General features: G+C 47.3%; 3 protein-coding genes and 2 pseudogenes across 4 annotated transcripts; 2 read left to right on the top strand and 3 right to left on the bottom strand.

Moving 5' to 3' along the window:
* Positions 1-65,624: 65,624 nt before the first annotated feature.
* On the bottom strand, positions 65,625-67,423 carry LOC136508662 (uncharacterized). Its single transcript, XM_066503398.1, has 2 exons — positions 67,370-67,423; positions 65,625-67,177 (listed from the first exon to the last, which is right to left on the bottom strand). Exon 2 carries the CDS (start codon positions 67,057-67,059, stop codon positions 65,707-65,709), a length of 1,353 nt encoding a protein of 450 aa, XP_066359495.1. The 5' UTR covers positions 67,060-67,177; positions 67,370-67,423; the 3' UTR covers positions 65,625-65,706.
* Positions 67,424-69,716: 2,293 nt separating this feature from the next.
* On the top strand, positions 69,717-75,484 carry LOC136508664 (uncharacterized). Of its 2 annotated transcripts, XR_010772070.1 has the most exons (3): positions 69,717-71,027; positions 71,851-73,663; positions 74,765-75,484. XR_010772070.1 is itself a non-coding variant. In XM_066503399.1 (2 exons), the coding sequence occupies exon 2, from the start codon at positions 72,493-72,495 to the stop codon at positions 73,231-73,233; it is 741 nt and encodes a 246-aa protein (XP_066359496.1). In that variant the 5' UTR covers positions 69,717-71,027; positions 71,851-72,492; the 3' UTR covers positions 73,234-75,484. The 2 variants fall into 2 exon arrangements, 1 of the variants encoding a protein (XP_066359496.1); XM_066503399.1 differs by having other exon boundaries at positions 71,851-75,484.
* A 6,547-nt stretch (positions 75,485-82,031) lies between these two features.
* Positions 82,032-83,124, top strand: LOC136508665 (auxin-responsive protein SAUR76-like). The gene has a single exon (XM_066503400.1). It carries the CDS (start codon positions 82,212-82,214, stop codon positions 82,641-82,643), a length of 432 nt encoding a protein of 143 aa, XP_066359497.1. The 5' UTR covers positions 82,032-82,211; the 3' UTR covers positions 82,644-83,124.
* Positions 83,125-90,684: 7,560 nt separating this feature from the next.
* On the bottom strand, positions 90,685-110,481 carry LOC136507730 (peroxisome biogenesis protein 2-like; annotated as a pseudogene).
* Positions 110,482-122,027: 11,546 nt separating this feature from the next.
* Positions 122,028-133,276, bottom strand: LOC136509551 (very-long-chain aldehyde decarbonylase GL1-10-like; annotated as a pseudogene).
* Between the last annotated feature and the right edge of the window lie 10,903 nt (positions 133,277-144,179).

Below are 144,179 nucleotides of genomic sequence, written 5' to 3'. Positions count from 1 at the left end.
TCCATTCCCCACTGCCTCCTCTCTCTCTCGCTCGAACCCTAGCTCGTCGGCCGCGGAGGCGACTGCGACCGACGGCGGCGGCGACTACTGCTCACGGCGGTGGTGACCACGACCGATGGTAGTTGATTGAAGATCATGGTGCAAGCTTGAGTACTATGGCGGTCATGTCCTCCATGGAGGATGAGGCGCATGGTAACTGTGCTGCGGCAATGGACGACAGCATACCGAGGTATGCATCTAAAACCATTTCGATCTGACATGACTTTCCATCGATGAATAGGCAAGTTGTTACTGCAATTTGTTGTAGAACTCATTGACTTGATCTGCTTACTTCCCGCTAGGACCGACCTCTTCTCGCTAAAGATTAAAGTTGAAAGTTTCAATACAACAGATGCGTTGGGAAGGAAAGTTTACACCAAAGGTTCTGTGATTAAGTGGGATATCGAGATAGGGTCATTTTCTTTAGACTTGTTGAGGGAAAGCTTGCGGAATGAAGTTAAATGGGCCTCTAACTAGTCTGTATCTCTATGGTTCTTTGATAAAAATGTGCAAGAAGATGTCAGATTAGACAGTGACATTCAGATGATAGATTTGTTTGACATGTATAAGTCTGAAATGTGTTGCCATGTGTTGGTAGGAGTCTTTGATAATGTTGTTTCTGATGCACTTGAGTATGTGTTGTTAGAGCTTTTATGTGTTATTCCACCTGATGATGGAGCAGTCAACCCTACTGATTTCAATCCTGATGCAAATGCTTGTGCTGCTGCCATTCCAAATGCAAGTGCTTCTACTGTTGCCATTCCAAATGCAAATGCTTCTACTGCTATCATTCCAAATGCAAATGCTTTAACTGTTGCCAGTTCAAATGCAAATGCTTCTTTTGCTGCCATTCCAAATGCCCAAGCTTCTACTGATGCCAATCCTTGTACTGCTGATGAGTCGAACGTAGAGCCTGATAGGGAGCTAGACATCTTTGACAATGAAGAGGAGTATGTTGGGGTTGATGATGAGCACATCTACATTTCAGTACCACCTACACACGCAGCCAACACTGATAGTGCCCAAGCATCTATTGATAATGCTGATCCTGTTGTTGTTGATGGAGGTGCTCCTCTTGAGGTAGAAATTGATGATACAGATCCCTAGGAAATAACTATCCTCCACGATCCTGAAAATCCAAAGATTGTCAAGGGACAATTGTTTCCTAACATAGTAACATTCAGGAAAGCTATTAGACATTACATTGTCAAGAAAGGTTTCAAGTTAGCTAAGTTGCAAACTAATAAGACAAGATTCATTGCACATTGTGCTGCTGAAGGGTGCTCATGGAGAATTCATGCATCTAGGATTTTTTATAAGAAAACAATACAGGTTGGTGTGGTCCTTTTCTTACTGTTTGTAACTTATTCAGTTATATGTATGATAGTCATCTTAATTTCTTATGTAGATTAAAACATTGCCTGCTGAACATAATTGTCCCACTACAAAGCTGAGGGAGGGAAAGATGGCTAGTCAAGGTTGGTGTGCAGATAGGTTGGCGAACTGGGTCAAGAAGAACCCAAATAAAGGAGCCAAGGATGCAAAGGAAAAGCTAGAAGGAGACTATGGCATTAAACTAAAATACTCTAAGGCATGGTCAGGTTTGACTTTATTCCTGAGCCTAGGTGCTCAATGTTTGCTATGGGGTTACAAACAGAAGGAAGAAAGATGGGGGTGCAAGTGGCCCGATCGGACTCCGGACTAAAGGACCAAGAGTTACAGGAGCTCCGCTATGCGCTAAGTGTTCAAGCGTATGCCCAAGTGTTTGAACCTAGTGGTTCTATTGTGTGTGTGAGTGAACTGATCGCCCTCCTTTTTGGGAGAAAGCGCATCCCCTTTTATAGATGAAGGGGATGGCCTTACAAGAGAGAGAGAGAGTATGCATGCTAAGTCTTGTTGCCCACGCCATCTGGTACAAGATGATTGTAGGCGCCCATAACACTGTTGATGCCAGATGCATGTGGGAGGTTGCGCTGTCTTCTTTCGGCATAGCAGATGTTGGTGTCTGCTATACTGTTGATGCCCAGAGGCATGTGAGGGGTTTTACCGTGTTTGCCTAGTAAGGTAAATGCCGGCGCCACAACACTGTTGATGTCTAGAGGCATGTGGGGGAAGCCTTATCGTGTTTGTCTGGTATAGGAGTTGATGGCGCCTACAACACTGTAGGGCAAATGTCGGTACCCACAACACTGCTTGGGCTCTTATATGCTAGGAAGGTTGTAGGGTACCCTTCTGACATGCCCTGTTGGTACTGTTCTGCAGGTGTATAGAGTACGTTCCTCGGTTTTGCGGTTGACTTGGGTGCCCTACCTTACTTTCTCTGTTCATTTCCTGGTCCTCACTGAGCGGGCGTCCCCAGTCGGTTGGTCCTAGTCAGCTCTGATTGCGCCAGTCGGAGAGAAGCTATAAGTAAGGGTTCGGCGCATTCCCGGTCGAAGAAGCGGGTCAGAGTCGGTAGTGGTGTCTTGGTCAGGCCTTCCGGTTGGAGAGGCCGTCTGAAGGCGGGCTAGAGTCGGAAGCGAGCGTTGTTCTTCTTCCAGTTGGAGGGGCGGGCCGGAGTCAGAAGCGGGCGTCGTTCCTCCTTAACCAGACCTTCCGGTTGGAGATTTAGATCATCCTTTGGGCCTGTCGTTTAGGTTTTTGGGCCGGCCCAAGAGTTTGCGCCTCGTTCGCAATGTCGCCTACTAGGCCGAGCCTTTGCTAGGAAGCTGGTCCATGAGGGACCTCGGGTTTATGAACCCAACAGAAGCGCTTCAAGAGGATTTTTATAGCCCTGAAGCCATGTATTGATGGCTTCTTAGCTAGTTGTAGTCCATTTATAGGTGTAGATGCGTTTGCATTATGTGGCAGATATACAGGGCAGTTGGCATCAGCAACTACTATGGATGGGCACAACTAGTTATACCATGTGGCATATGGTGTTTTTTATTCTAAAACAGAAGACAATTGGAATTGGTTCATGCAGCAGTTGCATAGAACAGTGGGTTCACCTACCGGTTTAGTCATATGTATTGATGCTTGTAAAGGACTTGAGAAGGTTGTGGGTGCAGTGTTCCCTAAAGTGGAGTGCAGAGAGTGTATGAGGCACATATACATCAACTTTATGAAGCATTATCAAGGAGATGTGTTTACTGACCACCTATACCCTACTGCAAGGAGTTACACATAAGGGTTGTTTAGGTGGCACATGTAGAAGATAACAGATTTTGCCCCAGATGCCATTGACTTCCTTCAGCAACATCACAAGTTGATATGGTACATGTGTGGATTTTTAGAGCTAAGTAAATGTGACTATTTGACCAATAATGTTTTTGAGAGTTTCAATGCTCAGATAAAGAAGTTGAAAGGACTTTTGTTGCATGAACTAGTAGATGGGATTAGGGAACTCATAATGGAAAAGAGGTACTTAAGAAGGCAGATTGGTAAGGATATTGAAAGTGCATCTACCCCTTTAGTGGGTTTTGTATGATTGAATGACAACGTGATTAAAGGTCTAATCCGTTTACTAAGTGTGGACAGGTAATAGGTTATCTCATAGGTACTTAATAAAAGCCAAAATAATGTGTTGTTGTATAAACAATCTAGTTCAAGTACAAGACAACAATGCAAATGGAATTCATGCAAAGACTTATTTATTGTGGGATTTCCATATACTATGTGAAAGCAAGCCCGGTAAAAATTAGTTGATGAGACATGAGGGATTGTATATGGAATGGTCTCATATTTGAAGCTTGCTCAATTGAAATGAAAAAGATAACAATACAAATGAATGGATGATTCAACACAAGATATGACTTGATTGCTTGAGATGGTGAAGATAGCAAGGAAAGGCTTTGAGGTACTAAGCAAGGGTGAAGCGCAAGCAACGGCTTGGCTACCGAAGAACCTAGCTAGGGTGAAGAAGAAAGTACTTGTATTTAGTTGAGGTACTAATCGAGCTATGATGGTCATATTGATGTGGAGGATCAAATCTATAATGGACAAAGTGTTGGAAGTGACTTGATGCACTTGGAGTTATTCATATTTGATGAATGGAATCAAGTCACGTGCTCAAGATGGCTATGCTCAAGTGTAAAGATCAATATCAACATGTTGGCAACCTTACTTGATGAAGATTGAAAAAGATCAACTCAAGCGATATAAATTTGTTTTTCATTTGATCTTGAGTTTAATAGGTATGCCGTACTATTAAGAGGGATGCATCATGTTGATAGATAACCATTCATAAGTGCTCATGCCAACCCATGTGAGTTTTACAGTGTTTGAGAGACAAAAGAGTTAACTTGTTTCTTTGCTGGTCTGGCAATACCGGACTTGGACGTGTCTAGTATGTGCCCAGCCATGATAAAATTCTCAATGTTCTTGGGTTGGTTCGTCGGGAGTTCCGACGTAAGTTGGGAGTTCCAACGGTTGGGAGTTCCGGCAATGATCGGGAGTTTCGACGTCTCGCGCTTAACTGACTTGGAGTATTCACTGTCCTAGTCATACCGGACGTGTCCGGTATGGACGACCAGAGGCCAACGGCTAGTTTTCAAATGCTTTGAGGGTCGGGAGTTCCGACGGTCGGGAGTTCCGGCATACGTCGGGAGTTCCGACACCTCACATACTTTAACTCAGTTATCGTAGTTTTCAAATGTGCTGAGGGTCAGGAGTTCTGACATGAGTCAGGAGTTCCGACGGTCAGAAGTTTCGACATTCATCGGGAGTTTCGACGCCTCACAACGACATTATAACTCAATTACCGTTGGCGTAGTGTAAGTCATACCGAACGTGTCCGGTATGCATAAAACGGCTAGTTTTTCTAAGGGGGCTATAAATACCCCCAAGCTTCTACCTTTGGAGGCCGCTGATTCTGCTGATACACATACACATTTTTAAGCCTTGCTAACTCTCCCAAACCTTCTCTTAGTGAGTGTGTGATTCAAATCATCAAATCCATTTGTGGGTTAAGAGAATTTAAAAAAGAGAGCAAGCCACCACTTGAGCACTTATGCATATTGTCTATTTCATGATTTGCATTTGTTACTCTTGGACTCTTTGGTCCTAGATAGCTAGGCATCGCCGGAGAGCACCTGAGAGATTGTGGTGTGCCTCAGAAAGTTTGTAACGGTCGATTTTGTCGCCTCAGAATCAACTAGTGGAAGGAGGAAAAAGAGTTGGAAAAGACTCCGGCTAGAGTGACCTTCATGGTACCCTCTAGGGCTGACCTTCACTGGGTCGCCCGTAGCTCCCTCAACGGAGAGTAGGACTCGAACGAGTCTGAACATTGGTAAAACAAATATCGTGTCTCAATTCGTATTTCATTCGATATTTGTGTTGCTCTAACTCTTGTGCATGTTCTCTGTGTATATTGTCATCTTTAGTAGATACCTGCAGTTTGGTTTGAAGATAGAAATCAAAAGGAGCAAGTTTGGGGCTGCTTTGCAGAAACCGTGTATACTGAACACGTCCGGTATATATACTGGACACGTTCGGTATACATACCGGACATGTCCCGTATTTTCTCCCTGTGCTGAATATATTTGTTTTCTGTTCTAACTTTGTGTTGCAGGGTTGTAACTTCTATATATATTCTTTATACCTTGTATACTCTATGTCTAACTTATGAAGGGCGGTATTACTCTTTATTTAGAGTTTCCATTTTAGAAATTCCCTTTACTAATCATTTTCGTATTTAAAGGTGTTAATTTTTAGAAACACCTATTCACCCCCTGCTCTAGTCGGCATCCTAGGTCCTTTCAATTAGTATCAAAGCAGGTTCTCACCTAAAGCTTCACCGCCGTGAGAAAAGGATGTCGACGCCTATCGAGTTGGAGCTGGTGCTTCTCCAAAATGATGGTTCAAACTTTCTATCTAGGTCAATTCATGTACTCAATGCTTTTAGGAATATTAGTCCTCTTGTTGAGCATATTGTGGATGCAAGCATATCTCTTTCTATAGTTGATTGGAGCAACTATAAAAGTTTGTCAAAAGAGGAAGAGATATGCGTGCAACTCAATGCTCAAGCTATTAATATTATTTTGAGTACATTGAGTGCAGAGGTTCAAGATGAGGCAATCTTCAATAGACAACCACCTCCAGAGAGTTCTCATCTTATTTGGACTAGACTTGTTGAATTATATGGAAAATCCAAATGTGATGATGCTATTGAGTGCAATTCAATGGAAAGTATGTCCATTGTGTCTTCAAGCAGTGAAGAAGCCTCACAAGACCTCAAGAGCGCCGAGCCGGAGCAAGAAGTACAAGCAACACATGACATGTTGTCTGCCTGCACATACCGGACGTGTCCGATATGGCCGTGGCAGTAGGACAGCAGTCAGTCTGTGATGATGAGGCTCAAGCCCAGTGGTGACCAAGTGATGAGTCAGCCTCAGTATCACATGACACTCATCACTTGTGTCTCATGGCCAAGAAAAGCAAGAAGAAGAGTAACAAGAAATATCAAGAAAAGGAGAAAGCACAAGTAGATGATCAAGATAAGAGTGATGTTGAAGTTGAAGACAACTACAACCTTGATCATCTCAACCGCAAAGATAAGTTCATCATCATGAAGATAGTTGAAAAGAATGATGAGCTTGAAGAAGAGATTGAGAAGCAAGAGCAATCACTTCAAAAGCAAGAATTGTTTCTCATCTCCAAGATAGAAGAACGAAAGGCTCTAAGTGAAAGGTATGAAAAATTATCAATTGAGCATGCTTTAGTTACTAACTCCTCTTCTAGTGTTTCACAACTAGAGAAGGAAAATTTTGAGCTCAAGGCAAGGCTAGATGAACTATCAAGCAAGTATAATGTGCTACAAGCAAACTATGTTCATCTAAAGTGCTCTCATGAGGAAGTAGTAGAATCAAGCATCATGCTTGAGGTAGCTCATGAGGTTGTGATCACATCGGTAAAATTTTCTCAACCTCTTACACATTCACTCACTAGTACACCATCTCAATTAAATATTTCTTATACTAATGAGTGTGCTCCTCAAGCAAGCCAATCTTCGATTGAGCTAAATCTCATAGAAAACATAGAGCTCAAAGAAGAGGTGAAAAGATTAAAGAAAGATGTGATTCGATTGAAGGGTAAGGAGAAAACACAACCTTCTCAAGATAACCGTGATAACATGGTGAAGAAGCTTGAGAAGGGTTCAAACCTTGCTTCCTCCAAAACCCAACAAAAGAATCATATTTCAAGCAAGGCCAACACAACCAAGAGCAAGAAACATGGAAAAATATTATACTATGGTTGTGGATTATATGGACATGAGTGGGCCATGTGTCCACATAAGAGTTGGGCCGACAAGTGTGAAGTGTCCGAACAAAAGGCCTCAAACAAGTTGGCCAACCAAAAGAAAAGTGATGGATAAAGCGCTTGTCTCATGAGCAAGAAATTGGGACATCCTACCAAGAAATACCCAATGTACAAAGATGCAAGAAAAGAAGCCCAAGTTGCAATAAAAAGATGCTATGGATGCAATGAGATGGGCCACAAGGTTGATAGATGTCCATATAAGCAAAGCAAGCATAGAGCAAACAAAGGCCGCATATGCTATGCTTATAGAAGGAAGGGGCATTTAAGCTATGAATACCCAAATCGTAAAACTCCTAAGACGAACATATTTGTTTATAATGATATGCTTAGGAAGACCACAAATGGAGTTAGCACTAGCAAGGTGATGTGTTCACCACAAACTAGTGCTAAAGCCATTTAGGTGCCTAAGCACTTGTTGACTAACTCAAAAGGACCCAATAAGAGTTGGGTACCAAAGTGTTCTTAGGTTAATGATGTAGGTACTTGGTGATAAAATGAAGGTGTCGGGGTGGTTGAGCAAGTAAATTGAAAATATTCACTCAATCTATTAACTAATTCTTATGATAATCTCTTATATGGTTGACCCGAAGATAATATAATGAATATATCAATTACTTCATCTTCACCATTGGTAACAAGTACCTAAACCTTATAGGCTAGCCACTTTGTTTGTTTTGTGCTCAATGACTCACAAATAGGCATATTTGTGAAAAATTGAAAGTGACTAATTAGTTTTACTTGATAATTATCATGTTTGCCATATGGTGCTTTTAATAGCTCTATAATAGAGCAATTCATTTGTTGAGATATAGGTACACAATAAATAATAGAGCTAAACGAAGAATCACAAGCAGTGGATTAATTGTTTATCTTGCATCTACCGGACGTGTCCGGTATTACTACCGAACGTGTCTGGTTTGGCCAGTGACAGAGAGAAAATGTTTCTGCTCTGCGTATTCCGGACGTGTTCGGTATACCTACCGGACATGTTCGGTATTGCAGGAACCAGAACACCAATAGGATTGCAATGAGTCTTTGATTCATATATTTTCATATATCCTTAATTTACTCAGAAGCTTGTGGTTTACCAAATCTAAGTGGATTGTGAGCATCTCTTGAACTCAAATTTAAATATGGTAAATTATTTGGTTGTGGTTCAAAATAGAAAATTAACTCCCAAATTCTTAATAGAATAAAGTGCTAGTTGAAAGTCATTTAAATTACTTAAAGCACTTATTTAGAGGGAGCTCAGTTTCTATTTTGCACCTTGTGGACTAACAAATTTATCTAGCATTCTTTGTAGTCCTTTGGATGAAAAATTAATTTTGTATCTAGCATGATTATTTGGCAATTAAGGTCAACATAAAGATTATCATGCTATGTATCTCCTTAGTGGTATTCTTGTGGGCTCAAGGCAAAGGTATATTTTTACATACATGCATTGTAAGTGCATCTAAGGCCCTTTATATGTTAGAATGTGCATTTGTGTGACATAGGAGAGAAGTTTTTCAAAGCCCATAACTAGCATGTGTAGGTGATGTGAATTTGAAAAAAACTATTTGAATCTTGGTCTTTGTGACCTAGTCTTATCATGTGATAATTATAGCCCTCCTTGATTATTTGATTGGCTAATCACACATGACAAGGCTTTCTTAAGTCCACAATCTATTGTCTCACAATCTCTCTCTCAAGTAATCAAAATCTATATATGCCAAATATTTGGAAAAGAGAAGTGATACTCATGGCATTTGGATAAGAAAAGTAATTACACCTTATTTGGATCAAGGACATACATGTTTTTGGATAAAAATGATAGAGAAGGGGATTAGAATTAAGTGAATAAAATTTAGAACAAGAACAACCAGCCCGCAAATACCGGACGTGTCCGGTATGCAGGGTTATAAAATGGTCGGTACCCCTTTGGCCAAGTTAGTTTTTCCTCTCTTCCAGCCAACCCAGCCGCCTCTCCTCGACCTTCATTGACGATTTCAAGTTTCCACCATAAAAAGGGAGTAAGCGAGTTTGGATCGAAGGAGATTTGCATCAAGATTGAAGGCTTCAGGACTTAGATTTCCAATCTCTTCTTCATTCACTCTCTCAAGGTACCCTAATCCTAGACCTTATCTGATCTAAGCGGTTAGGGCATGATTTTAAAATCCCTTCGGTAGAGATGCTACATTACCTGTCTAGAAGCAATGCCCAAAGTTTGGATTGAATATGAGATGAGATTGAGCATGTGCCCCTGGTTAGGGTTGCTATGTACATATACCGGACATGTCCGGTATTCATCAGCTGCAGCCTCAACTCAATACTCATTGATTATTGTCCCTTAATGTATGATTGTTTGTCTAAATTAATTTTGCAAACCTTGACCATGGTTGGGAAAGGTGATTGCAAGATTTTAGATAAATAATTGTATATATATATGGATGATGATGTAAGAAATATTGTTTGGGCATGTATCTAAGATTCTTTGCAAATCTTTTTGGATACAGGGCAGCAACCATGAGTGGAAGACAAGAGCCCAGATCCAAGCATAGGCATGATCCAGCACTAGAGAAATACAAGAAGGCAAGGCAGGACATGCATCCCAGATACAGTCAGCAGGAGCAGGGCAGTAGTAGGGGACTCTCTAGAGCTACCAGGGGTGCTCCACAGTACAAAGAGGGAGACAACAGTTCTTCCTCTAACACAGATATAGAGGAGTATAGAGTGAAGCCCATTACTAGAAAGAGGAAGAGCACTAACAGAGGTTCAGATAGTGGCAACTCAGATGATGAGCAGGAGATTGAGGAGGAGCAAGCAGTACCTCTAGCTTAGCACCAGCCAGGCTAGGGTATGCACTATGGATTACTTGAGACACATCCACCTAGTGTACCCTCTTATGTTTCTAGAGTTGACTATCAAGGGAAAGGCATGACCAGAAGGGCCAGAGATGAGAGGAGAATTGATCCAAGGGGCTAGCCTAGGATTCAGTTTGATAATCAATTTCAGACAGCCTTTCATATGGACTTCTACACTAGTGTGATCCTCACCAGGAACCCAGTGATTGCCAGGTCTTAGTGGATTGACTGGCAGTACGTCAAAGATTTGTAGAAGGCCTCCATTAATCACACTATTGCTATTTGCCAGCATACAGGGGTTTATGAGATTATGGAGTTCCAGCATGACTAGAACACAGAGGTGGTAGCTCAGTTCTACGCCACCCTGTATGTTGAGAAGGATGAGAGGCGTATGCACTGGATGCTTGAGGGCCAGTGGTATAGTGTGGATTATGATGCTTTTGCTGCCCTGCTTAATTTTTTAGAGGAGGAACTTCAGAGAGGATTCATACAGAGCAAGTACCCCCTCCAGAGCAGCTAGCCTACATGTACCCACCAGGGGGTGAGAGAGGAGCAGTGGGGAAGGTTTTAGGTCTTCACCCTACTTATAGATACCTGGACAGGATGTTCAGGAAGACCATTGATTGCAAGGGTGGAGATAAGGGAAACATTATAGATTATTCTAGGAACCTGATCCACAGAATGGCACCTGATGCACGACCCTTCAATGTCTTTGACTTCATTTGGTGCAAGATCAGGAGTGTTGGAGAGAGGCCCCTCAAGGCCTGTGGTTTTGCTCCCTACATCGTGCACATGATTGAGCAGGTCATAGGGCATACCTTTGAGTATGACAAGGTACATAAGGCCCTAAAGATTGTTGCAGACTTGCCTGAGATTGGGGTACCTCTAGTAGGACCAGGAGGAGCAGCAGCACCACCAGAGGCAGATGCACCTGCAAGTGGTGTAGTAGTAGGAGCTTCCCCTCTACCACATGCTCCTTCACGTTCTTCTTCACATCGCCGCAGTCCTCCTTCTCCTATTCACAAGATGTTTAGTGCTATCTTTGAAATGTGTAAGGACATAAGGTCAGGCAGCAGAAGGAGAGGGAGGCTAGGAGGAAGGACACTCGGACTTTGAAGCAGATTGTTGCTAGACTTGAGCTTGATCCTCCTAGGTCTCCACTGTCAAATGAGGCAGCCAGTGAGCCTGAAACTGAGGAGCAGCAGCAGGCCAGGTACGACATAGAGTTTGTTGAGTTTCTTCAGCGACAAGAGCAGCAGCAGCAGCAGGCACCAGAGCACCCTGACACTTTACCACTATAGGCTTGGGTGCCTACTCACTCTTAGCCATGTCCTAGTGTTGCAGATGAGTATGCTTTAGATTGGTGGAGTGACCTCACAGGTAGTTTCGGCTACTACGGGTCTAATGGCTATGACCCGTCTGGTGCGGGTGGTTCTCGTCCAGCCGGTGCTCCACGCTCAGATGATAAGGATGTTGGTAGAGATGAAGATGATGATGAGTGATCACAGCTTTCAGAGACAGCTTACAGCCCCTTTGTACTTAGTATGTCATTATTGGACCTTTATGGTGATAGATGACAAAGGGGAAGAGAGACTAATTAAAGCTTTAGGTTATTTGTTTCATTTGCTTATCTTTGTACCTAAAGATATATGTACTGTAGGCCGTAGTTTTTTTAGCTTCATTGATGTATCTTGAGTTTGAGATAGATTATATCATGTGAGAGATGAGATTTATACTTATGCTTTATCTACTTATGCTTTATCTATGTATCTCTTGAGACATGATCTTTATTAATATATTAGTGGCTTGTGGACTTGAGAAAATGTGTAATGAGTGCTATGTGTGATATACATGTGTTGTATTTATTTTCTTAAGGACTATGCATGCTAGAATGAAAATATTTGATGTGGTGCTTTTATATTTATTCTTGTGTGATATATCTTGTCATATGCATCACGGTTTTACTTTGTCACACACACATGCACCCCACGGATGCAATGATTTAGGGGGAGTCTCCTATATGTTTTAATATGTGCAATTGACATTTAAGGTTATTTTGTGAATTCTAATCATAAGCACATATTAAGGGGGAGCCTCTCATAAATCATTGAACTCAAAAGCTTAAATGTTTATATTCTTTTATAAGCTTTAATCAAATTGTCATCAATCACCAAAAATAGAGAGATTGAAAGTGCATCTAGCTCATTAGTGTGTTTTAGATGATTGAATGACAACGTGATTAAAGGTTTAATCCGTTTACTAAGTGTGAACAGATAATAGGTTATCTCATAGGTACTTAATAAAAGCCAAAATGATGTGTTGTTGTATAAACAATCTAGTTCAAGCACAAGACAACAATGCAAATGGAATTTATGCAAAGGCTTATTTATTATGAGATTTCTATGTACTATGTGAAAGCAAGCCCGGTAAAAATTAGTTGATGAGACATGAGGGATTGCATATGGAATGGTCTCATATTTGAAGCTTGCTAAATTGAAATGAAAAAGATAATAATACAAATGAATGGATGATTCAACACAAGATGTGACTTGATGGCTTGAGATGGTGAAGATAGCAAGGAAAGGCTTCGAGGTACTAAGCAAGGGTGAAGGGCAAGCGACGGCTTGGTGGCCGATGAACCTAGCTAGGGTGAAGAAAAAAGTACTTGCATTTAGTTGAGGTACTAATCAAGCTATGATGGTCATATTGATGTGGAGGATCAAATCTATATTGGACAAAGTGTTGGAACTGACTTGATGCACTTGGGGTTATTCATATTTGATGAATGGAATCAAGTCACGTGCCCAAGATGGATATGCTCAAGTGTAAAGATCAATATCAACATGTTGGCAAACTTACTTGATGAAGATTGAAAGAGATCAACTCAAGCGGTATAAATTTATTTTTCATTTGATCCTGAGTTTAATAGGTATGTCATACTATTAATAGGGATGCATCATGTTGATAAATAATCATTCATAAGTGCTCATGCCAACCCATGTGAGTTTTAGAGTGTTTGAGAGACAAAAGAGCTAACTTATTTCTTTACTGGTCTGGGTCCGGTATTGATACTGGACGTGTCCAGTATGTGCCCAGCCACGATAAAATTCTTAATATTCTTGGGTTGGTTCGTCGGGAGTTCCGACATAAGTCGAGAGTTTCGACGTTTGTCGGGAGTTCCAGCAATGATCGAGAGTTCTAACGTCTCGCGCTTAACTGACTTGGAGTATCCACTGTCCTAGTCATACCTGGACGGCCAGAGGCCAACGGCTAGTTTTCAAATGCCTTGAGGGTCGGGAGTTTCGACGGTCAGGAGTTCCAGCATGCGTCGGGAGTTTTGACACCTCATATACTTTAACTCAGTTACCGTAGTTTTCAAATGTGCTGAGGGTCGGGAGTTCCGACGGTCAAAAGTTTCGGCATTCATCGAGAGTTCCGACGCCACACAATGACACTGTAACTCAGTTACCGTTGGTGAAGTGTAAGTCATACCGGATGTGTCCGGTATGCATAAAACGGCTAGTTTTTCTAAGGGGGCTATAAATACCCCCAAGCCTCCACCTTTGGAGGCTGCTAATTCTGCTGATACACATACACGTTTTTGAGCCTTGCTAACTCTCCCAAACCCTCTCTTAGTGAGTGTGTGATCTAAATCGTTAAATTCATTTGTGAGTTAAGAGAGAATTTGAAAAAGAGAGCAAGCCACCACTTGAGCACTTATGCATATTGTCTATTTTGTGATTTGTATTTGTTACTCTTGGACTCTTCGATTTTAGACGGCTAGGCATCGCCGGAGAGCACCCATGGTATGCCTCAAAAAGTTTGTAACGATCGATTCCGCCACCTCAAAATCAACTAGTGGAAGGAGGAAAAGGAGTTGGAAAAGACTCTGGCTAGAGTGACCTTCGTGGTACCCTCTAGGGCCGACCTTCGCTGGGTCGCCCGTAGCCCCCTCAACGAAGAGTAGGACTCGAACGAGTCTGAACTTCGATAAAACAAATATCGTGTCTCAATTCGCATTTCATTCGATATTTATGTTGCTCTAGCTCTTGTGCAGGTTCTCTATGTATATTGTCATCTTCAGTAGATACCTGCAGTTTGGTTTGAAAATAGAAATCGAAATGAGCAAGTTTGATGTTGCTCTACAGGAACCGTGTATATCAGACACGTCTAGTATACATACCAGACACGTCCGGTATTTCCTCCCTGTGCTGAATATATTTGTTTTCTGTTCTAACTTTGTGTCGCAGGGTTGTAACTTCTATATATATTCTTTATACCTTGTATACTCTGTGTCTAACTTGTGAGGGGTGGTATTACTCTTTATTTGGAGTTTCCATTTTAAAAATTCTCTTTACTAATCATTTTTCGCATTTAAAGGTATTAATTTTTAGAAACGTCTATTCACCCCCCTCTAGTCGGCATCCTAGGTCCTTTTAGATATGCAGGATGGTATACTGCCCAATGTCATCAAAGACCTGAACACTATAAGCAAAAACCTCAAAGTTGTGAAAGTTGCAAGAAGTGATGAAGGCATAACTGAAGTAACACTTATAGATGACTGGAACAACCACAAGAGGCACATGGTTGACCTGCAAGGTCACTCCTATTCATGTAGAGAGTGGCAAATCATAGGAAAACCATGCAAACATGCCCTGGCATTGATTCTTTTCAACAGAGGAATTAAAATAGCAGATTTTGTGCATGAGTACTACTCTGTTCAGAGATTCAGGGCTGCATATGCTTCTAGAGTTGAGCCATTGCTAGATAGGTCACAGTGGCCACAGGTTGACCTAGGCTTCAAAGTTTTCCCTCCTCTGCTAGGTAGAGCTGCAGGTAGACCGAGAGTGGTGAGAATTAGAGGTTGCCTTGAGAAAAATGCTACCAAGAAGAAGGTTATGTGTAAAAGGTGTGGGGATTTTGAGCACTTCTCTAAGACTTGCAAACAACCAGAACTAGGAGAAGATGGTAAAGTTGAACTGAATTCAAAGGAAAAAAGGTAAAATGATTTGTATGTCTCTTTCCAATTCTGGTGACATTCTCTAGTTTTTGCTAATCATAGTGTGCATCTGTAGGAAAAGGCAATAGCTGGAAGACAATGACAGTGCTGGACCTTCACAAATGAAGAAGACAACACCTAAGAAGAAGGTTGCACCCAAGAAGAAGAAAACACCTAAGAAGAAGACACCTAAGAAAAAGAAGCAGCAAAAGAAAGTTGTTGCTCCAGCAGCTAGTGTTGTGAGAAGCCATAAGGACTTCTTAAACACCATGTGATATATTGTGATCACAAGCATGAAATTAGTTTCTTTTGTGGCATGAACGTTATGTATTGTAGGCATTGAACTTGATGTATGGTATGGCCAACTTGATGTATACTAGGGCCTGAACTCGATGTCTGTTATGGTTAGCACTTAATGTTTGTTATGGCCACCCCCTATTTCTATTTAGTAATGGCCTAAACTCGATGAATGCTAGGATCTGAACCTATTTGTGTGTTCTGGTTATGACAGGATGTTTTATAATGAATCTGAACCACCTTGTGTGATATAACCATGTAAATTATGGCCTCATTTATTCATGGCGTACATGGACAGTTGCTGCTCCAAACAAAAATATCTATTTATTCATCACAAATTCACAGATTGATCACAATTATAAGAAAAAGAAGTTGTGTTGCACACATTGACAAATTCATCACAAATTTACATATTCACAAAACCTACAAAAACATGCATTCCTTGATCACAGATACATAGTTGCACAGACAGAAATAAACATAAATTAGTACTAGCACTTGACAACCTACAGGCTAAGATCACTTAACTCTAAACTACTGGAACCAAGGTGCATACTACTTCATTTCCAAACTGCTGCAACTAAGAGGCTTACAAACAGATTTAGCATCACCACAACAACTAATGCATTGCCTAAGCTAAAAGTCTTGTTCAATCCTCCATTCTTCAATTCTTTTATCTCTTGCTTCAACTTTAAAATGTCAACCTTCAAGTCAATGATCTGAACCTTCAAGTCTATCATCCCAATCTTTGTGTCACTCTTCTGTTCTATGCCTTGAACCGCAGAAGCAACAAAAGGGCCCTGTACACCTTCCACTTCCACATCCCTAAGCTTGTCTGGATGATTGGCACGCAGATAGGCCAGGTATTGATCCTCAAACCAATAGTTCGCACAAATGTTATTTTTCTGCAATTGACAATCAAAACCCCAACCCACTTAACACTATTTGCAGCTGGACGAACATGGAACCCAACATCAAAGGAAAAGCAAGACAAATTATCAAGAAATTGTTGGGGCAAGTGTAATACATATTGCCAGCCTTGCTCTTGCACCTAATGACCTAGATCTTGCATTTAGGGCAATCGATCCGTGGGAGACCACCAACCTGGCTAGTACTTGAACTGGTAGTTGTGGATGCCATCTCCGCTCAGCAGATGGGATGAGGAAGGAGCAGCAGTAGTCGCGGTCGACGCCGACGCCTATGGTAGTCGCGGTCGACGTCGGCGCCTACGGTAGTAGCCGCCGCCGCCGGTCGCAGTCGCCTCCGCAGCCGACGAGCTAAGGTTCGAGCGAGAGAGAGAGGAGGCGGTGGGGAATGGATAGATTGACTCGATCCAGTCAAATGGGCGCATGTATGGAGAAGCTGGGGACAAAAGGGTCCATACGAATGTACGTACTAGCTGTATACAGCTGCATATGGGCCACAGGTCGCGGTAAGCGTACATAATAGTATTTTTCAGACTCCAGTGTAATTGTAATAACATGCTTACAATAAGACTAATAGTAATAGTATTTTCCAGAAACTCGAGAGCTGTAATGACACTCATCCAATTAACCCTACTTATTAGCGTCATCTCTCAGCCCACCATTCCACCATTTCAGAGAGGGGTCACAAATCACAGCAGCACAAGTAGAACTAGAGTATGATGTTAACTTTAGTAGTGATACACTTAAAGGAGGCAGGAGATATAGAAAGGGAGGATGTACAGGAGTAGATCAGGAGCTCACCTTGCCCACTTGAATACTAGTCAACAATGGCTCAGCTCCACCACACGGCCGTGACCATGCACCCGAGCGTCGGCGCCCAGCGGCACAGCTGTGTGCGCCTCTATGCACACGGAAGCCCCGAGCTCCGATTGGGCATCTTGAGCCGTAGAACACGACCGGCGGAGCATCCTGTTCCGGTGGTCCCTGAAACTAACTTCCCAAAATAGAGGACCCTAGGAAGCCAAATCGAAGGGGGAAAATAGCTAGATAGCACCTAGAACCCTTGAGGACTTGATTTGGAGTAGTAGCAGGAGGAAGAACCCTAGCCATGGTCGTTGATTTGAAGCAGGTAGCCTGGACGCCATGGTCGTAGAAGGGGGAAGTGAAGCAGAGTTGAGAGAGAGGAGGCTGAGAGCGTGCGTGTGTTTTGGGTTTCAACTGTACACGTACTAGCACAAGTAGTACTCCGTACTTACCAGTATAGAGCAGGCAGCAGGATGTTCTAGTCCCAAGCGTTGGATCAGCTCACGTGTAGCTAGGCAAAGATTAAGAATATTAATTAATTTAGTGACAGACTAAATTCGTATGGACCAATATTTTCCCTACAAATCATACCCAAGCTGAAATTTGACACTATGGAATATCTTGACTGTAGAATGAGACACACGGCTACGTAGACACAATGTATAAATCTATGTGTATTCTCTTATTTTTGCTAAATACCAATATATTAAAATAGATATTATAATTACAGGAAGCAAGCTAAAACGTTGAAGGACATCCGAAGTATACAGACGGATCTGTGATGACATTTAATTTTAAGGGACAGGCAAGTCATGCAGATAATACACCGATTTTCATAAATAAACTCACATTTCAAAAATTGTTGCATCAAAATCTATTTTCTAAATTAAACTGAATGAACTTGATTATTACGATGGATAATGGTTAATTGATAATTGATTATTCGGTGTAGAGAGAGTTCATGGAATGTGATGATGAATTAGGGTGGGTTGAGCTCTTTCTACGCACGACTATGAATATATAAGGACTCACCCTCTCACTCATTAAGTGTGCCGTATGAAACCGTGTCGACCGTGAACTTGTTTGGGACGGGCCGAGTCTGGTACCTATGAACATTGTTATATACTCCCTATGGTAAGTGAGGAGAGGTTTGGGTGATAAAATCCCCATTCGGATGTCGATGAAGTACACTTAGGCGCATATATTAGCGCACGTGGGTAGATGTGGATGTATATAATATACGAAAATAGAGAAAGTCCAATATCTTGACCATGAGTCGCATCAAAAGAAGTGCGGTGGAAAATTGGTCAGGGTAATCATGGGTAAAGTGATACAAACCTGCGCAGGGATAAACCGTAAATTCACGTCATGTCTCTTGGATTGGAGGCTACGGGAGCCTATAGGAGGCTCTGTCTCACTATATGGGTGATAATAGATTTGTTAACTTATCTTCTAAAATATGTAACTTTTTGATAAATGATCTATGATTGAGAATAAATATACAAATGGCTAGGCATGCATTTCATTGATTTATTATATGCTTGCTAAGTTCCTTGTACTCACTCTTGCTATTAACCCTCCCCTTCAGATGAAAAGAGATAACCAATGATGATGAGATATGCCAAGCCCATGACGTAAAGGAAGTCACAGGAGCAATACATGATACAAATAAATTTCAAGTATAATGTGAAGGTGTCGCTATTATTTCTGTTTTAGGTAATGTTTATTAACTACCTTTCTCCTTAAATGTAATGAAATTTGTAAGGTCCTAACTGTTGTTCTGTTGCAACACTTTGATTAGGGTCGTTACTCAAGAAGGCATCGCTTTGTCGAGTAATAATCCCTAAGCCGGCATTTTACCTTGGTAGTGAAAATGCGGGACATTACACCCTCACCATGGCAAACCTAGATTGAAGAAATCCAAATGCTCTCTCGACGTTCTTCTCATGAAATTTTTAAGTTCTCATTGTACACCGAAATGTCTGCAAAATAATCCGCCACAATCCTTAAGCTGCCACCATGAATGTCTTAATGAACTACCTGTCGTCCATGGACTAATCCACAACGCCTCTGCTTCCTTCTCTCGTGTTCCTCCTCCTGTGCAATCAAGCTCAAGATAAGAGCTTCATCATCGTACCCATCATCTCCATGGAAGAATTGGTTTAGAATGTTGTCCTTATCGTCATCAAGTAGAACCACTACAGTGCTATCGTACATATGAAAATCACACAATTTCACACAATTGATATCAAGGAGGGTGTCGGGCAGTGCAACATACCTTATATTGTAGTAGGGCGTCGGCGGGGAGGTGGCACCTAGGGAGGACGAGGAGGCATCGCCAGTGCGGCTCATGGAGAGAGGATAGGTCCGGGAGGGGGCTCCGGTGGGCATTGACAAGGGGCCGGGGGCAGCCATGGAGGTGGGTGCCGGCTAGGGGCGGTTGGATCCGATCTCACCAAACTTGGAGACGCCGGTGGCGACAGTGGAAGGGCCTGGCGATGGTCAACCTTGTGGGGGAATTTGGGTGGTAATCTGTTGGGCCAGCAGAGATGGATAGTGGGAGGGGGAATTAGGGTGGCATAGTAGTATGATGGAGTGAGATTTTTTGCTTCACTGTTTAAAAATAGACTAGAGATCCTGTTTAGACGATAGCCTGTTGGCCTAAAGTTGATGTTACATTCTTGTTTTCCCACATACACTAATAAATGTTAGGTCGGAGGCGCTAATCAGTGTCACTTCATTAGCCCTGTTCACTTCTCTTATAATCCGTCTTTTTTAGCTTGTTTTCTCTCATAACAAATTAGTCAGAACAGTGTTTCGGTTTATTTTTTTAGCGAAACGAATGGGGCAATTGTCGTCTCTTTTCCACAAATAGTACTTCAAATCGTCCATTTGCTGTTTCTTGTCTTGCTCAAGCTCACCGGCCCATGCCGGGTCCCAAGCAGAGCTGCAGTACATGGCCCTGTGACCTGTACCGTTAGTATTAGCCTGCCGCAGGTGGTGCATATATACAGGTCACGCTTTTCTACCTCTGTTGTGAACGGTTATGCCAAAAGAAAAGAGAAAAAAATCTTGGTGGTGCACACCCTTTTCATAGTTCCTTTGCAGATGAACCAAAGAAGGGGAAATTTCCTGTGTGCCATTAAAAAAGATCGCAATGTCCTGTGTGTCCTTAAAAAAGTTTAGCGGTCTTTAGCGTCACTACTTCAACTTTTTCGTGTCCTCTATGCCACTTCCGTCAGTTTATGCTCTAACGCCGTTAAACTGCAGGTGTAAAAAGACGAAAATACCCTTAAGTCTAAATATGTTATTAATTTTTTTAGCATCTTAACGACTTCAAATGAAAAAACTCAAAACTAAAAAGTTGTAGATCTCGTCGAGATCTATAATTTTCATATAAAAATTATTTTCATTTAATTTCGCAAAAAAATATGATTTAATATGATTAATATATCTTAGAAAAATCATATTTTTTTTGCGGAATTAAATGAAAATAATTTTTATATGAAAATTATAGATCTCGACGAGATCTACAACTTTCTAATTTTGAGTTTTTTCATTTGAACTCGTTAAGATGCTCAAAAAAATTAATAACATATTTAGACTTAAGGGTATTTTCGTCTTTTCACACCTGCAGTTTGACGGCGTTAGAACCTAAACTGACAGAAGTGGCATGGATGACACGAAAAAGTTAGAGTAGTGGCGCTAAAGACCGCTAAACTTTTCCAGAGACACACAGGGTATTACGATCTTTTTTAATGGCACACAGGGAATTCCCCAAGAACAAGGTAGACGACATCGAGTAAGTCCCGTCTGGCCCGCGAACCTCCATAGGATGATAGAAAATCTAATAAACTAAGCTACACTTAGTTCACTAATATAGTATCTACTTAACGAAATTCTTGACCAAAGCTATACTTTACTGGTCTCATTTGAAAATACTAGGATTTGCAAACCTACAGACAACACTAACATTGTTAGCACTCTCATAGAAGCAATTGACACGTGAAGCTCCTGATTTTTTCTTGATTATCTCTACCTTTGATTACAAGCTATAGTATCTGAATTCACGCGCCAACTCACACCACACGTACACACCCTAACACACTCACGCATACTGATGCGTAAGCTAGACCTGTAACCTATATCTAAGGCTAGAAGTAGATAAAGCCACCGCAGCACTTGACAATGTCATGATATTCTAGCTCTGCATTACGAGGGGGCAGCTACGGTCTACCATTTGGAGGGCCTCAACACCGTGGGCCTTGAATGCTCTTAGCCTGGCCCGTATGTGTCAACCAGCATGAGCCGAGCATGGTTGTATAGCTGCAGGTGCTAGAGTTTTTTTTTTTTTTGCATATATGTAGAGCTAGGCTGGTTCTTTTTGAGAGACATTGTTTGGTAGCCTATGCAAAATAAATGACTCGCATGCGCATTGACTCCATGCTTGCAGTATGTTCAGCTTGGCTTATGAGAAACGAGAATTAATCTCTAGCTAGGGTCTGTTTCTTTTCCTGCACTGAGCTGCCCAGGATGGATGAGTAGAGCCTGGGTATTCTCCGACATGCCAGATTGGTGCAACTCCTTTTGCTTGATGGACTTGTATCTGTTGGGCCTGGTCTGTACAAATGTTGTTTGATCGCCTACGCTGCGCTGGAGGGCCCACACGTCAGCCACCCCCACTCGCCACCTACGCACGCGTTGGAGCCCGAGCGAGCCACACCCGTGAGAAACGAATTCGTTTTCCCGTGGCCTGGCTCTAGGATGTTTTAGGGCGCGTTTGCGACCCTGGCCCGGATGGTGGCTCGCGCTCCCCAGCTGCAGCGGCCCGTGTTTGCCGTCCGTGGCCCGCTCCCTGGCCTGGCTCGCACGCTGCTCAAAGCAGCCTGCAGCCTGGCTCCCAGGAAACGACCAGAGGGTTCGTTTCTTGGCGGCCTGGCTCGGCGGAGCGAGACGGAGCACATGGTGCGCGAGCTCGTCACCTCCCGGCCTCACCTCCTCTCTTCTCCGTTCGCTTCTCCTTCACCGTCGCGCGGCTTCCTCCTTTCGTCTGCCGGTGACGTGCCCACCGCCCCACCACACACCTCCTCTTCTGTGCCGCCATCCTCACGGCCTCCCCGGAGTACCTCAACGCGGACTCCTCGGCGGCGCCGCGGCAGCAGCAGTAGCTGGAGGAGGTGGTGGGATGCCATGCGATGGGGCCAAGGACGCGAACCAATTCGAGCGGCTCCACGACGCGGTGCTGCTCGTCGTCCTCAACCGCGAGGCCGGTAAGGAGGACCTGAGCGCGCGGCCGGCAAGGAGGACCTGGGTGTCGGAGCTCGTGGCCGCCGCTCTGCCTCGTCCAAGCAGACCCGCAGTGTGTTCGATGAAATGACTACAAGGATAGAGAAGGGAAGGATTGTGTGGTAATGCTACCACTTCTTGGATGCAAGGTGAGCATAACACGTGGTACAGGGAAACAAACACAATCCCTGTTTGGCCTGGCTCATTTGATTCAATGGAGCAAACAAGAGTGCTTGCACCATGTCAGCTGGGCCTAGGCTGGCCACGACCAGGCCAGCCGGCCATGCCGGGCAGAGACAGGTGAGCAAACACGCCCTTAGATTTTGTGCTACACAGACTCCCACGCAATCTAGGCAAAGTCGAGTTGCACCATCAAAGCATGTCCCAAAATGTCGTCCAGGCAATCAAACACGACCCTAGTGTTTCCAGCGAACCTGGCTCGAGTTGTACGGATGCATGATGGGGACCTGGAGTGCTCGACGAGGCAACCAAACAAATTGAACTTTGCATACATTGAGTCTGGGTAGCGGAGATACATGTAACCAATCACACCCCATATTATCGTGGTAGCTTGAAGTGGAACACCAGTCTAGAGAGCCCTAGAGAATATATAAATAATAAATCATTTAGATTTCGTTCAAGAATAAAAGCAAAAGTTATTTGTTGATCAGAATATAGCAAGTCAAATGGAAAACGTGCATGTAAACTAGCCACAAAGATACTACTCCCTCTATTACAAATTATACATCACTCTGATTTTGTTATAATTATGAGTCAAACTCTTTTTTAAATACACCAACATCCAACATCATTTTAGTTTTAATAATTTCACAAAATACGTCTTGAGAGTGAATTTATTTTATATTAATATATTTTTTCAAAATTTGGTCCAGATTAAATAAGTTTGAATTGAACATATATAACCATAATAATTTAAGACGGAAGAGGTAGATATTGACCATTTGTTCTTAGGCTCAATGAAGCCCACAAAGCCTGGAGGCCAATAGTACAGGTCATGTGGATTCTGCCCGGTTAAACATCAAGGCCGAGGCCCAGCACGCAAGCCCACGCAGAGGCAAGCGTGCGGTGGAATTGGTCTGGAAGGCAAAGGTGACAGCTGTTAAAAGGCAATCGGTAACCAGTAACCACCTTCGGCGCCCCAAACCATTTCGTCTTCCTTGCTTCGACCGAAAGGGCGGGAAGGGAACAGAAGCAGCCGCGGCGACAGGAGGTGAGCTCTCGAATCGGAATCACCCCATACTGGTGTTCGACACAGACAAAGAGGAGTTCAGCTGGAAGAGCCCTCCTCCTGTGAGGGACAGAGAGATGAGGCTGCTTGAATTTCCGACCTGCGACCTTGGCCTGTCCGTCTCCAGGAAGAACAGGGCAACGCTAGAGCTCTGGTGTCTAGAGGATTAGCAGAACAAGGTTTGGGTCCTCGTGCACCGGATTCAGTTGGCACTCCAACAGATGCCGGTTCTGCAGGATGAAGATCTTCGGATTCCAGCACTGGCTGTTGCGTTGTGACAGGAATGGGAATTTGCTGCGCAATTTTGGGCTTCCTAAGAGGGTGTTTGTCAGGCATGTGCTCAGAGAGAGCCTTCTTCAGCATCGGATGTTCCGGACGCCCAAGGTTGATGGTGCTATTGAACCGCCTTTCTTCCATTGGCTGTGTAGTGATCCTAGCTCGTGATGACAATTTTCAGCATCTATGCTTTAAATGATGTGGTGGTTTCTATCGATGAAGCTTGACTTCCCCGATCTCTGGATACTGCAGGGATAACAATCATGACTATATGCTTCTGTTTTTTCGCTTTTGGTTGTATGAAATTCTCAGATGTTTGCTGAAGTTTGGGACTGTGAATCAATGTGAGAGATTCAGGTGCTATAATTGAGTATTCTGGTTGCAGAGCATCCCTTTCTAATAATGCACCTGGCGATTTTTTATGAACTGAGAAATGCTTATCTCTTTTTTTGGTAGAACTATGGGAGTCAAAGTTTGATTCTGCAGTCTGACTATTTCCGGGAATACGCTGTGATGAATTTTTGTGGATTTTTCACTATTTTTGTTACTTCTCTGGGAATTGCTGCCATATTTTTATCTCTTATTTTTTAAAGGACCATTGAATTGTTGCAAGAGTGCTAATTCATTGAGTTGATTTTTGTTTATTGTTCACTATTTTAGTGTCACCCCGAAACTCTGCTGCCAGAATCCTGAATGGAATGTGCTGCACATACTAGATCCACTTCTCAGTTTTTTTGAAAGTTAACTACGGGGGGGAGAGGATCCCCACCTGGACATTTTATTAAACAAAGTTTACACAGTTGTTACAGAGAGCATAGGGGGTACATGGGCGGAGAGTTTACATTCATTCAGATACATTTGCCAGGCATGAATGCTATCAGCAGTGCCGGCTTTCTTTAAGACAAGACGCTTTTTCCACACAGCGAGGTCCTCAGTAACGCGTGTGAGTATCTTCACTGTCGACGTCTGTTCACCCCGGAATATTTCTCCATTTCGTGCATCCCAGAGGCGCCACAAGAGGGTGAGCAATATTGAAGGCCATAACTTAGCATCGAGCCTGCGGGGCGGGCGGAGAGCCCAGACTTTGTCCTCAGAGGATGTACTCACTGCAGTCAGTCCCAGCACTGGCCAGAGTGCAGCAACAGATGCTGCCTGTCTTCCACGCTGTTGTTACATCGCCTACAGACGTCATCATCAAGCACATGTTTTTGGAGGAGATTGGTGCGCGAACTAAGCCTGTCTTTGAAATATAACCAGGCGAAAATTTTGACCTTGTTGGGGACCGCCGAGCCCCAAATTTGCTTACTGATCGGGTCATCTTGTCCAGAGGAAGGGGCGAGCTCAGAGGAAGCATCTTTGGTACTGAATTTTGTTTTTCTGGTGAGGAGCATCAGACGGACGTCGCTGGAGTCGTTGAGGTGAACATCCTGCAAGGCAAGAAGAAGGTCTGCACGCTCTTGCTGGGCAGCACGGGTTAGACGGGGACGCAAATGCAATTCAAACCTGCTCTGAAAAACTTCAGAAACCGAGACATTAGGTCTAGTGGTGTGGGAGAAAAGAGCAGGGTGAGAGAGGAAGATGGGGCCAGTGGGTAGCCAATGATCTTTCCAAAAGGACGCAGAAACACCATTATGGACTTCAACCTTGGTGATTGAGCGGTAGGTATCAAGCTCAGCATGGACAATGTTCCAAAGGAAAGAGGTGGCTGCGGACTGCTCATCGAGGGGGGTATGAGTTCTCATGATCCAATCTTTCCAAGGAGCCGGATCACCAGAAAAAAATTTGTCAACGAATTTCATTAGAAGGCACCTGTTCTGGAGGTGCAGATCTTTCAGACCAAGTCCGCCTTCAAGCTTGCTGGTACAGACATGTTCCCAGGCAACAAGACACTTGGACCCATGGCAGGAGTCATCTCCGGCCCAGAAGAAAGCGCGGCGACGGCGGTCATGGTCAATAGCTTTGATTACCGTTTTGTGCAGCCCGAGGGAAGACATATAGTGGAGAGGAAGGGCACTAAGGACACTGGCACACAGATAGTAAGGCGTCCAGCGCGGTTCAGAAGGGAAGCACGCCAACCAGAGAGGTACCTGTCACAAGAAGCAATGAGGGGTTGGCAATCAGCAATGGAAAGCTTATGAGGAGAAAGAGGAAGGCCAAGATAGGTTTGTGGGAAGGAAACCAAAAAGGCTGGCAAGGTGGTTAGCAACATCGGGGGCGACTCCAATGGGAAGGAAGGTAGTTTTATGGTAATTAATAGAAAGTCCAGTGGCCAACTCGAACTCATGCAAGATGTGTTTCGCAGTTAGGATGGCTTGGGAGGAAGCACGAAGGAAGATAAGGGTACCATCGGCATATTGAAGGACCGGCGCAGGAGAGTTGTCGAGGATAGGGTGCATGAGATCCACACGGACGTCTTGGTGTTGGATCAAGCGGAGGAGGACGTCGGCAACAATGATGAAGAGATAGGGAGAGATGGGATCACCCTGACGGAGGCCATTGCGGCAAGTGATCCATTTTCCAGGGACCCCATTCAGGAGGATGGCGGACTTGCCCGTGGAAAGGAGGTCACTGACCCAAGAGCACCAGGTATCGGAGAACCCACGGCAAATCAAGATCTTGTGCAGACTATCCCAATTGACAGAGTCAAAGGCTTTGTGGAAGTCCAGTTTGAGGATGACGGAAGGGGTGTTTCTCTTGAAGCAGCAGTGGAGGAGGTCGGTGGCATAGGCGAAGCTCTCGGCACTGCACCGCCCAAAAACGAAGCCAGTCTGGTCGCCGCCAATAAGCGAGGGAATAATGGGCTGGAGCCGGCTGGTTAGGACTTTAGAGCATGGTTTCCTTTATTGGCCGAAATCTCCCGATATTTTCGATATATCTTTTTTATCCGTATGTGTCGATAAGAAAATATCTATCTTTTTCATACAAATTTTTGTTTAAATTTATTTAAATTTACTTAAATTCAAATTAAATTTTATTTGAATTTGGTCCGATATTTTCGATATATCCTGTTTATCCTCTTTATCTGTGACCTCCGATAAATTTTAATTTCTGAAAATGAAAACCTTGCTTTAGAGAGCGCCTTAACAATACAGTTTTGTAGAGTTATAGGGCGAAAGTCGGCAGCCCCACGAGCTGAATCATTCTTAGGGAGGAGGATGATGTGGGAGCGATTGACCCGTTCGAGCTCGGCACTGCCAGAATGGAAAGTCTGGAAGATGGAAAGAATAGTCGGTGAGACGATGGGTTCAAATCAAAATGCCAGACCGGTTCGCGCGCAGTGCCAAGGAGATCCGAGAAGAAATTGAAGAGGACCAGGGCTTTCTGATCATGATTGGTAACAATACATCCATCATGCTCCAGCAAATGGATTTTGTTACTGCGGCAACATTGAGTAGCGGAAGCATGGAAAAATCTTGTGTTTTCATCCCCCTCGATGGAAGCTCGAATCTTGCTTCTTTGCCTCCAGTAAAGAAGCTTTTCTTTAACCGTACGAGCGAGAATGTTAGTGACGATGGATCGGAGGGTAGCTTCAGCCCGGGTGAGGGTGCGATTTTCCTCAACAACATCAAGGAGCTTTATAACAATCTTGCAGTCAACTTCCCTCTGAGAGCAGCAGTGGGGTGGGTAGGGGGGTTCCGAATATTCCAGGCTTCGGTGATAGAGACAAGGAAGCTTGGAAGATCTTAGGTTTGGGGATGGAAGTGGAAATTTCCACTTTGAGGGGCACATGATCGGAGGTGGAGCGGGTCAAAGACGAGAGGTTGGTATTAGGCAGGACGGCATCCCAAGCCAAGTTAATGAAGGCACGATCGAGCCTTTCAAGAGTGGGGATGTCACGTTTGTTGGACCAAGTAAAGTTCCTGTCAAGGAGGGGCAGTTCGATCAGGCAAAGGTCATGAATCACATCATTGAAAGCTTCAGCTTCAGAGCTATGAAAGTTGGGATTATTTTTCTCGGAGGCATATCTAATCATGTTAGAATCACCGCAGATCAGCCAAGGTGTGTCAGCAGGAGGAGCAAGGTTCTTGAGCTCAGCAAGAAAAGAAGGCCGCAAGTCTGGGGAGGCAGGAGCATAAATATTCGTGATCACAAGCTCCTGGTTAGTGTACATGTTCTTCAGAGAAGTTGACAAGGAGTAGTCAGTAGAACTGGAGGCAGTGCAGGCGAAGGAGGAGTCAGTCCAGGCAGGTAGAATTCCGCCCGTGGAACCATCAGCATCCAGAATACAGTGGGAATTTAGGCAAAGAGGGAGAAAGGAGCGAAGTTTGGTGGGAGTAGGAGAGGTAAGCTTGGTTTCCTGGAGAAGAACAATAGAAGGATTGGCAGACAGGAGTTCGGCAAGAACATTATCACATTTAGTATGATCTCCCAGGCCACGAACATTCCAGAAGACAAGATTGAAAGTTCTACCCATTCACTGGTTGGGCACCTTCACCGCTGAGCAGCGTCAACTCTTCTGTCGAGGCACCACACACGTTCGCGATGCCAACCAAGGCATGTATGTCATCTGAAGGCAACGAGGGATTCAAGGCCAGAGTAGACTTTGAGAGCGCCGTGCGAAGGCGCTTGGAGGCCCCTGCCAGATGGAAACGCGCAGCTTGCACCCGAGTGGCCTTCGCGGTAGGGTCCTCATAATTGGGGCCTTCCTTCTCCTGGAGGCGCTTGCTGCGGCGCAGCTTTCGTGCACTATCCACCTTCCGTTTCTTTCGTGCCCTACATTTGCGCGCCACCGACTCGTGCTCAGCATCAGAGAGGGAAGCATATTCATGAGCTGATGTAGCCCGAGCCGAGGTCTCATTGCACACCTTGCTGTCCATCTCGGGATCGAGCACATCATGCTGGCGAGCTGCTACCGAGCCCATGCCATCAGGGCAAGGGATAGGCTCTTTTGGACTAGCGTTCACCGAGTTGCTCTCGTTCACCGTAGCCCGTGCCACTTTGTATGTCGGTAGATGATCGTACCAGGGGAGAGCCAGAGGTTTAGCGCACTGGGTATTAGCGTGAGGGCCTTTGCACTGGTAGCTTCGGTGGCCGTTGCGAGAACATATCTTGCACTTGATAGGATCACGGCAAGCCGAGACAAGATGATCAAGTGATAAGCACCGGAAGCACGTAGGCCTAGGCGAGGAGATGCATTCATGGCTGTGTTGCCTCCCGGGAGAAGGTATCGGCACAGGAGCATTACTGGACGCCGAGCGCCGTCCAACGCCGATAGAGGTGACAGGTTGTCTTGCAGGTGTGGGCCAGCAGTCAAAGATGGGGGAGCGGGTTGACAGAGGATGGTGTCCACCAGTTTTTTGCAGTCCACCGACTGAGGTCCAGTTTAGTTTGCAAAAAAATTTGCAAAATTTTTTCATATTTCTCGTCACATCGAATCTTTGGACGCATGCATGAAGCATTAAATATAAATAAAAAATAAAACTAATTACACAGTTTAGACGAAATCCACGAGACGGATATTTTAAGCCTAATTAGACTATGATTGGACACTATTTACCAAATAATAACGAAAATGCTACAGTGCCCATTTTACCAAAAATTTTGGAACTAAACTGGGCCTGAGGGGAGTTCTCATGTTCAATAGTGGTCAAACTGATCGAGGACCAAGCTGTCAGATATGGACCAGCAGGAAGGGGCGCGTTTTGATTTTCAAAATTCGTGACGGAACGCTGCGCCGCTAACGGCGAGCGGTGGAGGCCCCTAGCGGCCGCCTCGGCGTCCAAGTGCAGATGGAAGATGATCCCGTCAAGAGCAAAGACGCTGATCTTGACAAGAAGATTACGGATAGAAGAAGAAGCAACGGAGGTTGAGAAGGTGAAGTCAGAGCTAGGAGAAACCGAGAAGGATTCCAGAGGAGCGCAGAAATGGAAGTTCAGCGCTCTAGCAACAAAGGAACCATCGACTGGAAGGAGTCCAGTGAATTGGGAGATCCAGAGAGTATGGCTGGAACGCAAGGAGCAACATAAAGGCCTAACGACACGGCAAAAGAAATTCTTCAGGGCAAAGTTTTGGAATTACAAACCTGGCATGAAGGGAGCTGTGCCAGCTTCGGCGCCTGCATAGGGCACGTCTTCCCGGGTGTGGGGAGGGGGGGGGGGGTGTTAGTCGCGCCGAGCCGCGCACCACTGCCAGTTCAGAGGTGGTGGCTGCCGCCGGAGTCACGCCGAGCCACACCACAGTCTGTTTGGAGACCAGACGGGCGAGGCATAATATCGAGCACTTGGCGTGCGCTCATGTCATGGACTCCCCTCGCTACCCTGGTAGTGTCGGCCATAGGGGCCCCGTGGAGGTTCGACGCTGCTGGAGTCCGCCGTCGAGGAAGCCGTGGAGGTGGGGCGGTGGGGAACTGGGGTTGGTGGGAATGAGGGAGCAGCAGAAACGGGGGGAGAGAGATCCAAAGCAGAGCAGTGAGAAGGGGGAGCTGGTTGGGTGGGAGGGGGGGGGGGGGAGGCGCCGCGCCCTAGGTGACAGCGGCGGGGGCCATCAGACTATCTCTAACAGCTCAAACCCAAATACAAGACTCATTCTAAGGATTGGGTCATGCACAGTCACTAAGTCACCTATCCAAAATTTTCTTTCTCCAACAGCGAACCCAAAATTTCCTCCCTCCGTCGGTGAGACGGGCCCCGCACCTCTTGCGGCGGCGAGCCTAGCCGCGGCGTCGCCCCGTACCGTGCCTCCACCGCAATTGCCGCCCACGCGCCATCGCGCCTGCCCAAAGCGCTACGGGTGGAGGCAAGGCGCAGGCAGGATCTACAACAGGGCCGCGTACGCCCCACACAGCGGCGCGCGACGACGACCTGGGCGCCGATTGGTGAGGCCACTGCGCATGGCGCAGGCTCGCCGACGCCGGGGGTGGAGCACGCGTCGGGCCGCCCGTGGGGGCTCAGTTCATTCCGCCGGCGTAGTCGGACTGGCACACGCGAATTCTAGGTACGGCGCGGTATCCCACCCGGCCCAGGCTAGAAGAAACTCCTAGATGACCTTGCGGCGTGGCGAAGCAGAAGCGCCGGAGACGTTCAATGACCCTCGCACCGGTCTCTGCCGAAGGCTGGGAAGGAACGTGCTACCGTGGGCCTCGGCGGAGACCGCCAAGGCAGCGGAGGAGGTGGTAGGTAGAGAGGCGGAGCTACGTACCGCCGCGGGTATCGAGGATGTCCTGTGCCGAGACTGCACGGACTGAGGGTGGGCCCCAATGCCCATGAGGCGGAGGCGGAAGGAAGGGGGACGTCGGGGACTGCTGGACGAGGGCACGAGGCCGGCCGCTCCCCGCCGCGGGCTCGCCTCGCCTAGCCGGTGGCGCCCCACCGCGGTCCTCGCCGTCATCTCGTCCGCGGGCCCACCACTACGGGCTCAAGATTTTTGTGTCGTCTCTCCTCGACGTCGCTTTTTTGCGTTCTGGCTGGCCTCGGATGCAAAATGGGTCCTTTGTCTGGGTCTTCTGTTGGAGCATGTTTTTAGGTATGCAAAGTACTGTGAACCACTTATTTTGCGTTTGGGTTGCACCGTTGGAGACAGTCTCAACAGGCAGGAATACGTGTCACTGTCAACTGTTCTCCACTTCTCAGTTAGGAGCTGTTATAACTATATCCGGTTCGATATTTAGTTTTTCAGGCCTGGTTCGACATTTAGTTGAGGATATGTGAAATATATACTACTATTGCTATTGATCATGAAAAACTTGTCCTTAGTTGTCAATTGTCATCACCTCTTCAATCCATTGCTCTGTTCTGAACCATGATTGCGGAAGGGGTAGGCACTGTGCGATGATTTCTTGTTTGTTACAGGAAGACTTGAAGCTTTGCATGCTTCCATACATGGATGAAATTAGCCTTTGTGTGTTAACTGAAGAATTTTTGGGTTTTTTTCTTGATGCAAGTCTCAATATCATAATCGTCAGACGTGTTCTACTAGTATTAGTCAGGTTGCTTAGGGTGATGTTTTTTTTTCGAAATGACGACAAAAGCTTTGCCACGATTTCTATTAGACAATGAAAGAAAAAAAGGCAAATGCCTACCTAGTTTTTTGAGCGAAAACTGGGTCCAAAAACCATACAACTCAGAAGAGTGCACCACTCGTTCTGGCAACTTTGGTACAACAACTGGGCAAATATTACAACTCACACCACTACTTCATCCAACTTGGTCAGAACGACCCAACTAAACAACTCAAATATCAACTAACAAGGACCGAAGAAGACGACATCCTGCCGAGCGACACCAAGCAGCAAGGATCAAACGCGAAACTGGAATGCCTATCCATGCCTCCAAGAGGAGGGAAACGACGCTAAACGCGCCGACATGGTAGCCCGCCAAGGAAGGTTTTCACCTGCAACATCCAGTATGGTAGGAGAAGAGGTAGGAAAGGACGCCTTCAAGAAGGGAACGGCGTCCGCAGACGTCGTCGTCCACGCTTTCGCCCCCACCTCAAACCACCTCCACACCGTCGCCGCCAGAGGTCCAACCCAAGGGTGCGGCGCCAAGACACCGCCCCTAGGGACGCCGACCAGAAGAAGCGTCGGGGGAACCCGCAGGAGAGTCCGCCCCCCACCGCAACTGGCAATGCCGGCCAGCAGCAGGCAGAACCGGCTAGCTCCACCATGAAAAACCAGCCCGGGGAAGGGGAAAGGCAGATGGGAGGGAGAAGAGGGCCGGGATCAGAAGAAGCCCCCGTTGCCCAACCCACCAACGTCCCCACCCCCTGCCGAGCCGGCCCCGCAACAATCACACCGCTCAACACCTCCAACAGCCTCCGCGCCGAAATGCCGCCGTCACGCCCGCTCCCCAGCCCTTCGTGGATCTTGGTGAAACCACATCACTGGCACTAGACGAGGAAGACGCAGGATGCCACAATGGGAGCGCCAAGCACCAAACGCCTGCAACCCCAACCAACGGCGCCATTCCTAGCACCCAGGCTGGAGCCGCCGCCACGGACGCATGGGCTGCCCACGGTATCCGGCAAAGAAACCACCGGTTCCAGCCAGCAGGCCACCGGATCTGGCCCCAAGCTGCCGGATCGAGAGGGGATCCATGCTGCACAACCGCCGGCCCCAAGGACACCGGATCTGGCCCCCAGCACCCCAAATCCACCGACCTGAGCCACCGTAGCAGGCGCCTCAGCTGGCCAGCGTCAAAGGGGATCTGGCCGCCATCACCGCAGCACGCCGGAGCCTAGGCCAGGCACCGTCCAGATCCAGTCGCCGCGCACGCCAGAGCAGCCTCCTCTCGTTCCCCCTGTGGGATCCAGCCGAGACCGGCCAGCAGCCCAGGCAAAGCGGCCATGCCCGACCGGAGCCAGAGCAAGGGAGGGAGGAGGCAGTTGGAGAGGGCGTGGGCATGCTCGGCCGCCGAGCACTCCGGCCACCCGCGTAGATCCGGCCACCGGACCCCGGAGCAGGCCCGGTCACGCTGCTCGATGCAGCCCACCGGGATGGGAAAGGAGGGAGGAAGGAGAGTGATGGGTGAGGAGGAGAGCGAGATTGCCGCGCCGCCACCCTCCTAGCTGCTCTCCGGGCCTCCGGCCGGCAGCTGCGGCGGCGGCGCAGGCGCCGCTAGGGTTGCGGGGATGCGGGTGCGAGGGCTGGGAGAGCCGCCCGAGCCGCCTGTCGGGAGACGCGGGGGCCTTTTTTTCCCGCTGAGGATCAACTTAGGGTGATGTCAAAGTCATATTTTATTGTTCACAGTTGTCATGATCTAACTCTGCCATGAAATTGAATTTGAGCAGAGTCTATATCTGGCAAAGGTATTCTTTACACTATAGATTGTCGTATTATATTACTCTAGCTACATAGCTGATGTCGTTGTCAGGTTTCAGTGTTTTCTGTTACTGAAATTAAAAAAAAATGGTATCGGCAATTCTAGTTTCACTGAATTTCAATAGAAATTGGCCAATCCAGCCTTTTTACCACTGAACAAGAAACAGGTATGCTGTACATGTTTTTAGATGTTGTGTATCAGTGCCTTTGCTTTGTTGCAAAATTTCTGAATTGCAGGCCAAGACTCTGTTTGCTTTTCCTTTTCCCATCTCTGGAAACGCTGTGATCTCTCCTGAGTCCTGACGTACTCCTGTTGATGAGCAGTTTCAATGTTTCTGCTGATCGACAGACAATTGGTAGCTCCGGTGTCTGGTGTAGTGAATAGCTGGCTATTCCAGAGTCCAGATCGAAGTGCTACTGTCCTGTCCATTTGATTCCAAGTTTGAAGTTCTCACGTGGATCTTGGAAGTTTGCCATCTCTTTCACAGAAATTTCTTCCTTTCAAGTTTCAAGATTGTTACAACTGAAATACAGTACTAAACAGGGGACCAGAACTTCGGATTCAACAATTCTCTTCGGTGCAGTGCAGCTTCTCGACAGGAGCAGTGTACCTATTGCACTGGTACAGTTGCCCTCGTGCAATGCGTGTCAGCCCAGTGAAAAGAGAGAGAGAGCAGATCTCCAGTTGGAATGGCGTCGCACTCGATCTGCAGCTTCCCGCTGCCGCGTACCCATGCATGAGCCGCAGAGGGCAGACTCTGCCCCGCCGACGGATCGGAGAGGCTGGTTCTGAAATCTTCAAAAGCTGCTGTTGGAAGTCCTTTTGTCATGACATCTGCAGATTGTTAGCCTATGGGAATAAGTTTCATGATCCATAGAAAACAGTAGCAGTATATTCAGTTCATATATGCTCAACTAAATGTCCAAGTCCAATGGCATATAGTTAGAACGACTCCTTAACTGAGAAGTGGATCTAGTATGTTTTAGCAAGCATATTCCATTCATGACTCAGGATTGAGGCAGCAGAGAGAAATAGTATAACCTCAGTTGCATATTTTGGGCGTGACACTGAAAAGTGAACATGTAAAAAAAAAAATCATCATTGGCATTATTGTAACAATTCAATGGTCAGAATAGTAAGAGACAAACCCATTCCCAAAAAACAGTCGAATCAAATGCAGAATCAAACTTCCACTTCCATAGCTCTACCAAAAGGAGATAAGCATTTCTCAGTTCACAGAAAATTGTCAGATGCATTATTAGATCAATTTCCAAAATTAACGAAAGGTGGAAAGGGATGCTCTGCAACCAGAATACTGAATCATAGCACCTGAATGGCTGGATCGCTCACATTCATTCAGGACTGAAACTTCAGCATCTCTGAATCCAACATACGGAGCATTGGAATTGAGAATTTCATACAACCAATGGGGAAAAATAACAAGAGCATACGGTCCCAAACTTCAGTCCAGTGCACAAGAGGTTTGCATATTCAGTTATATGGAAGAAATGGATCTGACAAGCCAGTTAGTTCAAGATTCATGATCCATTGCAATAGTAGTATCAAACTTGAACATATCTGCTCAACAAAAGATCCAACAGAGGTTTGCATATTCAATTATATTACCTGAATCTCACACATTCATTCATCTCCCAAACTTCAGCAGAACATCCAACATACAGAGTATTTGAACGACAGAGACCTTCATACAACCAAAGGGAGAAACAGGAGCATATGGCCATGATTGTTATGTTAGATTATCTCCACGGCCAATTGGGCCCTTAGATCTGCGCCCTGATGGGGGGCGCCCAACCCTACATGGTTGGTGGGCCCCCGTCACACTGCGCTATAAAGAGAGGTGGGAGGCCGGCGGCTCTCTTCACGAGGTTGAACCGAGCTACAGTCGCCCACCAAAAAACCCTAGCCCGATCGAGATAGGGAGCGCAGCCAGTGACGGGAAGCCGCCACCGTCTTCACTGCCGGGACCCAACGCCACCCCTGTACCGCACCACTTCACTGCTACATCGCCACCGCCTTCATCGACTCGGACCGCACCACCGCCATCGCCATGGACGGCTCCAGCAGTTCCTCCAAACCCTCTGATGGTCGGTAACCTATCACCTCTCTCTCCCTCTTCTCTCTATCTTCTAGGTTTATATGAACTAGGACTTATTTATCACGAATGTAAGGTCTTTTACCCACTGATCTACACCTAGATGTATCCTAGGGTTTTAACAATGGTATCTTTTTGCCGGATCTAGCTGTAGATCTAGTTTGGGGTAGTACAGTAGAAGCATTAAGAAGGAGAGGATTCAAATCGATTTTGGTTTCAAAATCTTAATCCTAATCCTAACCCTAGTAGAAAGAACGACGGAGAGGAATGATCCTACCTGGGTTTTTTCCCGCCGTCACGATCGCCGTCGCGCGGGCAGAAAGGGCAGAGCGGCTGGCTCGCCGGCACTCCGCCGCGCAGTGTGCACCAGCACGCGGCCTGGCCAAATGGGCACCACCGCGGTGCCACTCGACGGCGCCGCGCGTGGCTCCGGTCACACGCGTGCACCGGCGAGAGGTGCCGAGGCGGCGCCGCCACTCCCTCCTCCGGTTGCCACTGGTGGCTGCCACCGCTGCTGTCTCACTTGACGCGGCGCTGAGGAGGAAGCAAGATGAGGAAGAAAGAAATGTCTAGGGTTTTCAAGGGGCAGCCGCGGCCGGGGGTTTTTGATCCAGCGACATTGTCGCTCGGCCGTCGGATCAAAGTGGACGCCTCAGATTGATTGGGCCAGCATTCCGCCCAGGCGGGCGCGTGCGACGGGCGGTTTTGCCGTTCCAGGCCCAAGTTGCGGCCGGGGAACGCGCATCGCGCACGAGAGCAGAGCAGGCTGGGCTGTTTTGCAGTTTGAGCCAAATGAACAGTGAACTACGAGTTTATGTTTTATTCCTTTTCATAAGGAAATTTTGATGATTTTTTGTCCAGTTTCAATCTCTGTCAAAATTTAAACCAACGGGATAATTTTTTCAGATAGTAGATTAGTACAGTAAAACGCTTCTGAAAAGTAGATAAAGTATTTTTCATATTTCCGCTGCGAATTATGATGTTTATGATCTTCTAATTAAATTCGAACCAACAGGAGGATTTAATTTTTAGGAGTAGTTATAATTTTCATTAAATTTATGATTTTGCTATTTTCTGACCAAAGTTGTTGATAGCAATATTATAAATGTTTGATTTATGAGTTTATGCATTAATTCTATTTTCTATCCAACGATGATGTATAATTAATGTAGAAGAAGTTGTATGTTTTAATTTTGACCAACGTTAAATTAAGGCATGCAATTATTTTGTTATGTTTTCTCGCTTTCTCTGACACTATTTTTCAGGACTCAACCCAATGGCTTTTATCTCGCATATTCCTCCTCTTGAAGAGGGACAATTACAGAGTACGGCGAGAGAAGTATGAGCTCGCACTTGCGCTGTCCGAGAATGACTTAGCACTTACCTCTCTGTGTCCTACTGAGCCAGAGGACCCAGTGAGGGCACAAAATGAGACTGATGTTGATTTCAATGCTCGAAAGCGTGATCATGCAGAAGTTAGAATGAAATACGATCTTGATCGGAAGAAATGGGACATCTCGAACCACAAGTGCTTGATGGTGGTCAAGTCCACTATCTCTAATGCTATAAGGGGATCAATCCCAGATTATGATACCACCACCGAGTATCTTAAGAAAGTGAAGAATCAGTTTACTAGCTCTTCAAAGGCTTATGCAAGCACCTTGATAAAAAAATTATTCAATGAGAAATACTCTGGTGGAGGTATAAGAGAACACATATTGAAGATGAGCAATACGGCTTCGAAGCTGAAGCCAATGGATTTGGGGCTCAAGGATGAGTTCCTGATTCATTTGGTTTTTGCTTCCTTGTCAAAGGAATATGAAACTTTTATTGTTAATTACAACATGCAGCCCGATAAGTGGGATATAGAGAAGCTCATCGCAATGTGTGTTCAAGAAGAGGAGATGCTGAAATCCTTATAGGGTGACTTTGCTAACCTTGTGAAGGACAACAAGAAAAAGAACTTTAATAAAAATGCCAAATCTCAAGGGAAAGCCCCTCAGAATGACCACCATCCGAAGAACAACAATGTTCAAGTTGAGAAGGATCAGTGCAAATGGTGCAAGAAGCATGGACACTACCAGAGAAACTGTCCAGACTTCCTGAAGAACCTTCTGGAAGAGAGGTGATGATTTTATTACATTCATAGATAAATCCTTGTATTTAAGTTATGCAAAATCTACTTGGTGGATTGATTCAGGTGCAACTGTTAATGTTGCAAATTCATTACATGGATTCCATACGAGGAGGACACTGCAAAGAGAAGAAAGAAGAATTAAAGTTACAAATAGAGTTGAAGCTAAAGTTGAAGCCATTGGAGATCTATCTCTAGAATTAGATGATGGCTTTAGACTACAGCTCTCAAATATTCTTTATGTATCCTCTTTGCGAAGAAACTTAATAAGTGTTTCACGTTTAGATGATGATGGATATGATTGCCATTTTGGTAATGGCAAATGTAGGATTATAATTAATAATAAGTGTGTTGGTCTTGCCTTCCGACAAGACAAGCTTTATTTATTATCACTTTATGAGAATGTGAATGATGTAGGTACTGAGAATGAGAATGCCTCTTCGTCTATGAATACAACAAATAAGCGAAAGAGAGTGCATGATGTATCTTCGAAATTATGGCACTGTCGTTTAGGCATATTTCGAGGGGGAGAATAGAGCGATTGATTAAGAAATCAATTCTTCCGCCTTTAGAATTTTCAGATTTAGAACAATGCATAGATTGCATAAAAGGAAAGTATGTTAAGAAAATAAAGAAACATGCCAAACGAAGCGCAGGAATTTTAAAAATAGTTCACACAGACATCTGTGGTCCTTTTCCTGTGAAGAGTGTGGATGGTTATGATTCATTTATAATATTCACAGATGACTATTCTCGTTTTGGCTATATTTATCCAATTAAGGAAAGATCGGAAGCATTGGATAAATTTAAAATATTGAAGGCTAAAGTAGAAAATCAGCACAACTTAAAGATTAAGGTAGTAAGGTCCGACCGTGGGGGAGAGTACTACGATCGACACACCCCATATGGCCAAGTTCCTGGACCCTTTGCAAGGTTCTTACAGGAAAATAGCATAGTAGCCCAGTATTCTACACCGGGCGAGCCTCAGCAGAATGGAGTAGCTGAAAGACGCAACCATACCTTAATGAATATGGTGAGAAGCATGATAAGTTACTCTTCTTTACCGATAAGTTTATGGATGGAGACGTTGAAAACCGTCATTCATATTCTTAATCGAGTGTCCAGTAAGTCAGTGCCCAAAACACCATATGAGTTGTGGACAGGAAAGGAACCCTCACTAAACTATTTATGTGTGTGGGGTTGTCTAGCTGAGGCAAAAGTATTTAATTCAAATATAGGGAAGCTAGACTCCAAGACAGTCAGTTGCTATTTCATTGGCTATCCTAGAAAAGTCAAAAGGTTATCACTTCTATTGTCCTGACAGACAAATGAAGTTTGTAGAAACAATACATGCTATCTTCTTGGAGGATGATATGATCAGGGGGAGCATGGTAGCGCGAGAAATTAGTTTTGAAGAGAAGCAGGTATACTGTGCCCACTCCTATGGTTCACGAGCCATTCTTCACGTTACCTGTTATTGCTTGTACCAACAGTGCAAGACACTGTAGTAACATCACCTGTTGTTAGTTCTCATGTGGCAACAATGAATGAACATGAGGAACCTGTCCTTCAGGATCTCCTACAACCCGTTGTCACACATGAGGGAGAGCAACAACAACCTCATATAGAACAAGCGTCATCTAATGAGGCCCCCTAGAAGGTCTCAAAGAGTCAGGAGATCAGTCATTCCTGATGATTACGAAGTTTATGAATGTGAGAAATTTCAAATGGAGGGTGATCCCACCTCATTTGAAGAAGCCATGAGAAGCGCCCACTCATCCAAGTGGCTTGAAGTCATGGAAGATGAAATGAAATCAATGAAAACCAATGGTGTTTGGGACTTAGAAACCATTCCTAAAGGAGCCAAGACAGTAGGCTATAAATGGGTCTACAAAACTAAACATGACTCCAAAGGGAATATAGAAAGGTTTAAAGCATGACTTGTGATGAAAGGTTTCACGCAAAGAGAAGGCATAGATTACAATGAGATATTTTCTCCAGTCTCATATAAGGATTCTTTTAGAATCATAATGACGCTTGTAGCATATTACGACTTAGAATTACATCAGATGCATGTAAAGACGGCGTTCCTAAATGGGGATCTGGAGAAAAATATTTACATAGCACAACCAAAAGGTTTTGTTGTGGAAGGAAAAGAACGTATGGGATGCCGCCTGAAGAAATCCATTTACGGATTAAAACAAGCTTCAAGACAGTGGTATTTGAAGTTTGATAGTACAATAAGGAAGTTTGTGTTTCAAGAAAATATAGAGGACAATTGCGTTTATGCAAAGTTCAAGAATGGAAAATATATTTTCCTAGTCTTGTATTTGGATGACATCTTGCTCGCTAGCAGTGATGTTAACCTACTACTAAAACAAAGAAGTTCTTGTCCTCGAAGTTTGATATGAAGGATCTCGATGAAGCTTCGTTCATCTTAGGAATAGAGATTCACCGAGATAGACAAAAGGGGGTTTTAGGATTATCACAAAAGGCATACTTAGAAAAAGTTCTAAAGAAATACAGTATGCAAAATTGTAAGTCATCACCTGCTCCCATAGTCAAGGGCGATAGATATGGGGAATTTCAATGTCCTAGGAACCAATATGAGATCGATCAAATAAAAGCGGTTCCATATAGTTCAGCTGTCGAAAGTTTATAGTATGCTCAAGTGTGTACTCGTCCTGACTTAGCATTTGTTACCGGGTTGCTTGACAGATATCAGAGTAATCCAGGAATAGAACACTAGAAATTAGTAAAGAAAGTTTTGCATTACCTGCAAGGTATGAAGGGTCTCATGCTAACATACAGAAGATCTGATTCCCTACACATAGAGGGGTATACAGATTCTGATTATACGGGAGATGACAAAAAGTCCATGTTAGGATACATATTCACTCTCGCAGGAGGAGCTATATCGTGAAAAAGCTCAAAGCAAACCATCACTACATCATCCACAATGTATGCCGAGTTTGTAGCATTTTATGAGGCCACAGGGCAGGTGAATTGGCTGAAGAAATTCATGCCTGGGTTGAAAGTGGCAGACGACATACATAAACCACTAAAGTTATACTGCGATAATAATCCAGCAGTATGTTATGCTCACAACAATAAGTCAAGTGGTGCTACCAAACACATTGACATAAAGTATTATGTTGTGAAAGATAAAGTCTGAGATCATATAATTAGTCTTGAGTATATAAAATAGAAAAGATGCTCACGGATCCGCTTACAAAAGGCTTACCACCTAGCGTGTTCAGAGAACACTTAGCCGACATGTGTTTAAGGGAAAGCCTATGATTCCTGGATAATAATGGCCTAGTTGAGAATCTGTTTTAAAACAGAGAGGTGCATTGTAGCTGTTTAATCTAATGGCAACTGACCAGTAACGATAAGACACGCTCTATGCACTGATCTGTGATGGAATGGGAACAAGATAAAGCAAGTAGATGAGATTAAGTCATAAGGTGAGATCAAGGGGGAGAATGTTAGATGATCTCCAACCAATTGGCCTAGGCCCTTCGATCCGTGCCCTGATCGGGGGCAGTCCAACCATACATGGTTGGTGGGTCCCCTATCACACTACGCTATAAAGAGAGGTGGGGGGTCCGGCGGCTCTCTTCACTGAGGTTGAACCGAGCTACAGTCGCCCACCGAAAAACACTAGCCCGATCGAGACAGAGGAGCGCAGCCAGTGATGGGAAGCCGCCACCGTCTTCACTGCCGGGACCCGACGCCGCCCCTGTACCACACCACTTCACTGCTACATCGCCACAGCCTTCATCGACTCGGAACCGCACCACCGCCATCGCCATGAACGGCTCCAGCAGTTCCTCCAAATTCCTCTGATGGTCGGTAACCTATCACCTCTCTCTCCCTCTTCTCTCTATCTTCTAGGTTTATATGAACTAGGACTTATTTATCATGAATAGTAAGGTCTTTTACCCACTGATCTACACCTAGATGTATCTAGGGTTTTACATGTTAACCCTGCAGCATCTCAAGAGCGGGAGAAAGGAAAGCTAGTTTCAGTAAAGCTTCATCGATAGAAACCGCCGCATCAAGTAAAGAATAGATGCTGAAAATTGCCATCACCAGCTGCAGCTGGGATCACTACACAGCCAACGGAAGAAAGGCGGTTCAGCAGCATTCTTGGACAGCCGGAACATCGGATGCTGAAGTAGGCTCTTCCTCAGCACATGCCTAATAGGCAACACCCTCTGACTACTCTGAGTCTGATTCAACCAAAACCTGCGCAGCAAATTCCCATCCCTATCACAGTGGAACAGCCCATGTCCGGGACTCGATCAGCACATCCCCTTCTGCTAACACAACAGCTGGAACATCTTCATGAAGGTGCAGAGTCGGCATCTATTGGAGCACCAGTTGAATCTGGTGCTTGAGGACCCAAACCTCGCTCTGGTAATCCTATAGACACCAGAGATCTAGCGTTGCCACGTTCTCCCTGTTATGCAGTCCAGCCATCACCGATCATTTGTTCTAGTCTGAGTCGGAGTCTGTAAATAGCATTTGCTTTTATTAATCAGTAGCTAAATTTAGTTGAGCTTGCGGCAACTGGCGAGTCATGGGATGGCACGACAAGTAGTGCGCTAGGTGCTACGCGTTCTATGGAGAATACCTCCCCACTTATGCATGTAATTTTTTCTTTAAGTACTACAATTATATATGAAAAAGCTGACAGTTGACAGCACCAAAAAACCCTACTGTGTTTTCTGAGTGCGTCTTCCAAGGATCGCCGGCTGCTTCTCATCGGCGGTTCTCCAACATTTGGTATCAGAGCAGTTAGAGTCCGGGAACGATGTCGGCCCCACTATCCGGTGGTCATTCGCCGTCGCCACCACCGCGCCGTCGAGTTTCTCAATCGCCAGCGCCGCGCCGAGGGCGCCGAGGTCACGGCGAGGTCATCGTCGAGCGCGTGGTCAAGGAGCAGACGAGCGGCGCCATCCAGTACCCTATGCTCACACGCTCCAACTATCAGGAGTGGGCACTCCTGATGAAGGTTAATCTGCAGGCGGCGGGCTTATGGCATGCCGTCAAGCCGGAGGAAGGGGAGGAGGTGCTCATCGAGTACCGCGAGGATCGCCTCACCATGGCAACCATCCTTGTCGGTGCTTTGGAACCAGGGGTCCCTCAACCAACGAGTGAATTTGTGCTGCGTGCCCCTAATCCCGGATGGTGATGCAAAAAGACACAAGATTTATACTGGTTCAGGCAATCGAGGCCCTACGTCCAGTCTGAGAGATTGATCTTGTATTCCTTGCACCGGAGTGCTCGTAGTAGGGGGTTACAAGCTAGGAGAGAGAGAGAGGGCTAGCCCTAGGTCTCGGCGAGGGTGGTGCGGGCTGTTTGAGGCATTGTTCTCAAGCAGCGTAGTGGAAGTGTCTCGTTCTATCGGTGTCTTCGTCCCCCCCCTGAAATGGCCCCGGTCCTTCCCTTTTATACTCCAAGGGAGAACCAGGAACCTACATATGTTGCTACATAGCGTTCTAAAAATGGGGGTGGCGTGTCCGAGCCCTGTAGCCGGCCACTGTTGTGGCATGGTCGTCGGAGTGGCCCCGTCTCTGTCGTGTCCTTGTCGTGCCGAAGTGACGCGCCGGTCATACTCGATCTTGTGCGTCGTGGGGCTCCAGTACAGCCTGATGCAGGACATGACGGGCGACGTGCTGGTCACCGTGTAATGACGTCGCAGGGAGCAGCGGCTCTGCAGATGCCGAGGCCGAGCCATCGTGGGGGGCTCGGCGGTCATGGGCCCTCAGGCTGCCGAGCCCGTGAAGTAACCTGCCGAGGCCTCGGAGGGAATTATTGGTCCTGGGTACTGATTCCGAGGCCACAGTAGCCCAGGCGTGGCTCCCCATGCTGCGTTGTCCTCGGAGCAGGAGTTGGCAGCACAGTGCGGCATGGGCGTCAACCATGCGTATGGTGGATAGCATAGTGACGGGTAACCCCTGCCTAGTCCTGCCTCCTGTCCCATCGGCCATTCTGCTGTACTGTGGTGAGCATGCCGTTGTCGTCAGGGGCAGCAGTCGGCTGAGTTGATGTGACACGACGTTTTGTCAGAGGGACGGGAGAAGGAAGAGGCGGCGGAGTGCTGCCGAGCCTGCCTTGCGCGAGACGGAGGGTCGGTGGCCCGGCCGTGGCCTTTGGCGGGGAATCGCTCGGGGTCGGTAGCGAGGGGGGCCTCGGGCGAATCGGAGAATCGGCCGAGGCCTGCGGCGATGGGCCTCGGGCGAGTCGGAGAATCGGCCGAGGCCCTTGGAGCCTCGGGCGAGTCGGAGAATCGGCCGAGGCCAGCAGCGTTTAGCTGGTTTCGATCTTTACGAAGTGTAAGCAGTTGCTTTTTTGGGTCTTGCTTGGGGTACCCCTTCTCGCGGTACCCGACAGTAGCCCCCGAGCCTTGGGGGGAGTGGAGGCACTCCCCCTGAGGTTCCGACGAGAATTGGCTCTTGATAGTTCCTGCCGGGATGGTGTTTTGTATTTCGAGGTTTCGGCGGGTGCGCTTGTATTCGAGGTTTCGGCGGGTGCGCGCGAGCGCACCCGCCGGGTGTAGCCCCCGAGGCCCTGGAGGAGTGATTTCACTTCTTCAGGGGCTTTTTTCTCTTTCGAGTGAGGCGTTTTTATCGTGTTTGCCGAGCCCCCTCGTGTGCGAGCCTAAGTCGCTGGGCCTCGGCCATGTTTTGCAGGAAGAGTCCCTTAGCCTCTGCGCGGGGCAAGAGGGCCGTCAGGGATTCTCCTGACTTTTTATTCGACCCTTGCGCTTCCTTTTCGCTCGGAAGGAGGGGTGGAAGATGCCGTGCTACCCTCGGTGGGCGCGAGCGACGGCATTTCCGGTGAGCTGTTATCGGGTAAGTCCGAGTGGAGGCCCGTACCCCGTTCGCTGGGGGTCAGCTAGCGGTCCGGAGACGCGCTCCAAGAGTACCGGAGGGTTTCTCTAGTGGGTGTCGAGGCCGTTCGCTGGGCCTCGGTGGCTCGGTGCCTCCCTACGGTGGGATCCCATTCGGAGACCTCCCTACCGGTCTCGGACACGACACAGGGCGTCCCAAGCGTTTCGCTCGCTTGGGCCTCGGCCTGGTATAGGCTCGCCCGTAGTCGCCCCTGACTCCTTTATCCTGGGGCAGCTGTCGAAACCCCCGGGGGCCCAGCCTTCGAACCCCTGGACCGTAACGGGCTTGGGTCGCTTTGTCTTTAGCCCCGCACGCCCCTTTCGTTCGGACGAGGGGGCTGTTTGCCGAGCCCACTCGTGTGCGAGCTTGAGCCGCTGGGTCTCGGCAAAGTTGCAGGAGGAGCCCCCGAGTCTCTCGCACGGAGCGAGAGAGCGGTCAGAGGTCCCCCTGGCTTTTAGTTCGCCCCTCGCGCGTGAGGGTCTGTCTGCCGCGCCCCCCTCGGGTGCGAGCCTAGGTCGCGGGGTCTCGGCGACTTTCGCAGAAGGAGCTCCCTAGCCTCTGCACGGAGCAAGAGGGCCGTCAGGAGTTCTTCTGGCTTTTTGAACGACCCTCGCGCTTCCTTTTCGCTCGGAAGGAGGGTTTGTTTTGCCGAGCCCCCTCGTGTGCGGGTCTAAGTCGCTGGGCCTCGGCAATGTTTTGCGGAAGGAGCTCCCTAGCCTCTGCACGGAGCAAGAGGGCCGTCAGGAGTTCTTCTGGCTTTTTGAACGACCCTCGCGCTTCCTTTTCGCTCGGAAGGAGGGTTTGTTTTGCCGAGCCCCCTCGTGTGCGAGTCTAAGTTGCTGGGCCTCGGCAATGTTTTGCAGGAAGAGTCCCTTAGCTTCTGCACGGAGCAAGAGGGCCGTCAGGGATTCTCCTGACTTTTTATTCGACCCTCGCGCTTCCTTTTCGCTCGGAAGGAGGGGTGGAAGATGCCGTGCTACCCTCGGTGGGCGCGAGCGACGGCATTTCCGGTGAGCTTTTATCGGGTAAGTCCGAGTGGAGGCCCGTACCCCGTTCGCTGGGGGTCGGCTAGCGGTCCGGAGACGCGCTCCAAGAGTACCGGAGGGCTTCTCTAGTGGGTGCCGAGGCCGTTCGCTGGGCCTCGGTGGCTCGGTGCCTCCCTACGGTGGGATCCCATTCGGAGACCTCCCTACCGGTCTCGGACACGACACAGGGCGTCCCAAGCGTTTCGCTTGCTTGGGCCTCGGCCTCGCATAGGCTCGCCCGTAGTCGCCCCTGGCTCTGTTGCCCTGGGGCGGCTGTCGAAACCCCTAAGGGCCTAGCCTTCGAACCCCTGGACCGTAGCGGGCTCGGTGCCCAGTTCCTTTGCCTGAAAGGAATCGGGGGGGCATTTCTCTCCCTACGGCCAACAACGGCAGGCGCGTCTTTTGAGGCGACTTTTTCGGGGAGGCGGAACGGCGCCTGCTGCTGCTGCGGTTGGACGCGACGTGGGGTCAGCCGACGGGACATGTCTGCACGCACGATTTAATGAGGAGGGAGTGGGCGCGTGGGCGGTAAAACCGGATCTGGACAACCGCTCCGGATCCTTTGGGGGAAACTTCCCCGACTTCGTCGCCCGGCGGTTTCGTCTCGTCCCTGCATAAATACGCAAAGAACCTCGCCCTTCCCCTTCTTACCTCTTTCGCATTCGCTTTTGCTGCCTCCGTGCCGCCGCTGAGAGCATAGAGCGCCGGGGAGGAGAAGGGCGAGGGCGAGAGACTGAGAGAGAGAGGGAGAGAGATAACCGTCGTGGCAGCGTCCTTTGCCGCGCAAATGGCTGGTGGTCCCATCCTCCTTGCGGCGGATCCCTGGGAGCGGTCTGACGTCATCGAGGAGAAGCTGCGGTCGCTCGTGGAGGCCGGTCTTCTTCGCCCGATTACCAACCCCGACGAGCCGGAGTGGATTGCTCCGGGGAACGAGTTGGAGCCGAGGCCGCGCGACGGCTACGTGGTGAGCTTCGTGGTCTTCCACGAGCGAGGCTTTGGGTTGCCGGCGGACAACTTCATGCGGGCGCTCCCGCACTATTATGGCGTGGAGCTGCACAATTTCAGCCCCAACTCCATCGCGCAGGCGGCCATCTTCGTCGCCGTCTGTGAGGGGTACTTGGGGATCGCTCCCCACTGGGAGTTGTGGCTCCACTTGTTCCAAGCGACGTTCACCACCAAGCCGGGGGGGACGAGGGGGGCTCGGAAGGTGCAGAGGGCCGGCGGCTGCATCCTTCACGTGCGGCAAGACCGGCAGTCCCTCTACATCCCGGCCCAGTTGTCGTCGTCCAACCGTCGTTGGTATGACGGCTGGTTCTACCTCCGCAACGACGGCGGAGGACTTCCCCCTTATACCGGGCGGGTCGTAGAGAGTCAACCGGAGAAGTGGGGGTACGGCGTCATCCAGGCCGATCAGCCTAGGCTGGAACCGCTTTTGAGGGCCTTGCGGAAGCTGCGTGACCACGGCCTTTCGGCGGCCGTGGTCGTGGCGGCTTTTCACCGCCGGAGGGTGTTGCCGCTGATGGCCCGGCGGCGGCGGCTGTTCGAGATGACCCCGGGCGATTCGATCGTCGGTGTCAAGATGTCCGCCTTCGCCCTTTCCGACGACGAGACCCTGCGTCGGGTGAGAGAAGCGGTGGACGGGAAGCCGAAGATCGACGACTTGATGCCGTTCCCGATGCGCCCGTCGCGGGGGTATGTTTCGCTGGTAAGCTGGATGTTGTCGAGGCTTTCGCGGCCTTCTTGTTTTTCGCCTTTTTTGTCTGTTGTCTTACTTCGTCGTTCTCGCAGGGGATGAGAGACGTGCGAGGCTCCCCGCCGCCCGTTCCCGAGGACGCCCGGCGGCGATCCGCGAACAGGGCGCGTGCCGAGGAGGAGAAGAGGAAGAAAGATGCCAAGGAGGCGAAGCGTACGAAGAAGATCCTTGCGCGCGAAAAGCTGGACGCCCGCCGCCGGCGTCAGAAGCTCGACGGTCTCCCGTTGGAGCCGTCTCCTTCGTCGTCGGTGTCGGATTCTTCGAGCGATGGCGGCGGGCGCGAGGTGGGGACGGCCTGTTTGGAAGACCTCCCCGACATCAGGGAGATGGTACCCGGGGCGCCGGCGAGGAGCCTGACGCCCCTAGGAGGAGGAGGAGGTGTCCCGGGGCCAGCGGCGGTCCGTCCCGGGGATGAGGCCGACACGCCCGAGGCGCGGGTGTCGGAGGAGCGCGCCGTCGGCCTGACGGGTTCAACGGTGGAGGTGGAGCGGGTGACGGTGGGGGTGACCCCATTGTCTCCGCGAAGGGTCGAGGAGGTGCCGGGGACCGACGGAGGCCAGCTATCATTGGTGGACACCGAGGCCGCACTGCCGCTACCACCGCCACCGCTGCGGAGGAGGCAGGTGGTGTCGAAGCGGCTGCATCCCCGTTCGCGGTAAGCGTCTTTTCTGGTGGAGTCCGTAGTACTTCTTGTTTGCCTCTTGATCGCACGCTGACCTCGGGAGTGTCTTTGTTTCCAGCCAGACGCATCTGGTGGAAGATCCTCCCTTGGCGCCCCGTAAGGCGCTCAAGGTGAACGTTAGCTCCTCCGCCCATCAGGCAGCGGAGGCGCAGGCTGACGCGCAGCGTGGCGCGGAGTCGGGCGAGGCCATTTCGGAGGAGGTGGCCGCCCAGGAAAAGGGTGCCGAGGCGGCCGCGGGGCGAGTGGAGGAGGAGGAGCCCACGCCTCGCGATGTCGTGGGTCTTGGGGCGACAGAGGCTGGGGCGTCTAGCACTGCCGAGGCCATTGAGGGTGAGGCTGGGGCGCCCAAGACCTCCGAGGCCAGGGCGGTGGACTCCGGGGCCATCGAGGTAGAGATGGCGGAGGCCAGAGCCCCCGGGTCCGTCGAGACCGAGGCGATGGAGGTGGAGGCGGGGCAAACTTTGGCGCCGCCCCTGGTTCAGACAATCTCGTCTGATGATTCTTCCCGAGGGAAGGAGGCGGCGGACGCCGAGGCGGCCAGTGCCGTGGAGCAGCAAGTCCCAGATCTTGCCGAGGGGAGTTCGGCCCTTGTCCCGCTACGGCCCGAGCCCCGTGGGTGGAACTTCCCGCGTGTTTTCTGGCGGGACCAGGCTGATCCCGAGGGGGAGCCTGTGTTCGCCCTTGAGGACGTCGCCGAGGGGGGGCGTTGGGATACCCTCGAGGAGTATCGCCAATTGGCCGTGCGGTCGTTGCAGACAGCGATGACTGTCATGGAAAGGGACTTGCCTGGTGTCACTCGGGTGAGTACTTTCGTGTCTCGTGCCGAGTTGTCGTCGCAGTGTTTGACGTGCGTTTTTTACCTCTTTAGGAGCTCGAGACCCGGTCCCTTGGGAAATCGGTGTTCCTACGAAGGGAGAGGGATATCTGGGACCAGCTCCGGCGGCAGAGGGGCCTGCTTGCCGACGCCCAGGGGCTTTTGTCGGCGCGGAGTGCGGAAGTGGAGGACCTCCGCCTTCGCTGTGCCGACCTTCAGGCCGAGCTGGTCACGGCTAAGGGGCAGGCTGCCCCCCTGGTGGCGAAGATCAAGGAGCTGGAGGAGGAGCGAGACTCCTTCAGGTCTCGGGCCCAAGAAGCGACGGCCTCTGCAAAGGCCACAGCCGGGCAGCTGGGTGCGGAGCAGAGCGAGCATCAGGCGACGAAGGCCGCCTTGGCAGAGGCTACCAAGGCGGCCGAGGCCTCTCGGGTCGAGGTCTCAGCCTGGAAGAACAAGGCCGAGGGTAAGTTCCGCTGAACTGTGTTCCTTGCTCCATTTGTTCTTGTTCGCGTTTGACTCCTGTCCCTCGTTGCGACGTAGATCTGGAGAAAGAGGCTTCCCAGGCGGCTGAGGCCTCCGTCGCAGCGCAAGCGGCGCTGGATGTTGAGGTCCGGGAGCACGAGGCGCTGTGCAGCGCCGTTCGTACCGCCTGCGAGGCCCTAGACGTCGAGGAGGTCCAATCAGCCAGCTCCCTTGGGAGCCGCCTGATTGCGTTGAGCGGCCGCGTCCACGAGAGGCTCCGGGGGGCGTTGCACACGGGTGTCAAGCGCGCCCTGGCCGTCGTCTCTTCGCACTACGCCATCAACCTCGAGGCTGTCAGCGACGGCTACGTGTTGCCAGAAGATGACGAGGAGGCGGATGCGGAGGTCGTGAAGCTATTGGAGGCGGCCGAGGCACCTGGCGCAGCGCTGGCCCATCTATTTGAAGAAGAGGTGGTCCCTCCCGCGCCGGCCGCCGGTCCTTGAGCTTTGATCTGGGCCCAAAAGGGGTCATGTAACCGGATTGGGTTAGTTGTGATACCGTGACGTCTTGGTGGCCGTCGAGGCCTTTAAAGTATTTGCGTACGTGCGTCTTTTAACCGTTTTCTGTTCTACTTCCGAGCCTGTGCCCTCTGTCTCGATCTTGGGGACCCGCAAAGAAATCCCTCGGGACCTAAGCCGTCTTTCGGCGAAGGGTGGTGAGGGAGCTGCCGTAGCCCAGAGGCGTAGGCTGTTCTCACGACTCGACCGGCCCTTTGGCCTCTAGACAAACTTTTGGTCTCTGGGTTCCTTGTGAAGGTCCCGTCGGAGCGCGAGAGAGTTTGGCGTAGAAATTTTTTGAAAGACCATTAACAAACGGTGTTCGAGACTTAGGGGGTTTCAGGACTTAGGGGGTTCCCCCCCCCTTTAGCCCCCGAGGGAGGCTCGGCTTTGCAGAGGCAGAGCCGAGTCTCCCTTATAGCGCTATGGTGACGTCGAGCCCCTAAGGGGGGTTCCTCGAAGGATTATAACAACTAAGAACGCTTCTTTATTGTATTTCGAGAAACAATGTAAACAACGTTTGGAATTTTAAGGATAGAAACGACGTAGCTGTTCTATGTTCCAAGCGTTTGTGAAGATTTCGCCCTTCTCGTTGGCCAACTTGTAGGTCCCGGGCTTCAGCACTTGAGCGACGATGTACGGCCCTTCCCAGGGTGGGGTCAGCTTGTGGCGGCCCTTGTTGCTCTGCCTCCGTCTCAGCACCAGGTCGCCCACCTTCAGGTCTCGTCTTTGGATGCGCCGGGCTTGGTAGCGTCGTAGGGCTTGCTGGTACCTGGCTGAGTGTAGCAGCGCGACGTCTTGGGCTTCCTCCAGTTGGTCGAGGGCGTCTTCGCGGGCAGTGCGGTTGCTTTGTTCATTGTACGCCTGCAGCCTCGGGGAACCGTATTCTAAGTCAGTGGGGAGGATGGCCTCGGCTCCATAGACCAGGAAGAACGGCGTGAATCCCGTGGCTCTGCTCGGGGTATTCCTTAGGCTCCAGATGACTGACAGGAGTTCGGCAAGCCATTTCTTGCCAAACTTCTTCAACCGATTGAATATTCTTGGCTTAAGGCCTTGCAGGATCATGCCGTTGGCACGCTCTACTTGGCCATTCGTCCTTAGGTGTCCTACGGCCGACCAGGCCACCCGGATGTGGTGGTCGTCGCAGAAAGTTAGGAATTTGCGACCGGTGAATTGTGTCCCATTGTCAGTGATGATGGTGTTAGGAACCCCAAACCTGTGGATGATATCCGTAAAGAACAGCACCGCTTGCTCGGATTTGATCTGAGCAATCGGACGAGCCTCGATCCATTTGGAGAATTTGTCGATAGCTACCAGCAGATGGGTATAGCCCCCGGGTGCCCTCTGCAGAGGCCCAACCATGTCCAGCCCCCATACAGCGAATGGCCATGTGATGGGGATGGTCTGGAGGGCTTGGGCCGGGAGGTGCGTCTGTCGAGCGTAGTACTGGCATCCCTCGCAGGAGCGTACTAGCCTCGTGGCGTCGGCCACCGCCGTCGGCCAATAGAAACCTTGGCGGAAGGCGTTACCTACGAGCGCCCGAGGCGCCGCGTGGTGCCCGCAGACTCCCGCGTGCAAGTCCCAAAGTAAGGATTGGCCAGCCTCGGTGGTGATGCATCGTTGGAGAATACCAGATGGGCTACGCCTATACAACTCGCCGTCGCAGAGGACGTAAGTCTTGGCGCGTCGCGCAAGCCGCCGGGCTTCGGTTCTGTCAGCAGGAAGCTCTCCTCGAACGAGGCGATCAAGGAAAGGGACTCGCCAGTCCGTCCCTTGATCGACTTCGGGAGGCTCTGCGTCAATCGCCATGGCCTCGGGCTCGGCGGGCGAGGTCTCGGTGGCAGAGGGGGCCTCGGGCGCTATGGTGGGCTTGGCCGATGGGCCCTCGTCCGCCGCCGAGGCGTAGTCGACGGATGGCTTGTGGAGGTCTCTGGCGAAGACGTTCGGGGGAACCGGGGTCCGTGCCGACGCCATCTTCGCTAGTTCGTCCGCGGCCTCGTTGAACTTTCGTGCAACGTGGTTGAGTTCGAGGCCATCGAACTTGTTCTCCAGGCGTCGTACTATCGCGCAGTACGCCTTCATTTTGGGGTCATGGCAGCTCGACTCTTTCATCACCTGATCGACGACGAGCTGCGAATCACCCCGTATGTCGAGGCGTCGCACTCCAAGTTCGATGGCGATTTGCAGGCCGTTGACGAGGGCCTCGTATTCGGCGACATTGTTGGAGGCGGCGAAGTGAAGACGGATCATGTAGCGCATGTGTACTCCGAGGGGCGAGACCAGGAGCAGGCCCGCGCCAGCCCCAGTTTTCATCAGAGACCCGTCAAAGTACATGGTCCAGCATTCTGATTGGGTCTGAGCGGGTGGCAGCTGTGTGTCGGTCCATTCGGCTACGAAGTCGGACAGGACTTGCGATTTGATCGCTTTCCGAGGCGCGAAAGACAAGGTTTCCCCCATGAGTTCGACAGCCCATTTGGCTATTCTACCCGAGGCCTCCCGGTTTTGGATTATCTCTCCCAGAGGAAAAGACGACACCACAGTCACCGGGTGGGACTCAAAGTAATGACGCAGCTTGCGTCGAGCCAAGACTACGGCGTAAACTAGCTTCTGGATGTGGGGGTAACGCGTCTTAGTCTCGGAGAGTACTTCGCTGATGAAGTAAACAGGTCGTTGGACGGGTAGAGCGTGTCCCTTCTCCTGCCTCTCGACCACTATGGCCGCGCTGACCACTTGGGTTGTCGCAGTGGCGTAGAGCAAGAGGTGCTTGCCCTCGGTGGGCGGAACCAGGACGGGGGGGTGGTGAGCAGTGCTTTGAGCCTGGCGAGGGCTTCCTCGGCCTCGGCGGTCCAAGAAAAGCGCTCGGACTTTCTCAAGAGGCGGTACAGGGGTAGGCCTTTTTCGCCGAGGCGCGAGATGAAGCGGCTTAAGGCCGCAAGGCACCCCATGACCCTCTGCACCCCTTTGAGGTCCCGGATCGGGCCCATGTTGGTCACGGCCGAGACCTTCTCCGGGTTGGCCTCGATCCCACGTTCCGAGACTATGAATCCCAAGAGCATGCCTCGGGGAACTCCGAAGACACACTTCTCGGGGTTGAGCTTGATGCCCTTCTCTCTGAGACACGCGAAGGCAACCTTCAAGTCGCCGACGAGATCACCGGCCTTCCTGGACTTGACTACGATGTCATCCACGTAGGCCTCGATGGTTCGTCCGATGTGTTCGCCAAAGACTTGGATCATGCACCGTTGGTAAGTAGCCCCTGCGTTTCTGAGGCCGAACGGCATGGTTATGTAGCAGTACATGCCGAATGGAGTGATGAAAGAAGTTGCGAGCTGGTCGGACTCTTTCATCTTGATTTGGTGGTAACCGGAATACGCATCGAGGAAGGAGAGGGTTTCGCATCCCGCAGTGGAGTCGACGATTTGGTCAATTCGTGGTAGTGGGAATGGGACTTTCGGGCACGCTTTATTCAGACCAGTGTAGTCCACGCACATCCTCCATTTGCCACTTTTCTTCCTGACTAATACAGGGTTAGCCAACCACTCTGGGTGGAATACTTCCCTGATGAACCCGGCTGCCATGAGCTTCTGCACTTCTTCGCCGATGGCCCTGCGCTTCTCCTCGTCAAATCGGCGCAGGCGCTGCTTTGCCGGCCTGGAGCCCGCCCGAATATCTAAGGCGTGCTCGGCGACCTCCCTTGGTATGCCTGGCATATCCGAGGGACTCCATGCGAACATATCGACGTTCGTACGGAGGAAGCCGACGAGCACGGCCTCCTATTTGCTGTCGAGGGTGGCGCCGATCTTCAGTCCTCGGCCGTCGGGGACGGCGGGGTCGACGGGGACGAGCTTGACAGCCTCCGCGGGCTCGAAGGCCCCGGCGCGCCGCTTGGCGTCGGGAACCTCGCCACCAAGCTGGACGAGATCGGCGATGAGGGTCTCAGCCTCCACGATGGCCTCGGCGTACTCGATGCACTCGACGTCGCAGTCGTATGCGTGCTCGTATGTGGACTCGACGGTGATGATGCCGTTGGGGCCTGGCATCTTGAGCTTGAGGTAGGTGTAGTTGGGGATCGCCATGAACTTGGCGTAGCACGGGCGCCCCAAGATGGCATGGTAAGCCCCCTTGAATTCCACCACCTCGAAGGTGAGGACCTCCTTGCGGTAGTTGGAGGGAGTGCCGAAACAGACGGGTAAGTCGATGCGCCCGAGGGGTCGCGTGCGCTTTCCTAGCACGACGCCGTGGAAGGGCGCGGAACCGCCTCGGAGCCGTGATCGGTCGAGCTCCAGGAGCTCCAGAGTGTTGACGTAGAGGATGTTGAGGCTGCTGCCTCCGTCCATGAGCACTTTGGTAAGTCGGGTGTTGCCGACGATCGGGTCGACGACAAGCGGGTATTGCCCGGGGTTTGGAACATAATCGGGGTGGTCGTCCCGATCAAAGGTGATTGCCTCCCGAGACCAGTCGAGGTACCGGGGGGTGGCCACCTTGACCGAGAAAACTTCCCGGCGTTCCCTCTTTCGCTGGCGTGCCGTGAGGCATGCCGAGGGTCCGCCAAAGATCATGAAAGCGTTGCGTACCACGGGGAACCCGTCGTCCTTGTCCTCGTTCCGACCGCTGGGGCCCTTCTGCTTGGCGTCGTCGTCGGGGAGCCCGAGCCTGGCGTAGTAGCGCCGGAGCATGGTGCACTCCTCGAGGGCATGCTTCACCGGACCTTGATGGTAAGGGCAGGGCTTCTTCAGCATGTCGTCAAATAGCCCGGGGCCGCGGGGGCCGCGGGGATTCCTGCGATCCGTCGTGGCGACATGGGCGGCTTCGAGGACTTCCTGCTTCCCTGGGCGACCCTTCTTCTTTTTCTTAGGGAGGTGGGGGGCTGAGGCCTCGGGGGCCTCTTCCCTCCGCTTCCCTTTGGGATCGGCGTCAGGGAAGATGGCTCCGACAGCCTCTTCCCCTGAGGCGAAGCTGGTGGCGATGTCGAGGAGCGTGGCAGCAGAGCGTGGGACGTTGCGTCCTAACTCTCGGACCAAGTCCCGACAAGTGGTGCCGGAGAGGAAAGCCTGGACGATCTCCGAGTCGCCGACGCTGGGTAGCTCGGTGCACTGCTTGGAGAAGCGCCGGATGAAATCTCGGAGAGACTCGTCTGGCTTCTGGCGGCAGCTTTTAAGATCCCAGGAATTCCCAGGGCGCACGTATGTGCCCTGGAAGTTCCCGACGAAGATCCTAACCAAGTCGCGCCAGTCGTGGATTTGCGAGGGAGGGAGATGCTCGAGCCAGGCTCGTGCCGAGTCCGACAACAGCAGAGGGAGATTGCGGATGATGAGCAGGTCATCGTCCGCGCCACCTAGCTGGCAGGCCAAGCGGTAATCGGCGAGCCAGAGTTCCGGGTTGGTCTCGCCGCTGTATTTTGCGAGGTTGGCCGGCTGTCGGAACCGGGCGGGGAAGGGTGCAACACGGATGGCCCTGCTGAAGACCCGAGGTCCTGGCGGCTCAGGGGAAGGACTGCGGTCCTCACCGCTGTCGTAGCGACCGCCTCGGTGTGGGTGGTAGCCCCGTGCTGCTCCGCCGTCGTGGCGGCGTCGCCTGCCAACTACTTCGTGGTCGCCCTGTGCCTCGCGTCGGTCCCTAAGTCGGTCGCGCACCGAGGGGGCCCTGTTGACCGTCGGCGCGCGAGCGTCCTCGGGATGGACTGAGGCATCCTGGCCCCGACGAGGTTGCGCTGTGGGTTGCTCTGAGGTGCCTCCGCGCTGGCGGGAGGCGGAACTTTCGGCCTGCTGCACCGCGGTGGTCTCGAGGAGATCGCGGAGTTCCCCGCGGACCCGTCGCCCCTCGGTGGTGGAGGGCTCGGGCATTGATCGGACCAGCATCGCAGCGGCCGCGATATTCTGGCTGGCGCGATTAAAGATTGGGGGTGGCGCTCCCTCCTCGTCGTTGTTGATGCGGTGATGGACGTCGCGGGCCCTCCCTCGGGCTCCTCCGCCCTCACCGCGCCCCTGCTGCTCCTGCTCAAGAGTGTTCCGAAGCTGTTGCAGAAGGAGCCGGTCTTGTTCGACCTTGTCTCGAAGCTCGCGGAGCTGCTCCAGATCTGGGCGTCGGTGCCCCCCACGAACGGGATTCTCGTTCCGTGCTGCCGGGGCCTCGAGACGCGGAGGTGTGGCGTCGCCCGCCCCTGCCCGGGGCGGGGAATGGTTGCCTATCCTTTCGTCCTCTTCACCCGCCCTTGGTATCCCGAGCCCGACGTGGAAGCACTCACGAGATGGGTCGTAAGTCCCTTCATCGTCGGAGTCGGAGTAGCCGAGACAGTAGTCGCTCGCGGCCAAGAATTGGCGCAAAGCCCCAGGGTTGTGGAGTTCGGAGAAATCCACCCTGGGCCATGCCTCGTCCTCGTCCGACGAGTCGGAGCGGGTGCTTAGGTCGAGAGCGAAGCGCTGGCGGCGTTCCGAGGGGTGCTCGTGAGTGGCAGCGTAAGCGTAGGCGTAAGAGGCGGCGGCATTTCCTAACCCGAAGGGGTATGGGGACGGTGCCGTCTCCATACTCTGCCCCGCCCGGGTCGGCTCTTCAGGGAGTGGTGGAGCGGAGCTAGACGACCGGGCGTCGCCGCGAGCCACCGGCGATTTTCCTTCGTCCAGGCTGAGGCCAGATAGGTCCCCAGCCAGGGACCCCATACCAACAGCTGGTCGTAGGGCATCGGCGGGGGAGGGCGCGGCGCCCTGGGCTCGCGTAGCGTCGGGGTGGCCTTGCTCGCGTCGTGCCTGGCGAGCGCGGCGAGCGCGGCCGCCCGGGCGCCGCCTACGCCTGGGCCGCCGGGGCGCCACTTCATCGTCGGACGGCGGGGCTCGAGGAGTGAGGAGCACCATGTCGTACTCATGCCCTAGGGACATGAACTCTAGGCTCCCGAACCAAACTACGGTGCCGAGACGCAATGGTCGTACGGGGTCTGCCATCCGGAATTTGCTAGGATGACGAAGCTGACACGCAGGCGCCCCCTACCTAGCGCGCCAACTGTCGGTGCTTTGGAACCAGGGGTCCCTCAACCAACGAGTGAATTTGTGCTGCGTGCCCCTAATCCCAGATGGTGATGCAAAAAGACACAAGATTTATACTGGTTCAGGCAATCGAGGCCCTACGTCCAGTCTGAGAGATTGATCTTGTATTCCTTGCACCGGAGTGCTCGTAGTAGGGGGTTACAAGCTAGGAGAGAGAGAGGGCTAGCCCCAGGTCTCGGCGAGGGTGGTGCGGGCTGTTTGAGGCGTTGTTCTCAAGCAGCGTAGTGGAAGTGTCTCGTTCTATCGGTGTCTTCGTCCCCCCCCTGAAATGGCCCCGGTCCTTCCCTTTTATACTCCAAGGGAGAACCAGGAACCTACATATGTTGCTACATAGCATTCTAAAAATGGGGGTGGCGTGTCCGAGCCCTGTAGCCGGCCACTGTTGTGGCATGGTCGTCGGAGTGGCCCCGTCTCTGTCGTGTCCTTGTCGTGCCGAAGTGACGCGCCGGTCATACTCGATCTTGTGCGTCGTGGGGCTCCAGTACAGCCTGATGCAGGACATGACGGGCGACGTGCTGGTCACCGTGTAATGACGTCGTAGGGAGCAGCGGCTCTGCAGATGCCGAGGCCGAGCCATCGTGGGGGGCTCGGCGGTCATGGGCCCTCAGGCTGCCGAGCCCGTGAAGTAACCTGCCGAGGCCTCGGAGGGAATTATTGGTCCTGGGTACTGATTCCGAGGCCACAGTAGCCCAGGCGTGGCTCCCCATGCTGCGTTGTCCTCGGAGCAGGAGTTGGCAGCACAGTGCGGCATGGGCGTCAACCATGCGTATGGTGGATAGCATAGTGACGGGTAACCCCTGCCCAGTCCTGCCTCCTGTCCCATCGGCCATTCTGCTGTACTGTGGTGAGCATGCCGTTGTCGTCAGGGGCAGCAGTCGGCTGAGTTGATGTGACACGACGTTTTGTCAGAGGGACGGGAGAAGGAAGAGGCGGCGGAGTGCTGCCGAGCCTGCCTTGCGCGAGACGGAGGGTCGGTGGCCCGGCCGTGGCCTTTGGCGGGGAATCGCTCGGGGTCGGTAGCGAGGGGGGCCTCGGGCGAATCGGAGAATCGGCCGAGGCCTGTGGCGATGGGCCTCGGGCGAGTCGGAGAATCGGCCGAGGCCCTTGGAGCCTCGGGCGAGTCGGAGAATCGGCCGAGGCCAGCAGCGTTTAGCTGGTTTCGATCTTTACGAAGTGTAAGCAGTTGCTTTTTTGGGTCTTGCTTGGGGTACCCCTTCTCGCGGTACCCGACAATCCTGCAGTCTGTGCCCTCCGAAATGCTGGGCTCACTAGCTCGCAAGCGGACGACATGATCGGCATGGGTGGCGGCCAAAACCATTCGCGTCGGGGTGGACCGAGTGCAGGAGGCCAACACCCAGCACCTACTCCGGCAATTCGGCGACATCGGCTTCAACGAGGGTGAGTCCATGGACGACTTCTCGCTCCATATCATGTCTCTCACCAACACCATCCGTACTTTGGGCCATGACATCACCGACGCCCAGATCGTGAAGAAGATGCTCCAGGTGGTTCCTGAACATCTCGAGCAGATTGCTTACTCCATCGAGACGCTCCTCAACATCAACGAGCTCTCGGTGGAGGAAGTTGTCGGCCGTTTGCGCGCCATCGAGCAGCGCAAGAAGAAGCCAGCCTCCATGGGCGCATCGTCCACCGCCAACAAGCAGGGCCACCTGCTCCTCACGGAGGAGGAGTGGATGGCGTGGCTCAAGCTGCGCGAGTCTAGCAAAGGCTCCAGCAGTGGCAAGCGCGGCAAGACACGCCGTGGCCACGGCGGTGGCTCCGGCGGCGGCCGGGATGGCAAGGGACATGACGGTCAAGGGAAGCCTCAAGAGAGGAACCCTGACAAGTGCGCAAACTATGGCATCAAGGGCCACTACGCCAAGGACTGCCGCAAACCGAGGCGGGAGCAGAAGACGCACGTCGCGGAAGGAGAAGAGCAACAGGCGCTCATGATGGCTTCGGCAACAGCCACAACCATCAACGACGCGCCGTCTTCTTCCTCGTCGTGGCTCGCCACCTGCGTCGAGATCCACGAGGCGGAAGTCTTCGCCGAGCTCGGGCCCCGTACCGATCGAGACGCTCACAGGTGGGTGCTCGACACCGGAGCGACCAATCATATGACCGGTGCGCGCTCGGCGTTCGCGCACCTTGACACCAATGTGGGCGGAATGGTCCGTTTTGGTGATGGGTCCATGGTCGAGATCGAGGGACGGGGCTCCATCATCTTTGTCCTCAAGAACGGCGAGCACTGCACCCTCGCCGAAGTCTACTACATCCCTCGACTGGTGGCGAACATCGTCAGCCTCGGTCGGATGGAGGAAGCCGGGTACCGCATCGACCTCTACGATGGTGCCCTACGGATCTACGACGAGGCGCGGGATCTGCTCACCAAGGTACCACGTGGGAACACTCACCTGTACATCCTTGAGCTGGTGATCGGGCGTCCCATGTGCCTCGCGGCGTGCAGCTCGGAGGCAGCCTGGCGGTGGCACGAACGCTTTGGCCACATGAGCTTCAAGTCGCTCCGCTCCCTCACCACCAAGCATATGGTCCACGGACTGCCGCACCTAGATCACATCGATCAGGTCTGCGATAGTTGTCTCACCGGCAAGCAACGCAGGACCCCCTTCCCTAGCCAGGCAAAGCGGCGCGCAGAGCACGCCCTGGACCTTGTCCATGGCGACCTGTGCGGTCCAGTGTCCCCACTGACTCCAAGCGGTAACAAGTATTTTCTGCTGCTTGTTGATGACATGAGTCGCTATATGTGGCTCCATCTTCTATCAAGCAAGGATCAGGCGGCAGCGGCCATCAAGAACTTCCAAGCCACGGTGGAAGTGGAGTCGGGCAGGAAACTCAAGGTGCTCTGAACCGATCATGGGAGGGAGTTCACCTCCGTCGAGTTCGGCGAACACTGTGCGTGCCGTGGCGTGCAGCGGCAGCTCACTGCCCCGTACACTCCGCAACAAAATGGGGTGGTGGAGCACCGTAACCAAACAGTCGTTGGCATGGCGCGTTCAATCCTGAAGGCGAAGGCACTCCCGAGCTTCTTCTGGGGTGAGGCCGTCCACACCGCGGTGCATCTCCTAAACCGGGCCCCGACGCGGGCACTCGATGGTAAAACCCCGTTCGAAGCCTGGTATGGAGAGCGTCTGGCGGTCCACTACCTGCGCACTTTTGGGTGCGTCGCGCACGTCAATACGACGAAGCCGGGGCTGCAGAAGCTGGATGATCAGAGCACGCCCACGATCTTCGTCGGCTACAAGAGCGGCTCCAAGGCGTACAGGTGCTATGATCCTTCGACCAAGCGTGTGGTGATCTACCGCGACGTCGTCTTCGATGAGGCGGCGCACTGGGACTGGTCGTCGAGCCCCGACTTGCACCCTGGCGACGACGAGCCGTTCACCATCGAGTACGTCACCGAGGCGGTGCAGGTCCCCGAGGCAATGCCGTTAGCATCCCCACATCCAGCACAGTCATCGTCACCCGAATCTGCTACAGCAGCCACGCCACAAGGACCACCAGGCGGGGCCTCACCGCCATACTTCACCACGCCACCGGCGGACGTGGACCATGACGCCCTGGACGCGGACCATGACGATGACGCCCCGCTGCGGTTCCGCGCCATCGACACCATCATCGGGCCAGAGTCTCCACCTGGCCTTGCGGCTAGAGTACTGAACGAGGAGCTCATGTTCACCTCTGCCGATGAGCCAGCTTCCTTTGGCGAAGCCGAGCGCGCGGCGTGCTGGCGTCAAGCAATGCGCGACGAGCTGCGTTCCATTGAAGAGAACGCGACCTGGGAGCCTTTCCCACTACCTGCTGGGCACCGTGCCATCGGGCTCAAGTGGGTCTTCAAAGTCAAACGAGACGAACTCGGGAACATCATCTGCCACAAAGGCCTGGCTGGTGGCGAAGGGTTATGTCCAGCGCGCCGAGGTGGACTTCGACGAAGTGTTCGCCCCGGTGGCCCGCATGGAGTCGATCCGCACGCTGCTGGCCCTAGCGGCGCACGAAGGCTAGAAGGTCCACCATATGGACGTAAAGAGCGCGTTCCTGAACGGCGATCTCAGGGAGGAAGTGTACGTGTCACATCCACCGGGCTTCATCGTTGGCAACGACGACGGCAAGGTGCTGCGCCTTCGCAAGGCGTTATACGGACTACGTCAGGCGCCGAGGGCCTGGAATGCCAAGCTCGACGAATCAATGATTTCGCTTGGTTTCCAGAGGAGCAGCTCAGAGCACGGCATCTACACCCACAGCACCAGTACGTCGCGGCTGGTGATCGGCGTCTATGTAGACGATCTGATCATAACCGACACCAGCGGCGACGCGATCGCCGACTTCAAGCGCGACATGATGCGGCTGTTCTCCATGAGTGACCTTGGGTTGCTCTCATACTACTTGGGCATCGAGGTGACACAAACCAAAGCTGGCATCACCCTTTGCCAATCTGCCTATGCAGGGAAGCTTTTGGAACGCGGCGGTCTGGGCACCTGCAACCCAAGTGCGCTGCCAATGGAGCCCCGCCTGAAACTGAGCAGATCAAGCACCGCTCCCACAGTGGATGCTACGGCGTACCGGCACATAATTGGTGGCCTGAGGTACCTAGTTCACACGCGGCCTGATTTGGCTTTCGCGGTGGGCTACCTTAGCCGGTTTATGGAGGCGCCGCATGAAGAGCATATGGTGGCTGTGAAGTGGGTACTTCGCTATGTGGCAGGGACACGCACCCATGGCCTCTACTACATGCGCCGTGAAGAAGGACGGGCACGACTGACCGGGTTCAGTGATGCTGACATGGCTGGGGATATCGATACCCGGAAGAGCACCACCGGCATCGTCTTCTTCCTCGGCGGGAACATCATCACCTGGCAATCGTCGAAGCAAAAGGTTGTCGCTCTATCCTCATGCGAGGCGGAGTACATAGCAGCAGCAACGGCGGCCTGCCAGGGAGTGTGGCTCACTCGACTTGTCACTGACATGGCCGGCGTCGAGCCTGGAGCACCGGAGCTTAAGGTGGACAATTAGTCTGCCATAGCTCTCAGTAAGAATCCCGTGCATCATGATCGGAGTAAGCATATTGACACTAAATTCCACTACATCCGTGAATGCACTGAGGGGAACAGGATTGTCTTGGGACACATCTCGACGGAGAAGCAATTGGCAGACATCCTGACCAAGGCGCTGGGGCGAGTGCGGTTCTTGGAGCTGCGTGAGCTGATCGGCGTCACTGCGATTGGTGAAGGCATGAACTAGGGGGGAGAAATGTTATGCAGTCCAGCCATCACCGATCATTTGTTCTAGTCTGAGTCGGAGTCTGTAAATAGCATTTGCTTTTATTAGTCAGTAGCTAAATTTAGTTGAGCTTGCGGCAACTGGTGAGTCGTGGGATGGCACGACAAGTAGTGCGCTAGGTGCTGCGCGTTCTGTGGAGAATACCTCCCCACTTATGCATGTAATTTTTTCTTTAAGTACTGCAATTATATATGAAAAAAGCTGACAGTTGACAGCACCAAAAAACCCAACTGTGTTTTCTGAGTGCGTCTTCCAAGGATTGCCGGCTGCTTCTCATCGGCGGTTCTCCAACACTCCCTGGAGACGGACAGGCCGAGGTTGCCATCCGGGAATTCAAGCAGCCTCATGTGTTGGTCGTCCCTCAAGGTCACAGGAGGAGGTCTCGTCCAGCTGAAGTTCCTTAGTGTTGCGATTTTTGTGTATTGTTCATTATTTTTATGACTTTTCTGGGAATTACTGCCATATTTTCTCTCTTATTTTTTTATATATATCTGACCATTGAATTGTTGCAAGAATTGCTAATTCATTGTGTGATTATTTTTTTAGTTGTTCACTATTTTAGTGTCACTCCCAAACTCTGCTGCCTGAATCCTCGATGGAAAATTGTGCTGAACATACTAGATCCACCACTTCTCAGTTAGGATTTAGTGGAGCATTTAATTCTTTTAGGGCCGGTTCGACATTTAGTGGAGCACGTGTGAATTAGATACTCCTATAATACTATTGCTATGGATCATGAAACTTGAACCAATTAGCTTGACAGATCCATTTGTTTCATATTCAAACTGTTTATCTTGTTCGTTGGACTGATATTTGTGATCACAGATTCAAACTTATCTTTAGTTGTCACAAACTCTTCAATTCAATGCTCTGTTCCAAGTTATGTTGGAAACCGGCAAGTTCCTGAACCATGTTGTGGAAGGGCAGCAGGCATTGTGCCTAATGATTTCTTGTTTGTTACGGGAATACTTTTGAAGCTTTGCATGCTTCCATACATGGATGAAATTAGCCTTTTGTGTGTTAACTGAAGAATTGTTTGTTTTTTCTTGATGCACTCTTGCATGTATCAGAAGGGCAGGCCTAGTGCAGTGGTGAGAGCTGTCTCACTGAGTCACCAGGTCGTAGGTTCGAAGCAGCCTCTCCGTAGATTTTGCAGGGAAAAGGCTTGTCTCGGTTGGTCCCTTCCCCAGACTCCACTCATGTGAGAACCTCCGGCATTGAGTCTGCCCTTTTTTTACTCTTGCATGTCTCAATATCATAATCGTCAGACGTGTTATACTAGTATCTGTCAGGTTGCTTAGGGTGATGTCAAAGTCATATTTCATTGTTCACAGTTGTCAAAATCTAACTCTGCCATGAAATTGAATTTGAGCAGAGTCCATATATGGCAAAGGTATTCTATACACTATAGATTGTCGTATTATATTACTCTAGTTACATACAGCCTGTTCGTTTGGCTGTGGCTTATCGTAAACGATCGTAAATTTCCAGCCGTAACAGTATTTTTCTCTCACATAAACCAGCCAGCAGTACTTCTTCACGAACCAGCAACGATACGAACCAGCCAACCGAACAGGCTGATAGCTGATGTGGTCGTCAGATTTTAGTGTTTTCTGTTATTACTGAAATAAAATAACAAGCTCCAGTCCATTTGATTGTAAGTTTGAAGTTCTCACGTGGATCTTGGAAGTTTGCCATCTCTTGCACAGAAATTGCTTCCTTTCAAGATTATTACAACTGAAATACTAAACAGGGGACCAGAACTAGTAGTTCTGCTTCAACAATTCTCTTCGGTGCAGCCGTGCAGTGCAGTGCAGCTTCTCGACAGGAGCAGTGTACCTATTGCACTGGTACAGTTGCCCTCGTCCAATTCGTGTCAGCCCAGTGAAAAGAGACAGAGAGCAGTACAGATCTCCAGTGGGAATGGCGTCGCACTCGATCCGCAGCTCCGCGCCGCCGCATACCCATGCATGAGCCGCAGGCGACGCGGCGTCACGCGCCAAGGCCCCGCCTGTTCCCTCCCACTGCCTGACACTCCGCCGCATGGTGCAGACTCTGCATCCGTGCATCGCCGACGGATCGGAGGCTGGTTCTGAAATCTTCTAAAGCTTCTATTTGAAGTCCTTGTGTCATGACATCTGCAGATTGTTGGCCTGTGGGAAAAAGTTTCATGATCCATAGAAAACTAGTAGTAGCATATTTAGTTCATATATGCTCAACTGAATGTCCAAGTCCAACGGCATATAGTTAGAACGACTCCTTAACCTCTCTTTTTTTTCCAGATTAGAACGACTCCTTAGCTGAGAAGTGGATCTAGGATGTTTTAGCATATTCCACTCATGATTCAGGCAGCAGAGAGAAATAGCATAACCTCAGCTGCATATTTTGGGCATGACACTGAAAAAGTGAACAAGTCACAAAAATCATCATAGTGGCATTACTGTAACAATTCAATGATCAGAATAGCAAGGGAGAAACCCATTCCCAAAAACCAGTCGAGTCAAACTTCCACTTCCATAGCTCTACCAAAAGGAGATAAGCATTTCTGAGTTCACAGAAAATCGTAGATGCATTTTTAGATCGATTTCCAAAATTAAGGAAAGGTGGAAAGGGATGCTCTGCAACCAAAATACTCAATTGTAGCACCTGAATGGCTGAACCTCTAACAATAATTCATGACCGTAACTTCAGCATCTCTGAATCCAACATACAGAGCATTGGAGCTGAGAATTTCATACAACCAATGGGGAAAAAAACAGGAGCATACGGTCCCAAACTTCAGTCCGATGCAGAAGAGGTTTGCATATTCGGTTATATGAAAGAAATGGATCTGACAAGCTAATTAGTTCAAGATTCATGATCCATTGCAATAGTAGTATCAAACTTGAACATATCTGCTCAACAAAAGATCCAAGAGAGGTTTGCATATTGAATTATAGCGCCTGAATCTCACACATCCATTCATGTCCCAAACTTCAGCAAACATCCAACATACAGAGTATTTGAACGGCAGAGACTTTCATACCACCAAAGGGAAAAACAGGAGCATATGGTCATGATTGTTAACCCTGCAGCATCTCAAGAGCGGGAGAAGGAAAGCTAGTTTCAGTCAAGCTTCATCGATAGCAACATGCAAAGCATAGATGCTGAAAATTGCCATCACCAGCTGCAGCTGGGATCACTACACAGCCAACGGAAGAAAGGCGGTTCAGCAGCATTCTTGGACGGCCGGGGCCGGAACATCGGATGCTGAACAAGGCTCTTCCTCAGCACATGCCTAATAGGCAACACCCTGTGACCACTCCGAGGCTGATTAAACCAAAACCTGCGCAGCAAATTCCCATTCCTGTCACAGTGGAACAGCCCATACCGGGACTCGATCAGCACATCCCCTTCTGGTGAGACAACAGCTGGAATCCAAAGATGTTCATCCTGCAGCAGAGCCGGCATCTGTTGGAGCGCCAGTTGAATCCGGTGCTTGAGCACCCAAACCTCGTTCCGGTAATCCTGTAGACACCAGAGATCTAGCGTTGCCACGTTCTCCCTGGAGACGGACAGGCCGAGGTTGCCGTCCGGGAATTCAAGCAGCCTCATGTGTTGGTCGTCCCTCAAGGTCACAGGAGGAGGTCTCGTCCAGCTGAAGTTCTCGTTCCATGTGTCGAACACCAGCAAGTGGTATCCCTGGCTCTGCTGCGGCGGCCAGAGCAGGTCCATGTTGCCGCGCTTCCACTGGATGGGTGGGGAGATAGAGGCCCTTTCCACCCCGGCCCCTAGACCATGGTCCTTGCGCACCGCCGGCGAGAGGGGGCGCCCGATGCACCGACGCTGCCCAGGCCTCACCTCGATGACGTGGTACGAGCAGGTCGGGGCTTCTTGCTCTCGGACGGTGGTATAGCTGCGGCTAAGGCACAGCACATGGTACTTGCCGGTACGGCCGTGCTCATAGAGCCCAATCACGTCCAAGCCAAAGGTCGTAGGATCGAAGAGGGAAACCCAGTGGCGCGTCGCGGGGTTGATGATGTACCAACGGCGACGCGAGGAGAAGGAGACGAGGAGGTAACCGTCGAGGGAAGCGTGGACCGTGACGTGGGGCTTCAGGATGGCGTCGCCGTAGTGCTTCATCCTTTCGTAGTCGACAACGTAGTCGTCGATGATGGGGGGAGCGTCACGGCCCTCGAGGTCGTACTCGTCGATGAAGTAGTCCTCGTTGTCGGTGAACCGGAAGACGGCGCGCAGCTTGCCGGAGCGGAGGTCGAGGGACTCGACGCAGTAGTCGCTGAGGTGGATGTAGCGGTCGGCGCAGGCGACGCGGTCGAAGCAGAGGAGCGGCTGCGGCGGCTCCGCGCGGTTGAGGCGGGAGAGGAGGGCCTCGTTGCACAGCTTGCCGCGCCACGCCCTGCAGACCGAGCGCATGCGGAGGATCCACTTGGGCGACAGCCGGCCGAGGAGCGCCTTGAGGACCTCGAAAGGGGCGTCGCGGATGAAGGCCGCGGCGTCTCCTGGTTCCGCCATTCTCTCCTGCGCTCCGCCTCGGGAATTTGTCGGCGCGCCGGGCGGGGGGTGGTGGTGGTCTGGTTGGTGGGTGGCGACTGCTCTTCTCCAACAGCACCAGCGAGCGGCTCGATTCTCCCTGCGAAACGCAAACGCGGCGGCGGGAATTGGCAACGAAACCGGATACGGGAACACGGCAATTCGACGGAGGTGGGAACCAAATTGGGGCTCGGATGACCGCAACACGGAGGAGAGGGTTGCAATCGAGCCAAGGACGGGGGTGATCGGAGCGAAATCGAGCGAGAGGATGGGGGTGATTCGGAGAGCTCACCTCTCGTCGCCGCGGCTGCTTCTGCTTCCCTTCCCGCTCTTTCGGTCGAAGCCAGGAAGAAATTGTTGGGGGTCCGCAGGTGGTTACCAATTGCCTTTTAACAGCTGTCAGCCTGTGTCACCTCTTCCCTTCGCACGTACACTTGCCTGCGTGTGGGCTTGTGAGGTGGGCCTAGGCCTTTGGGCGTCGATGTTTAATTGGGCAGAATTCACGTGATCATGTGCAATTAGCCTTCCGCCTTTGTGGGCTTCATTTAGCCTAAGTTACTTGCTGTTCTAAATCAAGCTTCTTTAAGTTGGTTTCAAGCTTTAAAAAACTGTATTATCATATACAACTTAAAATAATCTTATTACTAAATATATGTTGCTATGAAAAATCATCGAAATTAATTTAATGTTGAAGATAACGCCCAACAAGTATGGATTATGGATAACCGACTCCGCTGTCCGCTCCGACCTATTGCTCGTCGTCCTCGACTCCCCATACCATTCGTGTGCATGTCACCTTGGCTACCCAAAGCGACGCCAGCCACCGGCACTAGCGGTAGGAACCGCCTTTCTTCTTGTCCACCCCAAAGGCAGAACAACCTCTTGCATCTCTGCACTGAGGTTGTCATTTTGGGCATCTCTCGAAAGGCCGTTGACATGTGGTCTCATAAGATGTGGTAAGAACCACCTTCCTTCTCGTCCACCCCTAAGGCAGAGCACCCTTTTGCATCTCTACACTGAGGCTGTCATCTTGAGCATCTCTCAGAAAGGCCGTTGACATGTGGACTCATAAAATATGGTCCCGATACAACGCACGGTCATTTATATAGTTTATACCAAAATACACTCAAGGTGCGTTTACTCTTATCTATATTAAAATAGGAAGAAGCTTCTGATTTCGGTCGGTTTTTTTTTCTTTTTTTTTAATTTACTTGAGGACATTTCAATTTTGTTTTCCGCGTGGCTGTACTTTCCACCCAGCGCGTCCCGAATACGTTGTGAATTTTCTGAGACCCTGTCCTAGTCTCACATCCCTGCGTCTGTTAGTTTGGGTTTCCCGTCTGTCACCGGCTCACAGCGTTCGTCGTATGTTTTTCTCGTTTCCTTTTGGTCCCATTTTCCGTGAACGTCTGTGTCCGTCTCCACATCCACTTGCTTTTTTGTTTCCGTTCCGTCGTCAGCCGTTCCATGACCTTTTTACCTTTTCTTTTTTTCCTAGAAAGTATGTCCTGCTTTTTCTTATAAATACCAAAAATAATTTTTTTTTTTGCGAATTCTCTCTTTATGAAGATCTACAAAAAACCTCTATTTGCTACAGCGGTGAAAAAAATACTTCTCTAAGAAGCTGCACAGATAAAGCAAAAGCACAGTCAAATAAGCTGATCTCGAGTTTCTATGTTTTGGTATAAATGAGTGTTGTGGATAGAAGGTGTGGCTAGAGAAAGTTGTACAACCTATCATTTGACTTTTAATCTCAATTTATTCTAGCCATAAGCAACTTATAAGCTACACCGAATAGAGCGCCTGAGCCTATAGATATCGAGATTTCAACTACTAAATTGTTAATATAGTTTTGATTAAGAATAAAACTTATTGTTTTTAGAACTTGGATCAGCCAATGATCCAACAAATCAAAGCGTGAACTGAAATCTTGAGCAGTTTGTCATTCAGGTCTAATCAAAATAAATCTATCTCCAAGTTGTACCTATATAACATAACATAATAGTGTAATCCTCGATGAGAGTTGCCATGTTGAAATTAAGAGAAGTCTCTATCATAATCATCAAATAGACTAATGCTTTATACAACGGGAACTAACTCCTTACTAATTTTAATTCGACATTACAATTGCATATTATTATTGGTCTTCACAAAAACTCCACAAAAACTCACGGAACTTGCGATATCTAACATGTAACATTCCTGTAACTATTTTATATTAACATTTGATAGTTTTTTCCTCCTCCCTTTGCGACACACGGGTATGTTTGCTAGTTGTAATAATAGATGACACAACATGTTTGTTCGGTTGCAACGCATGAAAATATTTGCTAGAAAACAAAAAAAAATCATATAATATATGGTATGAGAGAACTTTATACATGGCAAATGAAAACTATTACTTCGTTTCTTCAGGTACTAACTGTTTTCTGTAGCTTTTTTTTTTGTGAGCAGAAGCCTTTTTTTTTTTTTTTTGAGGAAGCAAAAACTGTTTGCTGTAGGCTGTAGCTGGCATTTGCCATTCGTTGAGTGCGGCCCGGCCCGTTTAACGCAGCCTTTCTTCTGCCAGTCCAATGTCTCGCTGCCGGGACGAGCCGAGTCAAAACTCAAAAGTCCAGTCCACTGCCCACGGGCCACGGTACCACAACCACAGAGCTCGAACTCGAAGTCGAACCCTTGACCCCACCACCACGCCGACGGCCGCTCGATGGCGTCGGCTCCGGCGACGGCGCCGGCGCCGGCGCGGGAGGCTCCGACCCTACCGGTCGAGATCCTGGAGGACATATTCCTCCGCCTCCACGAAGCGGCCGACCTCGCCCGGGCCTCCTGCCGTCTGCTCCTCATTCCGCCGCGCCGCCTGCGACCGCGGCTTTCTCCGTCGCTTCCGTTCCCTCCATCCTCCGCCGGTCCTCGGAGTACTCGCTTTTGAGAATCCTGGAGTGCTCCTGCACGCCAAGCCGCCGCACCGGTCCGCCCCGGCCGCACGCGCCCTCGCGCATGGCCGCTGACTTCAGCTTCTCCTTCGTCCCCAGGGGCCCCAACTACAGGCAACAGGGTCTGGCGCGTCTGGGACGCCCTCGATGGCCGTGTCCTTCTCTCCATGAATCGCTACAGGAACACCGCCTTGGAGGACCTTGTGGTATGCGACCCCTTGCACCGCCGGTACGTCCAGATCCCCCCTACCCCCGGAGAATCTAGTGCCCTCCAATCGTTGCCATGATGATGTGGATTTCGAGCCCTTTCTGGCTCCAGCTTTGAAGGAGGAGGAGATGCATGAGATGTCATTCCGAGTGATCTGCAATGTGCGGTCCTAGTTACAAGGTTGTCACCCTAGTCTTCTCTTCGGTCACTGCAAATTGGCGTGGCACCGGTCACTGCAAATTGGCGTGGTGCCACTTCTATCAGCTTCCTACCCGACAGATTGGTTGATAACCCTAGATCGTTGGTGCGCTACTATGTGCGTGGCTGCTTCTACTGGACTTGTGCGTCGGTGAAACATATGCTTTTGCTTGACCCACGTGAGATGAAATTGACGCTGGTTAAGCTCCCACATATTGAGCTCCCACGTTTCAATCATAAATTGCCGGTCATTGTCGATGCAGGGGAAGATAAGCTTGGTGTCGTTACTGTTGGTTACATGAACAACACCTTAGACCTCGATTGCAAGACTTGGTGGAACAATGATGATGGTATGGAGGATTGGCAGCACAAGATTATCCCCTTGCCTGAGCTTGGCTATGAATGGTACATCAAGGGCGCAGCTGACAGCTACTTACTATTGAAAGTCATTCGAAAAGGGTCCGAGATCCCAAAACAAGTGTTTTACATACTGGAGGTCAAAACATTGTCGTTTGAGAGGCTGCATGTGTCTGTGTCTGACATGGGCTTCGGTCCTCCTAGATTTTTTGCAAGCTTCCCACCACCGCTGTCGCTCCCAACTATATGAAATGGTGAGAGCCTTCCTTGTTTGCCTCACTCTTCTGGAATTTATTTATGTTGTTGTTGGTCTCCTGTGATCAGTAATTGTTCTCATAGCGCATTTGTATTTTAATTTGGTGCATCTGAATAGCTCTTCTGCTACTGTACTGGACAAGTCATTAAAGTTGTGCGTGGTTTGTAATGTACTGTTGTTTGTATTTTAGAAAGCTAGCCAGATTACAGAGTGAAATGTTGATTATTCTCAATATTAGTTAAAAAGTCTAGCATATTCTGGTCGACATTGGAGCTTCACTTGTCATCTCTGGTTTCAGTGCAAGGTCAGCCTTCTTGATCGTTAGCATGCCATCTGTTTTAGTCTGAATAAGAATACATTTATGTGTCACCATATTACGTACCCTCAAATGTATCTTTAAGCGAACTCTTGAGACTTGAACTTTGTACAATTGTACATATGGCTTCATATTTGCTTTTATGTCCACCTATATCTGTGCTTTTCTTTGTTGTAGCTAGCTCCTGTACAATCTTAAAGATGAATGACATTTGTGATACATGGACATGTCGATTTTTTTTCTTTCTGAACTGCCCCTTTTGTTTAAGAAGCACATCTCTGTTGTTTACAGCTAAATTGTTGTGACACTTTTATTGTAGTAGCCTGTATTCATTGGAATAAATTTGTTGTTTAATAAGCACATATGCTGTCCATAAATTTCGAATTTGCATCTCCAGGCAGAACAGACACTGACTCCATGTTAGACCATATTTAGACATTTAACAATGTTTACTTTGATAGAATTTATTGAGGATTCTAAAAATGTGATTGTTTTGTTTGCTCAGTTGACACATTGGTCTGGATCAAGGTGACAGGGCAACGTCAACTACCAACATCTTGTTTACAGGGATATCACAACTACGAATTATTGTTTGATTCAAACGATAACCTTAGCATTTATTTGGAGATATAAGTGTTGCAAAAGAAAGTGTTATCTGTTGGAGCTCCTAAAAACATCTTAGCGGAACAGTGGTTGTTAGCTTTTGAACAAAACTGGACTGAATGAGGTTTGTTCTTTGATGATCTTAGTGGTGGTTAGCATTTAAAAAAAAAAACTGGACTCAATGAGGTTGAGGTCTGTTCTCGTATGCAGCGAAGAAAATGACGAAGATGATCATAGACATCTTGTATTGATGGCGCCTCTTATGTTTATTTATTAGCTTGTGAGGCGTGAGAGTCATGTGTATTTCAGTTGCTAGACTGCAGAGACCGACAGAGATTATTGCAAAATGTTGCGAGAACGCTCTATATATTTACGGATTTGCCCTCGGCTTTTTTTTCCTTCGAGGTAAAAAGCACGAACTGTGACTGTCTGTCACCCACGGCGTTTGACTTTCTTCTCTCTGTCTACTCTACTACACTGTCCAGTCCCAGTCAGCCTCCGACCGAGCCCATCTCTCCCACCGCGCCGCCCGCCCGCCGGCGCGATGGCGCCGGCGCGGAGGGAGCCGTCCCTCCCCGACGAGATACTGGAGGACATCTTACTCCGCCTCTCCGCGCCAGCCGACCTCGCGCGCGCCGCCGCCGTCTGCGCCTCCTTCCGCCGCGTCGCCTCCGGGCGCCGCTTCCTCCGCCGGTTCCTCCAACCCCGCCTCCACCCTCCGCCCCTGCTCGGGTTCCTCGAGCACAGGGGCAGGGGAGGGTTCCACCAGGCCGAGCCGCCGTACCGGTCCGCCCCCGCCGCGCGCGCCGTCGCGCAGGCCGTTGACTTCACCTTCTCCTTCCTCCCCAGCCCCGCCGGCAGCTGGCGCGTCTGTGACGCCCGCGATGGCCGCGTCCTCCTCTCGCGGAGCGTCTCCGCCGCCACCGCCTTCGTGGACCTCGCGGCGTGCGACCCCTTGCACCGCCGGTACGTCCAGATCCCCCGTATCCCCGGCGATCTGCTGTCCTCTTCCTGTCCCTTTGCGCCGTACCGTGACGGCGTCGAATTCGAGCGTTTCCTCGCGCCGGATTCGGGGGAGGAGAAGGACGAGCCGTCGTTCCAGGTGCTCTGCAGCGTGCGGTCATGGTACAGCGCCGTGATCTTCGTCTTCTCTTCGGTCACCGGAGATTGGTCTCGTCTCACCTCCATCAGCTTCCTACCCCGTCCCCAAAGTGTTGATGCGCTACTACGCCTGCGGCTGCTTCTACTGGGTGAATGGTTGGGACGGCTACATGCTTGTGCTTGACCCGCGTGACGACATGAAATTGTCGCTGGTTGAGCTCCCGCGTATCCAAGTCACACAGCACCAAGGGCTGGCCATTGTTGATGCAGGGGAAGACAGGCTCTGCGCGATAGCGCTCGATTACTGGAGGCTCTAGCGCTTCACTGCAGGACATGGCGGAACAATGGTTTTGGGCCGGAGAAATGGCAGCACAAGATCATCCCTTTGCCTGAGCCTGAGTATTGCTGGTACATCAAAGGCGCGGCTGATGGCTACTTACTCTTGAAGGCTTTTCCATGGGATTCGTCCCAGCATCAGCCAGAAGCTCTGTATTTCAGACTGGAGCTCAAGACATTGTTGATTGAGAGGCTGTGCGTGTCTGATCACCACATTTGTCATGCTCACCTGTATGCAAGCTTCCCACCACCGCTGTCACCGCCAAGTATATGAAATGGTGAGAGCCTTCCTTGTTTGCTTCTGAATTATCTCGTGTCCACCTTTATCTTTATCATCAAGTAGCACTTCTGCAAGCTGACGATTCGTTTCAGCTCCGTCCAGAAATGTTAGGCACATTTAGAGTTTTAGACCAGGGAAAAGTCATACAAAGTAGATTTTGACCTTAATTTCTCTTACAATATGTTGCCAATTGCTAAAAAATTAATATCATCTAGAGACACTTGAAATACAAATATATTGGTGCAAGTTTTATCCCTAAACTTGCATATAATTTGACTAATTGTCGGTCAAATTTGTAAAACTTCACTTTTCCTTTGGTCAAAATACGTTTATTTTGACCCTTGTTTCGATTTTGTAAAGCTAGTCAAATTGGGGACTGTTATACATATTCCTTGAAATACTATAGTGAAGAAAAGCTAACTGTTCTAATTGTAACCAACGTTATTTTTCACTTGTAATTTCAGGTTTTAGTAAGTTCAGACTTTTTTTATCTTTAATTAACACACCATCTGTGTGATCACCTTGGATTTTCTTTTGAATGACACCATAGTCAATTAGAATATAATGGTACTTGATCATAGCCATACTTTCACATATCTATAAGTGAACACATGGAGAGATTAATTGCCTATGGATGCATATTTGCTAGCCTTAAGAAACCAATTCATATTGGGTATGGAATTTTGATCTATATGCAATATATGTGTTTTTCTTTGGTCTAGTTTCTACACAAGCTTAGTGGTGAATGACATTTGTGAGATATGGACATGGATTTTTCATATTTTCTGAAACGATCTTGTTTAATAAGCACATCTATCATTTACAAATTACAAGTAATTTTCTTGTGACCATTTTTAGTGTACTATGTAATCTGTAGCTAGCATTTGTTGAAATGAATGAATTAAGTAGTTACCAAACCTATGCATAGTCCATAAACTTCACATTTGTATCTCCAAACAGAGTGGATATTTTTGTGTCAGCATGACCATATGGTGACTCTATGCTAGACCATTCGTCGACTTGCAATATTATTTACTTTGATGGCATTCATGTAGCAATATAATCTGTGTTTTGCTTGCTCTTTTGACACATTGGACAGGACCAAGGTGACAACATCTGTCTGATGGTGTAAGATCATCATCGGGCAAGACAATCATCGCTACTCCTGGCAACTGTGTTCTGTTTTGTTTTTGGTTCCCCTCTATGCCATAATCAGGAACTCAGACATGCAATGGAGGCACTTAGGTGCCCATGTGAACTGTCGTAAGCTCTTAAATTTGTACATATGAAACTTTGACAAATGGATGTAATGTATGTTTAAGAAAACCTGATAATATAGCTATTAACGCGAGCTCTTCTATCGATTGCATCTGGTGCTTGTGCGAGCCCTGTCATTCATTTGCCCTTCTGAGTAGAGAGGATCCTTGGTGTAAGACTTTCGAAGTTTATTTGTGTCCATGAGCAAACATGCCTGATTGCCTGCCAACTGGTCTAATGGAGGTCTAAGTACTAGTTCTATGATGCTTAGAGCCTGGTTACATTTTATTTTGTGTAATACCTTGCTTCAAAGGGCCTGAAAGCAAAATAAACTAACCTTGGCAGCCAGTAACATCCAGTAGTTGGTTAGTAACCTGACAAACAGTTTGTGCACTCTGCACTAACAAACAAAAACAAGTTAATTTGTGCATTAGCATAACTAAATTTGTGTAATACCATTTCACTTGACTGACAGTCATCACTAGGTACCGTCGACAGATGATCCTTCTGGCCCTTTCTGGAATGCCAAATTTTGTTAAAAGGATCATTGCGAATTTATCAGCTACATCAGTTACATTTACTTTTTTTTTTTTGCTCCTTTTCTTGGTTCAGATTATGTTTTCCCCCTGGAGGCAGGCTTGAGCCATGACGGCTTATATAGTTATATAGTCCAGAGTACTATTCAATTTTTGGAACAATTTGTTAGTATGGGCCAGCCCACGAGCAGCAGTATAGCCAGCCCACCAGATAAATAGACGGGCTCTTTCCGTCCCTTCCGTAAATTCATGGCAAAGCATATGCAACATCTCCTGTTGATTGGACGCAGCGCTTTATTACTAGTTTGAACTGGGAGTTTATAGTCATCCGATCCGATCCGGTGTCCATATCATCAATGTGCAGAGTCCGGTGGAGGCCTGGCGATTTGAGTGGGAGCACGTCCGAGGAATGCATCGGCGGGAAGGTCGATGAGCCCGTGCTTCAGCGAACGGAAACGCTTACACCCGAGCGCTTGTTTAATGGGCCTGCCAACCGGCCCTAGCAGCCTCCCAAACTCGTAGTCTAGAGTGTTCCGAAGGGCGGCCGCTTCCACCGTGGTTGCGTAGTGACTGCCTCCACCACGCTGTCCGCCCATCGCGGACTCCCTCCCGTCGATGGCCCCGCCGCTGTAACATCCTAAAATTTAAAATTTTGAAAATAAAGCTAAAATAAATTAATTGAGAATTTATGTGCTCATAAAAACATAGAAAAATAAAAATTTTTATTAATTTAAAATTTATCATAAGGTAGAAATGTGTTTGTTGCATTTATGCTGGTCACACCTCGTATTTCTATGTGCAAAATATGTGTTTTTTTATACGTTTAGTAGACGAATATCTATCTCTAGGAATTTTCCAGCTTCTTTCCGGAATTTAATTCCTACCTCCTTCACCTTAATCTTTATGTTCCAAGTTCCCAACAATATTTTTATAAGCTCCAAATACTTTATTTGGGTTCATCATGTTTCAAAGTGTCTCTGAGAATTTTTCTCAATTTTTTGGAGGTCTCGGAGTATTTTTCGTGGCTTAAATATCAATTCTGGACTTTTCTAGAATTATTTTATCCACGGAATTAATTAATTCCGAAAATAATAAATCTCTCATTTATCGCAACGCTCAAAGCCCATGTGCAATAATCTAATAAATCCTAAAGGCACATGTCTTTATTTACTAATGGACTTTAATGTTTATTTAGGCCCATTAGTGCAGGCAGATGGTGCAACGTCAATTAGTACCATATCGCTAGTTGACGTGGATGTGGGGAATTTTTCTTCCTATATATATATCTACCAACCCCTTGAGAAAAGCACACCAAAACTACCGTATGGGAAGCCCCTAGTTTAAAAAATCCCTCGTATAGTAAATTATATTTTTCTCTCCTTCTATGGCCGTCGCCGCTGTGCTGCCAAGCCCGGCCATCATCGTCAAGCCCGGCCATCATCGTCTCATCGTCTCATCCGTCAACGCCAGAAAATACTGAGATCCATGAACAATAATCATCAACCGGCCGTAACGAACCAGGCAGCAATGCAGATCACGTATGTCACCGCCCATGGAACAGTCTGATATGATCGCAGTACGTACTGCTCCTCTTTGAAGTCTCTATTTCCTTATTAACCATTAACCCAATCACTAGATCGTATTGATGCAGCATCTCCGATCAGTTGGAGGAGTCGCTTGTGAAACCCGATCTCGCCGCTGTCTGCTTCAACGCCGACATCGTTGTTCCTCATCTGGCATCGGTGAGGACCTCCGCACACCTTCGGTTAGTTTTCCCTCCTTGACCTGCACCCTGCTAGCTTTGTTGAGCTCCTATACAATCATCAGTTGTTGCCGTGCGCCATGCGTGCTCCCTGCTCCAGTTAGCTGTTCCAATTAGCTTGATGACATCATATGACATCACGTATATGTTTTATGGCCGTTCTCTTATAGAAAAACAAATCCAACAATACTATAGAAATACACCACTTACGATCAACAATGGATCCTTACTGTTTCTTCGTTCTAACTCCGATTTGATCCGTTCAACTTGCGCTAGGTTCGTAATTTCATAACCTACATGTTCATACTACTGTTAGATGTGTTTTCAACTTTTAAAATTCGTGATTAGATTTAATCTATTATTTTGTCAAAGGAAATCTTGTTTATTTCATATCTTCTGCGTTTTAGATCCGTTTTGACCCATTGTTGCGTTAGATTCATAGCGACGAACTCTATGTGTTAGCGACAGTGGTTACCATATTAATATTTCTAAAATTTCATGGTTTAAATCATACCTTGATTAATAATTATGCAACTGGGTTTTGTAAATAAAATATGATTTGTTTTACTTTAGTTTTATAACTCAAATCTAAATTTGATTTAATCCAATTTATATAAGCTTTTATATAGTTAAATAAATGAAGCCTATAGTTTTCTTTTTCGTGTATAAAGTAAATCTTTCGGTAGTTGTATCTTTTCAACCGTAGCTCCGATTAGCGTGTTTTCGCGTCTGTGTGTTCGTAGTGAGATGTAGATTCATTTTACAAACTTTTCATCTTAATTTGATGTTTGATGTATTGTTCTAATTTAGATCTATTGTTTGCTTCGTGTATGATTGTATGGATGCTTGTGTGGTGCTTTATGATTAAGTCCAGTCGGTGAGATATACGTGGTGATCAAGAAGAAGAACATTGAAGATTAAAGCTTACCGAAGGATCGGTGTTTAAGGCAAGTATAGCATGGGATCTTCCTTGTTGTCCTATTCATCTTTAATCATTTAATTCATACTGCATGTGTCTACCTTGACTGCCACTAAGGATATCCTAGTCTTTTGTTATCTTGTACCTTGATACCTTTGGGATATGCATTGGGTAGCTTTGCTAGTGCTCAAACTACAACCATGATCTTGTAACTTGACTAATGGTATATGCAATAAACACTAAAAGATGCTTTTTAGCAACATGGAACAAGGGGGCTAGAGCATTGGGCTATATATGGTGCTCTAGATTCCTCTCCCTAAGGACTTATCTGTAAGTGATTTATCCGGGACTTACAGTACAGCTGTGAGGGCTATATGGCTCTAGCTTTAGCTCAGTATGAGAACCTTTTCTAGCTTGTTAGTGGTTACCTTTATTGGCGTAAGAATGACTTGCCAAATTGGGTATAGGGCGGCCTCTATCCCCATGTGTATAAGCTGCGCGTCAATGTGCCATCGGGGAGGGGGGCTCTACATCTATTTGTCGAGTGAATCTAATGGCCCTAACTTGTTAGACGAACCTTTGAAAGACTTCATAGTGAACCCTGTCGACCTTCCTTGGTAGTGGGTCAAGAGGCTGATCACCTCGGGCGAAAGGGTAAATCACGACTCACAATGAAAATGTACAACCTCCGCAGAGTGTAAAACTGGTATATCAGCCGTGCTTACGGTCACGAGCGGCCTTGGAACCCTTACGGAATAGATAATGAACACTAATGATATGGATGATGAAGATGCTCACTAATGGTTAATTGTTTATGCTATTCATTATTCATGTTTACCTGATCATGTGTTTATGGGCTTGTGAATAAACTTGTTACCACCCAATTGCTAAAATGATGACTCATTAAAAGCTAATCGCAGTAAACCAGTGTCAGCCTTTTGAGCCTCATGAACCCCATGTTATATCTGTTGAGTACGACATGTACTTACGCTTGCTTTACTTTTTAAATCTTTGAAAAAATCCCGGATGGGTACCAGATTGCTAGAGTTTGGAGGAATTAGGCTCATGGTCAACCAGTCAGTTGTCCCTGTGGATTTGGAGTACTCGCCTAAAGATCAGAGTTGTCTTTCCGCTATCTATACTCTGAGATTATATTCTATATACTGATACGTTATGTATTTAAGCATTGTCTATTGATATTACCCTTATTTGTAGGTATATGTGAGATTTGACTTCCTGGGCTCACATATGGTGTGTATCTGGTTTTGTTCTTAAAACCGGGTGCTACAGCCGCCCGCCCGGCCGAGCCAAAGCCCTATGCTAGTGGTGCTGGCTGGTGGTGGTGCTCGCGCGCGCCGCTGGTGCTGGGTGCTCGTGCGCCGCTGCTCGCCACCGGCTCCAACCCCGACGGCTGGAATTGACCAGCCTTGGCCTCCCCTATGTTGCAAACGCATGTTTCAAGTGTTTTCAGATATTTCATAGGTATGTTTCAATTGTTTCATACGGACGTTGCAAAAGTAGATTGGAATGTTGCATATGTTGCAATGGTTGTACTCGTATGTTCCAAGCTCCTGTTCTCAATGTTTCATCTGTTTTTTACGTATGTTGCAAGTGTATTTATGTGGAATTCTGAATGTTGCATATATCTAGGATGTTGTATATGTTTATAATGGTTTCAAGTGTTGTTTAGGTGTTTTCGCAAGTGTTTCAGACGTATGTTTCAAATGTTTTATTTGTTTTCAGACGTATGTTGCAATTGTTGCATTTGGATGTTTCAAAACTAGATCGGGTGTTGCATCTCCTTCCTCGCCTTTCTGCTGTCTCACCTCGGTGTCAGGCGCGAGAAGCGAGTGCAGACAGAGGCGGTCCCCACTGGTGCGGGCGGCCCGACGTGCTTGCGGGCGGGCGCAACAGGTGAGACGTGGGCAGGCAGGCGTGGGATGTGGGACCGGAGAGGGGGGAGGGGGCAGCGGCGCGGGCATCCGGATGGGAGGCTAGCGTCTCTTGAGCATTTGGGCTGAAATGGGTTAACTGCCGGAATCGATCATATACCGACTGGTGCGTCACACCGCCCTTGAGGTGTGTGTTTGTCTGGTCGTCCCTTTTTTTTTCTCAAAAGGAAGGCCGACGGAGGGAGAAGGACCTCCCGGTGCCAACTGCCAACGCTGTCGGGGATCCAACCTGGGTCGGCGGCTACACCTTGAGGGCTGCTGTCTCAATGCAAGGAGCCACTCGGACTCGCCATATATCGTCCAATAATCCTAGCAGTGTCGGTCCTGAGTGTGTTTGGTCTAACTTATAATTAATCTATATGTAATTTGCATTGCTTGGACATGAACCTCTACAATTTCCATGAGCTTTGTGCCCCTTGGGTTTTTAGGTTCTAGACTTGAGTTGAATAACTTTTGATCACCAACAGTTAAGCGCGTACAGGCTGTAATAATCAGGGTTGTGGGATTCAAATGGCAAAAAAAAAAAAAAAAAAAAAAATTCAAACCCTTGAAACAAGTAATGGAGGCTCAGGAAATTATCGGTCATGATTCATTGACCGGTCAAAATGTTCAAATTTAGCTAATATGTGTATGAATTTTGGCCAAATCTGATAAAGGCATACGGATAGAAAATGAAGAATGGATCATAATTTCATACATTTGCACATTATATTTATATTGAAGGAAGAAGTTGTGGATTTGTTTGAACTCCAGAAGACTAGACATTTGAGTTTTGCCAAAACTTTTGACCGCTATATATGATGATGTTTCAGGCCTCACCGAGATGAATGAAAATCAATCGTCGTTTCAGACCTAATCCTAGAACCCTGGTAATAATCATCTCCTTTTTCTTCGCCTGACTCTGAAGGAGTGGCGCTAATAAGATAGTGAAGTTCTAGCGCAAACATGATCTATATTTTAGGATGTATATATATTGAGTGGAGCCTTTGGCTTATTAGAAATGCCTTAGGCTTTGTTCGTCTTGTGACCTTACCTCCTCGCTGTACTCCTACAGTACTGTGGCACAAACGCTCTTTAGTAGTGAAATAAAGCATCTGTAGGGGCTGTTGAAAACATAGACTGTCTACAAATCGATTACCTGCCCAGTGCCCGCTGTTGGCCGTAGGGTCCATCTGAGATATTTGGACCCCGGATCCATGCAATTTAATTCCGTTATCGGCCATGTGCTAGCCACTGTTCAGAATTGGGATCCGGTTGACACCGATGTGCAGGTTTAGAGACTATTCTTCGTGGATTCTACCGTAACTGATCGTCCGGTGGAGCCTTATTTGACGAACGAATAATCATGCTCGATCTAAGCTCTTGCAAAGTCGCTCTCACGCACTTTATTCCACTTTCGTCCGATCCCTATCTCTCTCTCTGAAGAAGCTGCGAATCAAGAAAAGCTTGGCATCTGCGCAATGATGCCAAACCCCGGCCGGCCCTAGCTAATCATGCAAGCCGGAGTGCAGAACACACAACCAACTGCAAATCAAATCTGAGCATATCTACTATACTACAACACTCAGCTAGTGCACGAACTGCATCATGCATGCATCCCTCCATCAGCATTATTGCATGCATGCTTCTGCATGTCATGCAAGGGCCGCCCATGCAAATCTGACGAGGCATATCTACTACACGTCTACACGGCAAGCCGTGCTGCGTGCAGTTCCCGGTTCGGCAACCTGCAGCTGTTGAGTGTGGACTTGCATGTCCAATTGTCCATCCAACTTCCAACCCTAGTAGCCTTTCGGAAACCGATCAGAGTACAGCGAGCCGAGAGATGGGTCGGTAGCTAACCAATGTCCTCGCCTGCTCACAACCAACCACGACGTGTGCCACCCACACCCACATACGCACACGCCAACAGCTCACATTTATAAGCGCCCTACGCATACATTTGCACCACAATTGCACACTTGAACTGCCATGTCGTCCGTGCCAAATGCTAGCTCTGTTGTTTCAAACCTGGGCGTTTTCCTCGCTGTCCTGCCACCGAAATTGAACCGATTTGTGTGAAATTCCTGCCGTTTCTGAGTTCTGTGCGTTTTGGTTGCCGGCGAAGCTGTTTCAGATCGATGAACAGGTTCAGGAATGTGGTGCTGCGCAAGTGCAAGAGCCTGTCACGGGTAGCAGGGCGGCCGAGCGCGTCGTCGTACTCGTACAGCAGCCTCCGGTCCATGTCCACACGGGACGCCGCCGCCGCGGTCGTCGACGACGGCGCCGCCCATGATGCCGACGACACGCCTGTGCGCGGCGGTGGCTGCGCGGTGGCAGTGTTGGTGGGCAGGTCGCGGCGGCGGTACGTGATCAGCGCGAAGCACCTCAGCCACCCGCTGATTGCCGCGCTCATCGACGACGACGGGCGGCGGAAGGATCAGCCCATCGCCGTCAACTGCGAGGTGGTGCTGTTCGACCACCTGCTGTGGATGCTGGACAACGCCGTCGACCTCCACGACGAGGACGACGACGACGCCATGAGGGAGCTGGCCCAGCTCTACGCGTGCTGATCTGATCATCACGCCCACGCACGGGATCGTCAGACTACATACACATATATACATACAAACACGATTAACGGCACATGTTGTCAGGTTGGTTCCTTTAATCCAGCTTCAAATCTTCAATTCGTCCTCGATTGATTTCAGTTTCTTTTTGCTTCGCTGTTTTTGCGCCCGGTTATCTAAAGATTTCTTGGGCGCCATGCATGCATGCATGGCTTGTAACTTCGAGTAAATACGATGACATATATGTATTATGCAGTTTTCCTAAGGTTTCGTTGTATCAGTCACAAGCTTCTGCTGTTTGCGTTAGAGACAGGCATCATCATGTTAATTAAGCTTGTTTGCATGATGATGTAGATGATGTAAATTTTTTATTTGTTCTTGTGATTGAGCCAAGGTCTAGTTTGCTTTAACTTCACTGAAAATGCACATTGTTGTATTATTGCTTATACTTTACTGAAATGTAAGCTGAAACTGTGATTAGCTAGCTGACTTCTGGTTGATTATTACAGGTATCATATATCGACATATATGTATCACTGGTATATATACTTGAGTTTCAAAAATACCACTGTATCCTAAAACTAAAAATAGTTTCAAAAATGGCATCGCAATCCAAAACAAAGCCTGATTATATTAGTTCAGCTATCATCAGAAAGCAGGCCATGAAAAAGATTAAAGGAAAAGAAAAGCTAATTGGTGCTGGTAGTACAGCTAGTTAGATATAGATATAGGTAGCAGCTAATGCGTTGGACAGGCAGGTCCTGCAAGGAGACATGCCACCCACCCTAATGCAGCTAGCAAGCACATCCCAACGCACTCAGGTGCACAGTCCCTGTCACATTTAACAGACAGACAGGGTTTAATTCAGACACGTCCAGGCAGCAACCTAATTGGATTTTGTGTGGGTTCGTTCCCCTGTCGCTCACGCCGTAGCTATCAAATTAGTATAAGTAAAACTTATAATAATGTTATTAATCAGAGGCGGCAACGCCAAGAAAAAGATAAAATTTAATAACTCTCTGAAAAAAACAGAAACATCCAATCATCATTAATATTGATAACAAGAGGCATTAATGTATTCCATTTTTTAAAAAAATATCAACCTCTACCGTTACAGAAAAAGACATAAAGTAACCCTAACAAAGCTACATTTTAATTTGTAAAATACACTACTACACAAAGAAATTTGCAAGGCGTTTTGAAATTGGGCTCTGAGGCGGGCAGGATTTTCAGCCGCCTAGCATTAACCGAGGCGGTCATTTTTTATTAACCGAGGCGGTTACAACAACCGCCTAGCAAAATCGATTAACCACCTTAAAATGCCCGCCTCGGTTAATATCGATTAACCGAGGTGGTTGTTCTAACGTAAACGCCTCGGTTAATACATTAACCGAGGTGGGCATACTATAAGGCCTGCCTCGGATAATACTAGCCCATCTCGGAGCCCAAACAAGGCATCTCGGCCTGATAGCGTGCTCAGTGTATATATACCGCGCTTAGCCACTTAGGGTTTCATTCCAAACTCACCCAGCCGCCACACTCTCCTCACCCTCCCTCTCGCTCTCCCTCTCCCAGCCTGACACAAGGGGCGGCGGCGGCGGCCACACTCTCTCCTCACGTACGCGCACCCCCTCCCTCTCCCTCTCCAGCCCGGTAGCACCTCACCACTCCCCTCCCGGCGGCGTTCCTCCCCCCGGCGGCACGGTGGCTGGAGCTCGTGGTGGCGCAGTGGTGAGGGTTGTAGCCGCGCCCTTCGTAGCTCGAGGCGGGTGATGCGGAAGGAGGCGAGATCTGGCGGTGGGAGGCGAGATCCGGTGGCGCGTGGGATCGAGCCCCCTCTCATCCCTCCGGCGATGGTGCGGCGTGGGGACGCCGGATCCGGCGACGGCTCGGCGCGGGGATGCCGGATCCAGTGGTAGCGCGGGGGAGCCCCCCCTCTCCTCCCTCCAGCGACGACGTGGGGACCGAGGAGCTCCTCTGTCTCCTCCTCCGGCGGCGTGGATCTGGGCGAGGAGGTCCTCCCTCTCCCTCAAGCTCCTCTAGTTGCACGGATCCAGGGCCGGGTGGCGCAGATCGAGGGCGTGGCGGTGCTGGCACGGACGCGGCGGCTGCGGGCACGCGGCGAGCTACCGGCGCGGACGCGGACGCGGAGCATGGTGGGTCACGGCTCCCCGGCGGCGGCGCCGCGCAGGGGCGCCAGAGCCAGGCCCAGATCCAGTCCCGGTTAGGGCTGGATCTAGGCTTTTTCTTTTTTTTGTTTTTTTAATCAAATTACCGAGGCGGGCATCGAACCGCCTCGGAAAATATTCTATTTACCATGACCTTTCCACCGAGGCCGTTGCAAAAACTGCCTCGATTAAGGCTTTTTGCCCGCCTCGGTAAACATTTCTGTAGTAGCGATAATAAAAAAAAAATTCATTCTGAAAAATAATATTATTCATAAAATTCACTAGCTGTCCCTAAACTTAACATTGTAGTGTTATTCAGCCCCTAGCCCTTAAATTTTGATGTTTGGGTCTCCGGATTTGAAATAAACCGCTATTCGAGACAAGTTTAGTCAAGTTTAGAGCCAGTTTAGACCAATGCTGGCATCCGAGACAAGTTCGGGAACATAGACGACAATGTGGTACAAGTTTAGTCAAGAGTTGGGTCCCAGATGACACCACCATACACTAGTAGAGAAACGACCTTTGATCCACTTCGAAATTTAGCTTTAGTCCCGGTATTTTTCGCGTCCGAGACTAGAGAAACCTTTAGTCCCGGTTGGTAGCTCCAACCGGGACTAAAGGTCCCTGCCCAACGGCTAAAAGTGCGAGAATCTTTAGTCCCGGTTTGAGACACGAACCCAGACTAAAAGTGTGACTTTTAGTCCTGGTTTGAGACACCAACCTGGACTAAAGGTACCTTTAGTCCCAGTTTGTGTCTCAAACCCGAACTAAAGGTGTCTTCAAACTAAATTTAAAAGGAAAGAGTATCTTATCTAAGTAAGATGTGTGGTGGTAGGTGAGATGGTAACGCGTGCAAGAGCTGAAGTGGGAGGTCGTAGGTTCGAATTTCCACAGCTGCAACTTTTTTTTACCCAATAAACACCTCTAGTCCCGGTTGGAGGAACCGGAACTAAAAATCAAGACCTTTAGTCCCGATTTCGTAGTCCCGGTTCCAAAACCAGGATTACAGGGGGTTGAGAACCGGGACTACAACTCGTTTTTCTACTAGTGATAGGAATTCAAGGGCTCAAATATTAGAATCTAAATGGCCTCTAGTCCCGGTTGGAGAAACCGGGACTAAAAATCAAGACCTTTAGTCCCGATTTCGTAGTCCCGATTCCAAAACCGGGATTACAGGGGGTTGAGAACCAGGACTACAACTCGTTTTTCTACTAGTGATAGGAATTCAAGGGCTCAAATATTAGAATCTAAATGGCTGTCGATGTTTTACCACCGGCAACCAGCCATGGGAGTACCCGGGGCGGTGATTTGTTCGGAGGGGTATCGGCGTTTGCAGGAACTCGATGGTAAACGCAGGGAGACAACGATTTATACTGGTTCGGCACGCCGGAAAGTCACGGCGCCCTACGTCCAGTCTGGTGTGGATAGTATATTGCGCCCTGCGCTATTTGTTGTGTTGCGAGGTATGTTGTGGTTATGTCTGTCGCTCCTGTCTCTCTTATCTAAGGACCCCTGCCCTCCTTTATATAGTACAGGAGAGGCGGGAGTCCTAGTCGGTTACAAAGTAGAGATCCTAGTAGGATTACGTGTAACTAGTTCTAGTAGGATTACATGTAGGGAATCCTAGTTGGACTAGGTCTTCTTCTCTCTTCTCCGAGGGAAACCCTATGGGTCCCGTATCGACAAGCCCCCGAGCATCTCATGGATGAGCTTCGGAAGCCTTCTTGTTCTTCTTGGTCTTCGTTGAGTTGTTGTAAATCCATTCCAGGTTCTTCTTGAAGTGAAACCTTGAGATGGTCTTCTTTGTCTTTTCTTCGGCTGATGTGCACTTTTGGACAAAAGTGCAGTCAGTGAGTGTAGCCCCCGAGCCTCTTGCTTTTGCTTGCAAAAGTTAGAGGGTCTAGATTCTTGTCTTCAAAAAAATTTTGGGGTTATGTATCCCGCAGCCCCCGAGCCTTTTCCGAGTACTTTTCTTTAGAATAGAAATCGGATGAAGGGTCTTGATGTGTTGTCTTTGTTGTAGTCTTGAGTACTTGTATTCTTGGTCTTTCATCCTTGAATTCGAGCCCTCGGGCATAGTTGAAGCGAATGCCGAGCCCCCGAGCTTAGTGTTTGACTAAGCCGTGATACTCTTTCGAGTTGTTTTTATTCATCCAGGTCATTTCTAGACTTCTCTGGTTCTTGATGTACCTCTTCCAGGTTGTTTGCACTTCGTCTAGGTTCTTTCTGAACTTATATGTACCTTATCTGGGTTGTTTTCTGATTTGACTAAGACGTGATGCTCTTCCGAGTTGTTTTTATTCATCCAGGTCATTTCTAGACTTCTCTGGTTCTTGATGTACCTCTTCCAGGTTGTTTGCACTTCATCTAGGTTCTTTCTGAATTTGTATGTATCTCATCCGGTTTTTTTTTATCAATCCGGGTTCTTTCTGAAATGTTCTTCCAGGTTGTTTTTGATTCATCCGGGTTCTTTCTGATCCTGTCTTGGTTCTTGCCGCACCTCTTCCAGGTTGTTTGCACTTCGTCCAGGTTCTTTCTGAACTTGTATGTACCTCATCCGGGTTGTTTTTTGATCAATCCGGGTTCTTTCTGAATTTGTCTTGGTACTTGCAGCACCTCTTCGGGGTTGTTTGCGCTTCGTCCAGGTTCTTTCTGAACTTATATGTACCTCATCCGGGTTGTTTTCTGATCAATCCGGGTTCTTTCTGAATTTGTCTTGATTTCTGTTCCCAACTTATTTGGGTTGTTTTTCCTGATCTCATGGTACCGATGTAGCTCTCCTGCATGTTAAACATAAAAATATGTTGTAAATAACATTCCAGATATAAAGTGGGGAGCATGTGCCATATTTGAATAATCAATCAGGGGCAGGCCCTGGCATTATGAAATGCATATAAACTTTTTGCGTCTTGCTCTTGCTAGGCCATGCAAATTCCTCAGGTAGTGTCCTGTTACGTTTAAGCACTTGAATCTCGCGTGTGGTTCAGAGGTTCATTGACGTGACCATCCGTTCGAGTAGACAAGCTTCATGGATTAAGGTCTGTTCTACCTGAGGACTTTAGCAACCGTTAAGAGAAGACTTAGAGCACTATGTTTGCTCGCATGATGATTTTTTGTGTCTTCCCTTGCTAGGTCGGTTAATTTCCTAGGTAGTAGCCTATTACGTTTAAGCACTTGAATCTCGTGTATGGTTCAGAGGTCTATTGACGTGACCACCCGTATGGTTCAGAGGTTCTTTGACATGACCATCCGTATGGTTCAGAGGTTAATTGACGTGACCATCCATTCGAGAAAACAAGCTTCACGAATTAAGGCTTACTATCTGAGAAAATTAACAGCCGTTAAGGGAAGATGATATGGCCACAGAGGCATACGAATAATATCCGGAATATATAAAAAATGAGACGTGACTTAGCTTGGTTCGTGGCCGCATTGTTGACGAAGCCATGGCGGTCGTTGATGAAGCCGACTAGTCGGAGTCGATTCCGACTAGTTGTCGATCACGTGGAATCCGCCCTCGACTAGTTTTCTCGACGAGAGGAGTAATCGAAATAGTCGTCCGCCGGTCGCCGAGTGCTCTCGCGAATTTGAAGTAGTCATCGGGGACGTTGGGGTAGTAATGCTCGCGTACGTCTTCCGGATAGATTGCGGTGAGTTGATTGACTTGCTCCAGGAAAAAGTAGATGCAAAGGACTGCCTCTGTAGGCCGGGCTTGTCGTCTTGCATGTAACGGCAGAGATTAAGCGCTATGGATTTCCTAGATTTCTTTGACTTGCAGGCTGCTAGCTTGCTATAGTTTGTAGCTGCAGCGCTCGTTGATAGGCTCGCTAGAGTCGGAATCCCGTGCGAGTGCTGTGCCTAATGCGGTCGTTGGGATCGGGGACCCCACATCCCGTGTCGGACAGAGTAAGATCGATCCAGATGAGACATTGGCTAGCTTCGTGATGAAACGCATCTGGTTCGATGTAGTCGACGAGTTGACGTGGACGAGTTGCCCATGTAGGACGGGGATCACCATGGAGAAGTCGAGCTTCTGCAGGACGGTGCTGAAGATGCATCTCAGATAGGGCCGATGAGGGCCACAGCGAGTTGTCGACGAGGGCTGCGAATATTGATCTTGAGGTCCTGTCGCCGAGAACGTGTTGTTGATCTTGAGGGTCGATGAGAGCTGCAGCGACTTGTCGATGAGGGCCAACAAGAGCCACAACAAATCTTTGATCTTGAGGTCCACCGAGCTCTCAAACGCAAAGCGCCGAGAACCCCTACCTGGCGCGCCAGCTGTCGATGTTTTACCACCGGCAACCCGCCACGGGAGTACCTGGGGCGGTGATTTGTTCGGAGGGGTATCGGCGTTTGTAGGAACTCGATGGTAAACGCAGGGAGACAACGATTTATACTGGTTCGGCACGCCGGAAAGTCACGGCGCCCTACGTCCAGTCTGGTGTGGATAGTATATTGCGCCCTGCGCTATTTGTTGTGTTGCGAGGTATGTTGTGGTTATGTCTGTCGCTCCTGTCTCCCTTATCTAAGGACCCCTGCCCTCCTTTATATAGTCCAGGAGAGGCGGGAGTCCTAGTCGGTTACAAAGTAGAGATCCTAGTAGGATTACATGTAACTAGTTCTAGTAGGATTACATGTAGGGAATTCTAGTTGGACTAGGTCTTCTTCTCTCTTCTCCGAGGGAAACCCTATGGGTCCCGTATCGACAATGGCCCCGTTCGATTCGCTGAAAAATAAGCCGAAACACTATTTTGGCGGATTTGTTGTGAGAGAAAAACACTGTTTCGGTTAAAAAATAAGCTGAAAAAGACGGATTATAAGAGAAGCGAACAGATCCAATGTTGCAGACCCGGATGACATCATTGTGCATGTTTAAAGACCGCTCGTGGATCTTTCATAATATTGAGCAACCTGAGCTTTTGCATGTGAATTATCATGTCTTTTAAACAAAAATAATATAAGTAACGCCTAAAGTTTCCATCCAAATTAATCATATCTACTTTTTTTTTAAAAATAAACTAAATATGCCCTCAAATCTATATCTAAATTGCCAACATCTACTATCTCAAAAAACTTAACCATAAAATATGTATAAGTATTGTTTCTAAATTACCAAGTTATATCACTATAATTATATAAAAAATAACTCCACGTACGTATACACATTGAATGCCACACCAAGCATACCAAATATACATACATGAATGAGCAATACATATATATTTCTATAGTTTAGCATCCATGATAAATGTAACCTAGAAGAAGCACGTACCAATGACACTATCAATTTATTTTAAATTATATTAATAGTTTAGCACAACAAATCAGTACATTGCTACTTTATAGAAAACGATTTATGACTAAAAACATTATAACATATCTACATAAATATAATCACTATTATTCTAATAATATATTACAACATACACAATTCTTTGGTAGAGAAATATCGACATCTTGCGCACTGTAGTGCAGGCTGAAGCAATTATTTTGCAATTGTGACTTAGACTAAATAGCGCAGCCTTGGTCCTAGAATCATTTGTTTTAATGAAATAAAAAGGAAGCATTTTGAATAAAAGGTGTAACAAACACTACATTTTAACATCTGGATTAGAAATCACAAATAATTAGTTCAAAAAATTAAAAACTAAAATGTAGATTTATGACATCACAACACATGGCCTGCACTCAGAGCCAACATAACCTAAGCTAAGGTTTCAATTAAACACATATTGAAAAGACATTCATTCAAACAAAACATATATCATGATTAGTAGTAGAGAAATCCTCATGAGGTCGTAGTGAATCCGTGTTAATTCTGTGACAGACATTCATTCAATATACAACAAGTAATACATGGTATCAAAACTGTCCACACTTGGGGCAATTACATGTACATTTCATGATGCCCATCCTCGATGGAGCATCGAAACTTCTAACTGTATGAAAGACCAAAGTGCTGCGCTTCTCTGTAGACACGGGCGAGAATTATTTATCTTTAACCCAACTAGCAAACTAACCTGATCCTAATCTTTGAATTGCAACAACCACCTTGTTACAACGTGTGCATCTATAGGAATTTGTAGCAGAACAACGCGTGCGTATGCAATAGTAGCAATACCTGAAAACAACAGAGAATTTGTCTGAGGCAAATTTCAACACAACAAAGCTTAGATACTATAACAGTCAAGACATTAAGTCGCTTTGAAACCATCTTATCGGAACAAACATACAAACTAGCTATATAGCATATTCACCTAGCATGTGTAGAACTAATACAAAAAGTATGACTTTTCACGCTCTGTTCTTTTTCAGAAAAAATAGATATTTTCATTATGCTTTCTCTAAAAGCAGGGTTTTCCTATAAAAAAAGGAATAGATATTCAAGTGAATTATGATTATAGCAGTTGCCTAGAAAGCCTGGAAATGATCCTACAGTCTACGATTTGGAGATGACTATGCAACTGCTTTTCCTTGTATATGTCTTTCTCATTGAATGATCATATAGATGTTTCCAAGGCTATACTAGACTACTACAGTGAACTAGAGTAATAAACACCATCCCAGATGTTAGGGAAAGTTTGGTTCCCTTGCCGGTTCTGCTCGCCTCACCTCGCCCAGCAAGGCAAGTCTTTCAAGTGCAGGCGAGCTAAACTCGCTCTCCCTCGTGAGCAAGGAAATCCTTGCCGGTGCAGACCCCGAGATAGTCTCACATGCAATCCAAACGCTTTCTGGCCGAGCAAGGCAAGGCGAGGGATCACTTGTGAACCAAACGTGCCCTTAATCTACTAAGGGCTATAAGAACATGGCTTTTCTAACGTGCTTCTTTGTTCTGCAAAATGTAGGATGGAATCTACGAAGGGAGTATACCACAAAGTATAGTTGGCCATTTGGCCCGGGCACTATGGGCGGCCCAAGCATGGCACTAAATAGCATGGTCCAGGAATGGCCCGGCCCGACGGCCTTCGTGCCAGTGCCTGGCACGGCCCGGCCTTAGTGCCGTGCCTGGGCCGCCATTTTGGCTCGTAGTGCCGGCACGGGCACGGCACGCTACATGGGCCGGCACTATGCTGGCCCGATAAACATCAGTCGTTGGATCTTCTAACTAAACCAGAGCCGTTAGATTCACATCAAGTCATATATAATCGTGGAACTCGAAACCCTAGCTCCACACTCTCTCTTCTCTCACCCGCCCACTTCTCTGGGCACCGCAAACGGCACGAGGCCGCGGCCCCCTCCCTCCCTCGTGCCGCGACTCCCTCTCTCCCCTCTCTCATGCATCTCTCCTCTCCCCCACCTCTCACTCTCTTCTCTCCCTCATCTCTCTCCCTCACGATTTGGGTGGCACGGCCTCGCGAGCTGGGTGCGGCGCAGCGGTACGGCTTCGCGGGCGCAGCGCGTCGGGCGCGGTGGAGCGGCTTCACTGGCACGGCGTGGCGGAGCGTCCTCTCTCCCTCGCGGCGCCCGGATCCATGGCATGGAGTGGCGCGCCCTCTCCCTCGCCGATGCTTAGATCCACGGCGGCGGCGGGCGGATCCGGCGGCCATGGCCTAGATCCGGCCCCTCCTCCCGGATCCGGCCTTCTCTGCGGCATCGAGTGTGGCCCCGGTGAGGGCGAGCGCAGGGGGCGGCGCGGCCCCGGCGAGGGCGAGCTCAGGCGGCGGCGCGGCCCCACGCCGACGGGCGAGCACAGACGGTGGCGCGGCCCCGCGAGGGCGAGCGCTGGCGGCGACGCGGCCCCAGCCGGCGGGTGAGCACAGGCGGCGGCGCGGGCACGCTAGGCTGCCGTGCTCGACAGCAGGGCACGGCACGGTTCACCGCCGATAGGGCCGTGCCTGGGCCAAGGTCTCGGCACGGTTAAGCCACCGTGCTGCATAGTGCCGTGCCTAGCCGTGCCGTGCCTGACCGTGCTCGTGCCAGTGCCCTGCCGTGCGGCCCGGTTGGCCATGTATACCACAAAGGGAGATATATGACAGGCGGAGCACAGAAAGAAACGGCATACTTGTGTTGACATGGAAGAGCAAAAAATGGAATGCCAGGACTGGACCGACATATAGGACAGTCTGCTTCATCACCAGAAGAACCTGCCGACTTATCTTTGGAGAAGGCGAGAAGGAACTTCTTTACTGAGGATGAGTTTAGGAGGGGAAGAAGCAAAAGCAACATTTCCTGCACAATTAAGCGGTGTGAGGTACCACTTCAAGTTCAAGATTCCAAGAGCTAAATCTACTGGCAGGACATCAGAATAAAGTCTTGAGACACTAGCACAAACACCAATTTAAACACAGGGAAAATACCCTCCTAAGTGACAACAGAGTTCCCCAGAGTACAGTATCAGCAATGGCCATAGCCCATAAGACTAATCTCGAGTGTGCTTCACAGTAAGTTTCTCGAGAACGTGATCAAATTTCAGACTGAATAAAACTTGAGCTTAAAGAGTAGAGATAAATCCATTGATTTTTAACTTTATTTACTTGTCATTCATCAGATGATCAGAATAACCCCAGCCCATGTTTACTTACATTCTATTAGGCAAATATTATGATCTTGTACATTAGATAACTCACCCGTGTCCAAATTTTCAGATGCATTATAGAGGAAAATTTCATTTTGTTTATCCTTAAATAGCACATTTCAGGGTTTTCAGTTATACCAAAATCCCACACCATGTATTTGTGGACAATCTCAGAAACACCTAAAGAAACCTGCACAGCAGCCCCCAGTGCACTCTATTAAGAATCACATTACCAATCCGTTATTATCAAGTGTCAAACTAGATAGTCCTGAGTGCATTTCACTGAACATAGATCAAATCAACAGAATCAGACTACAAGGAATTTATCATATAGGATATATTATGACACCAGAGTCATGCAAGCTGCATTTGAATCATGATAACAATGCAACATTTTTGACTTGGTAAAAATATCATTCCAAGGATTTATCATGCATAGAGATCTTTTCCATCTGGAATAGAAACAGATGCAATTAAGGTATCCACTACCTCCCATGTTTGCATCCTAGAATCTGGCTGGAGTGAATACAAACTAGATTTAGTGTCATACACAAACATATGCAATCTACGATGTCAGATATTGGAGGATATCAGAGAACCAATTATTCAGAGACCAGATAGGTGTATGGTCTATCAAGAATATATGTGATCCACATTGGCTAGAAAGGTTTCATTATATCAGTATATATGCAATCAAAAGCACAGATCAAACTGTAAAATCAATAATTGCATAAGATAGAAACTTTTTAGATTAACAACAGGACTGTAAGAAAGAGATTTACCGAAAACTCATTCTAGACCAGCTGGCCATTCATGTACTCAAAGCTAACAGCTCTATTCATGTTGGGGCCCCCATAAACAAGTCTTGCCTTCAGAATCCTTTCTACAATAGTTTTGTACCTTTATAAACAAATAAGCAAGGATGAAAAGGTGTGTGTGTCATATAAACTTCATAATAATTAAAAAGTGAACAGGATGATAATCTATTAAAAAAGAGTAGGTTTCAATTTCCCCACAAATTATGCTGTCTTGCTCATTCAAATACACTGTCATTGGTCAATTTCCTATCAGTGGACAGTACATGCTGCACATGTTGGCAATATTCAATCTCTAGATAGATAGTTAACTTTGCCAAACTAGGCGCCACCTGCTACAGCCATGATAATCATGAATAATTTCTACCATCCTCATGATACAAGAAAGGACCATAATTAAACAGGAATAGGAAGGTACCATCCACCATAAAGAAACAATAATAGGTTAAAGAATGAAGCAGCCCTATACAATACTTCAGCATTCTGCATTAATGCCCAAGCACGGCGTGCTAGTGGTCTCTACATCATGAAATAGAAATATTACTACTACCAGTGAATTGGAATTGTAAGTTTTCAGGAAGGAGTTAGGTTACCTGTTCAGAATCGCCCCATCGACGGAAAGCAGAAAAAGACTGTAATCGTGACCATATATATTGGCCACCAACAAAGCTAATACAATAAAATATCTTTTGAGAAACAGAAAGCCTAGGTCCTTCCAAGCCTGTTCAAACTGAAAAGCAAATAGAATCCATTAGATGTTGCTCAGATAATACTCATCTACATATCAGTAGCAAACAACACAAACCGGTATCAAATAAACTCCTACGAATGTTACAAATGAGCTAATGTGGCTAAGATAATCATGGTGTGGTTCAGTTCAATTGCAGAGTTAACTTCAACTTTTGCTTTTATAAAGACAAAAAGAATGCCTATAGCATGCAATGCGAAAAAAAAGCAAGCTCCAACCAAGCTGTAATTTGATGTGTTCATGTAAATATGATAAATTGAGTTGCTGAATGGTTAAAATCATGGATAATGGGAGCAGAAGGGTGCATATTGAGGGGACAAGACACTAGAACAGAAGAGGATGGGCATAGATGAAGAAAACTTTAGACAAGCGAATGCAGATGGTTAGTCATTTCATTGTTTGAACATAAAGGATACATTGCGACAGTCCTATCCTTTTTTATGGTGGAAGACTTGAGTAATAAGGAACATATCCAGAAACAAAGAATACTAAACATATGCAACTTTTTTATAATAATAAAGATACGCAACTAATCATGAGTAATAACAAACTAACAGATTATGAGATAAACAAGTAATTTTCTAATTATGCAACAGTAAAAAAACAATGCATATCCTATGCCTCCTGGCAGTGGCTGGCTTTAGGCCCACGTCCATGAGACCCAACTTGTTTCATTGCTAACCAAATTCTGATTGTTGTGCTGCAATGCATGTTTGCTAAATTGGCTGTGGAAAGCAGTCATTGTAAGATCCAGCATACTGAATTGATAAATCAGATTATAGTTTACTAAATTAATTCTCAAAAATACACTGGAGAGCTGCATACCACTAAAGAAGAAAAATATGGTACAGAACCAGTTCAAAACATCAAAACGTAAGGACGCAATGAGCGCTAAAAAACACACCACCAAAGGAGAAACTTAAGAGCTCAAAAGTTCTGGATATGCACACAACAGAGCGGAGCCCTCTGTTATTGCCCTAACAACACCACTAGCACTAGGAGCCCCCCCCCCCCCCCCCCCCCCCCCCCCAACACAGACACACACACACACACACACACACAAAAAGAACACATCCATGTGTTTCCAAATTTCCCAAGCAACAAGAATGGCAAGCAGGCCCTTTCTGTGCTGCTTGTCGACCTACTTCAGAGAGCAACACCACCAACTAGAGAAACCAGTAGTGTCTGGCTGAGAAATATCCTGAAGACAATGTTTCAGGAAAAAACTCAAACCAGACCTAACTGGCAAACACACAAGAGACTAGAAGATATTATGTAATCCAATAGTTATTACTTCCCTATTTCCCCTCATATAATCAAGAAAACAACCTAGTAGCAATATTGTTTAGGGGAAAAAGCTACAATAATAAAAATATCTAAAAGTGGTTCCACACCAAACAAGATGATTATAACTCAATATGTCACTCTACTGTGTATTTGTATTAGGTATTTGTACCAGCAACCATTGTATTGAAAGTGATAGAGGATGAACTAGCTCTTGTATTCATTCATATTGAGTAAACCAAATTACAGGGATTTATATAGGAGCTAGACTAACACAAGAGAGAGGGGGAAGCACACAGGCGACAGCCAGGGAAGATTCCCAGGCATTAGCCGTCTAGCAGCAAAAGGAGAAGTAAATACTAGCAGTAAAGAGGGGGAGTAAGTAGGTGATAGCCAGGGGAGGTTTCTAGGCAGTCAGCTAGTAATAAAGGAAGCAGTAAACATGCTAACCCCCCCCCCCCCCCCCCCCCCCCCCCCCCGCAGTCGAATCGGCGGGCAAGCTGATATGAAGACTGGAGTGAAAATCTTGGAACACGGAGGTGGGAAGACCCTTGGTGAAGACGTCAGCAAACTGGGGCGTCGTTGGTACGTGAAGAACCCGAACATCACCAATGGCGACCCGTTCACGAACGAAGTGGAGATCAATCTCAACATGCTTTGTGCATTGATGTTGTACGAGATTGGTGGACAAGTATACTGCACTGACATTGTCGCAGTAGACCAGTGTGCTCCGAGGCAGTGGAGCATGCAATTCCTCTAGAAGTTGGCGGAGCCAGCAAGTTTCAGCAACTCCATTGGCCATAGCCCGGTATTCAGCTTCGGCACTTGAATGAGAGACTGTGTTTTGGCGTTTTGAAGACCAAGAAACCAGATTGGCGCCAAGAAACACAGCATAGCCTGAAGTGGAGCGGCGAGTGTCGGGACACCCAGCCCAATCAGCATCAGTATAGGCCACAAGTTCAGAAATAGTGGAGGGCTTAAGGTGCAGGCCATGGCTGAGAGTTCCCTGAAGATAGCGGAGAATCCTCTTAACAGCAGACAAGTGAGGTTCGTGAGGATCATGCATGTGAAGGCATACTTGTTGAACAACATAAGCAATGTCTGGTCTTATGAAAGTAAGGTACTGCAGGGCTCCTGTAAGACTGCGATAGTGGGTAGGATCAGTGACAGGAGCACCTTCAGTAGCAGAAACTTTAGCATGAGTGTCCACAGGCGTGCTACACGGTTTGGAATCCATCATACTAGCACGTTTGAGGATGTCAATGGTGTACTGCTGTTGTGACAGGAAGAGACCACCTGAATGTTGGGTGACTGAAATGCCCAAAAAGTGATGCAAAGGACCAAGGTCTTTCATGGAGAATTCTTGTTGCAAGGCAGTGATAGTGTGGCGGAGGATGGAGGCACTGGAGGCAGTCAGAACAATGTCATCCACATAGAGTAGTAGGTAAACAATCTCATTGCCTCGGTGGTAAATGAACAGAGAGGTGTTAGACTTTGCTTCAACAAACCCGAGAGACAAGAGGTAGGTGGCAAACCAGCTGTACCCAGCGTGAGGTGCCTACTTCAGACCATACAGAGACTTGTTGAGGCGGCAAACATGATCAGGAAGAACAGTGTCAATAAATCCAGTGGGTTGGCAGCAATAGACAGTCTCGGAGAGGGTGTCATGGAGGAAGGCATTCTTGACATCCAGTTGATGAATAGGCCACTGCTGTGAGAGAGCCAAAGAGAGGACTATGCGGACCATCGCTGGTTTCACCACAGGACTAAAGGTCTCATCATAATCCACTCCTGGACGTTGGGTAAAACCACGGAGAACCCACCGAGCCTTGTAGCGATCAAAGGAGCCATCAGCATTGAACTTCTGACGAAAAATCCACTTGCTAGTTACCACATTTGCACCAGACAGTCGGGGAACGAGATCCCATGTGTTACTGGACAGAAGAGCCGCATACTCTTCTTGTGGCAGAACCGCCTAATTTAATGCCTCACAGGAGTGCTTGTCTTTCATTAGACACTAAGCACTCGAGGGAGAACACTAAATTACTCGGTTCCATCGGGCACACCCCAGGGGAGAACCAGAAAATCCACATTTTTGCCAGCAGGATCACAAATGAGAGAATAAAGCTTACATCATCATTAACCATTTCTTACATCACTATTAATACAACATCAGAGTATAATATTATTTATTATAACAGCGGAATGTAATCATATTATCAGAGTTATGAGCAATTTAATTGAACCACGGAATATAAACATGTGATCAGAATTACAGCGGAAATAAATATCTAATCATAACATGATGAAGTATTGTTATATAAACTACGACAACAGATTATGAAACTTTCATTTATAAAAGCATCTGGTGAGAGTTATAAATAACAACTACGATCGCAGCGTAAAGGAATCCTCGCTGAGCCCACCAAGAGGTATCCACACACAAGGGTCAGCTCTAGCATCCACCTGTCACCTGCAACAGGGGGGATAAAACCCTGAGTACTCAATTGTACTCAGCAACACTTACCCGATAGGAGGAAAGAAAAGACTCCAAGGATATGCAAGGCTATTTGGCTTGTGGGTTGCATTTGCAGGAAGCATTACTAAGCGTGCGTCCTTATATTCGATTTTTATTAATAGCCGCATTGGTTTATTAACTAACCATTCTATGTAAGCACCTGTGCTACTTTCAAGCAGGTGGTAAGCAATCAGATTTTCTTTTTCATCTTTCATCTTTCATCTTCAGTTCTTACTACGATGCTAAACCGTAGACAAGCCATACCGGATTTTCCGGCGATTCGCGAATCAATGCCCCAGCTGGGTACCCCGAAAACACACACCCCGCTTGTACCCCAGGCACAAGCAGGACCAACCCATCACTCTCCTGTCCCGGGTGTCTAGGTCCCCGTCCAAACTTGGACTCCAAGCCCCCGCCCCTGAGTCCCGGACTCAGAGCGGTGCAAGGACCTCCACCATCCCCGCCTCTAATCAGTCGGTCCGGAAAGAGCCGGATCCGCGACAAGAGAGCAACAACTCTTCCAAGCTCCCATACACAAGTATGTGCTCGGGATAATAAGTCTGTGACCTGCCTAGAGCCTTATGCAACGATCGGTCCTTAACCGACCAGACAGGGAAAGCAGTGTAACCAAGCTATGCCCCGCGTCCACGGCGACACAACCTCTTACACCCACTAATACCCAAACCATATCCCTGCCCGGTCACCATTTTTCCTTTCCACCATTTATATTTTTCAAGTGACAATAATCAAATAATATATTTCCTATCTCTCGCGAGTGGCAGGCAATCACTCGACTTCTACCGGAGTCCTGTAGCATAGCATTTTACATGATCCTGTCATACTAGTAAGACTCATAGGATAAAGATATATATGCAAGTGGGTTTCATTCAACTCCTTAAAACTTAATGCACAAATATAATTTAAACTGTAGAAAAGTAGGGTTATGCACCGGGGCTTGCCTGGGTAAAATATAACCAAAAGTTAGCATTCCATCTTCGTGATATGATCACCATAGCATCATCTTTTAGCTACTCCAGTTGATATCATCGATCCACCGTCGTTCCTATTATGATATGTATTGATGCAAATGCATAGATGTAAATAATCAACGGCAGCCAAAATTCTTAGAAATCCAATCACGCTTCCAAAAGTACCATTTCTCTAGCAACTCCTGATGACTCCGCGATCCATCGACGTCCCTCCGTCGGCGTCGAACTCGCGGTACTCGGCAAACAGACACAAATAAATACTCACATAAATTCAACTGCGTTCCAAAAATTATGAAACTTTATGGATAGGTGGGGTTTGATTTTAGATGAATTTAGGAAGAAGAAGTGATGGAATAGGAGTTAGCATAGTGGAGATATTAATTGTGCAAGGTGGCCGCTAATTAATCACGAGGAGAGAAAATGAAACGTGATTAGTAGCCACGAGCTACCGCTGGTTATTAGAAAGGGAAAAGGAATAAAGAAATGGGTGGAGTGGATTAATGGCTCATGACTCTTGACTTTACGTGTATAGGAGCTGAGTTGGTTCTCGGCTTTGCTACTAGCACATGGCATAGGACAAGCTGCTGCTGTGGACTTAAACAAAGAGCAGAGCGGGTATACGGCTAGGATTCTTCGAGAGAGACACAGAGAGCACCGAGCGTTTGTGCTCCTCAGCTCGTCCACCATGGATAGCTGCTGGACTTTCGCCTGATGGCGATTCTGGCCATGACTTCCAAATCTAAGGGCATGGGGAGGTAGAAGGGAGGTAGGGGATGTATGGGGACTATCTACCTTGGTCTATTGCAGCTTGAGGAAGGAGATCAACAGAGCGTAGCCTTCCCAGGCAAGAACAGAGAAACTCGATTTAGAGAGTAAGATGGTGAGCGGCGCAGTGGGATGGCTCGGCAGGCTTGGCGTGTCCTTTATAGGCAGGAGATGCGGGGCTGGAGGTGGAGCTGGCATTTGGCTAGCTGGTCATGTGAATTGGATTTCACGTGATGAACTTGGAGTGGGTCTTTGGTCATGAGTGCATTAATTCAAATGATAGACTTTGAGTGGTCTTTGGACTTGACGGGCACATCAGGACTAGAGTGTGCTTTGGGCTAAACGTGCTTGGTGGTGAGGTGCTGATTCATTCATGCAGGTCAAGGAATTAATGGGGGAGGAGACCATAGGTCAAGGAAACATTAGAGAATGAGAAGATCAATTGCAGATTAGCTACCTCAGCTGATTATTGCAGCTCAGGAGAAATCGTTAGATGCAACTTTCACAGACAAGAACAGAGAAACTTGATTTGAGAGAAGCAAGTGAGCAGTGGAGCGGAACGGCTCGGTGTAACCTTTTAATGGCAGGCGACGCAAAGGCGCGACAGCGACGCGTCGTAAGGTTAGCGGCTAACTAGCTTGCTTAAAGGTAATAAAGCGCTGCTACGATGCTTCGGGTGAACAATGTTTCTACGTTGCTACAGTGTGTTCCACGATGTTATAGTATTTTCCACGCCGCTACAGTGTTCCTATGTGCTACAGTATCCCATGTGGAAAGGGTGTCTGAGAAGTGGAGTGCCCGAAGGGCAAGTCTTGACTACAAAGGTGACCATGACCAAAGTCTGAGCCATCATTATACTATGACCGGCCGGGTATACCTTTTGAACACAACAGTGTGGTCATGGTTGGCAGGCTAGCTTAGTCTAATCACCGTCATCAGCTTCTAGTCCTTTGTATGCTTCGAAAGTTAGATTTTCTATTGGTTGCACCTGGTTCTGGTTGCAGTGACTCAGTGGTTGTACAGCCGGAATCAATTCCAGGAAGATGTTGACTGCCTGTAGTCACAGTACATGGGAAGGATCCAGATTGTTATTAGTCGTGTATTACTTACGAGCATCCTGACTGTTAGTGGTAGACTTGTGAATCGTGATATTTACCGTCGGCGTCGGCAATGTAGACAAAAGTAATCAAGTCAGAGAGAAGCAAAGCAAAAGCCAGGGAGCATGGATGCAGATAGATGAGGAGACTTTGCAATGCAGCGAATTACAGGGCCACGATGAGAACGAGACAATAATCAAAAGTAATGCCAGGCGAGTATGTTGCACGCCGGAAAAATAAACGAAGCTGCTGCGCTCTCTTTCTTGTTCGTTCGTGCTTAACAAAATAAACCCATGAGTTTATATATATGTATCGTTCTATTTATTAATGGATTTTATTTTATTTATAAATGTTAATTTTCATGCTTAATCTAACAGGACAAACCGTCCGCTAGCATCATCGTTCGACATTCCCAATTATTTCTACGCACTGCATAATTTAACTTGAGCGTTTATTCGAGTCCACAAAACTGGGTCACCGCATTTGCTTATCGCCTCAAGTACATTTTAAACTAAAAACACGAGAAGCTCACTTTGAAAATTTTACTTAGGCCTAAATTGCGGTGCTAAACGAGATCGTAACACCAGGGGTGTTACACTTCTTCCATTGCAGCTCGCCAATTAGGATCAGCAAGAGCACTCCAATAAGTCTTCGGAATGGGAGAGATGGCTGCAGCATGATAGATGGCAGGCTGACGGAAGCCAAGTTTCCCTCTAGTTGTCACACCCCAAAAATTCCATTTTGGGCTGTGAATGTTTTCACTGAATAAAATTTATGCTTTTATCATTTTCTAAAGTTTCCAAGATTTAATTAGGGTTTTTGCAATTTATAATGTGAAAAATGTTGATTTTTAAATAACTTTTGTAATATAATGTGAAGGGTGTTGCATTCATGCCGGTTGCATTTGGTGTTTATGAGTGCAAATGGTTTTGAAATATGATAGAGCGACGTTTCTTTCTCTCCGATAATTTTTCCGACTTTTTCTAGAATTAAGTTCCTTTTTCCTTGGGCTTAATATTTTTCTTTGATCTTTGCAACAATCTTTTTGTGAGCTCAAACAACTTTAGTTGAGTTCCTCATCCTTCAATCTATCTCCAGGATTTTCCCGGGGATTTTTTTGAGCTCCGGGCTATTTTTCGTGGCTTAAAAAACAATTCTAGATTTTCTCGAATTATTTTAATTCGCGAAATTAAAATAATCCCAAAACCCTAATTTTTCCACCGGCCTAAACCTCGCCTATAAATACATACCGGTGTTCTCCTTGATGCCCTCGTTCCAAAAGTACGACCGGTTTCGCGAGCCGCCAATCCGTTTGCCCTATATCTATCATCGAAGTTGCGACGGCGAACTTTTCCGGTGAATGTTCGGCGGGCTTTTCCGGCCAACTCCGACGTGCCCTATGGATTCCTAGACCACTTAGAGGTAGATCTCGTCGTTCTCTACGCTATGGTATATCCCTTTGCGTGAATCCATCACCGTTTGACTTGCTTCCCATCTCTTCTTCCTTCTCCGGCGAACAAATTCCATTGCAGGCCACTCCCTTCCTTCTCTGCTGCATCGTGGCCGCTGCTTCTGCATGCCAGCCGGCCGACCAAGCCCTCTGCCTGGCTGAGGCCGCCTCCTCCCTCGCTCTATAGCTTGCTCTGGCTGCCACAGCTGCGTAGCTGCTGCGCTGCTCGCTGGCTGCCAGCCGGCCGCTCTTCCTCCTGGTCGGCAAAGTCTCCCCCCCTCGAGCGGCCCAGCGCACCCCCCCGACCGAGTTTCTCCTTCCCATTTTCCCTGTACGTGCGCCAGCAAGCCCCTGCCTGGCCGATCCAATTGAGTGAAGGAAGAAGAAGGGCATATGCGCGAATAAAGTTTTCTTAAATCACACATAGGTCCCTGGTTCATTTAAATTTTGTCCTTTTCATATATTATTCTCTCATATCTAATCCGAATTCAGTTCTTTCAGTTCTATCTTTCTAATATATATTCCTATCATTGTTTAATCTGCCAGTACTAATTATTTCATTTATTTCAGCGCTTTTCAAGTGAAAAACCTAAAATGCCCCTCCTCCCAATAAATCTTCCGGAGTCCATATCTTTTCCGTCCGATCTCCGTTTTTAGCGGTTTTTGCGCTCATGCGATCGTAGAAACAAGACCTACATGTGAGTAACCTTTTCATAAGTTGTTTATCATGTTTGGTGTACTGCTTTTGTTTATTTGTATATGTTTGTTTGTATGTTTATGTGCCCGAAGTTTGCCACGGTAGAAGAGAAATCATCGGTGGATCCCGAAGACCCAAAGTTTGAGTTATTATGCGTTTCTAAGCCTAAGGCAAGTGTCTTTGACCATACTTGCTCCTACTTTTGTTTTGATTTGAGTTAGTTTAGTTAGACCATTAGTTGCATGCTGAGTCATAATTTGAATCCTATGTTAGGGTTTACTAGAACTTGATGTTATCATCCTTGTAACCTGGGTTGGTTGGGTAGCTGCCTTGCTTAGCTTGCAGTCTTGGGTTGGAAAGGTTATCATTTAATATTGATTAATGATTTATGCAACTTGGGTTGGTAATGTTTATAGCAACATGGTGAATAGGAATCCGACAGGATGGTTGGTTTTGGTGGAGGTGTGTGCCAGATTTTGGGTAAATGTTTTCTAGTGGATTGTTGGAATTGGTAGAATGGATTGTGCTCGTTCCTGCTTGGATTCTAAGGACCAGTTCATGGACAAGTAACCTGGCTTAATAGCGCAACCTCGAGGGCTATATGGCTCTAGCCCTGGCCAAGTAATTAGTTTCCTCCAAGTTATGCTACATCGGGTTGGTTTGTGTGGCACAAGAGGGGGCTTCTGCAGTGGTGTTGGTACCCACTGTTAGCGGTTAGAAACCTTAGTGAAGGTGTAAAACAGACTTGGAGGGACTCTGTAAAGGCCTTGTAGTGTGACCCCGCTGAGCACCTAGGTTGTGTGAAGCGTGATGGGGAAATATGACTCGTGGTGAAAGTGTGCAACCTCTACAGAGTGTAAAACTGATATATCAGCCATGCTCACAGTCAAGAGCACCCTAGACTTCTTCTTGATTAGATGGCTCTGGTTCAGTTGGGAGGCTTGGATGGAATCCAAGTGTTGGTTTGCTTGGATGGGATCTAGGTGTGGTTCTCGGATGGGATTCAAGTGTTGGTTACAGTGGTTCTCCGAGGTGAAGGAAGATCTCACCTAGTTAAATAGGTGCTTAAGGTTTAAGGTAATAGGTGTGTTGCTTAAGGGCTTGTGTTAAACCCTGTTAGCCTTTCCTTGTGTTGGCCCGCATGTCATACTTTCCTACACTTGTGGAGTACATTTCGATGTGCTCACCCTTCTCTTTGTCCCCTTTGCTACCCCACCCAGCGGTTCGGACTAGAAGATGGAGTTTCTAGAAGATGGCGTTTCCTGAAGACGGTGTCGATGCTAGGCTGGTGTACCCCCTGTCAGCTGCCTGAAGGGATGGAGACCCTGCTCTGCTGGAACTCTGATGTAATTTTGTGTTTAGACCCTCTGTTCATTTTTTATATATGTAATCGCTTTTGTAATAAACATTGCAATGTATCATTTTGTCGTCGCATGTATGAATAAACAGATCCTGGCATACATGTGATGTACATTTGGTTTTGTTTTATGAAACCGGGTGGGTGTGACACTAGTGGTCATGGAGTGATGATTCACCACTTGATGAACTGGAACAACACCCTGGGGCAATGTAACAGGAGCAGCAACAACCGAAGGGCTGTGTGTCAGCCCTAAATTAGTAGCACCCGAAGTACCTTGTGACAGCTTAGAATCTGCAGTAGCTGGAGTACCTTGTGACAGCCTAGAATCAGCAGCAACTGGAGGAACATGAGTTGGGTGACACCAGGTGTAGACATGAGTGATGGTGCGCACAGGGGGCACAACAGGGGGGAGTCGGTGGAGCAAGATCAGCAGCAGGGGCGTTGTGATGTTCCACCAAGGGAGCCGAGGCTACGCATGGCGTAGGAAGGGGTTGGTAAGGACCTGCCAGGTCCACGGGCTCAGCCAGCACTGGTGTGATAGGAGTCACAATGGCAGCTGGCGAGACACTAGAGTGAACCGGGGTTGACTCTGTCGAAGGTACCTGAAGGGGAGGAGCCAGCAGGGAGGCCTAGAAGGCACACCGAGGGCTCAAACTCATCCAAAAAATCAAAATCATTAGTGGTGGGAGGTGACGGTGTCTTGGCAAAGGGAAAATTAGTCTCATCAAAGGTAACATGACGAGAGATGATGATGCAATTAGAGGAGAGGTCAAGACACCAAAATCCCTTATGATTAGAAGAATAACCTAGGAAAACACAAAGAGTGGAGTGAGGGGAAAGTTTGTGAGGGGCAGTGGCAGACATGTTAGGATAACAAGCACAGCCAAAGACCCGATGGTGGGAGTAGGAGAGATGAGAGCCAAACAAGGCAAAGTGAGGAGTGGCGAACGCCAGAGTTTTAGTGGGGAGACGGTTTAGTAAATAAGTGGTAGTGTGAAGGCCTTCAACCCAGTAGGAAGCAGGCAAGGAATGCTTGGAAGAGAAGGGAGCGCACAATATTGTTAATGGAGTGAAGAATGCGCTCAGCCTTGCCGTTTTGGGAGGAGGTGTAAGGATAGGACATCCATAGAAGAACACCGTGAGTGAGGAAGAAAGAGCGAGCGAAGGAATTGTCAAATTCACGCCCATTGTCACACTGGACGTTTTTATGGTGCAGCCAAACGGAGTGGTCATGTACGAAAAGAAATTTGCCAAGGCAGAAAAAGTCTCGGACTTGAGCCGCAAAGGGAAAGTCCAGAGAAAGTGAGAGTGATCGTCAAGAATAACGAGATAATATTTACACCCGGACACACTCTTGATAGGAGAGGTCCACAAGTCACAATGAATTAAATCAAAATTCTTAAGAGCATGAGATGAAGAGTTGGCAAATGGTAAGCAAATATGATGACCAAGTTGACAAGCATGACACAGTTGATCACTAGAGTGATGAATACATGAAATAGCAGAAACACTAGATAGTTTGAAGAGTGCTTCATGACCAGGATGCCCAAGACAACGATGCCAAACAGCAGTTGGAGCAGCAGCGATGAGGGCACATGAAGAGGAGGAAGCAGCCGACAACATCAAGGAGTAAAGGGGTTCGGAGCTATTGCACCTAATGATCTTGTCCCTAGAATGAAGATCCTTCATAGAGAGACCAAAAGGATCAAACTCAACAAAACAATTGTTATCAGTAGTGAATTGTCTAACAGAAATGATGTTCTTAATAATGTTGGGAGCAACAAGAACATTATTAAGATGAAAGGTTCCTAGAAGGACAGCATCACCCGTAGCTGTCACAGGAAGAGTGGAACCATTTCCAACAACAATGAATGAAGGACAAGTATAATGAGGTGGTCGAAAAACAGAAATATTACCGACATCAGGTGTCATATGATTAGAGGCGCTGAAATCCATGACCCAGTCAGTGACAGTAGGTGGAGTGAGGCTCATGGTGCTGAAGGAGTTGGCCAGAGCCTGCTGATTCCAGGAGCCGGTCCAGGGAGACTAGGAAGGGGCCTGGTACACCTGTTGTTGAGGCTGCTGCTGATGGTACTACTGCTGGTTCATGGAAAAAGCTAGGGCAGTCAGCATGGGTGGAAAGCCCAGTGGTGGAGGGATGCCGTAGGGATTGGGCGCCGCCATGAATGCCTGCTGAGGTGCAGGGTGACTAGAGCGCCCATCTGGAGGAGGACCACAGGGCTGTTGCTGCTGCTACTGGCCACGAGTGGGCCACATGGTGAAGGAGCCTATCCAGGGGTTGTAGAAGGAGGGCCAAGGGGAGCCACCCTAGCTGCCACTGCCACCTTTGACGCTGTTCCCACGGCGATGATGCCGCTTGCCGCCATTTCTACCAGAACTGGCACTAGCACCGTGGTGGCCGGGACCGGTGCTAGGAGCCCAATTGGAGGCACCGTGGAGAGAGGGGCCCCCAGGTTGCGGCACCTGGGAGGTGTTGGTGGCGCTAGACTTCGGCTACGATGTGAGGAGAGCCGTCGGTGGCTGGGACATAGGGGGGTCCAGCGTGAGCTCCTCAAGTTGGAGATCATTGCAGACTTCATTGAACGTCAGGAACGGATGGGTCTGCTTCAAGAGAGCCTTCATGTGGTCATACTTGGCGTTGAGACCACGAAGGACATTGAGGACGAGGGTGTGGTCAGGGATGACCTCGCCGAGATCGCCTAGAGCATCTGCCATACCTTTCATCTTGCAGCAGTAGTCGCGGATGAGCAAGTCGCCTTGGTCGAACGCGTGGAACTTTGTGTCGAGGTAGAGAGCGCGAGTCTCATGGTAGCCCAGGAATTGTTCCTCGATGCCAATCCAAGGGTCACGTGCTGAGCTGTCGCGTTCGTGAACGGTGTCCTAGAGTTCAACAGTGAGGGTGCCAAATAGCCAAGACAACACAACGCAGTCCATCCAGTGCCAAGAAGGACGGTCGGGGTAGGGCACGGTGCAGAGGACATGGTCGGTGAGAGCGTACTGCTCGAGAGTGAGCAGCACTAAGTCACGCCATCGGTTGTAGTGGGGGACAGGAGATCGAGGACCACTGGGACGAGGGAGCGGATGTTCTAGACACCCGCAACCTGGGTGTGGAGGTGGGCGATGAGGGCAGCTTCATTGTGGAGAGGAGTGTCATCGTCGCTGAGGTTGGAGCCGTCGTCTTCAAGGGCCAGCGAGGCGGCATGGTCCCGAGCCACGGTAGCTGTGCGTTCGAGGGCGGCGGACGCAGCGCGCTTGGCTTCCAGGGCAGCGAGGGCTACTTGGACACAGGCTTGGGTAGCGACGATGGCCAGGGTAGTAGCCGCAATGGCCATCTCTAGGGTGGCCTTCCCTTCAGCTGTAGCAGCGTCCTCTGCGCGCTGGCGGGCAGCGGCGTCCTCTGCGCACTGGCGAGCGGCGGCCTGCTCGTGCTTAGCCTGCGCGGCGAGAGTGGTTGCATCAGAGGGAAGCGGTAGCTCAGGGGCCATGGAGATAGGGAGAGAGGGAGTGGAAGGAGACTGCAGGATCTTAAGAGTCTCATGATACCATGATAGAGGATGAACTAGCTCTTGTATTCATTTATATTGAGTAATCCAAATTACAGGGATTTATATAGGAGCTAGACTAACACAAGAGAGAGAGGGGGAAGCACACAGGCGACAACCAGGGAAGATTCCCAGGCATCAGCCGTCTAGCAGCAAAAGGAGAAGTAAATACTAGCAGTAAAGAGGGGGAGTAAGTAGGTGACAGCCAGGGGAGATTCCTAGGCAGTCAGCTAGTAATAAAGGAAGCAGTAAACATGCTAACAATGTAAAGTGTTCTACTCATTTAGGCCCCGTTTGGCTAGGCTTCGGCGGCTCCGGCTCCGGCCTGTCGGCCGCCCAGCGGCCGACACTTGGTTACTGTTCATCAGAGCCGGTTTTTTTCTTTCCTTCTTTCCTCTCTCACTGACACAACCGGAGCCGGAAAAGCTCGTTTTTCTGGCTCCGCGGCTCCGGCTCCTCTAGGCACCTATCGGCCGCCCAGCGGCCGACACCCTGCTACAGTGCAGGAGCCGGAGCCCGTGGGAGCCTGGCCAAACGGGGCCTTACTCAATAGGGCATAAAGTTCATAATGAACATACCATGAGGTGGGGAACATCATTAAAAAGCTTACGATTATCAAGCTAAGGAAAATATCACCCTGTTCCAAAATAAATTTCTTAGCTGAAACAGCAACATGGCAGTAACTGGAGGATTTTCAAACAAAATAATTTTTAGTAAACTACACTATCTGAGCCAATGATTTATTGGGAGAATGCTTTCAAAACTTCGATCTGTAGTGATTTGAAAATGTCGAATTAGAATAAATTGCAAAACGGTCACCATGCATTTGCAGACAATTTTTTTTAACTAAAACTAAAAGGACAGTGAATTAGCATAACTGTAGATCCAGCTTCTGCATACAAAGTTAGACCCCCAATAGCTAGGATTAGCCAACTTTAACATACTAGGATCCTCAACTAAAGTATGTAAGCAAAGGGTATTCTAATGTAGAGGAAACACACAAATGATGTGCTTTATGTCTCAAAATGTTCAGTAAGACCAACTATCTCAGTTAGATAGCTATAATCAGTCCAGAATGATAGGTAGGAGAAAAAACTAAGTCAGAAAAATATTGACATAAACTTTGATAGAAATACCTTCTTTTCCGGTGAAAGGTGCTGCCCGCTCATCTCTATACCTCAGGTTCATGTTCATCGGTGCATTGCCAGGGGTAGGCTTGTCAACCCAAATTGAGAACCTCCAGATGAGAAACCTGAGGAAAGCATCAAGTTCAGGCTTCATATTGGAATAAGAGTCCTGGCTGATATGAAGAAAAAGCATCAAAACTGAAAGCAACAATTAGCAGTGCCCTGCGCAAGCCTCAAGCAACACAAAAATCAGCATAGTTAATGAAGATTGAAGAAAGCACCTTCACCAAGAAGGGGTTATTTGGATTGGTACCATTACAATTCTCAGAACTTTGAGATGTACCATTAAAATTCGTCTATTTTGAGATCTACCATTATAATTCATCGTTTCACTGAGTTTCACCATTCTCTACGTCTTCTAGCTGCTTGGGCCCACTGGCAGTCATATGCGCACTGTTATCTTTTCTGTATGGACGATTTTGCCCCCATCCGAAGATGAAAGAGCCCTGCGCTGTGCCCGTGGCCCCATCTCTCAGTCCCTTCTCCTCCTCGCGCTCACTCTTTCTCTCACTCGTCCTCCCGACATGGCGACGGTGTGGACCCGAACCCTAACCCTAGCCGCCGGCGTCCTGGAGCCCGCGCCCGCGCCCGAGTCAGCTACCACCGCCGGCATCCTGGAGCCCGCGCCTGCGCCTGAGCTGTCCTCCCGGATCCCGGGCGATTGGAGCCTCTCCAGCGACCTCATGATGGTGTTCCATTGAGCGCAATGGCTGACCCCGCGGACATGGAGCATGGCGAGGAGAGGTATGGATCTCCAACCTTCAATCTATTGAGTCTGAGTAGCGATGCGTGTAGGTCGAGGAATTGCGCTGACCCTAGCGTATTTATTTGCGAATTGTTTGTTTGCTGCTAGGGTTCAGTTGTTCTCCTTAGAGATTAAAGTTGAAGGTTTCTGTACTACAGACAGTAATGGTAGGAAAGCTTACACGAAGGGTAGTGTGATTAAATGGGATGTGGAGGTAGGATCGTTCACTTTTGAGTTGTTGATGCAAAACTTGACCAATCAGTTCAAATGGTCCCCTACTCAGAGTCCTTGTGTGTGGTTCTTTGACAAAAGGATGTGTGAAGATGTCAGACTAGTTAATAACTTCCAACTGAATGATGTGTTTGAAATGTATAAGGATCAGATGCATTGCCAACTTGTTGTAGGAGTTTTTGAAAGGAAAGTTGTAGATGTTGAAGAGTTTGCTACCCTAGAGTCTCTTTGTGTGATTCCTCCTGTTGAGCATGAGAATCCTAGTCCAGATCCCAATAGGCATGAGAATCCTATTCCAGATCCTGCTGAGTAGCCTAATCCTCTTGTTAGCCCTGCTACCAAGCCAGATGAAGGACCAGAGTATCCTTTAGAGCCTGAACTAGAGCCTGACAGGGAGCCAGACATGTTTGATAATGAGGAGGAGTATGTGGGTGTCGATGATGAGGGAATGTACATGCCAGTACCTCCTCATCAGTACACTAACAATGCACAGGCTGCTAATAGTTCTCACCCACAACCATGTGCTAATGCTGATGCAAATGATTGTGGTGCTGCTGAAGGAGGTGTTCCTCTTGAGGCAGAGATTGATGATGCAGATCCACAGGAGGTCCATGTGATTCATGATCCAGAAAACCCTAAGATTGTGAAAGGAGGGCTCTTTCCTGATATTGTTGCATTCAGGAAGGCAATTAGGCATAGGCATTATGCGGTGAAGACAGGCTTTGAGTTTGCTAGTGTGCAAACGAACCCTACTAGATTTATTGCCAAGTGTAAAGTAGAGGGATGTCCTTGGCATATACACACTTCTAGAAATTCTTATGGCAAGACAATAGAGGTAAATTTATCATTACTGTTGGAGTTGTTTATTAAATTTGTTATTTATGCAACTAATGTCCTATTGCATTTGTTTGTGTAGATCAAAAGGCTACCTTTTGAACACAACTGTCCTACCACAAAACTCAGAGAAGGGAAGATGGCCACCCAAGGTTGGTGTGCAGATAGGTTGGTAGACTAGTTGAAGAAGAATCCAACCAAAGATGCAACTGAGTGCAAGGACAAATTGGAGGGTGACTATGGCATTAAGTTGAAATACTTCAAGGCATGGTCAAGTATAAAGGTAGCTTTAGAGTAGATCCATGGTAAATATGAGAAGAGTTTTTAGTTGCTTTTCAATTGGAAAGCTCAAATTGAGAAAGTATCCCCTGGTAGCTTATTAGAAATAGAGTTAGAGAAGATTGGCACCAAAAACAGATTCAAGAGGATGTTTGTTGCTCTTAGACCATGTGTGGATGGATTCTTATCTGGTTCTAGACCTGTTATTAGGGTAGATGCTTCCTATTTGCATGGTAAATACAGGGGTCAGTTAGCTTCAGCTACTGGTGTGGATGGACATAATTGGTTGTACCATATCGCTTATGCAATTTTTGAGTCAGAAACTGAAGATAATTGGAAATGGTTTCTGCAGCAGCTGCATAAGGTTGTAGGAGATGTTCCAAATCTGGTTATATGTACAAATGCGTGTAAAGGACTAGAGAGTGCAGTGGGGTCTGTCTTCCCACAAGCTAAAAATATGGAGTGCATGAGGCATTTGTATTAGAATTTTTTGAAGAAGTATTCTGGTGAGGTGTTCACTGATCACTTGTACCCTGCAGCTAGAAGCTACACACAAGGGCTGTTTCAGTGGCACATGAAGAAAATTTTTGAGTTTGCACCTGAAGCCATTGAGTACCTTGAGCAGCACCACAATAGGATCTGGTACAGGTGTGCATTTTCAGAAAATAGCAAGTGTGACTACTTGACAAATAATGTTTCAGAGAGCTTCAATGCACAAGTAAAGAAGTTCAAAGGTCTGCTACTGCATGAATTAGTTGACAGAATCAGAGAGCTGATCATGGACAAGAGATACACTAGGAAGATGCTTGCTAGGCAGTGGACAGATGGAATACTCCCAAATGTGATGAAGGAGTCAAGGTATCAGTTAGTGATGTTGATATTGCAGAAGTGACCATCTTGGATGAGTGGAACAATCAGAAAAGACAAATAGTTGACTTGCAGAACCAAAAATGCTCCTACAGGCAGTGGCAGTTGACAGGGAAGCCCTGCAAACATGCTTTGGCATGGATTTTGTCCAACAGAGGGGTGAAAATTGAAGATTTTGTCCATGAGTATTACTCAGTGGCTAGGTTCAAGGCAACCTATGAGGACAGAATCGAACCTATCCCAGATAGGTCACAATGGCCTGTTGTGGAACTTGGATTCAAAGTGTTTCCACCATTGCTAGGCAGAGGAGCAGGAAGACCAAAGGTTCAAAGGCATAGAGGTTGCTTGGAGAAAAGGGCATCCAAAAAGAAGGTCAAATGTAGGAGATGTGGAGATTTTGGCCACTTTTCAAAAACTTGCAAAGAGGCAGAGATTGGAGAAGATGGTGAGAGAGCTCCACCAAGGAACAAGGCTAACAAAAGGTATGTTTCTGTGCACTAAATCTGTCTTGTTTTTCACTTCACAATATGTAATGTCACCTTTAAAAATGTAGGAAACAAGCTCCAATAAATGCAGCTGGTCCCTCCCAAGGCAAGAAACAGAAAGTTCAGAAGAAGCAGAAGAAGGGCACAACAAAGAAGAAGAAGACACCCATCAAGAAGAAGCTCAAGAAGGCAACAGCCGACCCACCTACTACTGTTGTTAGTAGCCTTAGGAGGCTAGTCTCTGAAGACTAGAGCTTGTCAGCAGCTTATGATATGCTTTTGTAATATCAGCAGTTGAACCTTGTTGTAGTTTATGGGGTACCCTAGTTTATGATATGCTTTTGTGTAACATTGTAGTTGGATTCCTGGAACCTTGTAGTTAGAATACTGGAACCATGTATGGTTGTGAACCTAGTATGCTGGAACCTTGTATGGTTGTAAGATCAGCAGTTGAACCTGGTATGCTGCTACTGGTATGCTGTTATGTTGATTTAAGTGTTGAACCTTGATTTAAGTGTTAGAATCCTAGAACCTTGTAGTTGGGTTTAAGTGTTGAACTGGTCTTGGTGCTGAGTCCCGTGCTACTGGTTTAAGTGTTGGCATTCCTCTTTGCCACAGGTCACTTGCAGCAGCAAGGTTCAAGCAGATCATTATCTGCTGAACTGGGAAACAACTGCAGTGCCTCCCTAGTGGGGCAACTAGAAACATGATCATTGTTTGAGCACCTGAACTGGGAATGCTTGAGTAGCTAGTGAGTGAGCTGTTGCATCGAGTCTTCTGTTTATCTTTGCCACCTTGGATCTGCATCTAACACACAGGAATTTGATGGATGAGTGTTCTTGTTTTCTTTCATCTTTCTAGAACTCACAACTAGGGTCCAAATTTGTTAAGACAGGTTTAGATAGTTTAGGTAACATTGGGAGCTCATCAATTGCACCTCCAAAGAAAGTTCATCCTGGATCAAATGGAATGCTTCTGCCAGAAGAAGCGGACATGTCATCACATCTCTCTATATCCACTAAGATGCCACCACCACCCCTGAATAGCATGCTGCCGCCGCCACCCAAAAACATGCCGCCCCAAGACCATGCCTCCACCGCCACCGCCCAAAAACATGCTACCGCCGCCAAATTTCCCTTTAGATGAGTTATTGTCAAGAAACGAGAACAAGACTTTTGCTTTAAAGGAGCTGACAGCACCTCCAAGGACCTTGGATGCAAGATCAGTCTTGCCATCTCAATGACAACCAAAGGAGCCTAAGGAACAAACAAAAGCCACACTTGAACCTCCATAATGCATTGTTACACTTGTTACATCTCTACATGTAAGATCTGTACCCATACATCAATAATTTGATATGTAGTCTGTAACCAACATTGACATTTATTTATTTTTTGTTAACAGTTACATCTAAAGCTGTTGAGCACTGAAAAGATGAACACAAGCTTTGCCCAAACATGACGACCACAGATCAAGTTAAGCTACCACAGATCAAGTTGAGCTCACTGGAAGCTAACCATAGATTTGTAACTTAATCAGAAGGTTTGGACCTCATCAGTACACAAAAGAAACAGGGAGCCACAGCTCCAACACAACCAACCCACACTTACATTAGCTGACTAACACACATTCTAGCTGTTTACTTCCACATGACAGCAACAACAAATGCACCAATCAGGACACCTACAAAGCCAAAAAAACTAGCGATACAACCGAACAATCAAGCACAATATGGCATTTCTTCGTGTCCAGCTCAAGCTTCGGCTCAGTAGGTTGGACCTTCAGTTTCCACAGATCAGCTACTACACTATCCATAGTTTGCTTCAACTCTTGCAATTCTTCCTTCAACTCGGCATAACAGTCAGCTGATGTCTCCTTACCAGTCTGCCACCGGCGTTCCCTTGCTTCCAAGCCCTCAATCTGCAACTCATAGCAGATGAAGCCGCAGGTAGTATGATCACCCTGCACACAAAAAAGCATCAATTAGAGTAGCATCAAGAGACACAGTGAGGTCAACAATGTCAAGAATCCTAACCTTAATGTTGTACGGGCACGTGAGAAACCATTGACCCTTTGTCGCCGGCTGCTTACTCTGGATCTGGACCAAAGGAACATGGCAATAAGGGCACTCCCTTCTGCCGCTGCCCGTCGCGCTCGAGCCTGTCGAAGGTACCTTCATCGGGCTTCCAGTCCACTGCCCGGCCATGGCTCCAATCGTCTAGGATCCGGGAGGTCAGCTCGGGCACGGGCGCGGGCTCCAGGACGCCGGTGGCTAGGGTTAGGGTTCGGGTCCCTGCCGTCGCCGCGTCGGGAGGATGAGTGAGAGACAGAGTGTGCGCGAGGAGGAGAAGGGACTGAGAGATGGGGCCACGGTCGCAGTGGGAGTCGCTGCGGGATTCCTCCAAGGTACAGATGCCCCTGTTTTCCCCTAGGGTTTGTTCCATGGGTTATTTGGATCGGTACCATTACAATTCTCAGAACTTTGAGATGTACCATTAAAATTCGTCTATCCGGACAAAAATACGAAAACAGATCGGATACGGACGGATATCACCAATATTACATTTGTTTTCGTATTTCTGTCCGGATTCGGATTCGAATACGGATAGTGTCAACAATGTCGGATAGGATACGATTGGATATCGACATCATAAATATGCGATTTAAGTATTCGGATACGGATACGGTATCGGATGTTGGATATCCGGACTCAGATACGGACAGATCTCAACCCCTCTAAATAGATTCGGTTTCGAATACGGTCGAAAAATATCCGTACCGTTTTCATCCCATAGGGAGGAGACTACAAGGCTCGATGACCCATGTGTCCTGCGGTGGCGGCCTCTCCGAGGCTGTGGCCGACTCGACCTGGGGCATGGGGGCAGGGGCGGATCCACTATTTGAGGGAAAAAATCGAAATTAGTGGGAATTCATATATCTGAATAGGAATAGCTTAGTGCGGATTTGGGGCGGCTCGATTTCGCACAGGGGAAGCGAAAGGAGGGGGAGTACCAGGTGGATTCTCGTCGCCGACGAAGGGGCCGGCCGACGAATACCTGGGCAAGGCCGCAAGGGTCGCGCAGCTCGCCCAGCCGTTGCCGCCCAGTCACCACCTCTGCTCCGTTTACTGCTGCTGCCTTGCTTTGGATTTTTTTTACACGGACTTGCTTTGGATTTTTTTAAGGCCTTGCTTTGCATTTGGCAGATGAACGGAAGATACTGATCACGGGACGAGTGGGGACTACTAACAGCATCTCCGAAGTCTTTCTAAATCTCATCCTCTAAATCATTATTTAAAAAGTCATTTACATAAAAAATCATTTTCTATATCTATTCATTTTCTAACAGTTTTTCTATATCTTATGCGTATCTAGAGAGTCATTCTCATCTTCTATTTTTTTGCTAACGAAAAATCTAGAACAAAAGATGGCTATATTTGGATAACCATTTAGAAAAGCTGTTTGAGGGTAGTTTTTCGCTAATATCTCTATTCGTAACATTTAGGAAGAATATAAAGAGTCTCTTGGAGATGCTCTAAGGCCCTGTTTAGATCCACCCTATCTAAACTTTAGCTAGCTAATTTGACTAGCTAAAATTTAGCTAGATAAAGATTAGATGGGGTTGTTTGGATACTCTAGCTAATGGGTGAATATTGATCCTATTGCCCCTTTCTTCTCCTTCCATCCCTATTGCTCCAACTGCAGTGTTTGCCGCCTCCAAGCCATCCTCGTGCCCCATCCACACCATCGGTCCCCGCTTTCTACTACCTCCCTGTTGAGCAGAAGCGCGCAAGCAATTACTACCTTTTCTTGGCGTGCGCGGCTCCTGATCAGAACGGAAGGCCCACGGGGGATCTCTCTTAGTGGTCTGGCCACGCGACATTGAGGCGGGGCGCCTGGAGCTCGGAGCCACTGCAGTTGGACCGGCCATGGAGTTCGGCTTCCACGCCGGCGACCGTCGCCCTTCCCTCGATCGATGCTTTACACCACCGCAAGGTAAGCGCCCTTCAATCCAGAGATCGAGACCTAGACTTGCAGTCTCCAAAAGTCCCCGCTCCCATGCAGGCGGGCCCTTCCATGGCGAGCCACGAGGAGGTGGAGCGGCGGCTCATTGAGGAGGAGATCCGCCGCGAGCTTGCCCTTACGCGCGCCCCACCGGTGGATCTAGGACTCGGCCAGCGGGCCACCCAGGTGTGGCTAGGCGGGCACGGCCGGCGGGCGTGGCCTGGTGTGGCCGGCGCGAAGGAGATGGCGGCAGGGGCTAGCCTCCTCCGCCAGGGCGTGAGCGACCTTCCTTCGCTGCTAGATACTCGAGGGAGAAGACCGCGGATGGGGAATCACGTGGTGGAACAGAGCCCGAGGGAGTGGATGCGGAAAAAAGAGGAGGGTAGTTTGGTCATTGAGGCCCAATAGCTAGTTTTAGTTGGGTTCAAACAGCTAATGGGATTGTGTATATTTTGGTCTTCGGCTAAAGTTTAGCTGGCTTTAGCTGTGGGTTTTTTAATCCGCCATAGCTAAATTTAGCTAGCTAAAGTTTAGCTGGTGGATTCAAATAGGGTCTAATTTGCTTTGGGTCATATTATTGTCAGGCTTAAGGAATTCTGATCAAGCGATTTGAAAAAAAAGAAGAATCTGATGAGGGGTAGGCGATTGCTGGAGCCTGGAGCCCACCGGTGACTGGTGAGGCCGTGAGGAGCTGGTCGCAACCGACGCGTCGTGGATGCCCTAGTGAAACCAGTATTAACGAAGTCTGATTTATAGGTTATTTATTTATCTATGGCTGATGTAGAGTCATATAGGACAGCTAACGTGGCCGCATGTCGATCAAAATCATTTTCAAGACCATGTAAATGACAACAGCAGCACTAGCATCCGAATGTCTGGACGGACCTCCCGCGTCCGGACGCCCGTGGGGCCCGCTCGCGCCACTCCCCTATGCTTCCCTGCTTCCCGCTCCCCTCCATGCACGGCGCCCCACCAGCTATATTAGGCAGCTACGGCAAGTAGCTCACATTGCAACATGCATAACACTCCCGATCAACTTTTGAAACATCCAAATGAAACAATTGTGACATACATACGAAACAGCTGAAACATTCGAAACATGCGCCTCAAACACATGCAAAAACACATGAAAACACTTGAATAACAATTGCAAACATATACAACATCAAGATAAAACACTTGCAACATATGTGTAAAACATATTCAACTTCCAGATAAACACACTTACAACATACATCTGAAAAAACAGATGAAACATTAAGAACAGACACTTGCAACATACGGGTACAATCATTGCAACATATGCAACATCTCAATCTACTTTTGTAACATCCGCATGAAACACTTGAAACATACCTACGAAACATCTAAAACACTTGAAACATGCACTTGCAACATGGGAGCCTAGGGCCGGGTGATTTCCAGCCATTGGTGTCGGAGTTGGCGCAGCGCGAGCATCACAACCACCACCATCGCTAGCGGCATCGAGCTTGGCTCGGCTGGGTGGGCGGCGTGCATGACGTGCGGGAGTGAGCGGCGCGGGATGGGGCACGCGGCAGCAGCGAGGCAGAGTGGGCGCGCTGCGTTCGGATGGGAAGGCCACGGCTAGAGAAGGCCGTCGCATTGGAGAAGGCCAGCGACTGGTGGGCGGCACGGTGGATGCGCCCGTGGTAGTCGCATGCATGCGGCAGTGGGGAAAGAAAATGTCGCTGTGTTTTTTATTTTTTGGAGAAACCGCGTCTTATTGAAGGTGGAGCGGAGGATGCCTGTTGAGCCCAATCGTTGGGCAGGCCCGGGAACGAGCCGTGCCCGTATGCCAGCATTATCGAAATGACGAATTCGGATGGTTTTAAAAATTGAAGGAGGCTAAAAAAATCTAGTTTATATAATGAGGTAGGCAAATCTAATTTCTACAGTAGTTGTGAAGTCAAATAGACTTTTCCTAATTTCGTGAAAAAATAGATTTTTTCCTAAGAGGACTACAGACACAATGCAGTTTTGTCATGAACATCATTGAAAATTCTTAAGTTTTCGCTATGGCAAAACCAGATGCCAGTGCCATACGCTGTGAACCAGACATTGAGGATGAAATGTGATGCAGCTATGTGTTACAAAAGGTTTCCCCTTTCTATATTATTTATATAGTTTCATATGCTAGATAGCTTCACACTCTAGCATTTAAAAATTGTCCCACCATGAATGTCATTTTACTTATCATCTGGACAAGCTAGGTAAGACACATCTAGATTAAATCACACCTACACTAGTAGAGAAACGACTTTCGGTTCGCACCTTTAGTCTCGGTTGTGTTGGGGTTCAGGAGGGTCTAAATTTTACAGGCACCAAAAACCCTTTTATCCCGGTTGATAACACCAACTAGGACTAAAAGCCATCCTTTAGTCCCGGTTGTTAACACCAACTGGGACTAAAGTCTCGGCTGGTTTCACCAATCGGGACTAAAGGTCTATCATCCGGGACTAAAGGTCCCTCACGGGTGAATTCAAAAGGAGGGCGCCCAGGACTTTGTCACATGTGTTGTGCAGTTGAGTTGGTAAGGAAGTTATGCACGAGGCAAGAGGTCTTGGTTCGAATCTCACGCACTGCAAGAGAGGTCTCTAGGATTTAAACTATATTTTTTAGTTCCGAGGATGTGCTTTAGTCCTGGTTGTGTGACCTGGAACTAAAGGCCTATTTATGTTTTCCTTTGTTAGTTTACTATATTTTAGACCCATGCACGGCTAAGCCTACCACGATGCACAAATGAAATAGCACCATACAAGCGTTTTGAGAAAGAGCTAGGGTGAATGTTACATAATGGTCTTTACATAATGGTCTAGCTAGGACGATTAGATGCGGATAGATGTAGGGCCTATGAGATTCCACGATCTAGCTAGCTTGTGAAAGCTAGGACGATGATTTCCAAATATCCACCAACTCTGTGAAGCCACCTTCCACAATCTCAAAATTTGAATGAACCTAGCTTTTACCACCTTATGGAATTATTGATGGATCCAAACGCAGTCCTAAACATGGTGGGATTTCTCAAATAGTATTTGTTATATGTTTCCTTCATGCACATGAACCCTCTATTTATAAAGGCAGGTTCTTTTCACTTGACTGTTTTTCCTAACTGCCTACTCGATTGTCTAGAATAACGAAGGACAAAATGGTCTTTACATAATTCACACTTGCACGTTTTCTCCTTTATTGTACCAAGTCCTTGGTCTACAATGATGGGCTTTGACTTTAATCTTTGGTCTCAACGCAAATCTTAAGAGCCTTCATTGGATGTCCTCACTACTATATATGGCAACAGTTTTCCTAGGTGGCCAAAAATGATTTTCGGAGGCGGGCACAACGCCTACGTAAATCAAGATTTACAGAGACAGACACTTCCATTAATATATTAAAAAATTAAAAAACAGTGAGCCCGTCGATGAGGCTCGCTGAGCCCATCAACGTGCCGTCACTGCCGCTTGCTGGATTTGTGCGTCGTCGCTGGATCCGTGCCGTCGCCATCGCTTGATCCACGCGACTGAAGGCCCCACGCTGGAGGTGGTGAAGGGAAAGAGGTGGTGTGCTGCGGAGAAAGGAGAGAGCCGACAGAAGAGAGAGGGGTGACTGTGGGTGAAGGGAAAGAGGTGGTGTGCGGGAGTGTCCAAAATCTAAGTCGCATATATATACGTGAACACACCACACGGCGATATAGTTGTGAGCTAGCTAATAGACACACAGTCAGAGTTTACATGGTCCCTCTAAAAATGGGATGTGTTGCCCGAATAAGCAATTCTAGGAATCGATGTCAAAATGGCGTCAATCTTAGAGCACTTTATATGTTGTGAGGAGTAGTCGCACTGATCACTACAACTGGCACTGATTACCTGCAAAGACCAACTCACACTTAATGAGTGTCGTCGTTGGCCAGAGACGTTAGGCGTATCTAAGCACAGTGAAGCAAAAAAAAAAACCATCCAGTTGCGACAGTGTACGCTAGGACGCCCGTCTTACCAGTGGGAGACCAACCCCACCTCGACATACCCTATATCGCAAACACCACGTCCTGCCTGTGGACATCATCACGTCCGTACACCCTACGTCTATCGTGCCTCCTTGACCAAAACCAAAGAGGAGAAGCCAATATCCGATGGGAGGCAAGATTTGTTGGCATAGAGATTAGATTCGACGCGGAGGAGGCTCACTTCAGCAAAGAGGGAACATATATATCCAACCAACTTGAGCCAACCGATGTCATCCATGCCAACTGGAGAAGAAAGAAAACCCCCACTACCATCTTCATTGTTATCCTTAGATTGGTTTACCGGCTAGTGGCTCAGATGTCAGCGAGAGAGGGATCGAGGAAGGGGATGGAAGTGTGGCGGCATCGGTGTTTTGCTTCCCAATCCGCCACCATGCGTGACAGGTACCTCAAATGTAGCGGAGTAGCAAGCAAAAAATATTTTTCACCAGGAAACTTATAATTATTATACTCATGATATTCTTAGCTAGTGGACATACAGATTACACGCGTACATTCACGCAAGGACTTGTTTGGATGAACTTACACCCACTGTGTAATCCCTACCGCCTACCGGTCAACAAGGATTGAGGTGGATTGGAGTGCAAGTGCAACCAAACAAGCCCTAAGAGTACATATCAAGAAACCATGTGGTAATAAATATGGATATTTGTTGGATATCCAATCTCTGGGCAACGGAACCAGTAATTGCATATATATGATGGATATATTCACTGTTCAACTTATTCACACATAAAATGTTAACTAATCTCACTCCTCTTTCCCGTTGTTGCCCTTCATGTTGTGTTCGGCCTTCATCTTCAGCTGCGCGCAAAGTAACGAAAGTAAGAGGCATGTAACGGGTGACATGTGATGCGGTGTAGCCACATGGAGACATTTTTTTGAAGTGGTAAGTAATACTAATTAATTATTTTTGTGCATAATTTCAAATTAGTTGGAAATGGAGGGGTAAATTTAATGAAGAACCAGATTGAGTTCAATTTATACTTGTATCCAGATGAAATCTAGGAAGGTGGCTAAAGTTTGAAGCTACCTTGGCCAGGTTTCCCTTGTGGTGCATGTAGCCCTGAAAAGAAAAGAAGAGAAAATATGAATAAGCTACTCAGATGATAGAGAGTTATGTATTCCGCGCGCATTTGCACAAGAAACTGTAGACCTACTTTGTTTGTCCCATATATGTAATCACAATATGTGAACAGAGAACCAAAATTGCTGTGGGTTTTTCCTCCAGCGTAGTGATGATAGTCGTGGAATTCTGCGCCCCCTAGAATGGGATCACCCTCATGAGGCTGAACGGGAAGTGGTAGCTACATTTACAACAAGGGATTAGTAATAATTCATGAATTCGTCAGAGACATGAGATAAACATCCCCTAATTAGAACAAAGTAGATCGATTAGAGGTGAATAACCTAGGTAGTTTATTTACCCGCAGTGTGTGTCGAAGGCTTCCATTATGCGGATGGCGAACAAGAGCCAGTGTGTGGTGACGTGGCTTGGCACGATCGCTGGCCCAACGAAGAGCGCGACGAGGTACAAGCTGAGCTCGGTGCCGGCGGCGTAGGCCGCGGCGAACCCTGTCGGCGCCGTCTTCTCGTGGTGGATGCAGTGGATCTTCTTGTAGCCCCACTTGGTGTACAGGAAGCGATGGAGCCAGTACGACAGGTAGTCGTCCACCAACGTACGAGTACACCATGAGGTGCATCGCTGTCTCCCATAAGGACGGCAAAGGAAGCCCCGTCCGGACCCAAAATAACTACAATAATTGTATGTATATATACGATCATATGAGAAGGTATAAGACAAACTGCAATGCATTAGTTAATTTAGTTGTTCTAGCTGAGGTGCCAGTGGTACTTACTAGCTTGATTTCAATGTAAGTTTTCCATTTCAAGTTGTAAGTTGTTTTAGCTTTTATAGTTATATAGTTTTTGCTACGCACTTAGGTATGCGCTATGTCTAGATATACATAGTAATAAAAAATTATATATATCTAGAAAAACCAAAACAACTTACAATTTGAAATGTAGGAAGTACATACTTGTTATTGTTTTATTCTTGAGGTTAACAATGAAAATCTTAATCTGTTTGGGAGCACTACACCACAATACTAGTATAGCGTCACACGTGTGTCGTTATAAGTTCACTAATATCGGTGAACAGTTGGTCGGTATAGTTGGCTCACAGATGAAGTGTCGGTAAATGTACCTTTTGTGTTGAACTATCGTCGCTATAGATATTTAGTTGTACAGTCTAACCGTCGGTCGGCATAGATAAGAAAAGAGAACGAACATTTGGTCGGTATAGGACGGTGCCTCTGGCGCGCTCTGAAAAAATAAGAAAGGCCCGTTCATGGGAAAATAAAGATGGGCCTTCACGCCAGCAGCCCAACTCAACACCAACTCCCTCAACCCTAACTCCCACGTCCAACTCCCCTCTCTCTCCCAATCTTCCAAAGCCGCCGCCCTACTCTTCTCTCAGTCTCTTCTCTCGCCTCGCCTGTAGATCGAAATTCACCCGGTGCCACAGCGAGGGATCAAGATCCATCCAGCGCCGCCGCATAGACCTTGAGATCTTGCTGGTGCCGTCTACCACTTCTCCCTTCTAAAGGCCTTCGGCTGCTTCCTATAGCTGGGTGGGATTCAAGGATGAACCGTCGGATCCAGGGTGGGCGTCCAGAACCATGACCTGTGTTAGTAGCAAGGGGGAAACGGATCGAGAGGAACAGAGCATGGGCGAGAAGAACAGCAGAGGCAGGAAAACAGATGAATCTCAGGTTCGAGTTCAGGGTTGTTTGTTTACAATATTCATGCCTCTCCACGGCAGAGATCAGAGCTCATATAGGAAACTCACACCTACTCCTAACTGGGCTCACTTAGCGACCCATTCTGGCCCAAACACCTTGGTACTCTTTACCTTGGGCCTCTTCATGCTTCCTCCTGCCTCAGCTGAAACCGATGAGCCCAGATGCTTAACCGGCGCCGGCCTAGGAGAAGGAATCCTGACATCCCCTCCCTCTTGCGCGCCTGGATGCCCCCAGACAGTGGCACGAGGAAATTGCTGACGAAGATAGTCCAAATCTTCCTAGGTAGACAAAGAAGAAGGCAATTGAGACCACTTAACCAAACCTTGGCGCACAGGTGCTGATCCCTTGATGATTGTTCGGCGCTGAAGAATCTTCTCTGGAATACTCCAGCGCATAGATGATGGTGGCAGCAGCTTCTCGACAATATGGTGAGCACCCACGGCCTTCTTTAGCTGTGACACATGAAAAACGGGGTGAATGGAAGAGGAGGCAGGAAGCTCCAACTTGTAAGCGACTGACCCGATGCGCTCAATGATGCGGAAGGGCCCAAAATACTTGAACGCCAACTTTTGGTTAGAACGATCAGCCAAAGAGGACTGCACATAAGGCTGCAGTTTCAAGAACACCCAATCCTCCAGCTGAAACTCACGCTCGGAACAGTTCTCATCCGCTTGTCTTTTCATCCTTTGCTTAGCACGGTGGAGGTGTTGCTTGATCAGATCCGTCATGAGTTCATGATCATGGAGCCACTTAGACAAATCTGAAATGGGTGAGTCATTGGCAGCATGTAGGCCAAACTGCTGGGGAGCAAATCCATAGAGCACTTCAAAAGGCGACCGCCCCAAAGCAGAATGCAGAGAAGTGTTATACCAGAATTCCACCACATCAAGCCAAGAGCTCCATTGCCGGGGACAAGCATGAACATAACACCGAAGGAAGGCTTCTAAGCACTGGTTGACGCGCTCCGTTTGGCCGTCCGATTACGGATGGTACGCCAAGCTCATACAAAGATCCACACCTGCCAACTTGAAGAGCTCTTTCCAGAAGTGACTGGTAAAAATGCGGTCGCGGTCAGACACAATTGCATTGGGCAGTCCATGTAGCTTATAAACTTGAGACAGAAACAGCTTAGCCACAGTTGCCGCTGTCAAAGGGTGCTTCAAAGCAACGAAATGGGCGTACTTTGAGAATGTATCCACTACCACCAAGATGCAATTGAGCCCCCCTGAAATTGGAAGACCTTCGATAAAGTCCATAGAAATGACCTGCCAGGCGCGATCAGGAACAGGTAATGGCTGTAGAAGCCCTGACAAGCGGGAGCGATCCGGCTTGGCTTGCTGGCATGCCAAACAAGAATGGACAAACTTCTGCACAGCGGACTTGAGACCCGTCCAGGCGAACAGCCGCTTAATGCGCTGGTAAGTAACAGGAATGCTAGAATGACCTCCAATGGCGCTGTCATGCATAGCAGCGATGATGCGATGCTGCAGATCAGGCTGATGACGAATCCAAACTCACTGATCATAATGCAACAGACCATCCCGATAGGTAAAATGGGGCACCGCAGAAGGATCAACAACCAACTTAGCAATGATTTGCTAGGCATGAGAATCAGACTCATAAGAAGCAGCCACATCTTGTAACCATTGAGGCTGAGCCACAGAAAGTGCTGAACAGTTCCTAGCTAGCATACGGGATAGAGCATCAGCAGCCTTGTTGTCATCCCCGTTCCTGTACACAATCTAGTATTGTAGTCCAATGAGCTTGGTGAACACCTTCTGTTGCCAAGGGGTATGCAAACGTTGCTCAGATAGCTGCACTAGACTTTTCTGATCAGTGATAATGCGGAACTCAGCATGTTGCAGATAACTTCGCCAATGATCCAATGCCATCAAAATGGCAAGATATTCCTTTTCATAGGTCGAGAGACCTTGGGAATGGAGGAAAGAGACTTGCTAAGAAAAGCTAGCGGGTGTCCTTCCTGAGTAAGCATAGTGCCAATTCCCGTCCCACTCGCATCTGTCTCCACAGAGAACGGCTTGGAAAAATCCGGCAAGGCCAGCACCGGTGCAGAAGTCAAGGCCTGTTTGAGAGCATGAAAAGCAGCATCATGTATAGTGGACCAAACGAACAGAGCCCCTTTCTTTAGCAACTCCGTCAGCGGATGAGTGATCACACCAAAATGCTTAACAAAGCGCTGGTAATATCCTACCAGCCCCAAGAAGCTACGGAGTTCCTTTACAGATGAGGGAACTTGCCAGTGTAGAACTGCCTACACTTTATGAGGATCCATGGCCACGCCGTGCTCAGAAATCACATGCCCAAGATACTTCAACTGACGCTGAGCAAACACACACTTGGATAGCTTAACCTGCCACTGGTCATGGCGCAATAGCTCCAACACTTGCCGGAGATGTACCAGATGTTCTTCAAGAGACCTACTGTAAATAAGGATGTTGTCGAAGAAGACCAGTACTCCTCGACGCAACAATGGCGCCAGAGTAGTGTTCATGGCTTTCTGAAAAGTAGCCGGGGCACCAGTCAATCCAAACGCCATCACACGAAATTCATACTGTCCCGAATGAGTTTGAAAAGCCATCTTTGGTTCATCGCCCACTTGCAGCCGAATTTGATGATAACCAGCAGTGAGATCCAAACAGGTGAACCAGGATGCATGGGTGAGTTCATCCAGCAACTCCTCAATTACTGGAACCGGATACTTAGCCTTGGCTGTGATCGCATTGAGGTGGTGAAAATCAACACAGAACCGGAATGTCCCGTCCTTCTTTTTGACCAGGAGAACATATGATGAAAAGGGACTCTTGCTAGGCTGAATAATACCAGCATCGAGCATTTTAGTGACTTGCCTCTCTATTTCGTCCTTGACTGAAGGTGGATAATGGTAGGGACAAACTTGCACAGGAGATGCTCCCAGAATGAGAGGTATAGCATGATCAAATGGCCGAGCAGGTGGATAACCAGTTGGAGGAGCAAACACTGACTCAAACTCCTTCAACAATTCTGAGACAGCTGGAGGAACATAATCCTACTGAGTGCGATCATCAGAAGAAAGTGTAGTAACCTGAATAACTCAGCCCTCCGGCAACTCCCTAAGCTTGCCCTGCAAACGCACTGTAGACTGACCATAGGGAATCAAAACCCACTTGTGCTACCAGTGAATTTGCATTGGACTATGGGTAGCCAGCCAGTCCATACCAATGATCATGTCATAAGAGGGCATTGGAAGAGCCAAGAAAGCTGAAGTGAACTTGCAATGATCAACTTCCCAAGACAAAGCACTGAAAGATTGCGGGCACTCAACTATACTGTCATCAGCAATGCGAACCTTTGGCGGATTGGCCAGTGATGTAGCACCTATCAACTTACTGGTCAGAATGGTGCTAACAAAGGAGCATGAGCTGCCTGAATCCACCAGAATCTGAATAGGAATGCCCTAGACAGTGCCTTCAAAATGAATAGACCTAACATGTGTGGGTGCAGCGACTGTGGTCAATACCTGAACAGCAAAAACCTAAGTACAATCATCCTCAGTGGTGACCTCTTCACATCACTCTGAGTCTTCACTGTTGTACATGTCCCAAAATTCTTGCAGTGCGTGTAACTGAAGAGCTTCAGGGCACTTATGGTCGCGAGACCATTTTTCGCCGCAACGAATGCAGAGGCCACAGGCGCGTCGATAGGAGCGAAGAGTATTCAGCTTGTCCTCGATGCCCCGAGGACGTCGCTCCTCCCTAGCCATGCCACCAATAGGGACACGCCCACCGCGATCAGGAACCGGCGCCTACTGCAGCATGGGCATGGCCCTGGACGGTGATTTCCGGTGACTCAGATCCACCAGTTCCTCTTGCAACAGGGCAAGAACACAGGCAGCATCCACGGTAGAAGGTCGTTGCATATGAATAGCAGAACGTATGTTATCACACAACCCATCCACAAAACTTAATGCATAAAACAAAGGATCTGTAGGTTTGCCATAAGCTAGGAGCTGATCAACTAAACTAGTGAATCGGTCAGTGTATTCCTGAACAGCCCCGGACTGACGAATGTGAAATAACTGTCAAATTAGCAACTCATATTGATCCCGACCAAAACGATCAAGGACCAACTGACAGAACTCCTCCCAACTCATCTTCTTCACCTTGAGATCTAAGGACTGCAGCCAGCGAGACACGGCTCTAGTCATCTGCATGGAGGCCACACGAATCCATTGACTGGGCTCAACCGTATACAAATCAAAATAATCATCACAACGACTAAGCCACAGCTTCGGATCCTCCCCATAAAAAACCGGAAAATCCATCTTAGGTAATTTACTACTAGAGTACTGCGGCCCCCAATGCGCGCGATGCTCATGCGGTGCGCCCCTAGCACTATGAAACTCCTGATCCCCCAATTCCAGCGCCGAGCTAGAAAGCGACTTGTGAAGAACATACTGATGTGTGGGCTGGGGAAGGGTCTCGATGAGCTTACCCTTGATCGAGGGTTGAGCCATGGGCTTGGACCCCCGGTGGTGATGTGCCGCGCCATGCCCAACAAATGGGCCGATGGCCGGGTGCCCGGCAGATGATGTCGCTGCGGCCACCACGGGATGAGGCTTGAGGACCCCAGCGGATGCTAACGGATCCAAGTCGAGCACCACACAACTCATGGTCTTGCGGAGCGCGGTCATCTCTTCGCGCATCTGCTCCACCACGGTGTCGGACTTGCGGACCTCGCCCAACTCCACGCGCAGCTCCGCCACCGACGCATCCACCTTGGGCTTCCACTCGTTGAGCACCTTGGCGGGCTCCTCCAAGCGATTGAACCGGTCCACGATGGAATGCACCACGGCCCCGATCCGCTTGCCCAGCGACGCCTCCACCTCTCCGATTCGGCCGCCGAGAGACGACTTGAGGGAGATCTTCACCGATTTCAGCTCATCGAGAAGAAGCTTGGAATTGGAATCCATGGCCCCGATGTGTTTCCTAAACCTGGTGAAGTGGTCGTGGATGATTTCGTGGGGTTCCAGGATGGAAATCGAGGCAAGGATTGCAACCTCCGATCTAGGCGGATGGATCGACTGGTTCGGCCAAGGAAGGATAGGCTCTAGATACCAATTTGTTAGCAGCAAGGGGGAAACGGATCGAGAGGAACAAAGCAGGGGCGAGAAGAATAGCAGAGGCAGGAAAACAGATGAATCTCAGGTTCGAGTTTAGGGTTGTTTGTTTACAATATTCATGCCTCTCCACGGCAGAGATCAGAGCTCATATAGGAAACTCACACCTACTCCTAACTGGGCTCACTTGGCAAACCATTCTGGCTCAAACACCTTGGTACTCTTTACCTTGGGCCTCTTCATGCTTCCTCCTGCCTCAGCTGAAGCCGATGAGCCCAGATGCTTAACCGGCGCCGGCCTAGGAGAAGGAATCCTGACACCTGCCATCTGCTCCTACTGCTTTGGAGGTACGTGAATCATTCGCGTGCTGCTCCGTCGTGGGCTCTTCTTATAGGTTTGGACCATGGAGACGACATGATTCTTTGGGGCTTGCCAGGTGGGTCCGCCACTGTCGCGACGAAAGCAGCAGCAGCAAGCGGATCTTGGCGCCCTGGTGTACAGGCACGGGTGGCCGGCATATGGAGCTTGGATCCAGCACGCATGGGACTCGCCTGGCTGTTTCCTGTTCAGCGTGGTCGGCGCTCTCAAGCTTTGCCAGCTATGACGAATTGTTGGCATTATGCTCTGTGGTTAGGCTGAGCGAAAGCTCTATTTAATTCCTACAGTAGTTGTTTTGTATACACGTAATACAGTTAGTGCATGTGCATAGTTGGTTTTTAATAATACATATAATACATGAAATAGAAGTGGTGTCAGTAGTTTGTGCGCCACATCCCTTTTGTACTGTTCAGAAAGGAAGCTTTGCAGGAGTTCACACAATCCTGCGCCTCCTTCCCTTTATAGTGTGTAGAGTACACACTATCATGTAGAGAGAGTTCACAATTTGATTCATGTTCACAGTTTCTGACTAAAAGCAGGAGTTCAGACTTTGATTCCTATTCACGCTAACTGACTAAAAAACAGCCATTTCACATTGAGACTCACACTATCAGGTACCATTTCAGAGAACAGATACACTAGTTTTCAGATAATGATAGCAACATGTAGCACAGATATAGAGTAACATACTAGTACTACATAGTTAACTAGTCGTGATGACAACAATAGGTAAGGAGTCATGATGGCAGCAACTCGTCTCATCTTGATCTTCTGGTTCGCCAGGTACTCATAACTGCAGAGAAGGCAGCATACTCTTAGAAATGACAAGCAATTCAGTTAGACTGCCATTGAAAGCTAGTTTCAGAACCTCAAAAAATAAGCAAGTTTCAGAGTATTGCATATTTGCATCTGTGAGTTGGTGTTAATTGTACAGAATTGTGATAGGTTGGTACTTTTGTAGGAACTTTTCTTCGAAGAATTTGAAAGGTCCAATTCCTGTAGAGATTGGTTGATTGACAGAGCTAAATAAAATCTATGTTTCACTATCTGCTTTCACGTGAATTCATGCTTTTCATTTGCTGCAAGGTGTTGACTTGATTCCCTTACTTGAGTGCAGTTATATTCAGTATGATAACTTCCAATTTATGATTAGATTTTAGATAATTTTTGGCTATTTGGTTTAGGGGTGGCTGGCAAATATAGTAACTTTATTTGAATTTTTCTAAGTGATTTGTCCATGTATGTGTTGTAGATAAGCATACCCTCTAACATGTAGCAAACCTTGTCAGATTAGCTAAGCTAGGGCACTAAGCACTTATGTTATAGGACTTGTATGCTTTGGGCAGGATTACATCATTGCACCCTGCTGGATTTTAGGAGCTCAAATAATGAGTAATACTGTACATAGGCTATGGTTCGCAGAAAAAGAACACTGGGCTGACCATTTGTGAGCCTCCCAGCATTCTGCCTGAAGAATCATGGCGTCATTTGTGAATTGACAAATATGATTGCTGCTTGCAACTATAGAAATGAAAGTTAGAATAATATTATTGGCAGCCTATCTCCAACTTTGCTAAAAGTTGTCGCTAATTGGATTCATATTGAATTTCAGGGCCATCCTACGAGGTGCTAGGCAGCATACCTGATGGTGTCAACAAGTTAAAGTGCTCATCGAAGCTGTATTTTGTTTTGAACTTGTTAGAGATAAGACTATGAGTTTGCTGTTAGTGAAATTTCAGCACTGAGCTTTAGGTGTTAGTGAGCTAAGCGTCACAAATGGTGGTTGTATGACTTTTTGGTCATAGGAAGTAGAGGTAGAGATGTTGTACCTATATGATGTTCACTTTGACCTTACATTGGGCTAGTAGCACCCATATGAATGAATCAATGTTATTGTTTTATGCTCATATTAATCAATGCCCAAGTTTGTATGGTTAATGTGTATTGTAATGAATGTCTGTGTGTTGATAATAGATAATTTGGGGGGTCATTAAGAAATTCAAATTAGCAACATATATATTGTCTCTATGTCAAGGTTTCATGTTGGACTGTTAGTTGTTAAAAGTATTTATAGCCTCAGACCATTTGTCGCTATTTATAGCCCCTAAGGCGTCAGACCGTCAGTTGATAAAAACATGTCGGTTGGCATAGGCTATACCGACGCCACTTTCAGCGATTCCAAGTAAGTGTCGCCATAGATCTATACCGACCGATAGAACGTCGCTATATCGACCGACGGTACGTCGCTATTCTGGGGCTGTGGTGTAGTGGAGATAAACGCTAAGCACTGTTTTCAACCGTTGTTTTATCACCAATTGACCAGCGCCTCGCATAGCGCTTAGCCAAGCGGTTTTGTTATATAGTACCCAAGTGAAAATCTTCTTCCTCACACCTGAATCTTTTGCTTTTTCTTTCTTCTTCTTAAATAGCATACATGGAAAACTAAATTCGGGTGAAACAATTGTCTCCCAGACCACCAACTTTTAGTTACTGACAAGTTATGCTGGATTAATATTTATATATACTCAGCTTGTACTAGAGCTAAGATAACTATATTTTGTAATTTTCAGGTATAATAGGTGGAACTAAAAATTCATGTTGGGAAAGAACATTTCAACCGATTCTTATGGCACCTTTAATCCAGGTGTGGAACTACCTTCTATGCACCCCGAACCTTTTTCTTATAACATACTTATAAAATTCATCAGGTGTATAAGGGACCTTTTCCACCGAGTGTGGAGTAGTAGACAATCCGTAATAAGCACATTCTAATTCCTATTTGTATCATTTATGAGAGAAACATTGGCTACATACTAATTATGAAGCGCCTAGCACATAAGCCATGCATGTTTATCTACTCTGATGATAGCAGGATTAACGTATAGGGCCATTTTGGTAGGGTTCTGGTTCTAGCTTCTATCTTGTGGAGCAGTTTCTCCTGAGAAGCTGAAACTGTTTTGAAAAACGTTTGAAAAATAACTATAGTGTCATTTTAGTTATCATCGGTGTCATATCCGTGAGGAGGAGCTGTTAGAAGCCACGTTTTCGTGGCTTAGCTCTGCCCGTTAGAAAAACGGCTCCGGCTGCCAAAGCTCTGTTTCTTGGATGACCATTTGGCAGGGTTTTGATGAGTGCCAGAGACACTCTAGAAGCCCTGCCAAATGAGCCTTTAATTCGCTATCTAGTCATGTTGACAATTACCACCCATTCGCTTCGCTAAAAAACAAGTCGAAACATTGTTCCGGCTGATTTGTTGTGAGAGAAAAACACTGTTCCGGCTGAAAAAACAAGCTAAAAAAGACGGATTATAAGATAAAAAAGAAACAGGGCCATAGATGGTGGATAGACAGGTGTGGAGCGAGACCTTGAATGCGGCGGAGCAGATGAGTGGGAAAGGAACCCAAGGCGGACAGGGTGACACCCTTGCCCTCCCATACTTAGCGGAGGTAGGTGGAAACCGGCGAGGGCTGCGGCACCCCGGGCTGGAGCTTGTGCCGCAGCGCGTAGCCCGGCGCCAGGTGCTGGATAATCATGACAGGCAGCGGCGCCAGAGCGTAAAAGACGAGGTAGACGAGGGCGACGTGCCACGTGAGCCACAGGCCCGGCATCGCCGCCGAGTACCGGAACCACAGGGCCTCCGCCCAGGTCATGGAGCGCCCCAGCGCTGCCTCCGCCTCCGCCGCCGTGCCATAGGGCATCATCCTCGCTCTCTAGCTAGCTAGCTTCAAGAGAGAGCGTGGCCGATGTACTTGTGTTCAACTTCAACAAGTAGCTATGGCTGCATGCTCGGCGTGGATCTATTGCCTGTGTATATTTATAATAATGGATGGCGCTTGCATGCCTTTGCTTGCTCTGTGAAGACGTGCGCTGTGCGGCAACAGTGCGCAACCATTAATGGATACCTCATACCTCTGCTCTTACTAAAAAAGACTGCGCCGTGCGAATCCACAATACGTTTTGCTATGCCGATTGCGAGAGCAGAGCAATAATCCATATCTTTTATAAAGTTAATCCCAATTATAAGTCTATCTTAATGTCGAAGTCATCCACATTATTTCTCCACTAACTACCACATTATCTCCCACTAATAATCATATCATCCCACTAGCTTCAAACCTCTTTATGCAAGCTATACACGTCATTTCCACTTAATTTCATTCCAAAATCCACGCAGCAACGCGTACAAAGCTAATCCCACTATGAGTCTATCTTAACATGCAAGCCATCCACATCATCTCCCACTAACTATCCACACCATCTTCTATTAATAGTTATGTCATTTCACTAACTTCTAACATCTTAATATAAGATCCATATCATCTCCACTTAATTTTATTCTAAAATACCCGCAGCAATGCGCGGGGTATCTTCCAGTAAAGAAGAGTGCGAAATTCAGTGCCAACTAAGTAGAACTAATAATTGTTACAATACATAACTCGTGGAACCTGAAAACGACATATGTAGGGGGCACCCCCTCATGTTACCATAAAAAAACGACATATGTACATGTGATGCTAGAGCAATCAGTGTCGTGTGATCGACGCGGCCTTGAAGTCAGGCTCAATGAAAGTCAATGTAATGACCATAAAAACTGTGATTAAGGTCCTTATCTGGTTTTTAAATAAGGGTGTCATTCTTAAACTAATGCATGGATAATTTAATCGAGCGACGACTTTGAACAGGTAGCTAGTGAAATTTGTTGGGTTTTTTTTTATATCAAGTTACAAGAGACGTAGGAGTAACAACTGTGCATTCAATAATCACGGTTCAGATGACTTCTGAACAAAACAGCCGCTGCCGCCCTTTTAATTTAGGTGGTGTTTGGTTGCCCCTCCTAAATTTTAGTCGTTGTCCCATCGAATGTTTGGACACATGCATAGAGTATTAAATATAGACTAATTACAAATCTAATTGCATAGTTTGCGCCTCATTTGCGAGACAAATATTTTAAGCCTAATTAGTCCATAATTTGATAATGTGATGCTACAGTAACATGTGCTAATGATGGATTAATTAGTCTTAAAAAATTCATCTCGTGGAGTACCGACGGATTATGTAATTTGTTTTTTTATTAGTATCCAAACACCCCTTGCAACATCCTCCCGACACACCTCCTAAATTTTAGTCACTGGATCCAAACACCACCTTATACTCTTCCTCCTCGTCGCCGCCCCCTATAAGCAAGGCTCCTCTCCTTTGTTTCATGGCGAGTCAGCTGGTGACAAGAAGAAAAGGGGACTCCTCTCTTGTTTAGTACAATTCTTTAGATTTAGTTTGCTTATGTTTAGTTCATATAGATCTACTAACGAAATTAGATAATTTTTTCTTAGGGTCTTATTACATTACATGCGATGATTTCAATGACTGCTAGGACAAAGTTATCATTTCAGCCGTCGATTTCATCGGTAGGAGACTAATTCCTGGCCAATATCTACAAGGGTCGAGGTGCTCCTAGGCACTCTCCATAGATATAGTAACTCTAGGTCATCGGACACATCATCGATGGTTGTGGAGAGAAAATCGGATATCCAACGTGGCGAATCAAGGGTTGAAGGTGATGAATCTAGTCTATGCAATTGCAGATGTTCTTTTATCGTTTCAGATGCATTTTGGGCTCCTTCCAGAACGTTGGATTTTGCTGTATGTCTATTTTTGGGGGATTTATCATTGAATTTGACATAATGTCTATACTTTAGCTTTGGTTATTTATCTAGAGCATTAAAAAAGAACCACTAGGAAAGCAGACCATGTGATAATCTGAATAGTATATCATATCTTTTTATTTTAATTTTGTTTTCATGTGTGTATCGCCAGCTCGCGCTTTAATATAACTAGGAGAATACACTGCGCATTGCTGCGAGGATTCCAGATAATTTTAAAAGAAATTAGACTATTTATATTTATAGTTATTTGAATGAAACTATGTTAAATTAATTTTGGTGAATGGTTTGACACATCGATGTGGACAACTAAATGCATGTTAGTAGATGAAGAGATAACTATCATAATTACATGTGCTAGTTGGCTATAATTGCAAGTTCTAGTGGACTGATGATGTGGATAGCTTACATGTTGAGAAAAATCTCTAGTGAGGTTTAACTTTATAAGAGTATAGGATTCTCCATTTCCTTCACATAAAAGACTTATATCCAGCATTTACTTTTTTTATTACAATGTTTCTAGATTTCTCTGTAACAAACTATAATTAACCATATGTAGGGAGTGGTGTATTTACGTACGTTAAGGTAGGTAGCTATGGCTTGCACGATATGGATTGTGTATTTATTTATGCACATGGATGATTTTATTTGATCGTGACATGTGCGCCAGTCAGTGACTCTTTGGTTATCTACTGCTTGGCCTGTTGGGCAACCAATTTATATATATGTATACTAGATAATTGTCCATGCATTGCACGAAAAACATATAATATCATGATTTTGCTAGTATAAACGTTTATCAGAAAATCTATTTTCGAACGTGATGTTCGGAACAGGCTAGAACTAATAAGAGCATTTATGTTCTAATTGTATCCTCAGACACACCTAAGTTCTACATCTTCTTAACAGCATCCTAAAGTTATTGAGTTGGCATGTGCCAGCAGTGAAGTAGTCCTTCCCTTCCATTTCTTGTAGATATGTTGGTAGCATCCTGCATATATTTTTATTGTTAATATATAGGGAAAATGGTGTTCTTGCCCCTTACACAGATGTGCAACTGTGATTTTGCTCTCGTTTTTCTAACTTTGTGATTTTGCCCTTAACCGTTCACAAGTCAACGCGAATTTGCCCCTTGTCAACGCGAATTTGCCCCTGTTTTTATCGTTGACCAGGGGCAAAATCGCGTTGACTTGTGAACAGTTAAGGGCAAAATAACAAAGTTAGAAAAATGAGGGTAAAATCACAATTGCACATCAAAGTAGGAGCTGTAGCACCCGGTTTTAAGAATAAAACCAGATACACACCATATGTGAGCCCAGGAAGTCAAATCTCACATATAGCTATAAATAAAGGTAATATCAAAAGACAATGCTTAAATACAAAGCGTAATAGTATAAAGATTATAACCTCAGAGTATAGACAGCGGAAAGACAACTCCGATCTTCAGACGAAGACTCCAATACCACAGGGACAACTGACTGGTTGACCACAAGCCTAATTCCTCCAAACTCTAGCAATTTGGTACCCATCCGGGATTTTTCCAAATAATTGAAAATAAAGCAAGCGTAAGTACATGTCGTACTCAACAAATATAACCTAGGGTTCATGAGGCTCAAAAGGCTGACACTGGTTTAACTGCGATTAGCTTTTAATTGTCATAATTTTAGCATAGGAGTAGCAATAAGTTTATCACAAGCCCATAAACACATGATCAGGTAAACATGAGTAATGAATAGCATAAATAATTAACCATTAGTGAGCATCTTCATCATCCATATCATCAGTGTTCATCATCTATTCCGTAAGGATTCCAAGGCCGCTCGTGACCGTGAGCACGGCTGATATACCAGTTTTATACTCTGCAGAGGTTGTACACTTTCATTGTGAGTCGTGATTTACCCTTTCGCCCGAGGTGATCAGCCTCTTGACCCACTACCAAGGAAGATCGGCAGGGATCACTATGAAGCCTTTCAAAGGTTTGTCTAACAAGTTAGGGCCATTAGATTCACTTGGCAAACATATGTAGAGCCCCCCTTCCCGATGGCACATTGACACACAGCCTATACACGTGGGGATAGAGGCCGCACTATACTCGATTCGGCAAGCCATTCTTACGCCAATAAAGGTAACCACTAACAAGCTAAAAAAGGTCCTCATACTGAGCTAAAGCCAGAGCCATGTAGCCCTCACAGCTGTACTGTAAGTCCCGGATGATCACTTACAGATAAGTCCTTAGGGAGAGGAATCTAGAGCACCATAAAAACAGCCCAATGCTCTAGCCCCCTGATTCCATTTTGCTAAAAAGCATCTTTTAGTGTTTATTGCATATACCATTAGTCAAGTTACAAGATCATGGTTGTAGTTTGAGCACTAGCAAAGCTACCCAATGCAATAACCCAAAGATATCAAGGTACAAGTCCAAAAGACTAGGATATCCTTAGTGGTAGTCAAGGTAGACACATGCAATATGTATTAAGTGATTAAACGTGTATAGGATAACAAGAAAGATCTCATACTATACTTGCCTTAAACACCGATCCTTCGGTAAGCTTTAATCTTCAATGTTCTTCTTCTTCTTCTTGATCACCACGTATGCCTCACCGACTGGACTTAATCATAAAGCACCACACAAGCATCCATACAATCATACACGAAGCAAATAATAGATCTAAATTAGAACAATACACCAAACATAAAATCAAGATGAAAAGTTTGTAAAACAAATCTACGACTCGCTATGAACACATAGACACGAAAAACACTCTAATCGAAGCTACGGTTGAAAAGATACATCTACCGAAAGATTTGCTCATAGGAGAAAATATAAAACTATTAGCTTCATGTGTTTTAATTATATAATAACATATAAAAGATATTTTATAGATACTATATATGGAATTAAGTCAAATTTAGATTCAAATTATAAAACTAAAGTAAAACAAATCATATTTTATTTACAAAACCCAATTGCATAATTATTAATCAAGATATGATTTAAACCAAAAAATTTCAGAATTAGTAATATGGTAAACACTGTCACTAACGCGTAGATCTCGTTGATATGAATCTAACGCAACTTGAATGGGTCAAAACAGAATTAAAACGCGGAAGATTTGAAATAAACAAGATTTTCTTTAATAAAATAATAGATTAAATCTAGCCACGAATTTTAAAAGTTGAAAACCTTTTCTAACAGTAGTATGAACATGTAGATTATAAAATTATGAACCTAATGTAATTTATACGGGTCAAATCGGAGTTAAAACGGAGAAACGGTGGGGGTCCATGGTTGATTGCAAGTGGTGTATTTCTATAGTATTGTTGGATTTGTTTTTCTATAAGAAAACAGCCATAATGTGTGGGTGACGTGACGATGACGTCATCAAGCTAGCAAGAGCAAAACTGGACACGCATGATGGAAACAGCAGCTAGCAACGATAGGCGACGTACTTTCCTCGACATGCTCAGCGTAGATGCTAATATATATCTCACGTTAGCAAAAGCACACAGCAGAAAGAACGAATCGATCGAGTCAGAGCTAGAACAGATAAATAACTTGGGATCAAATATGCTAAGACCGGACTACAAGGATCTGGATTTGTGCGGAAAGACTTATTGAATGGATAGAAAGTTACGTGGTTTCTCCACATGATCTGTGCTCACGTACCTGACCAAAGATGAATTGGGCGCCCTGCCGCTCGGCCGGCTTGCTGCACCCACAAGGATGGTCGGCATTGAGTGCTAGCAATTGTCGTAATGAAGCTCCTGGCTATGACGGGTGGGAAGGTCAGCTCGGCAAGAATCAGCATGTCCGTGGTAGCTTCCTTCAAGATGCATGGATGGGCAAGCGGACAAAGTTGATTGGCTCACACGCATAGGGTAGTCAGACGACGATCTCGTGCAAAGATTATGGGAACACACAAACGTGAGCGGGAGTTGACATATGAGAATTATTAGAGGAGACAGATCGATGGTTATAGGCTCACCAGCGTCAGACGCGGAAGACGTTTGATGGAGAGCGGAGTCGGACATGTAGAAGATGACCACGACATGGCCTTCTCGTGATCTTGCGAGTTTCCGGCAAGGATTAGACAATGGCCACTAGCAGCGTGCGAAGTCTTAAGACGGTGGTGTGGTTCTCCATCGGCCTCTCCTGACGGGCGGCGACGGCGATGGCAACGTCGAGAGAAAGAGCAGAAAAATATAATTTACTACATGAGGAATTTCCCAAACTAGGGGCTCCCCTTACGGTAGTTTTGGTGTGCTTTGTCCAAGGGGTTAGTTGATATATATAGGAAGAAAAACTCCCCACATCTATATCAATTAACAATATGGTACTAATTGATTTTGCACCCTCCATATTTACTAACGGGCCTAAATAATCATTAAAGCACATTAGTAAATAAATGCATGGACATTTAGGATTTATTAGGATTATTGCACATGGGCTTTGAGCGTTGGAAAAAAAATGAGAGATTTATTATTTTCGGAATTAATTAATTTCATGGATAAAATAATTCTAGAAAAGTCCAGAATTCATATTTAAGCCACGAAAAATACTCCGAGACCTCCGAAAATTTGGGGAAAATTCTCAGAGACACTTTGGAACATGATGAACTCAAATAAAGTATTTGGAGCCCATGATAAGATTGCTGGGAATTTGGAACATAAAGATTAAGGTGGAGGAGGTAGGAATTAAATTCCAGAAAGAAGCTGAAAAATTCCTAGAGATAGATATCCGTCTCCTAAACGTATAAAAACACACATTTTGCACATAGAAACATGAGGTGCGACCAGCATGAATGCAACAAACACGTTTCTACCTTATGATAGATTTTAAATTAATGAAAATTTTTATTTTCCTATGTTTTCATGAGCACAAAAATTCACAAATAAATCATTTTAATCCTATTTTCAAAAGTGACAAATTTTGGGGTGTTACAATTCTACCCCCTTAAGATGAATCTCGTCCTCGAGATTCGGAAGACGTCGACTAGGAGATAGAATACTCTATCTTTGAATCCTTCTTTACTTCCTAACGTAGTTCCATCGTCTTGATAATGATCCCACTTCACTTTGCATACCTGTTAATCTTACTCCAAGTAACTTGCCAAACTGATTCTAAGATTCTGATAGGTACCTTGAACAACTTTCAGGTATCTCCAATTACTAGGCCACCTTTCCTATAATACCAAATCTCTTCCCTAAAATATTCACCTTCCAACGAAGCCTAATGAATCTCTTGGTTAGAAGGAAATTCTACTACCAATCTTCAAAACATTAATGTTTCCGACTAATTTGCTCGATTTGGGAATACAACTCTTAATCCTTGGTGTCACCCGAACCTTCTTAGCATGACTCTCCATTGCTAAGGGCATTGGCCATGACTTTCCTCCTTGAAGTAATAGCACTTTTCCAAGTCATAACCAATTTCATTCCAATAAGGATATCACAAGCTCAAGACCAACTTAGTGAAGATGTCCTGTAGATTCTTATGATCCTCCTAAATGTCACCTTTACTTCCAAAAAGATAGTACTTCCACGCTCCACAATGAATAACTCCAAATAACATGTCGGTTAGTTTAACTCACGCTTCCTTAGTTGACTTAATGAACAAACCACTACTTTTCTTCTTGTATAAAGACACATTCCACACCTTTGACAAGGTGCATCATTATAGCTATAAAACTCTTGTCCGGATCTAGCAAAGCTAAACTTAGATTTTATGTCAATCTTTTCTTGGACTCCTTCAACACTTAGCTGAGGTCTCTTGATCCAAACAAACTTAAAAACCTCTTCAAGTAGCTCTACCAAAATCTTAATGATCTTGGATAAACCTTCATTGAACCTTTAATCAAACCTCATTGAAACTCTGAGTTTCTCTCATATCTTTGGGTACCACCACGCTTCCGCTGCGTAAACTAGAACGTAGGATACTTCACCTTATAAATTCTTCAACTTGGCTACCCCTTAAGAAAAGATAAACTAGGGGGCACCAAAGCATATCTTGCACCTCCTTCTAAATGAGTTAACTAATATCAAGATGTTCTGTCATCCCAATGATACTCCTATGTATGGGCAAGAACAAAAAACCTGAAATTCCTCGCGAGATGAAAAACAGCAGTGCAGTAAAATAACTGTAACTCCCATTTTGTTAATCCAATGAAGTTGTATCTTATACCGTTGGAAAGATTATAAAATTCTCCACAACTTCCTTATAGAACATTTTTCCAAATTCCTTAGTTTTCTTGATCAAAAATAGTGCACAACAGAGACTACTCTAGATTCCAAACAGCACAGATGCATCGCCTTGTGATTTTCGTATCTCCGTAACCAAAATAGCTATCAGGCTTATTCTTGCGCTCAGAGAAAGATATTTAAGTCTACTATTGTCCAAAATTTTCTCATGATTTTTGGATCATCCGAAATCAGAGATATAACCCGAAGAGTGCAGACTGCTCTGAAAAGACAGGATAGAGGAAACAGAAGAAAACCATACCCCAACTATTTGTTTCACTAATCCTTATACCTTAGGCCTATAAACTAAATGAAATTGTGGGAACACCCAACAAGATCATTGCAATCATTACAAAGATTCAAAACAATCATGAGCATAATGACAATTCAACAAGCATTAAAGATACATAATTCAATCATTGTCTCGACTTGCGATACTATATTATCATCCTCATTGTACTAGGGGTAACAATCCTAAGACTCATCTTCAGATTACGCAAGAAGGTGATGAGAGACAGTTCTAAAAGTATATCAAACCAAGGAGTAAAGATGAGAACAAAAGATTAAAACAAAGGAAGAGTTAAATATCAAGGATAGATATATAGTAAAGAAGAAAATATCAAGATTTATGGAACAAGGATTTTATAGCAATTTCAAAACCTTAAGACGGCCAATTTCTAAGTAGGCTTGCGTCCTACAGTTAGTATTGCTCTGATACCACTCTGTAGCACCCGGTTTTAAGAATAAAACCAGATACACACCTTATGTGAGCCCAGGAAGTCAAATCTCACATATAGCTACAAATAAAGGTAATATCAAAAGACAATGCTTAAATACATAACGTAATAGTATAAAGATTATAACCTCAGAGTATAGACAGCGGAAAGACAACTCCGATCTTCAGGCGAAGACTCTAATACCACAGGGACAACTGACTGGTTGACCATAAGCCTGATTCCTCCAAACTCTATAATCTGGTACCCATCCGGGATTTTTCCAAATAATTAAAAATAAAGCAAGCGTAAGTACATGTCATACTCAACAAATATAACATGGGGTTCATGAGGCTCAAAAGGCTGACACTGGTTTAACTGCGATTAGCTTTTAATTGTCATAATTTTAGCATAGGAGTAGCAATAAGTTTATCACAAGCCCATAAACACATGATCAGGTAAACATGAGTAATGAATAGCATAAATAATTAACCATTAGTGAGCATCTTCATCATCCATATCATCAGTGTTCATCATCTATTTCGTAAGGGTTCCAAGGCCGCTCGTGACCGTGAGCACAGCTGATATACCAGTTTTACACTCTGCAGAGGTTGTACACTTTCACTGTAAGTTGTGATTTACCCTTTCGCCCGAGGTGATCAGCCTCTTGACCCACTACTAAGGAAGGTCGGCATGGATCACTATGAAGCCTTTCAAAGGTTCGTCTAAAAAGTTAGGGCCATTAGATTCACTCGGTAAACAGATGTAGAGCCCCCCTTCCCGATGGCACATTGACACGCAGCCTATACACATGGGGATAGAGGCCGCACTATACCCGATCCAGCAAGCCATTCTTACGCCAATAAAGGTAACCACTAACAAGCTAGAAAAGGTCCTCATACTGAGCTAAAGCCAGAGCCATGTAGCCCTCACAGCTGTACTGTAAGTCCCGGATGATCACTTACAGATAAGTCCTTAGGGAGAGGAATCTAGAGCACCATAAAAACAACCCAATGCTCTAGCCCCTGATTCCATGTTGCGAAAAAGCATCTTTTAGTGTTTATTGCATATACCATTAGTCAAGTTACAAGATCATGGTTGTAGTTTGAGCACTAGCAAAGCTACCCAATGCAATAACCCAAAGGTATCAAGGTACAAGTCCAAAAGACTAGGATATCCTTAGTGGTAGTCAAGGTAGACACATGCAATATGTATTAAGTGATTAAAGGTGTATAGGATAACAAGAAAGATCTCATACTATACTTGCCTTAAACACCGATCCTTCGGTAAGCTTTAATCTTCAATGTTCTTCTTCTTTTTCATGATCACCACATATACCTCACCGACTGGACTTAATCATAAAGCACCACACAAGCATCCATACAATCATACACGAAGCAAATAATAGATCTAAATTAGAATAGTACACCAAACATAAAATCAAGATGAAAAGTTTGTAAAACGAATCTACGACTCGCTACGAACACATAGACGCGAAAAGCACTCTAATCGGAGCTACAGTTGAAAAGATACATCTACCAAAAGATTTGCTCATAGGAGAAAATATAAAACTATTAGCTTCATGTCTTTTAATTATATAATAACATATATAAGATATTTTATAGATACTATATATGGAATTAAGTCAAATTTAGATTCAAATTATAAAACTAAAGTAAAATAAATCATATTTTATTTACAAAACCCAGTTGCATAATTATTATTCAAGATATGATTTAAACCATAAAATTTCAGAATTAGTAATATGGTAAACACTGTCACTAACGCGTAGATCTCGTCGATATGAATCTAACGCAACTTGAATGGGTCAAAACAGAATTAAAACGTAGAATATTTGAAATAAACAAGATTTTCTTTAATAAAATAATAGATTAAATCTAGTCACGAATTTTAAAAGTTGAAAACCTTTTCTAACAGTAGTATGAACATGTAGATTATAAAATTATGAACCTAATGTAATTTAAACGGGTCAA

This window comes from Miscanthus floridulus, chromosome 15, assembly GCF_019320115.1.
Source record: "Miscanthus floridulus cultivar M001 chromosome 15, ASM1932011v1, whole genome shotgun sequence".
NCBI classification, from domain to species: Eukaryota; Viridiplantae; Streptophyta; class Magnoliopsida; order Poales; family Poaceae; genus Miscanthus; species Miscanthus floridulus.
The sequence above is the reverse complement of the archived record's forward strand: the minus strand, read 5'-3'. Positions and strand labels throughout refer to the sequence as shown.

Excerpts from the sequence above, each read along its gene's own strand:
- LOC136508665 (XM_066503400.1), top strand. The coding sequence starts at position 82,212 with ATGAACAGGTTCAGGAATGTGGTGCTGCGCAAGTGCAAGAGCCTGTCA.
- LOC136508662 (XM_066503398.1), bottom strand. The coding sequence starts at position 67,059 with ATGGCGGAACCAGGAGACGCCGCGGCCTTCATCCGCGACGCCCCTTTC.
- LOC136508664 (XM_066503399.1), top strand. The coding sequence starts at position 72,493 with ATGGCGCCGGCGCGGAGGGAGCCGTCCCTCCCCGACGAGATACTGGAG.